We start from the raw sequence: 128,786 nt of genomic DNA on the forward strand, positions 1-128,786 counted from the left end.
TTACAGAAGTAGAACAATTGCAAAAGCCTAATATTGTGACATCAAATAATTACCAGATCAATGCAGACAGGATTACAGTAATTAAATAACACATGATTCTTTATAGGTGGATCTCTAACATATGCATGAATAAGTTATTTATCTGGGTGTAATAGTTTTAAGTCCCAAAATTCCCTTACAGTGAAAAAGTTCAGCCCAGAGTTGAATATTATAAACAATTGCAATGATCATGTATTCCCCTAAGACACACATAACCGCAAAGTGCGAGGCTTGAATTCTCTTTAGTGTTGTTTTTTTTCTTTAAAGGTATCTATAAACTGGCTTCTTTTTTGCTTGGAGAGAGAGAAGAGATGTGGGTGAGGGAGCAAGGAGGAGGAATATAGGTTCACAGATGGGTTTAAGGGGAGGGGAAAAGAGAGAGGGAAAGGAGGGAGGGAAAAGAGGGAGGGAAAAGAGAGAGGGAAGGGAGGGAGGGAGACAGGGAGGGAGAGTTCTAATAAATATCTTGATAGCATACTGATACACCACTGAGAGTGTGTGTCCATCCACTCCATCGTAAAAAAAAAAAAATCCCACAACGACAAGTTTAGCATTCAACACGTGTCGCGGGAGTGATGAAGAGGGAGGTTGCTAGGTGACGAGGCGTATATACTGAATTTTAACAAAATAACTGGTGAGAGGGGAAAGAGGGAGGGAGAGAGATGTAGTCAGCAACATGTAGGCTCGCTGAGTAAAGAAAAGCTCGATACTGTGTGTAGGTGCAACATTTGAATATATAGGCTACACAACGGGAGATAACCCGCAGGATATGGCCAGGAGAGGAATGGATGTATTGTGGATGGAGAGACGAGGGGAGAAGAGAGTTTCGGGCTCCTGAAAAACAGTGAGTATTTTACTCCTTGCTGTGAGGGTGATATGTTTAGGTTTCCTTTAAGAAGTGTTCCAAGATTTGCCCTTCAAAAATGTGCTGAATGTTATGCACGGGGACCGGAATAGTGGCGTGGTGTTTCTCAAGGCTAAATGTGTTCATATTGGCAGCTAGTTTGATGGATAGGCAACAACCGCCCGGTGAGCGAGGCTTTGACCCCTCTGTCATTGATGCGCTTGCATACTCCAAGTGCTCTGACTATTTCCAGACGAACACTGCACAGGCATAACCAACTGTACATGCACACACTGCACAGGCATAACCTACTGTACATACATACACTGGCACGGGCATTTGTTCACACTCACACACACACACACGTTCTGAGTCACCACACATAACTTACATTAGTGATGAAAGAAATGTGTACCTTTCTTATCTCCACCAAATCGGCGTTTTTAATCTGGGTACATTACCATTCGCCGTTAGTATGCACATTGCCTTCGTTTGAAACCGGTTTATGCGCATGTGTCCATTTGTCCTTTTTATTGTTTTCTTGTCCACGGAGAACACGTTGTAGCCTTTTTTTCCCATGACACATCTCTCGGTATTTGCCCAAGGCAGCTTTCAGATGTTGAATCAATCCTTGAGCTTTCTGTACGTCCCCATCTGTCAGCTGTGCTCCCGACTATGTGTGAATTTATTGGAAGACAGCTCTTTGAATTGCAATTCTGAACTGTGCAGAAGGTAATTTGCTCTGATCTTATCAGAATTCCTTAGGCAAACTATCCCACTTGCACTGTTGGGTGTATATTGAGTAAATAACTTACCTATAGGCTGGTGGCGTGTTTAAATCATATTTGCATCCTTAAACGGTCCATGCATATATTCTGATTCTTTTGAAAACCAATATTGTAGGCCTTTTATTTCTATCCTAGAGCAAGTTGAAACACGTTTTTTCATTGATCATTATGTAATATATAGCCTTGAAGGGACACCCTCCATGATTGGGGTTCTCAAGTGCTTGACAGCATGGGATCTTGAGACTGTCTGCCTGAAAACCTATTGGTCTGTTGACGACACTGTGCCATACATGTTTTCTTTTGTTAGTTGTTCTGGACTGGACCTGTGAGCATGAAAGAGGGTGGGATTTGCAATTGGACTATAACGGACCTAGTTTCACGTGTCGTACAGTTTCACACACACAATGTGTAACAGGCCATACAGTCTAATTTAGGTCGTTTTCAGTGAAACCGATTGTGGAACTCGTCCTAATCCAAAATGCTCTATTTCATCCAGTTAATCCTGGAAGGGTGTTGAAACACATGTTACGTTGTCATCGGCTGATATCACGGCCTCCGAATGACTTCGGCAAAGCAATCTCTGAGGGATTCCTTTATGGAGAGAAACAAATCTGACAATGACAGGCCCGAGTTGCTCAGGGGAAGCTTCTTTCAGACCGTTGCTTCAGCTCTTGAGTAACTCTGGACTTGTGGGGACTTGTCCCATTAAATCATCAGACTAATGTGACACTCAGAAGTGCAGGTCCACTGAGTAGGAGACAGGGGAGGTGGAGGAGGAGGGCTGCACCTGTAGCGTCACCTTAGGATTCAGCTCTTTGCTTCCAACTTCCAGGCAAGGGTGGGTTGTGTTCATTCGGGCACACAACGGAAAACGTTTTCAAGCAACAGAAAACATTTTTCTTTGTGGACAAGTCCAGGTAGTTCCTTCCTGTTTCTGTCTGTTTTCTTCCATTTGATGCCTGCTGATCCTCTCATATCGAGCTCCTTTTGAAAAGTTATTCTTCATCCCTGAGAATTGCACTCAGTCTGAGGTGTTCCATTGAGTCATTCGTGTATGAATGAATGGTTGCTGGCTGCGTGACGTTATCAGTTGCGTTAGCAGCCTTGGACTGAAATCCCCTGTTCTGCTAAGAGGGGGGAAGGAGGCCATTTTAGCTTAATCTTCTTTAGAGACAAGCCAAGTGGCCCTGGCTTTCCTCAATGGTGACGGTGGTCAAAGTGTTGGTTGGTTTGGCTACACCCAGGGGAGCCACCATGAAACTTGCTCAACTTTCCTGACTGAAAAAAAAATTGATTAAGCCTTCGATCCAACTTAACGTTAAAGTAGTGAGCTGGAGGTCGGGGCCTGCCGCGAGGTTGCGTCCAAAGACGATCGCCTGAATGTACGTGACAGAATCATGTGATCAGAACCTCACCTTCGACACACCCAGACCCTGTTTGAAGGCCACTCTGAAACTTCTGAACCACATCTTCATTCCAAGTGTTCTATCGTCCTTGTTTGGATTAGTCTAGCTAGGACTGCTGCATAGCCTAGTCCCTTCAAAATCAACTCTGGACCTCGAAGCCAGTTCCGCATTTCTTCGTGGGTTCTCCTCTAATCAGGGACTGATTTAGACCTGGGACACCAGGTGTGTGCAATTAATTATAAGGTATAACAGAAAACCAGCAGGCTCCAGACCTCTTAGGGTAAGAGTTGAATACCCCTGGCCTATTCAGATAGCTTACAATATGCTCGGCTAACGGTAGGCCTAAGGGCTATCATTCTCAGTATCAGAGCACAATGACCAAAGAAGGCGCCCTCTCGTTTATCACAAGCATATCTGGGAGACGATATATCGAATGTTCAAATTAACTTTCAAAACAAAGAAATGCTCCTTTTCTGTTTTTATCGGCTGTGTGTGGTTTGGCAGGTCATAAATAAATGAGGACTGCAATGATAACCAACTCAAGCTTCTGGCCTCGGTGACTCACTGAACTGGTGTTTAATGGTGTCTCTTGTATCACTGTTTGCATATTTACAGTGCAGCCAGCCAGTGTCTATACATTGCAGATAGGCCTGTGGTATATCATGGATATAGTGTAGGTGTTGCCATCTCTACTTTACTTCTAAAGCACCAAACCTGACGATGTCCCACGATGAGGAACTACAGAATGTCCATGAATTAATCATTTGCCTTTACTGCGAACTGAGTGCTCTTTCCGAAAAGTCTTCAGGTTAAAAAAATGTCCATCGGCTGTCGTCTTGATCTAATACATTCAGGGGGCCATATAACCTTGGTCGTTATTTATTTCATTTTTCTCTTTTTAGGCTTGGGCAAACGGTTTGGTATGAAGGGACATGGAGGGTCTCTGTACTTGACTATGGTGGGGCTGATACTTTCTAAATATATAATACTACCTATAATGCTTGGAGGACACCGTAGAACGGATTGGTCTGCTTTCTGTTAACATTGCGTTTTAATCGGGTCATAAATTCCATCTCCCTTAGCAGAGAGAGCTAACATTTGGCTAATGGCATCGATTGTAAATCCCTTTCGATCAAATGTAAATTGACATTGCATTTGCACACTCTGGCTTGATGAAGTTACTGCTTCTACCTGCTAGGCCACAGCCTCTTGTACCAGTACAACCGGAAACGTCTGTCTTCATTTCGCTTCCTCTGAGGAGAGCAATTGAGCTTCAGTCAGCTACACTACGACTCTGACCAACACAAATGATTACACATCTCGGATCTGCTGTGTTTTTGTATTTCTCTCTGAGTCAGTTCTACTGACAGGCAGGTTCATTGTTCAGTTGTTTGATTGGTAGCTGGTTGGGCGAATCTGACAGAGCCGATGAATACCGTTTGATGAATAAGTCTGTGGGCCTTTTTTCACACAGGCAGGTTTTTGTTACAAAACCCTGTACAGTATGTGCAGTACATGTCGAGAGAGAGAGAGAGAGAGGGAGAGAGAGAGAGAGAGAGAGAGAGAGAGAGAGAGAGAGAGAGAGAGAGAGAGAGAGAGAGAGAGAGAGAGAGAGAGAGAGAGAGAGAGAGAGAGAGAGAGAGAGAGAGAGAGAGAGAGAGAGAGAGAGAGAGAGAGAGAGAGAGAGAGAGAGAGAGAGAGACATTGTACATTGTTACAACACTGCATATATATAATATGACATTTGTAATGTCTTTATTGTTTTGAAACTTCTGTATGTGTAATGTTTACTGTTAATTTTTATTGTTTATTTGACTTTTGTATATTATCTACCTCACTTGCTTTGGCAATGTTAACTCATGTTTCCCATGCCAATAAAGCCCCTTGAATTGAATTGAATTGAGAGAGAGAGAGAGAGAGAGAGAGAGAGAGAGAGAGAGAGAGAGAGAGAGAGAGAGAGAGAGAGAGAGAGAGAGCGAGAGCGAGAGCGAGAGCGAGAGATGAATGAGGCGTAAGAGAAAGACAATGTATAGAGACTGAAATGAAGAGTTGACGTGTGTGTGTGTTGCCTCTGGTATACATTTATTTTTATTTTCTCTATTCTTTCGTTTATCCCAGGCGTACCTTCCCTGCAATAGCTGTGTTTGTGTACAGATTTCTTTGTCTCTGTTTACCTTGAAAAACTTTTATTCCACCTTAGCACCAAACCATCAAACAACAGCCAAGGAATTTGACATACTTATATCTGAAATAAATAGGCCTACTGTCAGACACATGGATTTAATAAAGCTGGTCATAGAGCTTTGTGTAACAATATGGCCGCTCATTTTGGGGGTTTCCATTGTGCCTGGGAATGCAACAGGTCGTTCATCTACAGTGGCACCGCATTGGGCATGTAGATAGGCACCTTTGCCAGTTCTTTACTGTGGCGTGACAACCGAGACACCCACTGGCGGAGACCTGTAATCCGCCAGCTCCCCTGGGGTCAAAGTTGAGGATCGTGAGCCAGCTAAATACCAACTCATTAGGACTGGCCAAATGGGGCTCTGGAGAAATAAAACCCTTAGAAGCATGTGAGAGGCTGAGGGAGCAAGAAATAGGAGACGGGAGAAGGAGACACAAGGGAGGGAGAGGGAGTTAGATAGAGGGATGAGAGGAAAGAAGGAGACACAAAAGAGGGAGAGAGATAGATAGATAGGGAGTGGGAGCAAGAGTATTTGTAAAACAAATTTGGTGTTATTTCTTACATACAGCCGGGAAATAACTTTTTTGCTATCAGAACCGCGATAACTCACCAGCATTTCGACCAGAAATATGACTTTCCAGAATTGGATCCTTTGTTCGTACTCTCCAAGGCAATTTAACTTATCCCAGATTGAACACCATCCACCATTTCCGAGTTTATTACTCGCTAATGTTCAGTCCCTGGACAATAAAGTAGACTAGCTCAGGGCAAGGATCTCCTTCCAGAGAGACATCAGGGACTGTAACATACTCTGTTTCAAGGAATCATGGCTCTCTCGGTATATACTGTCCCCGTCCATAGAGCCAGTTGGGTTCTCAGTACATCGCGCAGACAGGAATAAAGAACTCTCGAGAAAGAAGAAAGGCTGAGGTGTATGTTTCATGATTAACTGCTCTTGGTGTGATTGTGATAACGTACAGGAACTCAAGTCCTTTTGTTCACCCAACCTATAATACCTCACAATCAAATGCAGACCATATTACCTCCCAAGAGAATTTTCTTTGGTTATAGTCACAGCTGTGTATATTCCCCCTCAAGCCGATACCACAACAGCCCTCAAGGAACAAGGAACTACACTGGGCTTTGTGCAAACTGGAAACCACATATCCTGAGGCCGCATTTATTGTAGCTGGGGATTTGAACAAAGCAAATCTGAGGAAAACGCCACCGAAGTTCTATTTACATATTGCCTGTAGTACTCACGCTTCAAAAACTCTCGCTTATTGTTACTATTCCTTCCGGGATGGCTACAAGGCCCTCCCCCGCCCTCCCTTTGGCAAATCAAATCACAGCTACATTCTGCTCCTCCCTTCCTATAGGCAGAAACTCAAACAGGAAGCACCTGTGCTAAGGTCTATTCAACGCTGGTCTGACCAATCAGAATCCATGCTTCAAGATTGTTTTGATCTCACGGACTGGGATATGTTCCGGCTTGCCTCTGAGAATAACATTGATGTATACACTGACACGGTGACTGAGTTCATCAGGAAGTGTATAGGGGATGTTGTTCCCACTGTGACCATTAAAACCTACCCAAACCAAAAACCGTGGATAGATGGCAGCATTCGCGCAAAACTGAAAGTGCGAACCACCACATTTAACCATGGCAAGGTGACTGGGAATATGATCGAATACAGACAGTGCAGTTATAACACAGTGCCACTGACACAGGCTGCTCTCCTTCTCCATAGCCGACGTGAGTAAAACATTTAAGCGTGTTAACCCTCGCAAGGCTGCCGGCCCAGACGGCATCCCTAGCCGCGTCCTCAGAGCATGCACAGACCTGCTGGTTGGAGTGTTTATGGACATATTCAATCTCTCCCTATCCCAGTCTGCTTTCCCCACTTGCTTCAATATGTCCACCATTGTTCCTGTACCCAAGAAAGCAAAGGTAACTGAACTAAATGACTATCTCCCCATAGCACTCACTTCTGTCATCATGAAGTGCTTTGAGAGGCTAGTTAAGGATCATATCACCTCCACCTTACCTGACACCCTAGACCAACGAAGGAGCTGATCGTGGAGTTCAGGAGACAGCAGAGGGAGCACGCCCCCATCCACATCGACGGGGCCGCAGTGGAGAAGGTGAAAATCTTCCAAGCTTCTCGGCAAACACATCACTATGCAACAGCGCCTCTTCAACCTCAGGAGGCTGAAGAAATTTGTCTTGGCACCTAAGACCCTCACAAACTTTTACAGATGCACCATTGAGAGTATCAAGTCGGGCTGTATCACCACCTGGTACGACAACTGCACCGCCCCCAACCGCAAGGCTCTCCAGAGGGTGGTGCGGTCTGCCCAACGCTTCACCAGGGGCAAACTACCCGCTCTCCAGGACACCTACCACACCCGATGTCATAGGAAGGCCAAAAGGACATCAATAACCCGAGCCATGGCCTGTTCACCCAGCTATTATCCAGAAGGCGAGGTCAGTACAGGTGCATCAAAGCTGGGACCGAGAGACTGAAAAACAGCTTATATCTCAAGGCTATCAGACTGTTAAATAGCAATCACTAGCCAGTCTACACCCAGTACCCTGGCCTGAGCTTAGACACTGTCACTAGCCGGCTACCGCCAAGTTACTCAACCCTGCACCTTGAGGCTGCTGCCCTATGTACATAGACATGGAATCACTGGTCACTTTAATAATGTTTACATACTGTTTTACTCATTTCATATGTATATACTGTATTCTAGTAAATGCCATCCAGTTCAACTAATGCTGTATATAATACTATTCTATCCTATATATTCTACAGATATACTAAATATTCTATCCAGATAATGTCTATACATCCCATCACACATCTATCTATCTATCTATCTATCTATCTATCTATCTATCTATCTATCTATCTATCTATCTATCTATCTATCTATCTATCTATCTATCTATCTATCTATCTATCTATCTATCTATCTATCTATCTATCTATCTATCTATCTATCTATCTATCTATCTATCTATCTATCTATCTATCTATCTATCTATCTATCTATCTATCTATCTATCTATCTATCTATCTATCTATCTATCTATTCAATTCAATTCAATTCAATTCAAGGGGCTTTATTGGCATGGGAAACATGTGTTAACATTGCCAAAGCAAGTGAGGTAGATAATATACAAAAGTCAAATAAACAATAAAAATTAACAGTAAACATTACACATACAGAAGTTTCAAAACAATAAAGACATTACAAATGTTATATTATATATATACAGTGTTGTAACAATGTACAAATGGTTAAAGCACACAAGTTAAAATAAATAAACATAAATATGAGTTGTATTTACAATGGTGTTTGTTCTTCACTGGTTGCCCTTTTCTTGTGGCAACAGGTCACAAATCTTGCTGCTGTGATGGCACACTGTGGAATTTCTCCCAGTAGATATGGGAGTTTATCAAAATTGGATTTGTTTTCAAATTCTTTGTGGATCTGTGTAATCTGAGGGAAATATGTCTCTCTAATATGGTCATACATTGGGCAGGAGGTTAGGAAGTGCAGCTCAGTTTCCACCTCATTTTGTGGGCAGTGTGCACATAGCCTGTCTTCTCTTGAGAGCCATGTCTGCCTACGGCGGCCTTTCTCAATAGCAAGGCTATGCTCACTGAGTCTGTACATAGTCAAAGCTTTCCTTAAGTTTGGGTCAGTCACAGTGGTCAGGTATTCTGCCACTGTGTACTCTCTGTTTAGGGCCAAATAGCATTCTAGTTTGCTTTGTTTTTTTGTTAATTCTTTCCAATGTGTCAAGTAATTATTTTTTTGTTTTCTCATGATTTGGTTGGGTCTAATTGTGCTGTTGTCCTGGGGCTCTGTGGGGTGTGTTTGTATTTGTGAACAGAGCCCTAGGACCAGCTTGCTTAGGGGACTCTTCTCCAGGTTCATCTCTCTGTAGGTGATGGCTTTGTTATGGAAGGTTTGGGAATCGCTTCCTTTTAGGTGGTTGTAGAATTTAACGGCTCTTTTCTGGATTTTGATAATTAGTGGGTATCGGCCTAATTCTGCTCTGCATGCATTATTTGGTGTTCTACGTTGTACACGGAGGATATTTTTGCAGAATTCTGCATGCAGAGTCTCAATTTGGTGTTTGTCCCATTTTGTGAAATCTTGGTTGGTGAGCGGACCCCAGACCTCACAACCATAAAGGGCAATGGGTTCTATGACTGATTCAAGTATTTTTAGCCAGATCCTAATTGGTATGTTGAAATTTATGTTCCTTTTGATGGCATAGAATGCCCTTCTTGCCTTGTCTCTCAGATCGTTCACAGCTCTGTGGAAGCTACCTGTGGTGCTGATGTTTAGGCCGAGGTATGTATAGTTTTTTGTGTGCTCTAGGGCAACGGTGTCTAGATGGAATTTGTGGTCCTGGCGACTGGACCTTTTTTGGAAGACCATTATTTTGGTCTTACTGAGATTTACTGTCAGGGCCCAGGTCTGACAGAATCTGTGCAGAAGATCTAGGTGCTGCTGTAGGCCCTCCTTGGTTGGTGACAGAAGCACCAGATCATCAGCAAACAGTAGACATTTGACTTCGGATTCTAGTAGGGTGAGACCGGGTGCTGCAGACTGTTCTAGTGCCCGCGCCAATTCGTTGATATATATGTTGAAGAGGGTGGGGCTTAAGCTGCATCCCTGTCTCACCCCACGACCCTGTGTGAAGAAATGTGTGTGTTTTTTGCCAATTTTTACCGCACACTTGTTGTTTGTGTACATGGATTTTATGATGTCGTATGTTTTTCCCCCAACACCACTTTCCATCAATTTGTATAGCAGACCCTCATGCCAAATTGAGTCGAAGGCTTTTTTGAAATCAACAAAGCATGAGAAGACTTTGCCTTTGTTTTGGTTTGTTTGGTTGTCAATTAGGGTGTGTAGGGTGAATACATGGTCTGTTGTACGGTAATTTGGTAAAAAGCCAATTTGACATTTGCTCAGTACATTGTTTTCATTGAGGAAATGTACGAGTCTGCTGTTAATGATAATGCAGAGTATTTTCCCAAGGTTACTGTTGACGCATATTCCACGGTAGTTATTGGGGTCAAATTTGTCTCCACTTTTGTGGATTGGGGTGATCAGTCCTTGGTTCCAAATATTGGGGAAGATGCCAGAGCTAAGGACGATGTTAAAGAGTTTTAATATAGCCAATTGGAATTTGTTGTCTGTATATTTGATCATTTCATTAAGGATACCATCAACACCACAGGCCTTTTTGGGTTGGAGGGTTTTTATTTTGTCCTGTAACTCATTCAAGGTAATTGGAGAATCCAGTGGGTTCTGGTAGTCTTTAATAGTTGATTCTAGGATTTGTATTTGATCATGTATATGTTTTTGCTCTTTATTCTTTGTTATAGAGCCAAAAAGATTGGAGAAGTGGTTTACCCATACATCTCCATTTTGGATAGATAATTCTTCGTGTTGTTGTTTGTTTAGTGTTTTCCAATTTTCCCAGAATTGGTTAGAGTCTATGGATTCTTCAATTACATTGAGCTGATTTCTGACGTGCTGTTCCTTCTTTTTCCGTAGTGTATTTCTGTATTGTTTTAGTGATTCACCATAGTGAAGGTGTAGACTCAGGTTTTCCGGGTCTCTATGTTTTTGGTTGGACAGGTTTCTCAATTTATTTCTTAGATTTTTGCATTCTTTATCAAACCATTTGTCATTGTTGTTCATTTTCTTCGGTTTTCTATTTGAGATTTTTAGATTTGATAGGGAAGCTGAGAGGTCAAATATACTGTTAAGATTTTCTACTGCCAAGTTTACACCTTCACTATTGCAGTGGAACGTTTTACCCAGGAAGTTGTCTAAAAGGGATTGAATTTGCTGTTGCCTAATTGTTTTTTGGTAGGTTTCCAAACTGCATTCCTTCCATCTATATCTATCTATCTATCTATCTATCTATCTATCTATCTATCTATCTATCTATCTATCTATCTATCTATCTATCTATCTATCTATCAATCTAAGGGGCTTTATTGGCATGGGAAACATGTGTTAACATTGCCAAAGCAAGTGAGGTAGATATTATACAAAAGTGAAATAAACAATACAAATTAACAGTAAACATTACACATACAGAAGTTTCAAAACAATAAAGACATTACAAATGTTATATTATATATATACAGTGTTGTAACAATGTACAAATGGTTAAAGCACACAAGTTAAAATAAATAAGCATAAATATGGGTTGTATTTACAATGGTGTTTGTTCTTCACTGGTTGCCCTTTTCTTGTGGCAACAGGTCACAAATCTTGCTGCTGTGATGGCACACTGTGGAATTTCTCCCAGTAGATATGGGAGTTTATCAAAATTGGATTTGTTTTCAAATTCTTTGTGGATCTGTGTAATCTGAGGGAAATATGTCTCTCTAATATGGTCATACATTGGGCAGGAGGTTAGGAAGTGCAGCTCAGTTTCCACCTCATTTTGTGGGCAGTGTGCACATAGCCTGTCTTCTCTTGAGAGCCATGTCTGCCTACGGCGGCCTTTCTCAATAGCAAGGCTATGCTCACTGAGTCTGTACATAGTCAAAGCTTTCCTTAAGTTTGGGTCAGTCACAGTGGTCAGGTATTCTGCCACTGTGTACTCTCTGTTTAGGGCCAAATAGCATTCTAGTTTGCTTTGTTTTTTTGTTAATTCTTTCCAATGTGTCAAGTAATTATCTTTTTGTTTTCTCATGATTTGGTTGGGTCTAATTGTGCTGTTGTCCTGGGGCTCTGTGGGGTGTGTTTGTATTTGTGAACAGAGCCCTAGGACCAGCTTGCTTAGGGGACTCTTCTCCAGGTTCATCTCTCTGTAGGTGATGGCTTTGTTATGGAAGGTTTGGGAATCGCTTCCTTTTAGGTGGTTGTAGAATTTAACGGCTCTTTTCTGGATTTTGATAATTAGTGGGTATCGGCCTAATTCTGCTCTGCATGCATTATTTGGTGTTCTACGTTGTACACGGAGGATATTTTTGCAGAATTCTGCATGCAGAGTCTCAATTTGGTGTTTGTCCCATTTTGTGAAATCTTGGTTGGTGAGCGGACCCCAGACCTCACAACCATAAAGGGCAATGGGCTCTATGACTGATTCAAGTATTTTTAGCCAGATCCTAATTGGTATGTTGAAATTTATGTTCCTTTTGATGGCATAGAAGGCCCTTCTTGCCTTGTCTCTCAGATCGTTCACAGCTTTGTGGAATATCTATCTATCTATCTATCTATCTATCTATCTATCTATCTATCTATCTATTCAATTCAATTCAATTCAAGGGGCTTTATTGGCATGGGAAACATGTGTTAACATTGCCAAAGCAAGTGAGGTAGATATTATACAAAAGTGAAATAAACAATACAAATTAACAGTAAACATTACACATACAGAAGTTTCAAAACAATAAAGACATTACAAATGTTATATTATATATATACAGTGTTGTAACAATGTACAAATGGTTAAAGCACACAAGTTAAAATAAATAAGCATAAATATGGGTTGTATTTACAATGGTGTTTGTTCTTCACTGGTTGCCCTTTTCTTGTGGCAACAGGTCACAAATCTTGCTGCTGTGATGGCACACTGTGGAATTTCTCCCAGTAGATATGGGAGTTTATCAAAATTGGATTTGTTTTCAAATTCTTTGTGGATCTGTGTAATCTGAGGGAAATATGTCTCTCTAATATGGTCATACATTGGGCAGGAGGTTAGGAAGTGCAGCTCAGTTTCCACCTCTATCTATCTATCTATCTATCTATCTATCTATCTATCTATCTATCTATCTATCTATCTATCTATCTATCTATTCAATTCAATTCAATTCAAGGGGCTTTATTGGCATGGGAAACATGTGTTAACATTGCCAAAGCAAGTGAGGTAGATATTATACAAAAGTGAAATAAACAATACAAATTAACAGTAAACATTACACATACAGAAGTTTCAAAACAATAAAGACATTACAAATGTTATATTATATATATACAGTGTTGTATCTATCTATCTATCTATCTATCTATCTATCTATTCAATTCAATTCAATTCAAGGGGCTTTATTGGCATGGGAAACATGTGTTAACATTGCCAAAGCAAGTGAGGTAGATATTATACAAAAGTGAAATAAACAATACAAATTAACAGTAAACATTACACATACAGAAGTTTCAAAACAATAAAGACATTACAAATGTTATATTATATATATACAGTGTTGTATCTATCTATCTATCTATCTATCTATCTATCTATCTATCTATCTATCTATCTATCTATCTATCTATCTATCTATCTATCTATCTATCTATCTATCTATCTATCTATCTATCTATCTATCTATCTATCTATCTATCTATCTATCTATCTATCTATCTATCTATCTGTTATCCAGATGAATGAGGACCCAAAAGCGACTTAAATGAAACAGAGTCTTTATTCCAGTCTTAAACAAAAACCGATACTCCTGGATATTATCTTAGGTAAATCCAAAACAGGAAAACTGAAATCCTCTCGTCAGTAGAGAGGAACGACTGGAGACGCGGCCACAGACTGCAGGTCGCTTCGGGAAGGCACAGGCCGTAGCTGACATAGACACCTGCTCACACGCAGCATCTGAAGAAGGCAAAAACACGACAGGGCGGAACAAGGACACAGAACAGCAAACATCAAACAAGGATCCGACAAGGACAGAAGCGGAAAACAGAGGGAGAAATAGGGACTCTAATCAGAGGGCAAAATAGGGGACAGGTGTGAAAGAGTAAATGAGGTAGTTAGGAGAATGAGGTACAGCTGGGAGCAGGAACGGAACGATAGAGAGAGAGAGCGAGAGAGGGAGAGAGGGAGGGGGAGAGAGAGGGATAGAAAGAGGGAAAGAACCTAATAAGACCAGCAGAGGGAAACGAATAGAAGGGAAGCACAGGGACAAGACCTGATAATCAATGACAAAACATGACAGTACCCCCCCACTCACCGAGCGCCTCCTGGCGCACTCGAGGAGGAACCCTGGCGGCAACGGAGGAAGTCATCAATCAACGAACGGTCCAGCACGTCCCGAGATGGAACCCAACTCCTCTCCTCAGGACCGTAACCCTCCCAATCCACTAAGTACTGGTGACCACGTCCCCGAGAACGCATGTCCATGATCTTCCGTACCTTGTAAATAGGTGCGCCCTCGACAAGGACAGGGGGGGGGGAGGGAAGACGAACGGGGGCGCGAAGAAAAGGTTTGACACAGGAGACATGGAAGACAGGGTGGACGCGACGAAGATGTCGCGGAAGAAGCAGTCGCACAGCGACAGGATTGACGACCTGAGAGACACGGAACGGACCAATGAACCGCGGAGTCAACTTGCGAGAAGCTGTCGTAAGGGGAAGGTTACGAGTGGCAAGCCACACTCTCTGACCGCGACAATACCTAGGACTCTTAATCCTACGTTTATTGGCGGCTCTCACAGTCTGCGCCCTGTAACGGCAAAGTGCAGACCTGACCCTCCTCCAGGTGCGCTCACAACGTTGGACAAAAGCCTGAGCGGAGGGAACGCTGGACTCGGCGAGCTGGGACGAGAACAGAGGAGGCTGGTACCCAAGACTACTCTGAAACGGAGATAGCCCGGTAGCAGACGAAGGAAGCGAGTTGTGAGCGTATTCTGCCCAGGGGAGCTGTTCTGCCCAAGACGCAGGGTTTCGAAAAGAAAGGCTGCGTAATATGCGACCAATCGACTGATTGGCCCTTTCTGCTTGACCGTTAGACTGGGGATGAAACCCGGAAGAGAGACTGACGGAAGCACCAATCAAACGACAGAACTCCCTCCAAAACTGTGACGTGAATTGCGGGCCTCTGTCTGAAACGGCGTCTAACGGGAGGCCATGAATTCTGAACACATTCTCAATGATGATTTGTGCCGTCTCCTTAGCGGAAGGAAGCTTAGCGAGGGGAATGAAATGTGCCGCCTTAGAGAACCTATCGACAACCGTACGAATCACTGTCTTCCCCGCAGACGAAGACAGACCGGTAATAAAGTCTAAGGCGATGTGAGACCATGGTCGAGAAGGAATGGGAAGCGGTCTGAGACGACCGGCAGGAGGAGAGTTACCTGACTTAGTCTGCGCGCAGTCCGAACAAGCAGCCACGAAACGGCGCGTGTCACGCTCCTGAGTAGGCCACCAAAACCGCTGGCGAATAGAAGCAAGCGTACCCCGAACGCCGGGGTGGCCAGCTAACTTGGCAGAGTGAGCCCACTGAAGAACAGCCAGACGAGTAGAGACAGGAACGAACAGAAGGTTACTAGGACAAGCGCGCGGCGACGCAGTGTGAGTGAGTGCTTGCTTTACCTGTCTCTCAATTCCCCAGACAGTCAACCCGACAACACGCCCTTCAGGGAGAATCCCCTCGGGGTCGGTAGAAGCCACAGAAGAACTAAAGAGACGGGATAAGGCATCAGGCTTGGTGTTCTTATTTCCCGGGCGATAAGAAATCACGAACTCGAAACGAGCGAAAAACAACGCCCAACGAGCTTGACGTGCATTAAGTCGTTTGGCAGAACGGATGTACTCAAGGTTCTTATGGTCAGTCCAAACGACAAAAGGAACGGTCGCCCCCTCCAACCACTGTCGCCATTCGCCTATGGCTAAGCGGATGGCGAGCAGTTCGCGGTTACCCACATCATAGTTGCGTTCCGATGGCGACAGGCGATGAGAAAAATAAGCGCAAGGATGGACCTTATCGTCAGAATGGAAGCGCTGGGACAGAATGGCTCCCACGCCCACCTCTGAAGCGTCAACCTCGACAATGAATTGTTTAGTGACGTCAGGAGTAACAAGGATAGGAGCGGATGTAAAACGCTTCTTGAGGAGATCAAAAGCTCCCTGGGCGGAACCGGACCACTTAAAGCACGTCTTGACAGAAGTCAGAGCTGTGAGAGGGGCAGCCACTTGACCGAAATTACGAATGAAACGCCGATAGAAATTAGCGAAACCGAGAAAGCGCTGCAACTCGACACGTGACTTAGGAACGGGCCAATCGCTGACAGCCTGGACCTTAGCGGGATCCATCTGAATGCCCTCAGCGGAAATAACAGAACCGAGAAATGTGACAGAGGAGACATGAAAGGCGCACTTCTCAGCCTTCACGTAGAGACAATTCTCTAAAAGGCGCTGGAGTACACGTCGAACGTGCTGAACATGAATCTCGAGTGACGGTGAAAAAATCAGGATATCGTCAAGGTAAACGAAAACAAAGATGTTCAGCATGTCTCTCAGTACATCATTAACTAATGCCTGAAAGACAGCTGGAGCATTAGCGAGACCGAACGGCAGAACCCGGTATTCAAAATGCCCTAACGGAGTGTTAAACGCCGTTTTCCACTCGTCCCCCTCTCTGATGCGCACGAGATGGTAAGCGTTACGAAGGTCCAACTTAGTAAAGAACCTGGCTCCCTGCAGAATCTCGAAGGCTGACGACATAAGGGGAAGCGGATAACGATTCTTAACCGTTATGTCATTCAGCCCTCGATAATCCACGCAGGGGCGCAGAGTACCGTCCTTCTTCTTAACAAAAAAAAACCCCGCTCCGGCGGGAGAGGAAGAAGGCACCACGGTACCGGCGTCGAGAGAAACAGACAGATAATCCTCGAGAGCCTTACGTTCGGGAGCCGACAGAGAGTATAGTCTACCCCGAGGGGGAGTGGTCCCCGGAAGGAGATCAATACAACAATCATACGACCGGTGAGGAGGAAGAGAGTTGGCTCTGGACCGACTGAAGACCGTGCGCAGATCATGATATTCCTCCGGCACTCCTGTCAAATCACCAGGTTCCTCCTGAGAAGAGGGGACAGAAGAAACAGGAGGGATAGCAGACATTAAACACTTCACATGACAAGAAACGTTCCAGGATAGGATAGAATTACTAGACCAATTAATAGAAGGATTATGACATACTAGCCAGGGATGACCCAAAACAACAGGTGTAAAAGGTGAACGAAAAATCAAAAAGGAAATGGTCTCACTGTGGTTACCAGATACTGTGAGGGTTAAAGGTAGTGTCTCACATCTGATACTGGGGAGAAGACTACCATCTAAGGCGAACATGGGCGTGGGCTTCCCTAACTGTCTGAGAGGAATGTCATGTTTCCGAGCCCATGCTTCGTCCATAAAACAACCCTCAGCCCCAGAGTCTATCAAGGCACTGCAGGAAGCAGCCGAACCGGTCCAGCGTAGATGGACCGACAAGGTAGTACAGGATCTTGATGGAGAGACCTGAGTAGTAGCGCTCACCAGTAGCCCTCCGCTTACTGATGAGCTCTGGCTTTTACTGGACATGACATGACAAAATGTCCAGCAGAACCGCAATAGAGGCAAAGGCGGTTGGTGATTCTCCGTTCCCTCTCCTTAGTCGAGATGCGAATACCTCCCAGCTGCATGGGCTCAGTCTCTGAGCCGGTGGGAGGAGATGGTTGAGATGCGGAGAGGGGGAACACCGTTAACGCGAGCTCTCTTCCACGAGCTCGGTGACGAAGATCTACCCGTCGTTCTATGCGGATGGCGAGTGCAATCAAAGAGTCCACGCTGGAAGGAACCTCCCGGGAGAGAATCTCATCCTTAACCTCAGCGTGGAGTCCCTCCAGAAAACGAGCGAGCAACGCCGGCTCGTTCCAGTCACTGGAGGCAGTAAGAGTGCGAAACTCTATAGAGTAATCCGTTATGGATCGATCACCTTGACATAGGGAAGCCAGGGCCCTGGAAGCCTCCTTCCCAAAAACTGAACGATCAAAAACCCGTATCATCTCCTCTTTAAAGTTCTGATAATCGTTAGAACACTCAGCCCTTGCCTCCCAGATAGCTGTGCCCCACTCCCGAGCCCGACCAGTAAGAAGTGATATGACGTAAGCGATCCGAGCTCTCTCTCTTGAGTATGTGTTGGGCTGGAGAGAGAACACAATATCACACTGGGTGAGAAAGGAGCGACACTCAGTGGGCTGCCCAGAGTAACATGGTGGGTTATTAACCCTAGGTTCCGGAGACTCGGAAGACCAGGAAGTAGCTGGTGGCACGAGACGAAGACTCTGAAACTGTCCTGAGAGGTCGGAGACCTGAGCGGCCAGGGTCTCAACGGCATGACGAGCAGCAGACAATTCCTGCTCGTGTCTGCCGAGCATTGCTCCCTGGAACTCGACGGCAGTGTTGCGAGAATCCGTAGTCGCTGGGTCCATTCTTGGTCGGATCCTTCTGTTATCCAGATGAATGAGGACCCAAAAGCGACTTAAATGAAACAGAGTCTTTATTCCAGTCTTAAACAAAAACCGATACTCCTGGATATTATCTTAGGTAAATCCAAAACAGGAAAACTGAAATCCTCTCGTCAGTAGAGAGGAACGACTGGAGACGCGGCCACAGACTGCAGGTCGCTTCGGGAAGGCACAGGCCGTAGCTGACATAGACACCTGCTCACACGCAGCATCTGAAGAAGGCAAAAACACGACAGGGCGGAACAAGGACACAGAACAGCAAACATCAAACAAGGATCCGACAAGGACAGAAGCGGAAAACAGAGGGAGAAATAGGGACTCTAATCAGAGGGCAAAATAGGGGACAGGTGTGAAAGAGTAAATGAGGTAGTTAGGAGAATGAGGAACAGCTGGGAGCAGGAACGGAACGATAGAGAGAGAGCGCGAGAGAGGGAGAGAGGGAGGGGGAGAGAGAGGGATAGAAAGAGGGAAAGAATCTAATAAGACCAGCAGAGGGAAACGAATAGAAGGGAAGCACAGGGACAAGACCTGATAATCAATGACAAAACATGACACTATCTATCTATCTATCTATCTATCTATCTATCTATCTATCTATCTATCTATCTATCTATCTATCTATCTATCTATCTATCTATCTATCTATCTATCTATCTATCTATCTATCTATCTATTCAATTCAATTCAATTCAATTCAAGGGGCTTTATTGGCATGGGAAACATGTGTTAACATTGCCAAAGCAAGTGAGGTAGATATTATACAAAAGTGAAATAAACAATACAAATTAACAGTAAACATTACACATACAGAAGTTTCAAAACAATAAAGACATTACAAATGTTATATTATATATATACAGTGTTGTAACAATGTACAAATGGTTAAAGCACACAAGTTAAAATAAATAAGCATAAATATGGGTTGTATTTACAATGGTGTTTGTTCTTCACTGGTTGCCCTTTTCTTGTGGCAACAGGTCACAAATCTTGCTGCTGTGATGGCACACTGTGGAATTTCTCCCAGTAGATATGGGAGTTTATCAAAATTGGATTTGTTTTCAAATTCTTTGTGGATCTGTGTAATCTGAGGGAAATATGTCTCTCTAATATGGTCATACATTGGGCAGGAGGTTAGGAAGTGCAGCTCAGTTTCCACCTCAATCTATCTATCTATCTATCTATCTATCTATCTATCTATCTATCTATCTATCTATCTATCTATCTATCTATCTATCTATCTATCTATCTATTCAATTCAATTCAATTCAATTCAAGGGGCTTTATTGGCATGGGAAACATGTGTTAACATTGCCAAAGCAAGTGAGGTAGATATTATACAAAAGTGAAATAAACAATACAAATTAACAGTAAACATTACACATACAGAAGTTTCAAAACAATAAAGACATTACAAATGTTATATTATATATATACAGTGTTGTATCTATCTATCTATCTATCTATCTATCTATCTATCTATCTATCTATCTATCTATCTATCTATCTATCTATCTATCTATCTATCTATCTATCTATCTATCTATCTATCTATCTATCTATCTATCTATCTATCTATCTATCTATCTATCTATCTATCTATCTATCTATCTATCTATTCAATTCAATTCAATTCAATTCAAGGGGCTTTATTGGCATGGGAAACATGTGTTAACATTGCCAAAGCAAGTGAGGTAGATATTATACAAAAGTGAAATAAACAATACAAATTAACAGTAAACATTACACATACAGAAGTTTCAAAACAATAAAGACATTACAAATGTTATATTATATATATACAGTGTTGTATCTATCTATCTATCTATCTATCTATCTATCTATCTATCTATCTATCTATCTATCTATCTATCTATCTATCTATCTATCTATCTATCTATCTATCTATCTATCTATCTATCTATTCAATTCAATTCAATTCAAGGGGCTTTATTGGCATGGGAAACATGTGTTAACATTGCCAAAGCAAGTGAGGTAGATAATATACAAAAGTGAAATAAACAATAAAAATTAACAGTAAACATTACACATACAGAAGTTTCAAAACAATAAAGACATGACAAATGTCATATTATATATATACAGTGTTGTAACAATGTACAAATGGTTAAAGCACACAAGTTAAAATAAATAAACATAAATATGGGTTGTATTTACAATGGTGTTTGTTCTTCACTGGTTGCCCTTTTCTTGTGGCAACAGGTCACAAATCTTGCTGCTGTGATATCTATCTATCTATCTATCTATCTATCTATCTATCTATCTATCTATCTATCTATCTATCTATCTATCTATCTATCTATCTATCTATCTATCTATCTATCTATCTATCTATCTATCTATCTATCTATCTATCTATCTATCTATCTATCTATCTATCTATCTATCTATCTATCTATCTATTCAATTCAATTCAATTCAAGGGGCTTTATTGGCATGGGAAACATGTGTTAACATTGCCAAAGCAAGTGAGGTAGGTAATATACAAAAGTCAAATAAACAATAAAAATGAACAGTAAACATTACACATACAGAAGTTTCAAAACAATAAAGACATTACAAATGTCATATTATATATATGCAGTGTTGTAACAATGTACAAATGGTTAAAGCACACAAGTTAAAATAAATAAACATAAATATGGGTTGTATTTACAGTGGTGTTTGTTCTTCACTGGTTGCCCTTTTCTTGTGGCAACAGGTCACAAATCTTGCTGCTGTGATGGCACACTGTGGAATTTCACCCAGTAGATATGGGAGTTTATCAAAATTGGATTTGTTTTCGAATTCCTTGTGGATCTGTGTAATCTGAGGGAAATATGTCTCTCTAATATGGTCATACATTGGGCAGGAGGTTAGGAAGTGCAGCTCAGTTTCCACCTCATTTTGTGGGCAGTGTGCACATAGCCTGTCTTCTCTTGAGAGCCATGTCTGCCTACGGCGGCCTTTCTCAATAGCAAGGCTATGCTCACTGAGTCTGTACATAGTCAAAGCTTTCCTTAAGTTTGGGTCAGTCACAGTGGTCAGGTATTCTGCCACTGTGTACTCTCTGTTTAGGGCCAAATAGCATTCTAGTTTGCTCTGTTTTTTTGTTAATTCTTTCCAATGTGTCAAGTAATTATCTTATCTATCTATCTATCTATCTATCTATCTATCTATCTATCTATCTATCTATCTATCTATCTATCTATCTATCTATCTATCTATCTATCTATCAATTCAATTCAATTCAAGGGGCTTTATTGGCATGGGAAACATGTGTTAACATTGCCAAAGCAAGTGAGGTAGGTAATATACAAAAGTCAAATAAACAATAAAAATGAACAGTAAACATTACACATACAGAAGTTTCAAAACAATAAAGACATTACAAATGTCATATTATATATATGCAGTGTTGTAACAATGTACAAATGGTTAAAGCACACAAGTTAAAATAAATAAACATAAATATGGGTTGTATTTACAGTGGTGTTTGTTCTTCACTGGTTGCCCTTTTCTTGTGGCAACAGGTCACAAATCTTGCTGCTGTGATGGCACACTGTGGAATTTCACCCAGTAGATATGGGAGTTTATCAAAATTGGATTTGTTTTCGAATTCTTTGTGGATCTGTGTAATCTGAGGGAAATATGTGCTCTCTAATATGGTCATACATTGGGCAGGAGGTTAGGAAGTGCAGCTCAGTTTCCACCTCATTTTGTGGGCAGTGTGCACATAGCCTGTCTTCTCTTGAGAGCCATGTCTGCCTACGGCGGCCTTTCTCAATAGCAAGGCTATGCTCACTGAGTCTGTACATAGTCAAAGCTTTCCTTAAGTTTGGGTCAGTCACAGTGGTCAGGTATTCTGCCACTGTGTACTCTCTGTTTAGGGCCAAATAGCATTCTAGTTTGCTCTGTTTTTTTGTTAATTCTTTCCAATGTGTCAAGTAATTATCTTTTTGTTTTCTCATGATTTGGTTGGGTCTAATTGTGCTGTTGTCCTGGGGCTCTGTGGGGTGTGTTTGTGTTTGTGAACAGAGCCCTAGGACCAGCTTGCTTAGGGGACTCTTCTCCAGGTTCATCTCTCTGTAGGTGATGGCTTTGTTATGGAAGGTTTGGGAATCGCTTCCTTTTAGGTGGTTGTAGAATTTAACGGCTCTTTTCTGGATTTTGATAATTAGTGGGTATCGGCCTAATTCTGCTCTGCATGCATTATTTGGTGTTCTACGTTGTACACGGAGGATATTTTTGCAGAATTCTGCATGCAGAGTCTCAATTTGGTGTTTGTCCCATTTTGTGAAATCTTGGTTGGTGAGCGGACCCCAGACCTCACAACCATAAAGGGCAATGGGCTCTATGACTGATTCAAGTATTTTTAGCCAGATCCTAATTGGTATGTTGAAATTTATGTTCCTTTTGATGGCATAGAAGGCCCTTCTTGCCTTGTCTCTCAGATCGTTCACAGCTTTGTGGAAGTTACCTGTGGTGCTGATGTTTAGGCCGAGGTATGTATAGTTTTTTGTGTGCTCTAGGGCAACGGTGTCTAGATGGAATTTGTGGTCCTGGTGACTGGACCTTTTTTGGAACACCATTATTTTGGTCTTACTGAGATTTACTGTCAGGGCCCAGGTCTGACAGAATCTGTGCAGAAGATCTAGGTGCTGCTGTAGGCCCTCCTTGGTTGGTGACAGAAGCACCAGATCATCAGCAAACAGTAGACATTTGACTTCGGATTCTAGTAGGGTGAGACCGGGTGCTGCAGACTGTTCTAGTGCCCGCGCCAATTCGTTGATATATATGTTGAAGAGGGTGGGGCTTAAGCTGCATCCCTGTCTCACCCCACGACCCTGTGTGAAGAAATGTGTGTGTTTTTTGCCAATTTTAACCGCACACTTGTTGTTTGTGTACATGGATTTTATAATGTCGTATGTTTTACCCCCAACACCACTTTCCATCAATTTGTATAGCAGACCCTCATGCCAAATTGAGTCGAAGGCTTTTTTGAAATCAACAAAGCATGAGAAGACTTTGCCTTTGTTTTGGTTTGTTTGGTTGTCAATTAGGGTGTGTAGGGTGAATACATGGTCTGTTGTACGGTAATTTGGTAAAAAGCCAATTTGACATTTGCTCAGTACATTGTTTTCATTGAGGAAATGTACGAGTCTGCTGTTAATGATAATGCAGAGTATTTTCCCAAGGTTACTGTTGACGCATATTCCACGGTAGTTATTGGGGTCAAATTTGTCTCCACTTTTGTGGATTGGGGTGATCAGTCCTTGGTTCCAAATATTGGGGAAGATGCCAGAGCTAAGGACGATGTTAAAGAGTTTTAGTATAGCCAATTGGAATTTGTTGTCTGTATATTTGATCATTTCATTAAGGATACCATCAACACCACAGGCCTTTTTGGGTTTGAGGGTTTTTATTTTGTCCTGTAACTCATTCAAGGTAATTGGAGAATCCAATGGGTTCTGGTAGTCTTTAATAGTTGATTCTAGGATTTGTATTTGATCATGTATATGTTTTTGTTCTTTATTCTTTGTTATAGAGCCAAAAAGATTGGAGAAGTGGTTTACCCATACATCTCCATTTTGGATAGATAATTCTTCGTGTTGTTGTTTGTTTAGTGTTTTCCAATTTTCCCAGAATTGGTTAGAGTCTATGGAGTCTTCAATTACATTGAGCTGATTTCTGACGTGCTGTTCCTTCTTTTTCCGTAGTGTATTTCTGTATTGTTTTAGTGATTCGCCATAGTGAAGGCGTAGACTCAGGTTTTCCGGGTCTCTATGTTTTTGGTTGGACAGGTTCCTCAATTTATTTCTTAGATTTTTGCATTCTTTATCAAACCATTTGTCATTGTTGTTCATTTTCTTCGGTTTTCTATTTGAGATTTTTAGATTTGATAGGGAAGCTGAGAGGTCAAATATACTGTTAAGATTTTCTACTGCCAAGTTTACACCTTCACTATTGCAGTGGAACATTTTACCCAGGAAGTTGTCTAAAAGGGATTGAATTTGCTGTTGCCTAATTGTTTTTTGGTAGGTTTCCAAACTGCATTCCTTCCATCTATAGCATTTCTTAATGTTACTCAGTTCCTTTGGCTTTGATGCCTCATGATTGAGTATTGCTCTGTTCAAGTAGACTGTGATTTTGCTGTGGTCTGATAGGGGTGTCAGTGGGCTGACTGTGAACGCTCTGAGAGACTCTGGGTTGAGGTCAGTGATAAAGTAGTCTACAGTGCTACTGCCAAGAGATGAGCTATAGGTGAACCTACCATAGGAGTCCCCTCGAAGCCTACCATTGACTATGTACATACCCAGCGTGCGACAGAGCTGCAGGAGTTGTGACCCGTTTTTGTTGGTTATGTTGTCATAGTTGTGCCTAGGGGGGCATATGGGGGAGGGAATGCTGTCACCTGCAGGCAGGTGTTTGTCCCCCTGTGTGCTGAGGGTGTCAGGTTCTTGTCCAGTTCTGGCATTTAGGTCGCCACAGACTAATACATGTCCCTGGGCCTGGAAATGATTGATTTCCCCCTCCAGGATGGAGAAGCTGTCTTTATTAAAGTATGGGGATTCTAGTGGGGGGATATAGGTAGCACACAGGAGGACATTTTTCTCTGTTAAGATAATTACCCACCCTAGGTATCTTGCTCATGTTTGTTCTGACGCCTTCGATCTCTCTCTCCTCTATCGACCATTCCATCTATCTCTCCCACTCCCTCTCTATCTATCCCTGGCCTGTCCCGCTCTCCCACTCCCTCTCTATCTATCCCTCTCCCTCTCTTGTATCTTATTCTCCCTATTTCTATCTCTTTCTCCCTCAGCCTCTCTTCCATTATCTCTCCCTGTCCCTCTTTCCCTAACCTCTTTCCTCCTCTCGCTCTCCTTCTCAAATCTATCTATCTATCTATCTATCTATCTATCTATCTATCTATCTATCTATCTATCTATCTATCTATCTATCTATCTATCTATCTATCTATCTATCTATCTATCTATCTATCTATCTATATATCTATCTATCTATCTATCTATCTATCTATCTATCTATCTATCTATCTATCTATCTATCTATCTATCTATCTATCTATCTATCTATCTATCTATCTATCTATCTATTCAATTCAATTCAATTTCAATTCAAGGGGCTTTATTGGCATGGGAAACATGTGTTAACATTGCCAAAGCAAGTGAGGTAGATATTATACAAAAGTGAAATAAACAATAAAAATGAACAGTAAACATTACACATACAGAAGTTTCAAAACAATAAAGACATTACAAATGTTATATTATAAATATACAGTGTTGTAACAATGTACAAATGGATAAAGCACACAAGTTAAAATAAATAAGCATAAATATGGGTTGTATTTACAATGGTGTTTGTTCTTCACTGGTTGCCCTTTTCTTGTGGCAACAGGTCACAAATCTTGCTGCTGTGATGGCACACTGAGGAATTTCTCCCAGTAGATATGGGAGTTTATCAAAATTGGATTTGTTTTCAAATTCTTTGTGGATCTGTGTAATCTGAGGGAAATATGTCTCTCTAATATGGTCATACATTGGGCAGGAGGTTAGGAAGTGCAGCTCAGTTTCCACCTCATTTTGTGGGCAGTGTGCACATAGCCTGTCTTCTCTTGAGAGCCATGTCTGCCTACGGCGGCCTTTCTCAATAGCAAGGCTATGCTCACTGAGTCTGTACATAGTCAAAGCTTTCCTTAAGTTTGGGTCAGTCACAGTGGTCAGGTATTCTGCCACTGTGTACTCTCTGTTTAGGGCCAAATAGCATTCTAGTTTGCTCTGTTTTTTTGTTAATTCTTTCCAATGTGTCAAGTAATTATCTTTTTGTTTTCTCATGATTTGGTTGGGTCTAATTGTGCTGTTGTCCTGGGGCTCTGTGGGGTGTGTTTGTGTTTGTGAACAGAGCCCTAGGACCAGCTTGCTTAGGGGACTCTTCTCCAAGTTCATCTCTCTGTAGGTGATGGCTTTGTTATGGAAGGTTTGGGAATCGCTTCCTTTTAGGTGGTTGTAGAATTTAACGGCTCTTTTCTGGATTTTGATAATTAGTGGGTATCGGCCTAATTCTGCTCTGCATGCATTATTTGGTGTTCTACGTTGTACACGGAGGATATTTTTGCAGAATTCTGCATGCAGAGTCTCAATTTGGTGTTTGTCCCATTTTGTGAAATCTTGGTTGGTGAGCGGACCCCAGACCTCACAACCATAAAGGGCAATGGGCTCTATGACTGATTCAAGTATTTTTAGCCAGATCCTAATTGGTATGTTGAAATTTATGTTCCTTTTGATGGCATAGAAGGCCCTTCTTGCCTTGTCTCTCAGATCGTTTACAGCTTTGTGGAAGTTACCTGTGGTGCTGATGTTTAGGCCGAGGTATGTATAGTTTTTTGTGTGCTCTAGGGCAACGGTGTCTAGATGGAATTTGTGGTCCTGGTGACTGGACCTTTTTTGGAACACCATTATTTTGGTCTTACTGAGATTTACTGTCAGGGCCCAGGTCTGACAGAATCTGTGCAGAAGATCTAGGTGCTGTAGGCCCTCCTTGGTTGGTGACAGAAGCACCAGATCATCAGCAAACAGTAGACATTTGACTATCTATCTATCTATCTATCTATCTATCTATCTATCTATCTATCTATCTATCTATCTATCTATCTATCTATCTATCTATCTATCTATCTATCTATCTATCTATCTATCTATCTATCTATCTATCTATCTATCTATCTATCTATCTACACTCCGGACTCCGACATTGCTCGTCCTAATATTTATTTTAGATTTGTGTGTATTGTTGTGAATTGTTAGATATTACTGCACTGTTGGAGCTAGAAACACAAGCATTTCGCTACACCCGCAATAACATCTCCTAAATATGTGTATGCGACCAATACAAGTTTGATTTGATTTGAGAAGGAGAGCGAGAGGAGGAAAGAGGTTAGGGAAAGAGGGACAGGGAGAGATAATGGAAGAGAGGCTGAGGGAGAAAGAGATAGAAATAGGGAGAATAAGATACAAGAGAGGGAGAGGGATAGATAGAGAGGGAGTGGGAGAGCGGGACAGGCCAGGGATAGATAGAGAGGGAGTGGGAGAGATAGATGGAATGGTCGATAGAGGAGAGAGAGATCGAAGGCGTCAGAACAAACATGAGCAAGATACCTAGGGTGGGTTGAGGGAGCATCAGACACCCTCAGAATCCTATATCCCACTGGGCACACACTGGTTGAATCAATGTCGTTTCCACACCATTTGAATGAAATTGCATCGAACCAACATGGAATAGATGTTGAATTGACGTCTGTGCCCAGTGGGATCCGTCCGCTGCTCATTTTTTCGTCCTCATGTCTCTCCTTCATAGAAAAGAAGAAAAGTCATTTAGCAGACGCGTTTATCCAATGCAACTTACAGTCATGCACGCAAACATCTTACATAGGGATGGTACTGGGACTCGAACCTACTACCCTGGTGTTATCTGTGCCATGATTTACCAACTGAACTACAAAAGGACCATGACATTAGCTAATCCACCTCCCCCCTACACCTTTTTCTCTCTCTCTCACTGCCTGTTTTTCATGCTTCCTTCTTCCCAATCTGTCATTTCCTGAAAAGAAATAGAGCCGAAATGTATTCCTCTGCCCCTTTATCCGCAACTCCCTTCACCAGCTTCTCTTTCAATCTAATGAAGGTCATGTTTGTTAAAAACATTGTTAGCGAGGTCACCGGCCAGCCTGTTGATTACTTCTTTGCAGAGAGAGCAGACGCTCTTAAACACCTCTGTGCTTCCTCGTCAGTGCAGACCCGCATTCATTCGTTCCTTCCCCTCCCACCATCCATAGCCGCAGCATATGGGAAATGAAGAATGCCACCAATGACCGTCAGCAAATGCACTGTGGTATGTATTTTTAGAGTAGCAATTATTTCTATAAATGATATTGCTTCTTTGTATGCAGAGTGCTATGGGGCAAAGTTTGATCCCGGTACAATTTTCGCCACCAAATGACTTTCATGCAAAGACGACGCATGAGGTAAAGCATCACATCCCCCAATAAATTGGAATGCGATGTTCCTTATTTCCAGCCACACAATCAGTGGTGAATTGGAGGTATAGTAGGAAGTGGCAAATATTGCTTCTTGTTTGTGCTTATTTGGTGTAAAATTGAAAGAGAAAAACAAGTGCATAAAGTAATGATTGTATTTCATCCAGGCAAATACTTTATACCATTTATCTTAAATAGCCTACTTAAAGTAGCTCCGTATAGCTAACTGCTGTGCTGACTGAGGGAATCTTTCTTGTTAAAGCTCAAGGAGTCCTGTGTCGGTTCTGTTGTTCTCCTGGCACTTCCTTGGAAACAAGACAGATCACCTCAAGGGGATTTATCCTATATGGAAGATGTAGAAATAGAAGAAGATACGGTGCATTCAGAAAGCATTCAGACCCCTTGACTTTTTCCCCATTTTGTTACGTTACAGCCTTGATTAAATCTGGGGGGTTTTCTCTCATCAATCTACACACAATACCCCATAATGACAAAGCAAAACATATATATTTTTTAATGTAGCAAATGTCAAAAAAAAAAACTATTTTTAGGTTTTTTATTCTGAATACATTTGTAAAAATTGCTATAAACCTGTTTTCACTTTGTCATGATGGGGGATGTGTAGATTGATGAGGGGGAAAAAAATATTTTAATAATTTTATTATAAAGCTGTAACGTAACAAAATGTGGAAAAGGGGAAGGGGTCTGAATACTTTCCGAATGCACTGTAAAAATAGTAACCGTCTGTCTGACAATGAACACAAAGTACAAAACTTTAAAAACACCTTCCTAATATTGAGTTGCACCCCCCTTTTGCCCTCAGAACAGCCTCAATTCGTTGTGGCATGGACTCTACAAGGTGTCGAAAGCGTTCCACAGGGATGCTGGCCATGTTGATGCCAATGCTTCCCACGTTTGTGTCAAGTTTGCTGGATGTTGTTTGGGCGGGGGACCATTCTTGTTGCACAGGGGAAACTGTTGAGCGTGGAAAACCCAGCAGCGTTCTTGACACAAACTGGTGTGCCTGGCACCTACTACCACACCCCGTTCAAAGGCACTTCAATACTTTGTCGTGCCCATTCACCCTCTGAATGGCACACATACACAATCCATGTGTCAATAGTCTCAAGGCTTAAAAATCCTTCACTATCCTGTCTCCTCCTCTTCATCTACACTGTGACATCAATAAGGGATCATAGCTTTCACCTGGATTCAGCTGGTCAGTCTATGTCATGGAAAGAGCAGGTGTTCATAATGTTTTGTACACTCAGTGTATATATTACAAGTGCTTCAAACTGTACCTACAGTAGGTGTTGTAGCGGGAGGAAGACCTCTTTAACTGCGTGGAATTCCTTTTCTGTCAGACATGGAGTCACGGAGTGCCTTGAAAAGCAGTTGGCTTTGACAAAATTGAATTGAATCTTACTCTGTGTGAGTGTGTATCAGATTGCGTGTGTATGAGAGTGAGTGTGTGTGAATGTCTGTGTGTGTGTGACGGGGGTAGTCAAGTCATCTCTAAGCTTACTAGGGAGAGCCCTGACTTTTGGGTCATGGGACGGAAATATTTTCAGCATACGTGACGGACCATCATACTCCTGCTAATGGTGTCTCCGTGTGCCAAAGCGCCAGCGGATACCGCTTGGAGTAAGACAGGGCCAGGCAGTTCCTCATAACGCTTGCGCTGCTCTGAGAGTCTGCCAACACTTAGACGGCCATAAAGAGAGACTCGACATAATCACTCTCTGTGTGCACTGCCCCTCTGTCTCCCTCATGGTCAGTGCAGTTACTTCTGCCTACCAGTTATCCCCTTGTCCAGATAGGGTTTTGCGCTGACCGTGCTATATGATCATCACAGAAGATTCATGTTGGAGCTGAACGTGCCGTACGACCCTCACACAAGATGCAGGGGCTTTTAGAGGGGAAATACTGCATGAGGACGTCTGTTCATGTTGTATTATCGTTGACAACCAATAGATATGGGGAGGAGTTCAACGATGTATAGCCTCTATGCTAATGCCTGGATAGATAACATGGCTACAGAGTTCCCGTACAGTACATACTGTACATCTGACACCGTTTCCGTCAGCCAGGATACGCATGATCCATTCATCCAGCTGTGTGTTTTACAGTAACCTCTGCCCTGTACTCTGAACCACTAACCAATCTTCTCCCAACGCCATTTCCCTAAACACTATACCACTCTACGGCCATGATACCGCAGGGCCCATTTAACATAGGCAACAAACAGTGCACTACATGTCAAGGGAAGACCATAAAACTGCGGTATGAGAGCCCTGGGGAGTATAGGGGCCCTGGGGAGTATGAGAGTCCTGGGGAGTATGAGAGCCCTGGGGAGTATGAGAGCCCTGGGGAGTATGAGAGTGCTGGGGAGTATGAGAGTACTGGGGAGTATGAGAGTCCTGGGGAGTATGAGAGTCCTGGGGAGTATGAGAGTCCTGGGGAGTATGAGAGTGCTGGGGAGTATGAGAGTGCTGGGGAGTATGAGAGTCCTGGGGAGTATGAGAGTCCTGGGGAGTATGAGAGTCCTGGGGAGTATGAGAGTCCTGGGGAGTATGAGAGTCCTGGGGAGTATGAGAGTCCTGGGGAGTGACAACACAAGCTGAGTGGTTCAGGGCCAGCGGATGGAATGCTAGCCTGGAATGATTGATCCGGAACCCGTACGTATGGTCAGTAGTGCGGTTTGTACTGGATTCAGCCGTATGTCCTTCGAACTGAGTACAGAACCTGAGTGGTCTGTACTGGTTTCATAAGATCTGTGTTTGTTTCATACAGTCTGAACTGGATTAAACCCGCACGCCATTCCAGTCTTTCTCACTTTGAAAAATGGTGAGGCCATTAGGTTTCATGGCAGGCTCTGCCCATAGGCTTAACCGAGGTAGTAATATCCAATTGAATTATGCAACAGGGCTTGGATGAGGCATTCAAGCCGAGGTCTGGCTTTGTCTGAATGGTATATTGAGGGCAGTGTTAAATACTTATCTTTCTTGCCTACCCCATACTACCGTCCCTTAGATATACTTAAGCAAGGCACTTAACCCTAATTAGCGCCAGGGGCGCCATTCTACTATGGCTGACACTGTAAAACAACACATTTGACTGCACCTATCTGGTGTATGTGACAATAAAATATCTATATTTTTTTATATATTTTTTATATCCTCTCTCAATTCTTTATTGTTTTCCCACTTTACAGCCGCTGTGGCTATCTGGCTCACTGGCTCAATCCCCTATTTGCTCTCCGTCTTCCACGACAGCTACAGTTTCTTTTAATTTGTCTACATCCGCCATTTCCCCCAAATTGAGCACTTTTCATCATTGTAATCCCCCTATTTTTTCCTCAGATGATAACGCAGCGTCAAAAGAAGCGATGTAGGAATGAGAGAGAGAGAGAGAGAGAGAGAGAGAGAGAGAGAGAGAGAGAGAGAGAGAGAGAGAGAGAGAGAGAGAGAGACAGAAAGAGGCAGAAAGAGGCTGTTTGTTTGGGGGAGTGAAGAGGACATTACATCAGCAAGCCTTCTGGTTCAAAGCAATGACATTAGCCACGGACGCTATGAGAAAAAACGGGCAATATGAGAGGGAGTGACAGATACCGATTGTTGTTCTGCGTGGTAGTGACCCGGAGAGAGTGGGTTTTTGACTCTGTGTCTATTTGTGTGTGCCCCAGGGGGAGAGGGAGGGTTAATTAAAGAGAGTGAATGGAAAGGGGGGGATGAGAAGGAGGGGAGGGGGGGGGGTGGTGGTGGGCGGTTGGCACGCTAAGCGACTTCAAAATGATTAATTAAGTGTTGCTTGCTTTACATCTCCTTACATTTCGTGTACAGTCCCGTAGCCTCACTCAACTGCACAGAGCATTTCCCCACCTCAACCACAATTGTTCATAAAAAAACGTGCATACACACAACTACCTCGACTAAACTCGCCACCCCTCCCCAGTTTTATTTGTATTGTAATTTAGCCCTGTCCATTTAGATGTACAGTACCCATTGGTGGTTTATGGCTGCAAAGATTTATAGCTCAGCTTCAAAGCTCTCCAATGGTGTGGGACCGAACCATGAATCAGCTCCTGGGGTAATGAATACTGATGTCCCGTGGGGGGGGGGGGGGGGGGGTTGAGTTCAAGGGGTGAGCACTCCAACTCTAGTCCCTAAGCAGTGAGCTTATGTTCCTCTGTAGTTCAGCTTTACGCTTACACTGACCTTAAGATGTTGATTGATTGTATGGTAGGTGATGCAGGCCCATTTCATCCACCCCCCTGTCTAGTACAATCTCTCTCTCTCTCTCTCCTTTTGAAACCTGCTCTTTTTAAATGAGGCTCAGTGGATAGCACCCCTTTTCCCATTACGCCTACCCACCTCTCTCTTCCACTTGATTGTTTTTCAATAGTATCCCTCGCCACTGTAGCTCCTACTTACTTCTATGCGTATCATTGCTCCTCTCCTCACTTACTTACAGGCCTTTCATTCTTCAGACTTTCCCCCCCTGAATCCTTTCTTCTCGCCTCTCCACTCCAGGTCCTTCTTCGCCTGTGAACTGCCGCCGTCGCTGCTCTGCCCACCGAACTGCACCCCCCCATGGCAGCCAAGCCCGCCCTCTCCCTCCTGTTGGCCGTGTTGGCCTGCACGGGGCCCGCCCGCTCCTCCCCTCCCCTCTTGCTCCGCCCCCGGGAGCGAGAGAGGGACTTGGGTGTAGTCAACATCGCTGTGGTCCACTCGGGCTACTCCCTGCTCCCGGAGACGGCCGCTGCTGGGGGAATGGGCGCCACGAGCGGGCCGGGGGGTCCTCAGGGGAGGGGGGCCTCGTCGTCATTGGCTATGGTGGCGGCGTCTGCGCCGCTGGCGTCTGCGTCAGCGGCTCTGGTGGGCGGTAGCGTGATGACGCAGTATGGCCCGGCCAACGTGATCTATCTGACGGTGAACGAGAGCAGCCCGGCGAGCCTTCTGCTGCAGCTGTGTGAGCTGCTGGCCACTACGCCGCTCCAGGGGCTGGTGTTCGAGGAGGAGAGGCCCCCGCCACCCGATCAGGCTCCCCTGGCCCCCATGCTGGAGTTTGTCTCGGCCCAGACCGGAGTGCCCGTTGTGGCCGTGGGAGGAGGGGCCGGACTGGGCAGGGAGCCACAGGTAACTACCTGGCTGTGAACTTTCCCTTGTTAATGGACTTCAAGTAATCAATCAGTCCTAAGTTACTGTGTGTTGGAAGCCTCATCTTACCCAGTGGGCAGAATTTGGCACATGACGTCTTCATTTTCTGGTTGGAAACTGGGTTTCTGGTTGAGAAGACGCCATAAAACCAGATTGCAACCAACTGGTCTCTGTTACAACCAGGTAAAGATGTCTTTTTCAAAACGTCATGGGAAAGACGTTGTATTTTGGTTGTTATCTGGCTGCTAAAAAGATGTTTACAAAACTTCCTCCATATACAACTAGTATGAGGATGTCATCTTTGCTAAAAGAAAAAGCCAGCTGAATACAGTGTGGTCTGAGTAGGAGAACACTACTTCAGTCCTCGAGTGGCTGCAGTCCTGCTGCTTTATGTGTCTGCCTGGCACTTACTGTAATTTAACAATTAATGTCACTGATTGCTGAGAAGGTTCAACACTTGGTTTCCAATGGTCAAAATCAGCCGTTGAGAAAACAGAAAACAGAGAGAGTGGCCCTCGAGGACTGGATTTGTGCAACCCTACACTCTTAGAAAAAAGGGTTCCTGAAGGGTTCTTCGGCTGTCCCCTTTTTGGTTGCAGGTAGAACTATTGAGTTCCATGTAGAACACTCTGTGAAAAGGGTCCTACAGTGCATTTGTAAAGTATTCAGACCCCTTCACTTTTTCCACATTTTGTAATGTTACAGCCTTATTCTAAAATGTATTGAAAAAAAAAATAATCCTCATCAATCCACACACAATACCCCATAACGACAAAGCAGAAACAGGTTTTTAGAAATGTTTGCAAATGTATAATAAAAAAAATACAGAAATACCTTATTTACATAAGTATTCAGACCCTTTGCTGTGAGACTCTAAACTGAGCTCAGGTGCATCCTGTTTCCATTGATCATCCTTGAGATGTTTCTACAACTTGATTGGAATCTACGTGTGGTAAATTCAATTGATTGGACATGATTTCTCAAACACAAATGTATCATTTGATACTTAACCTATTTTTGCACACATATCCAACTGTGAACGTTTCTACAATTACAGGTCCCAGTCAAGTCTCACTTGGCCTTGTTAATTGTGCATCGCTCACTGAATAATTAATATAGCGAGGGAGTACAACAGTGGGCATTTACATATGCATAATATAGTTCCATCTAAATTGTATCCTTCTGTTCAGAGATGGGCAGTATTTCTGTTACATGTATTTGAAATACGTATTTAAATTACCTTGAAGTTTTTTGTCATTTGTATTTCACTGGCCTGAACTACAATCCAATGTATTTTGTAACAAGATGCTTTAGAGCTGTGTTTCCCAAACTCGGTGCTGGGGACCCAAAGGAGTGCACATTTTGTTTTTCCCCTCTAACACTACACAGCGGATTCAAATAATCAACTAATCATCAAGATGCCATTATTTGAATCAGCTGTGTAGTGCTAGGGGGGGGAAACTAAACGTGCACTCGTTGGGATCCCCAGGACGGAGTATGGGAAATGCTGCTTTAGTGAGCTACATTTGTGTATTTTCAAAATACAAAATACTTTTCCGTAAACAAAATATAAAGTGGTTCACAATTTTGTGGCCCCCTATCACCCCAAATTTGCTGCATTGGTATCAGAAGTCTGATGGCACTATGGTGGGATAAGAGCGTTTGCTAAATTACCAAAATGTAAATTGGAAAATTAACACTTGCATAGTACAACGGGACACATTTTATTCAGATAAAATTGCTTGGGGTTGGAGCTCATTAGAATAATACCCAGTGTGCTTTGCAAGTGCACATTGTTTTTACATTTACATTTAGTTAATTTAGCAGACGCTCTTATCCAGAGCATTCAACTAAGGTAGATAACCAACCACATCACAGTCATAGCAAGTAAAACGTTTCTGTAACTGTTACTGAGAATGTTGTTGTAGTTACAGTAATGGGGCTACTTGCAAGTATTGTCATTTAATACATGACTTGGCAAAAGTATTTTACTTCGATATATGGTAACAAGAAACATTTTTAAGTGTCTTTGCCCATCTCTGTGTCTGTTATCTTGTCTGTCTTATGTATAAGGCTCTAGAAATCTCATCCTCTACTTGTACATAAACCTTTCAGTAGAGTATCTCCCTTTCCTCTCTCCATTCCCTTATCTGTTTTTATCCTAATATAATCTAAAAGAACCGAACAAGCATAGGCTTTCCAGTCTGGTCAGATCAGTGAAGAGGAAGGAAAGGAGACAAGGAGAGGAAGGCTAGTCTTTTTCGTTAAAAAAAAATAATCATGGTCTACAGTGCAATACAGAATCTCAAATCAAATCAAAATGATTTGTCACATGCTTTACAGACAACACGTGTAGACTAACAGTCCGTTTATAACAATGCAGAGCTAAAGATAAGAAAAAAAATGTCATCAAAATAGAAATAATTGCACAGTGAATAAAGAATAATTGAACGTACTTCTGGCCAAACACAGGGACATATCGGCTATGTCCCATAAATCCACCCTATTCCCTACACAGTGCACTGCTTTTAATCAGGGCCCATGAGGTTCTGGTCAAAAGTAGTGCACTATAAAGGGAATAGGGTGCCATTTGGGACCGTACTGTAGGACCGTACTGGAAAAGCCTTCACAGTAGGAAAGACAGACAAAGAGAAAATAAAAAGAAAGGGATGGTATTGAGACTGGAATTCAATTACATATGGCCATATCGATGTTTCCTCTGTGTCTTTGTTTATGTAGTTCTTACTCTGAAAACAGGAAGCTTTTCTTACTCTGAAAACAGGAAGCCGCTACCCCAAGGAGTTTATAGTACCCTGAGACATTGTGATTATAGGCCTATTTAACCACGGGTAATATTGCTATGGCATGAACGTAAGCCACTGAATAGGTAAGAAACTTGATGCACCACAAGTTTAATGTATCTTTCTTAACCAACGTTATGGTCTAAATAGGCCTTCATCAGACTAAGCCACTGCAATGCGTGTAGGACTGAATTAAGCTCACACTGTCTTTCTAATTTTACGTTACTCCTAACATTGGACGTGTTCAGTAGGGAAAATCTGTGTTCTTATTCGACAAGTTCAGGTACTACCTTCTCGTTTAACTCTGTTACAAAATGTTTTCTCCCTATTAAATACAAATCTGACTCCACTGTATTCATAAAGTGTCTCAGCATAGGAGTGCTGATCTAGGATCAGATCTCTCCTGTCCATGTATCTTACGCCTTATGATCTAAAAGGCAAAACAGGTCCTAGATCAGCACTCCTACTCTGAGACTCTGTGAATATGAGGCCTGGATTCCTCCTTTATAGCAGAAAATGAAATGATGTGTTCTTATGGACAGATACTACCTCCATCGTTCAGTTCACTGCACTCTCTCGCTCCCGCTTTCCCCCTCCCTGTCCTGAAAACCCATTTCACTCTTTAACAAACTGTTTCCTCCCACTCCTGTACACCACTGTTGTCCTCCTCCCCCAGGAAAGCGGCTCCATCTACCTCCAGTTCACCTGCTCTACAGCCATGCAGCTGGACGTGGTCTTTGAGGTGCTGGAAGAGTTCGACTGGACCTCCTTCTCCGTGGTGGCCACGCGTCACCACGGTTACGAGGACTTCCTGGCCATGGTGGAGGCACTGACGGACGGATCCTTCATCGGCTGGGAGAAGAAGGGAGTGGTCATGCTCAACGTCACCGACGACCCGGGAGGGACGCGCGCGAGCAGGCTGCTCAAGGAGAACGAGGCGCAGGTGAGACGGCTACTACTGTCTTTTTTGGGGGGGGACGGTAGTAGCCGTCTTGTTATGCTTTACGAATTTTTGTCTGATGGTACAGAAGTAGAGGGGGATACTGATGATGAGGGGAGACACAGCAGGAAGGACAGACGCTGGGGGGTTGAACCCAGGTTTCTGGTGGGGATGTATGTATATGTACTAGCAGCGGGTTTGTTACCACTAGACCAAGGAGTCTACATTGGGGATCTTTTAATTCACTCTTCTTAATCATTTATTTCTTGAGACAGGATTTAAGGTAGAAGGGAGACAGGGAGAGAATACAGAATAGCTGTGGGACTGGGATTTGATCCCACACTGAAGCGGTAAACATGCAGTTGTGTTTACGGCCCAGCCCTGCACATTCCTGGTCCGCACTAAAAGCTCCATGGACCATCAGACTGTATAGATGTGCTGCAGATGGTAGCTCAACCCACTATGCCAGCCCCAGGCACAGGTTTTTGTTGTGTTTCATGCCGTCATCCTGTCTTTGCAGTCCTTTCATTGCAGTGTACCTGTACTGCAGGACGGTGTTTCTCCACCTTGTTCCCGGGGACCCTGCTGTGCAGGATATGCCGGATTTCCCTCCTGCTGAGAAATAATTTGACACTGATTAGTACAGTATTGTCTTGGTAGCCAATTACCTGAAAGACACTCCAATCACCCATCTTTAGGAATACTTAATAAGTTACCTGGCATACTTCAAATAGTTTGATCTGCGACATTGAATTCAGCGTTGTCTTCCATGTGTTACGTTAACAAGAAAACCAAACATTTTGTTCAAACAGAAGGGGGATCTAACAAATAGTCACTGACAACAACCGAAACGTGTAACGGCACACGGGAGCACTCTTGTCACGCCCTGACCATAGTAAGCTGTTTTTTCTCTGTGTTGGTTGGGGCGTGATAGTGACTAGGATGGGTCATCTAGGTGTATTATATTTCTATGGTGGCCTGATATGGTTCCCAATCAGAGGCAGCTGTTTATCGTTGTCTCTGATTGGGGATCATATTTAGGTAGCCATTTTCCCCATTGTTAGTTGTGGGATCTTGTCTACAGTAAGTTGCCTTTGTGCACTCCAGTAGCCTCACGGTTCGTTTGGTTGGTTGGTTGTTGTTGTTTTGTTTAGTGCGTTTCTCTTTATTAAAATGATGTGGAACTCTATGCACGCTGCGCCTTGGTCTCATCATTACAACGATCGTGACAACTCTATGGTACTTTTCTGATAACCCATCAGGTTCTTCTACTCTGGGTTCCTTACAAACGACAGGATTTGGCACGACTTTCCCTCCAGCCAAATCGTTTCCCAAAATGAAAGAGACCCCCTTCACCGGTATGCTAGGCCTCACTCCAGTGACGACGGAACCCGAATGAAGATCAGACTCGAGTTCCACATTATACAAAGGCGCTTCCACGCAACACATCTCCAAACCTTGTACTAACACACTGTAACCAGTTGCCGAAGTGCCAGACAATGTCAAAACAACCCTTTAAAAATGAAGGACTGGGCCGCCCCAGTGTCTCGCAGTATCTTCACCGGCTGCTTAACAGCATCGCCACTCTGCAGAGACACGACCGTTTCTGAAACAAAAGGTTCATACACACCTGATACAAAATCCTGTTTAGGAGACACCAGTCCCAACTAGAGACTTAACGGGCTGCAGTGCTCTCACAAGTAGAAATGTATTTTTCTCCCTCTCATTTTTCTGTTTCAACTTAGGACACAGAGACACTGTGTCCTTTCTCAGGGCAGTATAAAGTGTATGGAACTGTCGTCTGTATGCTTCTGGGACCAACTCGTAAGCCTGAAGGATAGCAGCTTTAACAGTGTCATAATCTGAACTCTGGTTAAGAGATGAAGCGGCGTACACTTTCTGAGCTTCTCCCACAAGAACACTTTGAAGGAGCAGTGACCAAATATCTCACAGCCATTTTAGGGATGTGGCAATCCGCTCAAACAGAGTCAAATATACATCCACCTCCTTTTCGTTGAAAGGCGGTACAAGCCGGCTGTTCCGACCAAGATTAAACTCTGTTGAGGGTGCAGGATGGCCTGACTGGATTGGGAGCGCAGATCCATCTCTCTTAATCAAATGGCATGCACACGTTCTTCTTGTTCTTGCTCTAGTCTGCCTGCATGTTCTCTTTCTTTGTGCTCAAGCACTACTTTCTGTCGTTCAAGCTCTAATGTCTGTTGTTCATGCTCGAATGTCTGTTGTGCACGCTCGAATGTCTGTTGTGCACGCTCGAATGTCTGTTGTGCACGCTCAAATGTCTGTTGTGCACGCTCGAATGTCTGTTGTTCAAGCTCTAATGTCTGTTGTTCACGCTCTAATTTTTGTTGCTCCAACTTTGCCTTTAGTTCTAGCTCTCTTAGTTGCACATCTACGGGATGCCACCCGTAGGACCCTTTTCATCAACCTCCCTCTCCGGAAAGATTTCCTCCTCCACCAAAGCAGTACCAATCAACTCTTTGACTACTGCTTTTGGATCGCCAGATGCCACTTTGGCATAATGCTTTGCAATGATGAACAGATTCACTTTTGTGCATTTATCTAGTATTTCATAGGGTTTTCCACAAATACTTCCAACTTCAAGTCCATAGCTTTAGTTTCATAAGCCGGTGTGTTTGTGCAACTTTCAAACTGATTATACCATTCTTATAACCCCTCAGGGTGGATGGCAGTGACAGAAACTCTACCACAAAAGGCTATTCTGAACACAGCAGAGCTTCAGAGTAGGTGATTAGAGCGACTACCATACTCATGGGAAACAAGATTCTGGATGAGCCCCCATTTTGTTAAATTACCCAGCAAGAAAACCAAAAATTGTTGCTCAAAATGGGGAACTAACAAAGAGTCACTGACAACAACCAACCCAGGTGGGGATTTAGGAGGGGTTCCAAAAGACACTCATGAGGGTGTCCACTGAAAGTTATCTAGCAACAACAACTGCAACCTAAAAGACACTCACCATGAGCTCCCACTAAATTTGCCCACTTAGAGGCAAACAAAACTCACACCAGACTTAAAGTCAGGAAGCCAAGCATAAAAGTGGAGCAAAACAAAAACAGGGAAGATCAGATAAAGGATTGTTTTTCTAGCAATAGGGTGAGCCAACTAAAGGTGTTAACCCTCCACATCTCTCGAGACCACAGGAACACTGGGCTAACCACTCTTAAATAGCACCTGGGCCAGCACAGGTGAAACACCTTCCCACTAATGAGACGGTAACCAGCACAGGTGTAAAACATACTGGCTAACGAGGTGACACCAATCGGTGTGCCCTACGTGCTAACGTGCAGTACGTGCTAAAGTCCAACCTCAGAACATAAAAGAAAAAAAACAACAACTGTAACACATGTAATTGAAATCCAGCTGTAGATGGTGTTTTTGACGTACACTACATGACCAACAGTATGTGGACACCTGCTCGTCGAACATCTCATTCCAAAATCATGAACATTAAGTTGATGGAGTTGGTTCCCCCATTGCTGCTATAACAGCCTCCACTCTTCTGGGAAGGCTTTCCACTAGATGTTGGAACGTTGCTGCCATTCAGCCACAAGAGCATTAGTGGCCTCCATTCAGCCACAAGAGCATTAGTGGCCTCCATTCAGCCACAAGAGCATTAGTGAGGTCGGGCACTGATGTTGGGCGATTAGGCCTGGCTCGCAGTCGCCGTTCCAATTCATTCCAAAGGTGTTCGATGGGGTTGAGGTCAGGGCTCTGTGCAAGCCAGTCAAGTTCTTCCACACTGATCTCGACCAACCATTTCTGAATGGGCCTCGCTTTGTGCACAGGGGCAATGTCATGCTGAAACTGGAAATGGCCTTCCCCAAACTGTTGCCACAAAGTTGGAAGCACAGAATCGTCTGGAATGTCATTGTATGCGTTAAGATTTCCCTTCACTGGAACTAAGGGGCCTAGCCCGAACCATGAAAAACAGCCCCAGACCATTATTCCTCCTCCACCAAACTTTACAGTTGGCACAATGCATTGGGGCGGGTAGTGTTCTCCTGGTATCCGCCAAACCCAGATTCGTCCGTCGGACTGCCAGATGGTGAAGTGTGATTCATCACTCCAGAGAACGCGTTTCTACTGCTCCAGAGACCAATGGCGGCAAGCTTTACACCAATCCAGCCGACACTTGGCATTGCGAATGGTGATCTTATCCTTGTGTGTGGCTGCTCGGCCATGGAAACCCATTTCATGAAGCTCCCGACGAACAGTTCTTGTACTGAGTTGCTTCCAGAGGCAGTTTGGAACTCGGTAGTGAGCATGGCTGTGTGCTCAATTTTATATACCTGTCAGGAATGGGTGTGGCTGAAATAGCAGAATCCACTAATTTGAAGGGGTGTCCACATACTTTTGTATATATAGTGTATGTAAATAAGAAATAGGAGAATGGACAAAAAGAAACAGAAATGATGTAACGATATAACATTTCACGCCAAACACTGTCCACTGCTGCAGCCTGAATGGGAAATGGTCTGAGTTGAGATTATTTCGAAGAAGGCAGTGAATGGGGTCAGCATCCCTAAAACTGCCACAGTGTGACTGACATCATTTGACCCAGTTCGGTACAAAAAGACTCCCACTTAACCACTCGCTCTCTCCCCCTCTTCCTCCTCCCCCGCTCTTTCCAGGTGCGTCTCCTCTACTGCTCCCAGGAGGAGGCGGCGCTGATCTTCAAGGCGGCCTGGGCCTCGGGTCAGGCCGGACACTCCCACATGTGGTTCGCCGTGGGGCCAGCCCTATCCGGCCTTGGCCTGGAGGGCCTCCCCAAGGCCCTGTTCGCAGTGCGGCCGCAGGGCTGGAGAGACGAGCCCCGCCGGAGGATCGCCAAAGGGGTGTCTGTGCTGACCCACGGAGCCATGGCTCTGAGGAAGGAGTACGGCTGGGCCCGAGGGCCACACTACTTTGCAGGCAACTGCCAGACAGATGGCAACCAGACGCAGAGGGTGCCAGACAGGATCAGGTGAGGACAGCGGATGTGTTCCTTCAGATCTTCTCCTTCAGAACTTCTCCTTCAGAACTTCTCCTCTGTGGCAGAGGAGTGTCACTTGCTGGCTGCTTCTCTCTCTCTCTCTCTCTCTCTCTCTCTCTCTCTCTCTCTCTCTCTCTCTCTCTCTCTCTCTCTCTCTCTCTCTCTCTCTCGCCATCTCCTTCTCTCTATTTCTCTGCCTGCCTCTTTCTGTCCATCTGCTTCTCTCTATCCTCAGTGTGTCTATGCCTTTCCTTCTCTCTCTTCTCTTTCTCCCCCCTCTCTCTTTCTATCTTTTCCCCTCTCTCTCTGTCTGCCTTACTCTGTCGTCTGTGGTTCTCTCGCTGTCGGTCTCTGCCCCCCCCCCTCTCTCTCTGTTTCTCCCCCTTGTCTGCCTCTCTCTCCCCATCAACAGCTAGAACACCTCAACCCCTCTCTCGCTATCTCTCTGTCCCTCTCTCATTGTCTCTCTCTCTCCATGACTGGTTCCCGTTTGTGTATGAGAAGTCTCTGTATCTCCCTCTGTCTGTCTTTTGCTGCCTGTCAGCCGTGTCTCATAGTTGACTCCTCCAAGTCCCTCTCATGTCATTCATTCAGTACACTTGGCTGAAAGATACATGAGCCATGTGTACATGCTGTATGTCCGTGTTCGTCCATATAGAGTATGTGTCAGAATAAAGTAATGCGCCATGTTCCTGTGTTGAATTAAGAGGTGCGGTTTGGTGGGTTATGTTTCGGAGGAGGCATGACTCGACCTTCGCCTCTCCCAAGCCCGTTGGGGAGTTTCAGCAGTGAGACAAGATTGTAATTGCGGAGATAAAGGGGATAAAATACACCCCCCAATTTTTTTTAACCCAGTTCTGTAGCAATGAGGTTTGTGCAGTAAGCTATAGGCCCAATACATTATCACTGCATATTGGCTCTGCCTGAAATGCCCTGCCATTGTTGTTCTTCTCAGACCATTTTGAAATTATATTTAAAAAAGAATGGTATATGATCATATGATAATTTGTTGTATTACTTGTGAGGCACAGCATAATAATTAGCTTCTTAATTTTTTACTGGACTGATGGCCTGATTTTGATAGTCAGTCGGAGAAAAGGGGACATAGCTGATGGCAAAACGTAAGTCGCACTGCATTATTTTTGCCTCATGCACCAATACATGTTGTTACTCCTATGACCAGGGAAAGTCGGAACACATTGATATACTCGTTAATTGCAGCTGCAGTGCTGGTTGTAGCGTAAGTGGAAGTAGGGAGAACGTGCATTTTGTGGCTTGTAAAAGTGTTGACAGTGCTGAATAACTTAAACATGAAATTACTCATCAAAACAGCAGCTCTTGCTGTATTCTTCTTTTTACAGTCTATGGCTCGAGGAAATTGTGCAGACACGGTGATCTGAGCTATCTGATTGGCCAGCGGTAGGCCTGTAGGTGCACTTGATTTGCTCTTTGCGCTTGCCGGGTAGGCGGAGTTCTACCTTCAAACTCATGAAATGGTTCAAAATGGGAACACTTTGCCTTCCCGGCGCTAGGGCTGCTGAATCAAGTGCACCTACCACCAATAGCGCAAAACAAATAGAAAATTGAAGAACGCAAGGCTTTATCATTGGGTTTTTTACAGAAATGTTTGGTGATCGACTAGGAATTCCTTGGAGATGACCAGTCGATTGGGACCGGTTGGTGACCACTGGGCTAGGATTAAGTTTAGGGTTAGGGTCAGGGTCAGGGTCAGGGTCAGGGTTAGGGTTAGGGTTAGGGTTAGGGTTAGTAGGTTGTTAGTTGAAAAGAGACTGATGCGCCTCCCGGGTGGCGCAGTGGTCTAGGGCACCGCATCGCAGCGCTAACTGCGATGCAGTTAGCCTGGGTAGAGCCTGGACAGAGCCTAGGTTCGCGCCCAGGCTCTGTCGCAGCCGGCCACGACCGGGAGGTCCGTGGGGCGACGCACAATTAGCCTAGCGTCGTCCGGGTTAGGGAGGGTTTGGCCGGTAGGAATTTCCTTGTCTCATCGCGCACCAGCGACTCCTGTGGCGGGCCGGGCGCAGTGCGCGCTAACCAAGGGAGCCAGGTGCACGGTGTTTCCTCCGACGCATTGGTGCGGCTGGCTTCCGGGTTGGAGGCGCGCTGTGTTAAGAAGCAATGCGGCTTGGTTGGGTTGTGTTTCGGAGGACGCATGGCTTTCGACCTTCGTCTCTCCCGAGCCCATACGGGAGTTGTAGCGATGCGACAAGATAGTAATTACTAACAATTGGATACCACGAAATTGGGGAGAAAAGGGGATAAAATTTAATAAAGAAAGAAAGAAAAGAAAAGAGACTGATACAGTCTCTTCAGAAATTATTCATACCCCTTTCCTTATTCCACATTTTCTACACAACCTACTCCATAAAAACAAAGTGAAAACATGTTTTTAGAAATGTTGGCCAATTTATTGAAAATGAAATACCGAAATATCTCATTTACATAATTATTAAAACCCCTGAGTCACTTCTTTGTAGAAGCACCTTTGGCAGCGGTTACAGCTGTGAGTCTTTCTGGGTAAGTCTCTAAGAGCTTTCACACCTTGGATGTGCAACATTTAACCATTATTCTTTTCAAAATTCTTCATGCTCTGTCAAATTGGTTGTTGATCATTGCTAGACAATCATTTTTAGGTCTTGCTGTATATTTCCAAGCAGATTTAAGTCAAAACTGTAACTCAGCCACTCAAGAACATTCACTGTCAACTACATTGTAGATTTGGCCTTGTGTTTTAGGTTATTGTCCTGCTGAAATGTGAATTCATCTCCCAGTGTCTGGTGGAAAGCAGACTGAACCAGGTTTGCCTGTGCTTAGCTCCAGTCCGTTAATTTGTTATCCTGAAAAACTGCCCAGTCCTTAGTGATTACAAGCATATCATTGCACGATGCAGCCACCACTATAATTGAAAATAGGGAGAGTGGTACCGTGTGTTATGTGTTGTATTTCATTTGCCCCAAACATAACACTTTTGTATTCAGGACAAAAAGTGAATTGCTTTGCCACATTATTTTGCAGTATTACTTTAGTGCCTTGTTGTAAACAGAAGGCATGTTTAGGAACATTTTTATTCTGTACAGGCGTCCTTCTTTTCACTCAGTGAATTAGGTTAGTATTGTAGAGTAACTACAATGTTGTTGATCCATCCTCAGTTTTCTCCTATCACAGCCATTAAACTCTAACAAAACTCTGTAACTGTTTTAAAGTCACCATGGGCGTCATGGTGAAATCCCCGAGCGGTTTCCTTCCTCTCCGACAACTGAGTTAGGAAGGACGCCTGTATCTTTGTAGTGACTGGGTGTATTGATACACCATCCAAAGTGTAATTAATAACTTCACGATGCTCAAAGGGATATTCAATGTCTGCTTTTTATTAAAAATTTTATCCATCTACCAATAGGTGGTCTTCTTTGCGAGGCATTGGAAGACATCGCTGGTCTTTGCGGTTGAATCTGTGTTTGAAATTCACTGCTCAACTGAGGGACCTTACAGATAATTGAATGTGTGGTGTCAAGGTAGTCAATCATTAAAAAATCGTGTTAAACACTATTATTGCACACAGAGTGCAACTTATTGTGTGACTTGTTAACAACTTATCTTATTGTGTGACTTGTTTAGGCTTACCATAACAAAGGGGTTGGATACTTATCCACAAGACATTTAAGCTTTTCATTTTGAATTCATTTGCTAAAAAGTCTAAAAACATAATTCCACTTTGACATTATTACCAAAAATCTGACATTATTACAACAAATAAATCTCCATTGAATCCATTTTAAATCCAGTCTGACTATCCATATAAAGTGTAACCAAAGACTTAAATAATACATTAAAAAAAAATCCACTTACTGTTCATTCATTGTTAATGTATCAGCTATAATGGGTCTCTTTAATGCATTTCTTTGACCAGTCAGGGTAATACTACAATTATCTACCTCCCACCACTCTCCCCTCTTTATCTCACAATTATTTTTCCTGCATCCCCTTCTGTACCTCTCTGCTCCTCTCTCATCCCTGCACCCCTCCCCCCTCCTGTCTCTCCCACCGCTATGCTCGTTATGCTTTGTTTTTATTCCGCCATTCAATTTCATCCTCAATCTAATCTCATTCTCTCACCCCTCCATCCCATCCTCGCTCCTTCCCTCCCACGCTCTCCCATCTATTGTCAGTTCGCAGCCCTCTCTCTCCTCTCTTTCTCCCTGGCTCTCTCTCTTTTTCCCATCACTCCGTCTCATCCCTCTCTCTTCTCTTCCTCCCCCCCCTCTCTCTCCTCCCTTGGCCCGACTCTAAAAGGGATCTGATGCGGCATCGTTTTACATGTAAATTGGATAATTGGTTATGGTGGTGTAATGCAGGGTAGAAATATCGGAGGCAGTTACACACGGCCACGAACAGCCCCCCCCCCCCCCCACCACTAGGCCCGTCCAGTTTCCTTCTAATGAAGAAGCTGGCATCAGTAAGGCATGGGAGAATCTAATAAAGAGGGCACATACTAATGTAGCTCAAAAGAGAGTACATTAAAACCCGACTGAATGTTGTCTGATGTTTAAACAGCTAGTCACCCCCCCCAAAACCCTCCATCCCTTCTTTCTTTCTTTCTCTCTCTCTCTCTCTCTCTCTCTCTCTCTCTCTCTCTCTCTCTCTCTCTCTCTCTCTCTCTCTCTCTCTCTCTCTCTCTCTCTCTCTCTCTCTCTCTCTCTCTCGCTCTCTCTGCCTATCCTCTCGCTCTCTCTATCCCTGACTCCTTCTCTCTCTGTCTGAATGCATTAGCCATTATGAGTTGTCTTTGTTCCGGCACGGGAGACAAATCTACATTCAAATAGTCCGTAGCTTCTGGTTGTTTGTTCACCTCACAATGATCGGCATCAGAGGAAACACATGTAATGTCAATGACTGTGTGTCGCCATGACAACATGGCACTCACCAAGAGCGATCAGTGGCATTGCAGAGTTGAAGTGAATGCTAACATTGTCTTTTTTCATCAAATAAGAAAAGCAACTACCATACGGTGGGATGAATAGTTCCATATTGGTCAGCAGATTTTTTGGGTATCTCTTTTTTCCAAACCATAAAAGGATCATTTGAATGTAGAATAGAGACCAAGGGCGTTTCCTACTTTCATTTCTCTATGCTTGGGTCAGTGCTCTCTTCATGGGCTTGCTTTGACGAATCGCTTGTGACCGTGATTGTGTGTAATAGGGTATGGGTGTGGGTGTCATAAAAAAGTAATGAAACCCTTTATGACTTCTTCACACAGCTCTTCCATACATACTGTATAAGGCCCTCTAGCTCATTTGCATTGCATTGCATTACTTTGCATGCCATCATTGCCCGTTGTATGTACAGTAGCAACAGGATGGATATGAAAACCAACATAGCCCAAAGCCATGCCATAGGGCTCCAGCCAGTCTGACCATGCGCCAGAATGCGTATAATTCCTCCGACTGTATGATATCGAAAAACCCATCAATTATAAATCATAGTTCAGCTCATTTCTCTTGCGAAGTCAACGAGAGGGCAGTGTTTGAGACGTAAATAAAAAAATCTCATATTGTGTAGTAGGCTTTTTATGTGACAGCCTCGTATAAATAATGGCCAAAATAAATAGGGAAGTGGGAAATGAAATGAGGGCATCTTCAATCAACAATTGCTGCATCATGAGAACAAGAAAACGCTGCCGACAAATCCCAAATGCCTTTCGAAGGACAGGAGAGAAAAACAAAACCGGTGTTGGGTTTTTAACATTCTATCTGACTGGCGGCGTCCTCTGTGAATGGTGCTTTTAGGTGCAGTGTTGTCATGGTGACACAGAAGCATCTCAGACTCTGCAACAGACAGACTACCCCTAACAGCAAAATATTCCACATGAAAGCCAACAGCTAGTGTGGTTTGCTTTATAGCTTTTACCCCTGATTATCAAGAGTGGGGCTAGGAAGCCATTAGCACTCTCGATATCAAAGAGCTACAGATGCGTTGGAGATTATGGAAAATAGCCTGCCTACCCTACCTCTCTGCATACCGCAGACTTTGCAAGTCTCAAACACTCACACACACTGCACATTATCCATGTGATATGCAGAAACTACCTGGCTTTTGTAGAACTCTGGTTACTCTAAAGCCCTCTCTTGAGAGGTAAGTTCACATGTTTTGTTCATCAAGTCATTGATTTATTTACATTTCATGTCACGTAGCTGCCTGTAACTGTACTCGGCTGGAACACAATAACAAGCAGCTTGGGACATAGAGAGCTCTCTAGTGTAGTGCCTAACAGCCCACCTGCGTCCTGTTGTCTCTCACCCTGCCACCCTGCCACTCTCCCCCTTCCATTTGTTGTATCTTTCAAGTACAAAGCTTGCAGCTGAAGAACACATGGAAGATAAATGACATGGCCAAAAGTATGTGGACACCTGCTCATCGAACATTTCATTCCAAAATCATGGGCATTAGTATGGAGTTGGTCCCCCCCTTTGGTTCTATTACAGCCTCCACTCTTCTGGGAAGGCTTTCCACTAGATGTTGGAACATTACTACAGGGACTTCGTTCCATTAAGCAACAAGAACATTAGTGAGGTCGGGCACTGATGTTGGGCGATTAGGCCTGGTTCGCAGTCGGTGTTCCAATTCATTCCAAAGGTGTTCAATGGGGTTGAGGTCAGGGCTCTGCAGGCCAGTCAAGTTCTTCCACACTGAACTCGAAAAAACATTTCTGTATGGACCTTGCTTTGTGCACGGGGGCATTGTCATGCTGAAACTGGAAAGGGCCTTCTCCAAACTGTTGCCACAAAGTTGGAAGCATAGAATCATCTAGAATGTCATTGTATGCTGTAGTGTTTAGATTTCCCTTCACTGGAACTAAGGGGCCTAGCCCGAACCATGAAAAACAGCCCCAGACCATTATTCCTCCTCCACCAAACTTTACAGTTGGCACTATGCATTTGGGCTGGTAGTGTTCTCCTGGCGTCCGCCAAACCTAGATTCATCCGTCGGACTGGCAGATGGTGAAGTATGATTCACCACTTCAGAGAACGCGTCTCCACTGCTCCAGAGTCCAATGGCGGCGAGCTTTACACCACTCTCGCCGACGCTTGGCATTGCGCATGGTGATCTTATGCTTGTGTGCGGCTGCTCGGCCATGAAAACCCATTTCATGAAGCTCCCAACGAACAGTTATTGTGCTGACTTTGCTTCCAGAGGCAGTTTGGAACTCGGTGGTGAGTGTTGCAACCGAGGACAGATGATTTTTATGCGCTACACGATTCAGCACTCGGCGTTCCCGTTCTGTGAGCTTATGTGGCCTACCACTTTGCGGCTTAGCTGTTGTTTGTCCTAGACGTTTCCACTTCACAATAAGAGCACTTATAGTTGATCTGGGCAGCTCTAGCAGTGCAGGAATTTGATGAACTGACTTGTTGGAAAGGTGGCATCCTATGACGGTGCCACATTGAAAGTCACTGAGGTCTTCAGTAAGGCCATTTGAATGCCAATGTTTGTCTATGGAGATTGCATGGCTGTGTGCTCTCTCTCTCTCTCTCTCTCTGCCACTCTCATTGCCTTCACTGTCACTTCCAGCTAAAACATGAAGCTTGCTTCTCCGTTTCTTTGTTTTTCCGTTTGTCTGTTTCTCAGTTTCTTTGTCTGTCTGTCTGTCTGTCTGTCTGTCTGTCTGTCTGTCTGTCTGTCTGTCTGTCTGTCTGTCTGTCTGTCTGTCTGTCTGTCTGTCTGTCTGTCTGTGCTGAAAGTTGTCTAGTGTGCCCCTCTATTTCTCTCTGTTTCCCTCTTTCTATTTCTCTCTTTCTGTCTGCCATTCTCTCACTCCATTCCCTGTCTTCCAGGTTCTTCAGTAACATTACGCTGAGTGGCCGGGACTACTCGTTCAACAGTGACGGCTACCTGTCCAATCCAGTGCTGGATGTGATTTCCTACACCGAGGGGAAAGGCTGGGAGGAGGTCAGTGAGTTAGCGCGCTAGCCTCTAATTAGCTGACACGCTCGCTAACCTGGCTAACCACCATCTCACACCCCATCAAGTCTTGCTAACACATCCACACACACACACACACACACACACACACACACACACACACACACACACACACACACACACACACACACACACACACACACACACACACACACACACACACACACACACACACACACACACACACACACACACACACACACACACACACTCTCCCCTCACCTTGCTAACCACGCTAACCGCACTATGACAGTCCATCGGATGTGCCTACATACCCCTCCTTCACGTTTTGTAAACCTTGTTAGCTTTCGTTAACAGGCTAACTCGACGTCTAATGCTCTTGCCTCAGCTCTCCGTTCACTCCATTCCTGCTGTTTTCAACTAACCTTTCACTATTCTGTATGTTTACCCACGTCGTTGCCTCAAGGCCTAGCGATTCCATTGATATCCATTCACAACCACCAGAATTCGTTCAGCATCGTGATATATCCAACACGCCTCTATACGGCGGTAGAAAAAGTACCCAAACGTCATACTTGAGTAGAAGTAAAGATATCTTCGTGGAAAATGACTCAAGTAAAGGTGAATGTCATCCATTAAAATACTACTTGAGTAAAAGTCCAAAAGTATTTGGTTTTAAATATACATGAGTATCAAAAATAAATGTAATTGCTAAAATATACTTAAATATCAAAAGTTAAAATATGAATCATTTCAAATGTCTTATATTAAGCAAACCAGATGGCAAGATGCTCTTGTTTTTTTATTTATTTACGGATAGCCAGGGGCACACTCCAACACTCAGACATCCTTTACAAACCAAGCATGTGTGTTTAGTGATTCCACCAGATCATCAGTAGGGATGACCAGGGATGTTCAAGTGTGTGAATTGGATCATTTTCCTGTCCTGCTAAACATTCCACATTGAACTAGTGCTTTTGTGTGTCAGGGAAAATGTATGGAGTAAAAAGTACATTCTTTTCTTTAGGCGTGTAGTGAAGTAAAATTAAAAGTTGTCAAACATATAAATAATAAAGTAAAGTATAGACACCCCCAAAAACGTCTTAAGTAGTACTTTAAAGTATTTTTTACTTAAGTACTTTACACCACTGCCTCCATACTGTCAGTGTCAAGGTGGGCTAATCTGACCCAGTTGCAGCTGAATGATAACATGGTCCCTGCGGCAGTGCTCCTTCAGTTCATTTCCCATCTCCTCTGAGTATATTTACTGAGGGCTCTGGGCTCAGATCAGGAGAGGGGGAGTGAACAAGCAGTGGATGATTGAGCTCTGGGACCAGTTTCTGACCAGTTTCTTATGATGGAAAAGTCAGACCACTTATGATTTACAGTGCGTTCATAGTCTCCATAGTACTGTAACTTACTGTTCCCTATACTATAACATAACCACCATTCAAAATATGAAGATAATAACATAAAAATGCAGGCCATTCCATGGTCGACATGTACACGCACTATTACATAGCTAGTCATATTCGAGCCAGACAACTTCCAAGTGACCCCAAAGGAGAACTGATGGATTGGTGCTTCAGAAAACAGTGACTTACTTGAATTAATTTGTGAATCACTTCAACACAGGTCGCGATCGCTTCTGCTTTTTCTTTCCCCCGGTATGCAGTCTCCTATATTAGCTTGACCGCTGAGACACTGGAACACTCTCAAAGTGTTTAGCACATGTCACACTTACCACAAAGCGGCGCGGTGAACAAAAGAGACACACTGCGTCGCACAATGGTTTCCCTTTTCCACCTCGCGCTCCGTATACTTCCTAAGTGTCTCTGAACGATCTCCTGCAGGTTGGCACGTGGCAGAACGGTGTTCTGGATCTCATCATCCAGCCCTTTTCACGCTACGGCTCCTTCCTCAAGCCGCTGGACGACACCCAGCACCTCAAGGTGGTCACCCTGGAGGAGAGGCCCTTTGTCATTGTGGAGCCAGCCGACCCAGGCACCAACTCCTGCATCCGGGACTCGGTGCCCTGCAGACTACCGCTCAACACCACCAAGTAAGGCCTGCTACTGGGGCGGATGTTTTACCATGACTGACCGTGGTCTAACCATGCAGATGTTTAAGCATGACAGACCATGGTCTAACCATGCAGATGTTTTAACCATGACCAACATGTAACCGACGTAGTTTAAATGTTGTAACTATCATAAGTGTAAAGGGGAATTTCATTCAAAAATCGTGGTCGGCCATGTTGATCCTCATTATTCATATAGTTTATTGAGAGTGTGTTTCATATACAGTGCTTTACTCCACACTAACTAAAAAGGACATAACTCCTAAAAGTATGATGTCACAGGGTTACATTCCCTCTCCTCGAGGCATTCAGGGAAAATAATTGGAGAGAATTTGTAAAGATTTAGCATCTGAATTGTGGTAAATAAATAATATAGCCTTTGAGCTTAAAAATGTCTTTATACAGTGAGCGTACAAAACCTTAGGAACAACTGCTCTTTCCATGACATAGACTGACCAAGTGAAAGCTATGATCCCTTATTGATGTCACTTGTTAAATCCACTTCAGTCAGTGTAGATGAAGGGGAGTTAAAGAAAGATTTTAAAACCTTGAGAGAATTCAGACATGGATTGTGTGTGTCATTCAGAGGGTGAATGGGCAAGAAAAAAGATTGAACTGCCTTTGAACAGGGTATGGTAGTAGGTGCCAGGCGCACCGGGTTAAGTGTGTCAAGAACTGCAACACTGCTGGTTTTTTCATGCTCAACAGTTTCCCATGTGTATCAAGAATGGTCCACCACCCAAAGGACGTCTAGCCAACATGACACAACTGTGGGAAACATTGGACGACATGGGCCAGCATCCCTGTGTAACGCTTTCGACGTCTTGTAGAGTCCATGCCCCGACGAATCGAGGCTGTTCTGAGGGCAAAAGGTGGTGCAACTCAATAACAGGAAGGCGTTCCTAATGTTTTGTACACTCATGAAAATATTATCTTAAATATTAAAAAGTTCCAAACAAAACCTCAAATGTGAACTTTTGATTGAAGTTTCCCCTTAAAGTAACTTTTTTTGGATGCGGCTTAGTCTAACCAGTAAACACGTGCCTTGCCCGTTTTTCTTGTTGACATGCTGTTGTATATTCTCTCTTGTCCTCTTCTATAAACTCTCACTCAGTGTTTCACAGTCTGCCCTGGTCTCTAAAGCTCTGATGAGTGTGTTGTGTGTTCCCAGTCTGTCTCTGATGCCTGGTAACAAGGCCTGCTGAAGGTTCCATCAGTTTGATTTGCTCAGGGAGATTGGCCCATTTAATTAGCCTACTTTGAACATTCCAATAGAACCTTGAAACCTGCACTGACTGATGGGTTATCATAGTGGGCATACAGGGAGGGACCACGCATTGATGTTTGCCCAGATAAATGTAGCTTTTTGATCTACCATCAGGCTTTTTCAGGTCGACTTCCCTGTTGTAAAGCTACATGCTTGGAAAGAGTTCACGTACGTCCTGTTAAATCTCCTTGTCCCCTGCTGAGGGTAACCCACACAGAAAAATTGCATTTAATCCTGTTTTAATGCAGTCCTCCTTCTCCTCTCCTGTCTGTCCTGATGTGCCTCCCCTCTCTAAAACTGAGCAGTCCAACTACAGGCAGTATTGATCCAGCTACTACAGCTCTCGCTAATAATTCATACATTCCTCCTTGCCCTTCTGTGTCTCCCTTCTGTTTCTCCCTCTCCTCTGCCTCCTGTCTCTACCCTCTCCCTCCCTGTCTTTCTCTCCTTCCCTCCCCCTCTCTCTCTGTAACCACAGTGTGCCGGTGGATGAGAAATCGTCGAAGCACTGCTGCAAAGGCTTCTGCATTGACGTCCTCAAGCGATTGGCCAAAATAGTGGGCTTCTCCTATGACCTCTACCTGGTGACCAATGGCAGACACGGGAAGAGGGGGAGTGATGGGCAGTGGAATGGCATGGTCGGGGAGGTCAGGGGTCATGCATTTATTCTTCTCTTTCTCTTTTTGTATTCAAAAACGTATTCAAGGGGTGCCATGCAATTCCTCCTCGAAATCCCCCAAAAGTAAATGTGGAGACAGAATGAGACTAAGAACTGTCAAATAGATTAGTATTCCCATAGAAGAGTAACTGGAGTGTTTGGCTTGGAGTCTTGGGCAGATGCCTCGTTATTTCCAGGGAAGCCAATCCCCCTCTGAGGGCCGGGATTAATACGGGTGGTTAACAGAGAAGGGGATGTTATATACCAGCACGGCTACGGGTGTGTTGTCGTGCTTACACAGCCTCCGGGTGCTAGGCTCCTTCTACCAGGTGCCGGTGTCCCTTTTCTCTCGCCGCGAGGCTCCTCAGTCGCTCAACTCGCTCTCGAATCTCGTTAACGTAACCATTTTACAACTGAGACAGCTGGAAGTGAGTGCCTGTGAACGTGAATGGGCCCGTTTTTTTTCTGTTCCTAACTGCAGTTCCCCTCCCGCCCACCAGGTGGTTTATAAACGGGCCGACATGGCCATTGGCTCCCTGACCGTCAACAAGGAGAGGTCGGAGGCTGTGGAGTTCTCCGTGCCCTTCGTGGAGACGGGCATCAGCGTCATGGTCTCCCGTAGCAACGGCACCGTCTCGCCGTCGGCCTTCCTTGGTGAGCAGGGCAGACTAAGAGCTTATGAAGGGCATATGATGTGCTATGAAGGGGCTATGAAGGGCCTATGATGGGCTGTGAAGGGCTTATGATGGGCTATGAAGGGTCTATGGTAACACAACACCTGACAACCCAACCAACATTATCCCCCATCAACAAGGAAAACCTTGATTTCTCTTTCTTGGTTTAGTATCAAAGTTGTCAAGCAAAGTTTCACAGGCTTCTCAAATAAAATCCATAAACCCATTCAGTATTCTAATGGGCTATGTCGCTCCTCGGTAATGAATGGTGAAAATATTTCAGAGTAAAATATGTCTCTAAGGTAACGCCTCTACATTTCAAATCGCCTTAGCGTAATTCTGGTCTTTGCCCAACCATGTAGAGAGACTCAGTCTGCAAACAAGGCAGACATTTTAATCCTACAGCTGTCGATTGAGACGTGATGGTACGTTTAAATCTGCAGCCATATCTTAGATTATACAGTGTGAAATGCACCGAGGTAATGGCAGCTCATCAGATATGACTCTGTAGTACACAGCAATCTGGCCATAGGAGACGGCTGTGCTGTACGTAAAACAAGCTAGTTCAGATATGAACTCAAACAACACAGGCTGGATGTAGTCTTAGTTCCAGACACTCAAACAACACAGACTGGATGTAGTCTTAGTTTCAGACACTCAAACAACACAGACTGGATGTAGTCTTAGTTTCAGACACTCAAACAGCACAGACTGGATGTAGTCTTAGTTTCAGACACTCAAACAACACAGGCTGGATGTAGTCTTAGTTTCAGACACTCAAACAACACAGGCTGGATGTAGTCTTAGTTTCAGACACTCAAACCACACAGACTGGAAATAGTCTTAGTTTCAGACACTCAAACAACACAGGCTGGATGTAGTCTTAGTTTCAGACACTCAAACCACACAGACTGGAAATAGTCTTAGTTTCAGACACTCAAACAACACAGACTGGATGTAGTCTTAGTTTCAGACACTCAAACAATACAGACTGGATGTAGTCTTAGTTTCAGACACTCAAACAGCACAGACTGGATGTAGTCTTAGTTTCAGACACTCAAACAACACAGACTGGATGTAGTCTTAGTTTCAGACACTCAAACAATACAGACTGGATGTAGTCTTAGTTTCAGACACTCAAACAATACAGACTGGATGTAGTCTTAGTTTCAGACACTCAAACAACACAGGCTGGATCTAGTCTTAGTTTCAGACACTCAAACAACACAGACTGGATGTAGTTTTCCCCCCTGAATGAGTCATGTCCGACTTATATCTGTCTGTCAACTAAGATTTAGTAGACAGTCTGGACATGTTCTGTATCCAATGGCCACCCAGAAGTTTTTTTACCCCAAGGCCATTTAGTCTGAATCAAGGGTCACTGATTTGATGGTAACCTAAGGGTCATTGGTTTGCTCTTAGTGTGTATTAGCTGGCCAGAGCCCAGAGTAATCGCTTGCCAAGAAAATCTTGGCTCTTCAAGCCTGACTCTTTTTGTAAGGCTGTTTTCTTGAGACCTTCAACCATTATTCTCAACCATCTTGTTTTGACCTTAGTATTTTTGATATTGTAGGTTACTCCTCTATGACTAAGGTCAGACAGAATATGAACCTCCAAAAATGATTTAAAGACCATTCCTGATTCCTCTTGTGTAATAACAAAAACGTCTTCATTTCATTACTATGCAATTACAGAGCAATTGCTTCATTACTTTGTAATAACACGTGCATAATGAGTTACGTCACAGGTATCCAATCAACATCGTGTTACCACAAAACAATCCATTTAAATGCCTCCTATCTTTACCTATTTTAAAAATATATATATTTTAGGCAAGTCAGTTAAGAACAAATTCTTATTTTCATTGACGACCTAGGAACAGTGGGTTAACTGCCTTGTTCAGGGGCAGAACGACAGATTTTTTACCTTGTCGGCTCGGGGATTCGATGGCACGAGTGTAGTGGTTTGAGAATGGCTTTTTTTGTAGAATTCCCTCCTTGGCTATGTTCCAATGTCAATGCTAGCATACCACTTAGAATGCATGCCTGTAATCTGTCTGTATAGTTAAACACACATCACTTGTTAGAGGGTTGCTGGGCCATGTAAAAACTAACATACACAAATGCTCCACCACATACACTTATATATTTAATAAGGCTAGTAAATGCACAATGTGCATCCACTCTTGGATCGAAACTTTGTCCATTTACAAGCCTTATTAAAGGGATGAGGTCGAGCAACCATCTAATGCGTGTCCAATACATTGGGTGTGTCCCAATGGCACCCTGTTACCTATGTAGTGTACTACTTTTGCAGAGGGCTAAATGGGCTCTACCAAAAAGTAGTGCACTACAGTGGGGTCCCAAATTATTGACACCCTTGATAAATATGAGCGATAATGATTGTATAAAATAAATAATTGAAATACTGAGCTATATTGTATTTCAAAAAAATATTGACACCCCTAAAGGTTCTTATAAATAAAGTAGTCAAAAGTTTAGTATTTGGTCCCATAATCCTAGCATGCAAGGACTGCGTCAAGCTCTACAAACTTGTTGGATGCATTTACAGTTCGTTTCGGTTGTATTTCAGATGATTATTGTGTCATTTTGGAGTCACTTTTATTGTAAATAAGAATATAATAGGTTTCTAAACACTTCTACATTAATGTGGATGCTACCATGATTAGGGATAATCCTTCATGAATCGTAAATAATGATGAGTGAGAAAGTTACAGCGGGTCAAAGATCATACACCCAAGAAACGCTAACCTCCCCTGTTGTTGGTAATGGTGGGAAGTTAGCATGTCTTACTGGTACGTTCTTTGACCCGCTGTAACTTTCTCACTCATCATTATTCACGATTCATTTAGGATTATCCACATTAACGTAGAAGGTTTTAGGAACATATTCTATTCTTATTTACAATAAATTTAATCCAAAATGACACATTACAATATTTACAATTCATTTCTATTGGGCACAAAACAATCTGAAACAAAACCAAAATGCAAATGTCTCCAACAAGTTCGTAGAGTCACAAGCTTTGTGTAGTCATTGCGTGCTAGGAATATGGGACCCAATGTAGAATATGGGATCAAATGTAGAAAAATGTTGAAAGTATATTCTTTTATATTAATACTGCTCAGAGAAAGAGATTTTGTTTAACAAGTAATATTTTTTTTCCTCAAAAAGGTAGGGGGCAAAATTATTGACACACCTAAATATTCTTTTAAATAAAGTAGTCAAAGGTTTAGTAACCCTTGACTACTTCATTTATAAGTATCTTTAGCAAACCTTTGACTACTTTATTTATAAGAATATTTAGGGGTGTCAATAATTTTGCCCCCTACCTTTTTGAGAAAAAAGGTATTACTAACAAAATATTTTTCTCTAAGCAGTTTTATTAGTATAAAATAATATAATTACCCAATTTTTGGGAGCAAACAATATAGCTGTTCTAATGATTTATTTTATACAATCATTATCTTTATCAAGGGTGTCGATCATTTCGGACCCCACTATATATAGGGAATTGTAGGGTACCATTTGGGGAGTGTCAATAGCAAGTAGCAAGCTAGCGAGAACCTTGGAACAGAACCCTTGTCTTTCTGATGTGATGTTTCAGAGCCATACAGCCCAGCTGTGTGGGTGATGATGTTCGTCATGTGCCTCTCCGTGGTCGCTGTCACAGTCTTTATTTTCGAGTTCTTCAGTCCCGTCGGCTACAACCGCAGCCTGCAAAGTGCAAAGAGTAAGTCATTTATTACAGTATGGTCATTATTATTTCAGGTTATCACCATTGAAGCAATTGAAGTAGTCGTGATGAGTTTACATACCAGTGTGAGTAGTACCCTGGGGATGTTTATTTTCCATTCAATGTCCATTTCTCTCTCTCTCTCTCTCTCTCTCTCTCTCTCTCTCTCTCTCTCTCTCTCTCTCTCTCTCTCTCTCTCTCTCTCTCTCTCTCTCTCTCTCTCTCTCTCTCTCTCTCTCTCTCTCCCACTCCCCCCTATCTCTTCCCCCCGACCTCTCTCTATCCAGAGACAGGGGGCTCTAAATTCACCATAGGGAAGTCTATCTGGCTGCTGTGGGCTCTGGTCTTCAATAACTCAGTGCCTGTGGAGAACCCCAGAGGAACCACCAGTAAGATCATGGTGCTGGTGTGGGCCTTCTTTGCTGTCATCTTCCTGGCCTCCTACACGGCCAACCTGGCAGCCTTCATGATCCAGGAGGAGTACATCGACACTGTGTCTGGCCTCAGCGACAAGAAGGTGTGTGAGTGAGGAGGCCATTCTGATCCAAGGCCAAGATGGCTATAAATGTCTGTTTCCATAGCACAGTGATGCCTCAATTCTTCACACTTCTCCCAAAGTGTGCACTTGCACATTACCTGTCTATGGATTTAAAAGCATTGCATTGGGGAAGGCAGGGCCGGATTCATGCGGGGGCTTACCAGGGCTGAAGCCCCTGGGCCCAGCACCTTAGGGGGACCAAGAGGAAGCAAACAATTATATATGTTTTACAGTTGAAGTTTACATACACTTAGGTTGGAAATCATTAAAACTCCTTTTTCAACCACTCCACACATTTCTTGTTAACAAACTCTAGTTTTGGCAAGTCGGTTAGGACATCTACTTTGTGCATGACACAAGTAATTTTTCCAACAATTGTTTACAGACAGATTATTTCACTTAGAATTCACTGTATCACAATTCCAGTGGGTCAGAAGTTTACATACACTAAGTTGACTGTGCCTTTAAACAGCTTGGAAAATTCCAGAAAATTATGTCATGGCTTTAGAAGCTTCTGATAGACTAATTGACATAATTTGAGTCAATTGGAGGTGTACCTGTGGATGTATTTCAAGGACTACCTTCAAACGCAGTGCCTCTTTGCTTGACACCATGAGAAAATCAAAAGAGATAAGCCAAATGGTAGACCTCCACAAGTCTGGTTCATCCTTGGGAGCAATTTCCAAATGCCTGAAGGTACCATCTGTACAAACAATAGTACGCAAGTATAAACACCATATGACCACACAGGCGTCATACCGCTCAGGAAGGAGACGTGTTCTGTCTCCTAGAGATGAACGTACTTTGGTGCCAAAAGTGCAAATCAATTCCAGAACAACAGCAAAGGACCTTGTGAAGATGCTGGAGGAAACCGGTACAAAAGTATCTGTATCCACAGTAAAATGAGTCCTATATTGACATAACCTGAAAGGCTGCTCAGCAAGGAAGAAGCCACTGCTCTAAAACCGCCATCAAAAAGCCAGACTACGGTTTGCATCTGCACATGGGGACAAAGATTGAACTTTTTGGAGAAATGTCCTCTGGTCTGATGAAACAAAAATAGAACTGTTTGGCCATAATGACCATCGTTATGTTGGGAGGAGAAAGGAGGAGGCTTGCAAGCCGAAGAACACCATCCCAACCGTGAAGCACGGGGGTGGCAGCATCATGTTGTGGGGGTGCATTGCTGCAGGAGGGACTAGTGAACTTCACAAAATAGATGGCATCATGAGGAGGGAAAATTATGTGGATATATTGAAGCAACATCTCAAGACATCAGTCAGGAAGTTAAATCTTGGTCGCAAATGGGTCTTTCAAATGGACAATGACCCCAAGCATACTTTCAAAGTTGTGGCAAAATGGCTTAAGGACAACAAAGTCAAGGTATTGGAGTAGCCATCACAAAGCCCTGACCTCAATCCTATAGAAAATTTGTGGGCCGAACTGAAAAAGCGTGTGCGAGCAAGGAGGCCTACAAACCTGACTCAGTTACACCAGCTCTGTCAGGAGGAATGGGTCAAAATTCACCCAATTTATTATAGGAAGATTGTGGAAGGCTACCTGAAACATTTGACCCAAGTTAAACAATTTAAAGGCAATGCTACCAAATACGAATTGAGTGTATGTAAACTTCTGACCCACTGGGAATGTGATGAAATAAATAAAAGCTGAAATAAATAATTCTCTTTACTATTATTCTGACATTACACATTCATAATTCCTAAAACAGGGAATTTTTACTAGGATTAAATGTCAGGAATTGTGAAAAACTGAGTTTAAATGTATTTGGCTATGGTGTATGTAAACTTCCGACTTCAACTGTATATATGTATACAGAACAGAAATATAAACGAACTGAAATAAAAGATCCTGGAAATTTTCCATATGCACAAAAAGCTTATTTCTCTCAAATTTTATGGACACATTTGTTTACATCCCTGTTATTGAGCATTTCTCCTTTGCCAAGATAATCCATCCACCTGAAAGGTGTGTAATATCAAGAAGCTGATTAAACAGCATGATCATTACACAGGTGCACCTTGTGTTGGGGACAATAAAAGGCCACTCTAAAATGTGCAGTTTGTCACACAACACAATGCCACTGAAGTTTTGAGGGAGCGTGCAATTGGCATGCTGACTGTAGGAATCTTCACCAGAGGTGTTGCCAGAGAATTGAATGTTCATTTCACTATCATAAGCCACCTCCAACGTTTTTTTTGTTGCCACGCCAGCCCAGGACCTCCACATCCAACTTCTTCACCTGTGGGATCATCTGAGACCAGCCACCCGGACAGCTGATGAAACTGAGGAGTATTTCTGTTTGTAATGAAGCCCTTTTGTGGGGAAAAACTAATTTGGATTGGCTGGGCCTGGCTCCCCAGTGGGTGGGTCTATGCCCTTCCAGGCCCACCCATGGCTGTGCCCCTGCCCAGTCATGTGAAATACTATAGATTAGGGCCTAATGAATTGATTTCAATTGACTGATTTCCTTATATGAACTATAACTCAGTTAAGTCGTTGAAATTGTTGCACTTTGCGTTTATATTTTTGTTCAGTATTAGTATATATATTTTTTTATGATGCAAAAAAAAACACAAATAAAATTGCATTATTTCTTGTAATATTGAATAGTTTTATCACACCACACCAGAGAGCATCATTTTGCCACAGAGAATCAATAGTTAATAAAAAAGTATTGTGGGTTTATTTTTTATCACACTCACATGCAGGTATCTGCCAAAATAAAGGAAACACCAACATAAAGTGTCTTAATGAAAATGGTGTTGGGCCACCAAGAGCTGTCAGAACAGCTTCAATGCGCCTTGGCATAAATTATACAAGTGGACCTAAACCATGCCAGGAAAATGCACCCCCACACCATAACATATACTTTGTATCTCTCGTTTACTCAAGTGTTTCCTTTATTTTGGCAGTTACCGGTATGCCTACAATCGGGAATGCTGCTATTTGGCCAGCATGCGTGCCAAATATACAGCTTGTTGCGTTGTGGCCATAGACATATAATCCATAGAAAGGTTTTATAACTTCTTACCCTTTGACTGTTAAACTAATGGGTACTCTAGCAATGGATGCCAGTCCAGACTTGAAATGCCGTCTATGGATTATATTTCTATGGTTGTTTGCGGTTGTCGTTTTGCCTTTTGAAGATATCAATATACAATTGTGGGAAAAACGTACCGTTTGGAAAGCAAATGCGTACTTCTGAAAAGTCTAATCTGTCAGTACAACCGATAGAAACACATGTTTCTCAACAACTCCCATTTCTTTTGCGAACACCAGCACTGTTTTTCAAAGTAGCTCATCATGAGATAGGCTATTGCCACGATGAGCGCATCGGCCATCACTGTGAGCAGGCTATGGCTTCATCTGTATCATTAGGTGAGACATTGTCCCACCGGAAATGTTATTATGTAGCCTACTGTAGGCAATGGTATATACACTATATATCAAAAGTATGTGGACACCCCTTCAAATTAGTGGATTCAGCTATATCAGCCATATCTGTTGCTGACAGGTGTATGAAATCAAGCACACGAGCATGCAATCTCCATAGACAAACATTGGCAGTAGAATGGCCTTACTGAAGAGCTCAGTGACTTTCAACGTGGCACCGTCACAGAATGCCACCTTTCCAACAAGTCAGTTCGTCAAATTTCTGCCCTGCTAGAGCTGTCCCGGTCAACTGTAAGTGCTGTTATTGTGAAGTGGAAACTTCTAGGAGCAACAACGGCTCAGCCGCGAAGAGGTAGACCACACAAGCTCACAGAACGGGACTGCCGAGTGCTGAAGTGTGTAGCATGTAAAAATCGTCTGTCCTCGGTTGCAACACTCACCATCGAGTTCCAAACTGCCTCAGGAAACAACTCAGCACAATAACTGTTCGTCGGGAGCTTCATGGAATGGGTTTCTATGACCGAGCAGCCGCAGGTCAGGCCTAAGATCATCATCAGCAATGCCAAGCGTCGGCTGGATTGGTGTAAAGCTCGCCGCCACTGGACTCTGGAGCAGAGGAAGCACATTCTCAAGAGTGGTGAATCACGCTTCACCATATGGCAGTCCGACAGGACGAATCTGGATTTGCCGGATGCCAGGAGAATGCTATCTGCTCGAATGCATAGTACCAACTGTAAAGTTTGGTGGATGAGGAATAATGGTCTGGGGCTGTTTCTCATGATTCGGGCTAGGCCCCTTAGTTCCAGTGAAGGGAAATCTTAACGCTACAGCGTACAATGACATTCTAAACAATTCTCTGCTTCCAACTTTGTGGCAACAGTTTGGGGATGTCCCCTTCCTGTTTCAGCATGACAATGCCCCCGTATACAAAGCGAGGTTAATTCAGAAATGTTTTTTTGAGTTCGGTGTGGAAGAACTTGACTGGCCTGCAGAGCCCTGACCTCAACCCCATTGAACACCTTTGGGATGAATTGGAACGCCGACTGCGAGCCAGGCCTAATCAGGCCCAACATCAGTGACCGACCTCACTAATGCTCTTGTGGCTGAATGGCAGCAAATCCCTGCAGCAATGTTCCAACATCGAGTGGAAAGCCTTCCCAGAAGAGTGGAGGCTGTTAAAGCAGCAAACGGGGAGACCAACTCCATATTAATGCCCATGATTTTGGATTGAGATGTTTGATGAGCATCCACATACTTTTGGTCATGTAGTGTATACACTGTACAGTTGAAGTCGGAAGTTTACATACACCTTCGCCAAATACATTTAAACTCAGATTTTCACAGTTCCTGACATTTAATTCTAGTAAAAATTCCCTATCTTAGGTCAGTTAGGATCACCATTTTATTTTAAGAATGTGAAATGTCAGAATAATAGTAGAGAGCATGATTTAATTCAGCTTTTATTTCTTTCATCACATTCCCAGTGGGTCAGATGTCTACATACACTCAATTAGTATTTGGTAGCATTGCCTTTAAATTGTTTAACTTGGGTCAAACGTTTCGGGTAGCCTTCCACAAGCTTCCCACAATAAGTTGGGTGAATTTTGGCCCAATCCTCCTGACAGCTGGTGTAACTGAGTCAGGTTTGTTCGGCCTCCTTGCTCGCACACGCTTTTTCAGTTCAGCCCACAAATGTTCTATAGGATTGAGGTCAGGGCTTTGTGATGGCCATTCCAATACCTTGACTTTGTTGTCCTTAAGCCATTTTGCCACAACTTTGGAAGTATGCTTGGGGTCGTTGTCCATTTGGAAGACCCATTTGCAACCAAGCTTTAACTTCCTGACTGATGTCTTGAGATGTTGCTTCAATATATCCACATAATTTTCCCTCCCCATGATGCCATCTATTTTGTGAAGTTCACTAGTCCCTCATGCAGCAAAGCACCCCCACAACATGATGCTGCCACCCCCGTGCTTCACGGTTGGGATGGTGTTCTTCGGCTTGTAAGCCTCCCCCTTTCTCCTCCAAACATAACGATGGTCATTATGGCCAAACAGTTCTATTTTTGTTTCATCAGAGCAGAAGACATTTCTCCAAAAAGTACGATCTTTGTCCCCATGTGCAGATGCAAACAGTAGTCTGGCTTTTTTATGGCTGTTTTGTAGCAGTGGCTTCTTCCTTGCTGAGCGGCCTTTCAGGTCATGTCGATATAGGACTCGTTTTACTGTGGATACAGATACTTTTGTACCTGTTTCCTCCAGCATCTTCACAAGGTCCTTTGCTGTTGTTCTGGGATTGATTTGCACTTTTGGCACCAAAGTACGTTCATCTCTAGGAGACAGAACGCGTCTCCTTCCTGAGCGGTATGACGCCTGTGTGGTCATATGGTGTTTATACTTGCATACTATTGTTTGTACAGATGGTACCTTCAGGCATTTGGAAATTGCTCCCAAGGATGAACCAGACTTGTGGAGGTCTACCATTTTTTTCCTAAAGTCTTGGCTGATTTCTTTTGATTTTCCCATGGTGTCAAGCAAAGAGGCACTGAGTTTGAAGGTAGGCCTTGAAATACATCCACAGGTACACCTCCAATTGACTCAAATGATGTCAATTAGCCTATCAGAAGCTTCTAAAGCCATGCCATAATTTTCTGGAATTTTCCAAGCTGTTTAAAGGCACAGTCAACTTAGTGTATGTAAACTTCTGACCCACTGGAATTGTGATACAGTGAATTCTAAGTGAAATAATCTGTCTGTAAACAATTGTTGGAAAAATTACTTGTGTCATGCACAAAGTAGATGTCCTAACCGACTTGCCAAAATTATAGTTTGTTAACCATACATTTGTGGAGTGGTTGAAAAACAAGTTTTAATGACTCCTACCTAAGTGTAGGTAAACTTCCGACTTCAACTGTATATATATTTCCTCCTAACATTGTACAAGCCGTGTGTCGCTTCATTGGCCTGGGCTATTGATTGTTTGAATTCAAGACCAGATTATTCTCAGTTTGTCAGTCAGAGTAGCCACTTATTTTGGTAATTTGTGTGGTATTAAAAAATATCCATCTAATGTCTTCTGTCATGACAATTTATGCATTGATCCATACCTAATGTTCCTCCCTCTCACTTCTCTCCCTTTCTAAAGATCTTTGTAATAAAAATGCAAGGAGAGCAGAATTCTGTTCTCTTTGGGGGGAGAAGAAGAAACTGTTTTTAAATGAGGTCTAAGGAAGTTGGGTGGACACCGGACAGCACCACGAGATGCAGACAAAAATCACAAGAACATCTCAAAAGATAGATGCTCAACTTGTTGAGTTGGTTTAGGGCAGCAATCATTTCGAATGTTCTTGCATTTCGGCAGTTCTTTGATTGTTGACATGTCGCTTGATGTATTGTTCGACTGTCCAACTTCCTTAGATCACTATGCATGCATTATTTACGTTGTAATGTACTGTTGTCACTCAACTCTTACCCTGAATCCCCACATCAACCTCTAGTTCCCCCTCTATCCCCCCAGTTCCAGCAGCCCACTGAGCAGTACCCCCCACTCCGATTTGGCACCGTCCCCAACGGGAGCACCGAGGAGAACATCCGCAGCAACTACGCCAACATGCACAACTTCATGATCCGCAACAACCAGAAAGGCGTGGAGGAGGCCATCGACAACCTCAAGACTGGGTCAGTTTGTGTGTTTCTGAAGATGACACCCCGTTCATTTCATTGCATTCAACCAGGACCATGTTCATTAGGCACCAAACGGAAGAAAACAGCCTGAAACATGGAGGGACTACCTAGACTTGTCCAATAAGAAACGCTCATTTTCGTCTTTCCGTTGTAAAACATTTTTTTAATAGGTTTTCTGTTGTGTGCCCTAATGAACATGACCCAGCATAGCAGCCTCTTAGCAACAGTTATCTCCCCATGCAGTCCTGTCCTACTGTATGTGTGTTTATGTCTCTGCTGGGGTTTATAGTGCAAACTACTGTATGAATTATGCTTACATTAGATAAAACACACACACACTTATCATGTTGGAAGCATTAGAGTAGACGTAACAAGTTGTGCGCCTCAGGCGGAGGAGAGACACTTCCCCAAGACGACTTGACCACCAGAAGCTTAGTCCTCACCCGGACTTGACGTACCGTGTTATTAAACCTCACATTCTCACTTATCATTTCACCCTCATCCCCTCTTCTCTTTCTCCCCTCCCTCCCTCCCACCCTCCCTCCCCGTCAGTAAACTAGATGCCTTCATCTATGATGCGGCTGTGCTAAACTACATGGCGAGGAAAGACGAGGGCTGTAAGGTGATGACCATTGGCTCGGGCAAGGTGTTCGCCACCACGGGCTACGGCATCGCCCTGCATAAGAACACCCGCTGGAAACGCCCCGTGGACTTGGCCCTCCTGCAGCTGGTGGGAGACGGTGAGGAGAGAGAAAGGAGTGGTGGAGAGAGGGGTTGGGGACAGGCAGGAGAAGTTGATAAATGTGCTGGCTTGTTAGTGGCAGGCTGGCAGCATCAATCTGTCTCTGCTTTTAGTGGTGGATTGAAGTGAGGAGAAATAAACACTGTCCTGCAGTTCCTTCTGCTTAATTCAGTTGAATGCTGTTCACATTCACGGTTTTACAGTTTGTCCTGCATACTGTACTTTGTACAGTAGACCTACATACTACAGGTAACTGCCAAATTAAAGGAAACACAAACAAAAAGTGTCTTAATAGGGCGTTGGGTCACGTCGAGCCAGAACAGCTTCAATGCACCTTGGCATAGATTCTACAAGTGTCTGGAACTCTATTGGAGGGATGCGACACCATTCTTCCATGAAAAATTCCATAATTTGGTGTTTTTTTGATGGTGGTGGAAAACGCTGTCTCAGGCACCGCTCCAGAATCTCCCATAAGTGTTCAATTGGGTTGAAATCTGGTCTGAGACGGGTATGGCATATGGTTTACATCGATTTCATGCTCAACAAACCATTCAGTGACCACTTGTGCCCTGTTGATGGGGGCATTGTTATCCTATGGGGGCATAGCCATGGTAGCCAAAATATTGGCAAGAAATAATGGTTTGCCCAGCATTTGTATGCATGACCCTAAGCATGATGGGATGTTAATTGCTTAATTAACTCAGGAACCACACCTGTGTGGAAGCATTTGCTTTCGATAGACTTTGTATCCCTCATTTACTCAAGTGTTTCCTTTATTTTGGCAGTTACCTGTAGGACTTAGAGTAGTCCTACATACTCTGTCTTTACAGGAAGCCTGCCATACTGCAACACAGTCAATTCATGTTGAATGTTGGATTTATTGGGGTTGGTTGTGACCCAGATTAAGCCTTAACACGGACTTCAATGGTGATTCTCTATTTAACATGCCTTTTAGTCCATGAGTACTTTAGGCTTAATCTGGGTCTGTGCAATCACCCCCAATACATCATAAAAGGTCTTAAAGATTCCATATATGTGTTCTCAAGTACGGTATCATACTTTGCTAATGTTAAAATCGGGGACTCTTTTTTTTCTTTGTAACTCATCTTTATTTGACTGTCACTCATTTGTTTCCGGTTCTGTGATTAGAAGGTGGTGTTATTCCTTCGGCTTGTGCTGAGGATGTTGCAGCTCTGTCTAAGCTCAGAGAAGCTCTATGTGAAGCCCTGAGTTTGGTCACGATTAAGGGTTGAATGTGAAAGAGAGCGTGTGGAGGTGTTTATTGAAATATGATGAATGAGATTAGGAGTCTGTCACAGTTTATGATCACGCAAATTATAATCAATTGTTTAAAAAACAACACAGTTGTCAGTGAAGTATCGTGACTTTCGTGGTCTAGCACTCGTACTTGACTTTTTCCACTGACTTTGCTGATAGATCCTTTATGGGGGGGAAAATGTACTTACTATGACTGTGGTTGTCCCACCTAGCTATTTTAAGATGACTGCAATGACTGTAAATCACTCTGGATAAGAGTATCTGCTAAATTACTAAAATGTCAATGTAAAAATGTAATCAGAGAGATCACTTTAACTCCTGACTGTGAGTTCTTTACTACACATTCTTGGAAGAATATTTTTGTTAGGTAGATTCTCTTTTATTTTGTTTTATTGGAGTGGATTATGACATTCCAGTCAACATGGTTCATTCATGTTTTTCTAATCCATGTAGTTTGGGCTTTACAATGGGATTTCCAACACAGGGCAGTTAACCTAAGGTTAATATAGTTGAATGTTTCACTGTTTTAACTCTGATGACCAGGGATTTTAAAACACACTTTAAGTAGCTACTCTTACAATGCAGGGTGCTTTAGCCGTCAGACGTGGCTGTCATTTCAATACATGTTGTCTGCTCTCCGCTGAGCACAAACTCTGGGTTTTCCTCCATTTTTCCTTCACAGTGTAACAGTTGTTTTTGATAAATGGAACTAATGGTTTGTGCTGGGAGTCCTATTAGTGTCCGCCACCTTTCATCTGTCGAGGTCACTCTTAACACGGGAGACTCTGTATCCAGGCCATTTCCAACTTCCATCAAAGCTATGCAGCTTCTCTCTCTCCCCCTTTCCTCCGGCTTCCCCCCTCTCTCTTACACACACACACAGGCTTACTCTCTCACATTCTCGCCCCCCCCCACACACACACTATTTTCTCAATTTTCAGCTTTCTTTTTGCCATCATACAACACCTCTGAGCCAGACACACTTTCACCCCTCTTCCTCCTGACCTCTCAACTATTACCTTCCTAGCTTCCCCCTTAAGGTATAAAACAATGCCTGTCCCATAACAACGGCAGATAATCCCTCCTTGTAGTTTTTTTTTATTTCTCTCCCATCTCCTCTTCTCCCACCGTCAGATGAGATCGACATGCTCGAGCGCCTGTGGCTCTCGGGGATCTGTCACAACGACAAGATTGAGGTGATGAGCTCCAAGCTGGACATCGACAACATGGCGGGGGTCTTCTACATGCTGCTGGTGGCCATGGGGCTCAGTCTGCTGGTTTTCGCCTGGGAGCACCTGGTGTACTGGAAGATCAGGCACTGCCTGGGCCGCTCCGGTGGCATGGACTTCCTATTGGCCCTCAGCAGGGTGAGTTACTGACTGATTTATAGTGGTAGTAGTGATGCCCCCTGGTGGTGGTAGTGGTGGTGGTGGTGGTAGTGATGTCCCCTGGTGGTGGTGAAAGGGAAAGGGCTTGGCGCATCAACACATCACAGGCTATGTTTGTACCTCGTTTTAAAAGTGACCCAGTTTTCTCCAAGATTTCAGAGGACATTGTGTTTTCTTACTGCTGCGTTCTACGTCGACGTTCCGGGATCTCTCCGACTGTGACTCCCGCTTTCAATTTCACCGAATGTTGATTCACGTGCTCAACGGGCAATGTTGATTCATGTCCATCAGATTTCTGTCCTCCTGATAAATGAGATTTAGTGGGATGACTCTTGATTTTCAATAAGACATATTGGTATTGAATGATTCTTCTTTAAGTAAAGGTGACAAGGCTGTTATGATTTACATGGCCCCGCCATACAACACACTTAACCAATAATGGTAGCCTATCAGTCTTTTAAGGCTGTAAATTACCTGCATTAGAACTGTCACAAGTTCCTCCTCCGCCCTCATTAGTATTTTGTGGTCAGTTGCCTCCTCTCCGAGAGTACAGAGCAGAGCGAGATTGCATAGAGTGGCATCCGCCATATTCATTGCACGTCACATTTTATGCTAGAGAGGAAAGAAAGGACAAATGATTCTCTTTGAAAGAGTCAGTTCTGACTTACTGTTTGACCACTGCACTAGGAGCTCCAGAGTGCGCAGCACACTAGGGGGTCATTTAGAAAGAGCAGTTGAACTGAGCTTGAGTGCACCGTAATTGCAGACACTGAGGTAAGTGTATGCAGACCTCTATGGGGACACATTTCTGCTACATTTCTGCCACAACTTATGAACATATGTAGCCTAGTTTTACGAGACTTGCGTGACTTTCAGTATCAATGTTCTCATCAAGGGATACTGGGATGTGGAGTTTGATAGCTGTATCCTAACTAGCTTCCCCTTCTATGTCTACACAGGGTATGTACAGTTGCTGCAAGTTTGAAGATGAAACCGTCTCTGGAGGCCTCAGAAACACACTTCCCCTATATCAGAGTGTTCCCACAATGCCACCTCCACCCCAATCCCACATCTCAGCGGCTGTAACCTGTAACACTACTCTTGCCATGGTGCAGCAGCAGCAGAGGCATCATCACCAGCAGCAACAGCAGCATGAGCAGCAGCAGCAGCAGCAGCAGCAGCAGCAGCAGCAGCAACAGCAAGCATACAGCATGCTTCCTGCTGGATCTCCTCCAACTACTGGGTACTCTGCAATGGCCCTTGGGCCATCAAACAGTCCCCTTTTGGAGGGTCCCATGCCGTGCTCCACTTTTCTGCCTCGCCATGACCGCAGATTGGCTGTGGTAGACCGCTGGAACCGTCCCAAGCCCAGCACGGACAAGCCGATTGGTGGCAGCGGTGGGATCCCAGACATGGCACAGTTTCAACAGGGCTTGCCCCCTCATTGGGCTGGGGGAGCCAGTGGAGGGGACGGGAGTCTGGATGAATACAAACGATACTATGGCCCGATCGATCCAGAGGGCTTAGGGGCAAATGCTGACCCACAAACAGGTGGCTCTCAAACCCCCAAAACGAACCAGAGGGGGACAAAGTCCTCAGGAATGCCTAGACTACCTTCTAAAGGACCGCCCCCTGGGCACTTAATGTCCAAGCCCCCTCTACCGCTCCCCTCATCCCCACATCCACCGCCATTTTGGAGAAGAGGCAGCCTCCCGAAAAGAAAGGGCTCCGGGGGGCCTCTGTATGAGAACATCCTCCCCTTGGGGAGAAGAGGGGGAGGGCGGTACGGAGCAAGGGATGGAGGTGGCAGGCGAGGCCGTCGCCCTCCCCCACTCCCATTGCCTGTCCCTGTCGCGTCCCCTGCCCTCACTACCCCTACCACTCCCTCTCATTCCGCCCTCTACACCTCCAGCTCCTGCTCCTCCACCTCATCCAGTTCATCCTCGTCCTCATCCTCCGTCTCCCTCTCACGGTCCAACTCACCCTCATCCTCCACCATCACATACACATCGTCCCAGAGTTTTAAGTACAGGGCTGGCAGTAGGGATGTCGAGGACGTTTATGACTCTGATGAGCTGATAGAGGAGTCTAGCCTCCTGCTAGGACGGAGAAAGGGCAAATCCCGACGCATGTCCTCTCGCTCACTGCCTTGCAGTCCACCCCCTCCGCCTGTACCACCCCGCAAGCCTCGTCTACAGTATGAGAGAGAGAGGGCTGGGAGCCAGCTAGCCCAGCTGCAGGAGTGGTGGACCTCCTGGGGCGAGAGAGAAAGACTTAGAGGAACAGGAACCAGGGCCGAGGGGAAGGAGGAGAAACGGCATCACAAAGACAGAGAAAGGGAGAGAAAGAGAAGGAAGAAAGGCCGGAAGAAAAAAAAGAGAGAGGAGAAGGAGAGAGAGCGGGAGCGCAAGCGGCATAAAGTGAAGAAGAAGAAGAAGAAAGAGGAGAAGGTGAAGAGAAGAGATCGGGGCAAGCGATCAGAGCACGAGGAGGGAGGTGGTGAACAGAGAGGGCAGCTCAAAGCGATAACGCAAGAGGCCTACTCCTCCTACCCGGCTCTGAGGCGTGACTCTATGAGGAAAAAGAGTGAAGGTTCTATCAGAAGTTACGGATGGGATATTCCAAGGGATGAAGACAGGAGAGATAGCGAGGACAAGGAAATAGATGATGGAGAGGACACTAGAGGCAAGGAAAGACACAGAAGTCCTTACTCTCGCCACAGGCATGCAGGTAGGCCTTCCAGTTCCAGCAAGCAGTACCAGAGCCCCAGAAAACCCTCAACCGCTGTCAAATTCTGGGGAGCGGGAAACCCATCGTCAGAGATTCCTTCATCTGCATTTCTGCCACTGATCCCCCTCTCGTCCAGGCGCAGGAGTAAGGGTTCAGATAGAGAGGCCCTAGGGAAAGAAGGGGAGACGCGCCCCCTGTTGGGCAGGAACGAGAAAGTGGAGGTTCACTCCAAAGAAGGTTTGTCGTTTCATGAGTGGGATTCCGAAGATGATGATGAAGATTCCGAGGAGGAACGGAGAAAAGTGGAGCAAGAGAAGAGACACGAGAGAAGACGAAGGACCGCATCAGAGTCCGAAAGGGAAAGTGATAAGATGGTGGGCATCTACTCAGACGACGACGGCTCCTCGGGAGAATTTGGAAAGTTCGAAAGGTACTGGGAGGGTCATGAGGGTAGAGCGGTTGGGGGAATAGGAGGGGGAGGTTGGTTTTTCGGCACTTATCCCGCCAGAGAAAAAGCTGGCAGCATAAACAGTAGGGATGGCTCGTTATTGGGCCGTGGGGAGGGATGGGGCGGAGCAGGGGGAGCAGGGGAAGGTGGCTGGGGTTCAGGGAGGATAGGTGGTACACAGTGGCCTCCACCTCCATTGACACCACCAGCTCCTCGAAGATACTGGTCCGTGGACAAGCTTCCCGTGAAGGAGGAGAAGAAAGAGAAACGGAAGGACAAGGACAAAGGGCGAGGTGATGTGGCTTGCAACTGCCAATCTGCCCTCGAACATCAACACGCTCACTCTAAGTTGGCCATGGTGAGCTCTCCTAGCCAGGAGGAACTATTTCTACACTGTCAAAGCTTTGTGACTAGCGCCAATTCCAAACGGCATTCCTTCAAACCCGACCGGACCCAGAATCAACCCAAATCGGGAAGCCAGTCCAACCTCAGCATCCAGAGGACAGACCGCATTCGGCAGCCTTCTACATCGCAGGCCCTCATCCCCTCCCTCCCTCCACCAACACTCCCAGCCCTTCCTGCCCCTCCCTCCTCATCCCATCCCATCCACGTCCTTCCTCCCAACTCCTCCTCTTCGGTCTCGTCTCCCTCTGTAGTATCCTCCACCCCAGGCGCCCCCCAGCCGTCTTCTATGGCTTCTGCTAGTGCCAAACTCCTGTACCAGAGACTGCGCTCAGTGCCCCAGCCCCAAAGGTTACAGTCACCTCACCTGCCCCTCAAGGCCAAGAGCCTCTGCTCACGGAGGGGGTCCGCACACTTCTCCAGTGTGGAGAGCGAGGTGTGAGGCGAATCATAGACACCTACCTGGGTAGGAAACACCGACCTATTCAGACAACCTTGGGTCATGACTGTTTGGCAACCGCAGTTTTGTATCTCAGCCCCCTGTAACTCTTGCACAACCCCCATTGTCCAGTCAGAGGGAGTGCACAGCAATGTCATGTTTACTGGGGCTCTCTTCATTCTGGTCAGAGTATCTGTACGACTACATGTGTTGTTGGTAAACTGAAATTGGTGTCAGAAGTGGGATCTCCGAAATGGGGGTCGTCCTCCTGACACGGCCGTGTCTTTGGGTCTTGAAGTGAAGTGGTTGTTATTGTTCAGTTATATTTGTTCATGAGGGCTCAGGTACTCGTTCATAGGCCTCCCTACTGAGGGCTCCAATGCAGGAACATCTGACTCACATCCCTGAAACATTAACCTCCAACGTTCCTTTACCGAACGGTTTACACCTCACAGGCCTGTGAAATCCGAGGGTCATAGTTGTGTACGTTCTATGTTTCACGTTTAGGGAGAATAGAATAGTAGCTAGCTCTCTCGGTTTTCCCCATTCACCCTCTCGAACTCATATTTGATGTTCTGTGTCTGTGTTTTACCGTGTTTGTATTCTTGACAACAGGGTAAGTCGACTGTGACTGATCTTATACTGTGCCAAACTTCAGCGGAGCTTACATACAATGCTGTTTCATTGATACCACAGGTACTCCCCCATTCATGACCCTCTTGAGCAATACATTACCTGCACACCAACAGTTCATGCATTTTATATTTTAAAAGGTTATTTTACTAGAGTGTTGTTATAAACTGAGACAAATGTTTTAATTTTGACAAAATGTAAGCACTGTGCTGTACTATACTGGGTACAAGCCAAATGTTTTCAACTACCTAACGTCATTGGCAGCCTCCCCCCCCCCCCCCCCCCCCATAAGACAGAATGTAGCCTTGACCTAGTCTGCTGCAACTATGAAGACACTATAAGATTGTAGCATTTTGGGGGGGGGGGGGACTAGATGGAATTGTCGGACATGTGGCCCCACAGGTGGTCAGGATTCATTCTCTGTGTCCCAGTAACGATGTCAACATGATAGGTGCCTAAATGATGCTACCAGAGATGCGTTTGTGAATCCGTAATCAAGAGCTAGCTTGCTCAGAGCAATTTGACGGGAAAGCTGATACCTGCACAGTCAGATGTACTTTCAAATCAGCCAGTTTCCCACCAACCTTTAGCATTAGCATTAGCATTAGCAACAGGAAGTTGAGTAGCGGAGAGTGAACACTGTTACGACTTTTTGTGTGTGTTGTCAGTAACCCACAAGGCTAGTTCCATCTTCTCCATATAGTCTGTTTAGCGCATTCATCTGCCAGTGACTGCATCTGAGCCATAATTCAGCTGAAGAAAAAAAAGAGTAACCTTAGTTAACACGAAGTTGTTGTGTAAAGTTTGTCTGCATTTCTTTGAATATCTAGATATATATCGCATATATATATATTTGTGTAGTTGGGTAGCATTAGAGTAATTGTTGTTTAGCATCTTGATATGGGGATATTGTTTATCATTCCAGTGCCATTAGATAAGATATGAATGTTCCATGTGAAGGAAATATCTCCTTTTTTCACCCACAATTGGGAGCGCTCTTTGTTGCTAAAAGTATAGGTTTTTATTCTTAAAACCTAGTTAACCCAAGAGCGGTAGGAACACAATGGAAGCAGTGCTTTGCTTGTTACAATCAACAGCTTGCAAGAATCCAATGACGAGGCTAACCCGTGGGCGAAATGTTACCTGCTAAGGTATTTGTACCACAATTTAACCGAAATCTCTGTCCCTTGTCCTTGTCTATTTGTTGTGTTGATGAGTGTCTGCAATTGTAAACCGTTCTATTTTTTATTAAGTATCTGTGAATATTTCTTTCATCTCAATAATAGCATATCTATATATAATAATATATTTCAAAGATAAGATCTTATCTGTTAAGTTTGTCTACTAAATTTACAGTATTATCTAGGAAGCTGGCTTTTTGTCTGTCTTACCTGGTCTCAAAACCCAGTGAAATCAGAGACCAGTACCTGACTGTGTTCTTACCGACCATCGACCACGATTAGTTAACAATGATATTCGCGATGTGACGAAGGTGTGTGTCTGACGACCGTGTCACTGTAGTAGTGTAAGTTTGGGCCTTGGCTGTAACACGTTATTAATAACCATTATATTATATTATATTAGGTATTTTTACCAGGGCATAGTCTGCTCAGTAACACCAATGAGATACTGAGCCTGGATTTCAACTGTACCAATGAGTTGAAGTGTACAGCGACTTCTTTAAACACCGAAACTCAATGTGGTCTAGCGGGCAGCAACAGGCTTTTTGTTGCGTCATGCAGCAGTATACTATCTATGGTGAGCCATACCAGGACTGTGGCGTGTGTTCCCTCTCTGCGAACCTGCGTCTGTCGTGCTGAACTAAACGAAAAAACACACTGTGTTCCTCCATAATAATCCCCACTGTAGTGCCCCAGTCCAGCGCTGTCTCCGTCCACTAACCCTGCTGTCTTTACTCCACACTGTGTCCAGACGGACTTGCACTGCGTCACTGTGTGAGAATCATTGTGTCATAATGGGGCAGAACACAGTGGTCACGTTGGGCTGCCGCACCACTGGAAAGACAATACTGTGCTGTACTGCAAGCAGAACAGAATAAAAATAATTTTTGTATTAAAACCTCTTCCCCTCATTTCCATTTTTCTTTGGGTCGGCGTCACAGAAGCGGGTGCGGGAGGGATGATTGGGAAAACGTGGAGCGAGTGATAAATCTGTCCACAAATCTCAATGAGGACATGTTGTGCAGAAGACAGTCTGTCCTTAGAAAAGTACAACGGTTTTATCACAGCGAGTGACACTGTAGTGGAGAGACTATAGATGAGGTGTTCTCATTCACACACACAGCTGCAGCCCATGGTTAGGGTCCACGTCCAGTTCAATTCTTTCACAGGTCAAGTTCATTTGTCCTATTGCACAGGAACACACTGTGTACACATTACAATTCAATTCTTACTTGCAGGTTCACCTCTCAACAATGCAACTAGAAAGGCGGTTCGTCGAAGCTCACGTCCAAAGTGTTGACTCAAATGTGTTTTTACCATGTACCAGCTCTGGACTAGGAACACTCACACACACATACCAATGTATACGTGAGCTCGTTAATGCCAATAACACATTTCATTGAGATGGAACCCCTCAGCAGGAGCATTTACAGTGCAGTGCATTGTTACGAGTTAGCTAGGGCCATCAATAAACACCTTAATGGATGTTGGTTGACAGCCATTTTGTGCCAGAGTGCCTATCTTCCATCACCCCTCACTGCGAGAAGGTCAGTTATCACCCACCCAGTTAAAGTGAAAAATGATTAGATGGATCTGTATAAGATATTGTAAGAGCAGGAATGGGATTTTGTTTTATAAGGGGTACTGGTATAAAATATATTTTAAAATTTAACATTATTTCCTCTGAATATCGAATATATTTATGTTTATATTGATTTATAATTTGTTGTTTTGGTGCTCCATTCCGTATCTAGGATCTACTGTATTCACATTTAGCCTTTTACAGTGCATTCGGAAAGTATTCAGACCCCTTTACCTTTTCCACATTTTGTTACGTTACAGCCTTATTCTAAAATATATATCTTTTTTTATCCTCGTCTATCAACACACAATACCCCTTAATGACAAAGCAAAAACAGTTTTTTAGACATTTTTGCAAATGTATTCAAAATAAATAACTTCATCACGACATAATTATTCAGACCCTTTACTCGGTACTTGGTTGAAGCACCTTTGGCAGCGATTACAGCCTTGAGTCTTCTTGGGTATGACGCTACAAGTTTGGCACACCTGTATTTGGGGAGTTTCTCCAATTCTTCCCTGCAGATCCTCTCAAGCTCTGTCAAGCTGGATGGGGAGCGTTGCTGCACAGCTATTTTCAGGTCTCTCCAGAGATGTTCAATCAGGTTCAACTCTGGGCTCTGTGTGGAAAATGTGGAAAAAGTCAAGCGGTCTGAATACTTTCCGAATGCACTGTAAGTGAAGTAATGGATGTGCATGTAGCCTATTTCTATTCCATTACTAAGGTCCTCACTTTCTGATGCAATCATCTGACAGACTTGGTATTCAGGCAGACAGTCTTGGTGTGAGAGCCACAATCCAAGGCGAGGCAGACGTGATGATCTGCCAAGAAGATAGGCAACAATGGCAACTCAAGGCGAGCGCATGTCTCAGTAAGTGCTTGTGTTGTGCCTTTCACCATAATCGCCCCTTAAAATTCTCAGAATTGTTTTTACACTGCAATTACACTATACAATACAATTGTCCTTTATTGCAATACAAAAATTATATCACCCCTTAATTTCACTAATATTGAGAGAGTCTACACTTAATTAATTCACAGCATGTTTATTGTGTAACATATGTATGTAATGAATGTTAATGTATTCTATTCTATGTATAGATGACAGAACACCTGTCATATTGTCTGAACAGCCTGTTCACTCTCCTGTTCCTACTAGACAAACTAGAACAGACACCAGGCGAAAGTAAACCCTGATTGTGCCCAGGAGTTAAGAGGCAGGAAAACAGAGAGAGACACGCACATTAAGAGGAGAGGGGAAAAGAGAGAGAGAGAGAGACACACACACGAAGAGGGGGAAATAGAGAGAGACACGGAGAGGACAGGGAAAAAGAGAGAGAGAGTCACACACACGAAGAGGAGAGGGGAAAAGAGAGAGAGTCACACACATGAAGAGGGGGGGAGAAGGCTAGAACCCAAGAAAGACATGGAGAGAAAGGGAGAGGGGGACTTTGACAGATAGAGAGAAGGGTTTAGAGTCATGGGGGAGAGAAGGGCTTAGAGACATGGGGGAGAGAAGGGGGGTGGAGAGGTGTAAAGAGCATCCTGTTGGGCTGTATCACTGCTGTATCATCTGGTACAGCAATTGCACCGTCCGCAACCGCAGGGCTCTCCAGAGGGTGGTGTGGTTAGCCCAACGCATCATCGGGGGCACACTGCCTGCCCTCCAGGACATCTACAGCACCCGGTTTCATAGGAAGGTCAAGAAGATCATCAAGGACCTCAGCCACCCGAGCCAAGGCCTGTTCACCCTGCTACCATCTAGAATGCAGAGAGCATACAGGTGCATCAAAGCTGGGACCGAGAGACAGCTTATATCTCCAGGTCATCAGACTGTTAGTCACCACTAGCCGGCCTCCACCCAGTACCCTGACCTGAACCTTAGCCACTGTTACTAGCCGGCTATCACCCGGTACTCTACCCTGCACCTTTGAGACTGCTGCCCTATGTACAGAGAGTCATTGAACACTGGTCACTTGAATAATGTTTGCATACTGTTTAACCCACTTCATATGTATACAGTGTATTCTAGTCATGGTTCATCCTATATAAGTACTAATGTACACACCTTTTGCTGTTCATATATTGTCCATGCTGTCTATACACACCATATACGGTGTATATTCCGGACTGACATTGCTCATTCTGATATTGCTTAATTTCTTAATATAACTTTTTGGATTGTGTGTGTATTGTTTTGTCTTGCTAGGCATTACTGCACTGTTGAAGATTTTTACTCCTCGTCTACCTAGACTTCATTTTACATTTACATTTAAGTCATTTAGCAGACGCTCTTATCCAGAGCGACTTACAAATTGGAAAGTTCATACATATTCATCCTGGTCCCCCCGTGGGGAATGAACCCACAACCCTGGCGTTGCAAGCGCCATGCTCTACCAACTGAGCCACACGGGACCACTTCACACCTGAAAATGTTATATTCTGTTGAATATACTCCTTTAACCTCTTTCTTTTCATATATACGAGGAGATAAAATTGGAACCAATTGAATAACATTTATAGTGTAATTAAAGAAACTAAATGAAATGAACATGTGATGGCCAGACGAGCCGGTGGTCATTGACTATGTATGAGTCATAATAGTGGTCTGCTGTTCTGCAGCACAGTCCTCCTCACTCCACCAGAGGGCAGCAGAACCACCAGAATGGGACCTGGGAATCCCCACTTACTGTACTGACCTAATGCTAATAAATCAAATTAGTGTTTCGATCACTAATTAGTAATTACTATCGTAGCCCTCTCTCCTTTTGAACTCTGATTTTACTAAGAGCGGCTTCGGCTGCCTTCACGACCCACAAGCACCAGCGCCTTCGGATACGTCGATGCTCTTGTGCTGTCCGAACACATTACATCTCATTTGGTGTTGGGAGTTTGCATGTATGAAAAACGCGGCGGAGGGTGCAGTACTCTGTTTCCGCCACCACGGAGCAGGGGGGTCCTCTTCTGCAGCAGAGCGTGGTGGTTGCCAGTGGAATGAATCACTCACCATACGCATATTCCTGGAGAACTGCCGGCGCACGACGGCGATGAGGCTAATTTCAGCCCCGTTCCCATGCCGCCTGGACGCCTTCGAAGGATCTGGCCAACGCCACCACTGAAATGCTGCCGCCTCAGGCCCAGGTCTATATCGATTTAGATACAGAAGTGATCATACATTTGGAGTTAGGTACATTTTCTCCTATGCAGGAGGAATGGGGGAAATGGGGAGGTAGAGTAGACTACAGCGTCAGATGGTAACAGTCACAGAACGATCCAGTGCTGTGCCCCCGGATAGGGTCTCACTGCGCCACACTGAGAATATGAGATGCGGAGGACCAATGAGGACGATGGTGGGGTGGGAAAATGTGACAATGAGAGATATGGAGAGTGCGTGCATGAGTGCACATTCTGGCAAGGAAGAGTGTGTTTATGCAGAACATGTGTGTGTGCATGTGGCAGAGGGATAAAGGGGGGATATTGTGTGCATGCACAAGTATGTGTGTGTCACAGGAGGTTGGTGGCACCTTAATTAGGGAGGACGAGCTTGTGCTAATGGCTGGAGCAGAATGGTGGAATTGTATCTATTGAACAAGTGGTTTCCATATGGTTGATACCATTTAATTTGCTCCATTCCAGCCATTATTATGAGCCGTCTGCCTATTATGAGCCTTCCATTATTATGAGCTGTGTGTGTGTGTGTGTGTGTGTGTGTGTGTGTGTGTGTGTGTGTGTGTGTGTGTGTGTGTGTGTGTGTGTGTGTGTGTGTGTGTGTGTGTGTGTGTGTGTGTGTGTGTGTGTGTGTGTGTGAGAGAGTGATGGTGATCATGGGTGTTATGATCTTTTGTGTGTGTGTGTGTCAGCAAGAATCAAGACGTATTACGAAGTGTGTGTGTGCGCGCGTGCACATGGCAAGGGGGGAAAAGAGTGTGTTTATGCAGAGGAGAGTGTGAATGTGACAGAGAGGCGAAGAGAGTCATTGTGGGCTTGTGTTCAAGCTAGAGAGAGTGTGTGCAGAGTGTGTCTGGCCATGAGCATGAGGCTGCTGGAGAGAGAGAGTGAGGTTGATTGATGATGAAAAGTAAATATGTGTGTGTTTTAACAGGCAGTGGTAGAGTGTGTACTCTGCAGTGTGTGTAAAGAAAGTGTGTGTGTGTGTGTGTGTGTGTGTGTGTGTGTGTGTGTGTGTGTGTGTGTGTGTGTGTGTGTGTGTGTGTGTGTGTGTGTGTGGATATATTTACATAACAGACAACGGAAACCGAGTGTATATGTTCTGTATGCAAAATACTCAGCATACATACTTATGTAGCAGATGTCTCCTAGCAGAATAAAAATAAAGGCCCTTCGCAATCAAAAACGCGATTTTCTGGTGTTTTATATACATTTCCACACTATGGGGTTGGAATAATACTGAAATAATACTGAAAATGATGATAATGCTGTTTTAGAGTAAGAGCTGTTTGAAAAGACCGCCTGAAATTTCAGCCTGTTTTGGTGAGATGGAATTTCGACCTGCCTGGTGACATCACCAGGGGTGGTAAATTAGTTAATAGACCAATAAGAAAGAGAGTTCCAACCCCCTCTGCCAATAACAGGTCGTTTTCAGATTTCCCCTTCCCCACTAAGACCACACCCAGACAGTCCTAGCAAAATTCTTGATTGAGAAATTGCTCTTTGCTAAGAAGCTGTTTAATTTTTTTTTTTTTTTTAACCATTTTAATTTAAAACAATCACAGGAAAGTATTTAATTGTTACCCAGAAATGATTTGATATTGAGATCAAAACGGCTGCATTGGGCCTTTAAAGTTAATGTCCCAGATCAGCAGTCCTGGGAAGGAACTCAAGCATTACACACATACTGTATGTACTGTCCTGTATACGACAGAGAAATTGAGAGTGTAGGAAGGATAGATAGCCACACACTGTCGAAAAACAAGGAGAAAACCAAAATAGAGGCTCAGATGCATAAATCAATCTTTTTTATTGAGGACGTGATGCCCTAACGAGTGGGAAAGGTGCAATTGCCAAATCATCGTCAGTGTCATAGCGAGGAGTGGACACACATGGCTCATTGTAAAAGGCTTGCCAACTACATGAAATGAAATGAGAGAAAATATATATACGAAAGCAGAGAACGGAAGACTGATCATCCCTTGCTGTCCGGTAATATGGGGACAGTAGTATGGGTAATATATGGGAACAGGTAGATAATGAGGGGTACCTTTTAACCGTTGGTCTCATAGGTGTTCCCCCCTTTAATGTTCAATGCTGGCACACTTCAGTGCTTTAATTAACCAAATTAATTTTCAAAAGGAGCCTGCGTCTCCTAACAAGGCCATTAACAGTCATGCGCTGGGGTGTTTAACAAGAACAGATTGCTCTTGCATTTTGACCTAAAGCGAGTTACATAATGTGTGTGTCGGATACGTGAGTGTAAAAGAGAGTGTGTGTATGCGTGTGTGTGTCGGCGAGATAGTTATCTAACGATTGATTACATCTCACATTTCTTCGAGCCACCTCTGTCATGACATACTCCAAAGGATGTTCATAATATATCTTCATGCTCACTGATGTGATGACATTGACACATCAATCTATTAATCAGACCTGAAATCTAAATGGTAAATACTTTTGTAACATGGCATATATGAGTATTTTACTACCTCAGCCCGGAGGCACAGTCCATAAGCAGTCCATAAGATGCCTCTGTACCTTAGGAGCAATGGTTTGAGTCCCTGTTGCAGCTCTCTCTCACTCTCACTAAATTCTTGTCAGTGGTGGGATCACTCCGGTGGTCTCAGGAGGCAGTGGAGAGGGTCTGGAGCTACTTTGGAGGGACCATTCACTTTTTCCACAAAGATTTCAACTAATTTAGTCAATAAATGTTTTATTTTATAGTTCCTTTTCAGTTGGTATTTGACTGGTGTGGTAGCAAGCACTACTTTTTGGCGTAACCTTAAAGAATTCAACACAATTGGAAACTGTCTCGTACCAAATATTTGAATGAACTGCAAAGTTGGAATAATTATTAGGTCATTTGAAATGCCACGTACACCACTGGAGCAGTAGCTAAATGAAAGACCTTCAGAAAGATCTACATGAAGACTTTCCTAAAAACTGGTAAGATCTAAACAGCCACAGACGGCAAAGTGAGGACATGGGTCATTTAGTCCTCAAAGACACACTGGATATCAAAGTAAAGACATGGGTCAGTGAGTCCTCAAAGACACACTGGATATCAAAGTAAAGACATGGGTCATTGAGTCCTCACAAGCACACTGTACCGAAGGCCTTCAGTAAACGTAAACACCTAAACAGCCACAGATGGCAGAGTGAGGACACGGGTCATTGAGTCCTCAAAGACACACTGTAAGGATGGCAAAAACGAGAACATGGAATCCCTATGTCTTCACGATCCCACACATGGCAAAGTGAGGACTCAAGCCTCTAAGTCCTCATAAACACATGTGGAGCTCCAAAAGGCTTCTGTCACAGATGTGCCTGAGCTGAGTAGCTAGCGGCTAAAAAAAACACAGCTTCCCAGAGTACCTCTCATCTGCACAGACAAGAGTCCCTAACTGGGTCATAGGCCAAAACCACTCTAACAGTCCCTTAATATTCCCCAATAGCTCTAATGTATGTTGCCATTGAATCCATATGAATCCAGGTGCATGGAAGTGCGTTAAGGCAAAACATCAGAATCAGATACATATGGATGGGTCTGGATATTATATACAGTGGGGAGAACAAGTATTTGATACACTGCCAATTTTGCAGGTTTTCCTACTTACAAAGCATGTAGAGGTCTGTAATTTTTATCATAGGTACACTTCAACTGTGAGAGACGGAATCTAAAACAAAAATCCTGAAAATCACATTGTATGATTTTTAAGTAATTAATTTGCATTTTATGGCATGACATAAGTATTTGATACATCAGAAAAGCAGAACTTAATATTTGGTACAGAAACATTTGTTTGCAATTAACAGAGATCATACGTTTCCTGTAGTTCTTGACCAGGTTTGCACACACTGCAGCAGGGATTTTGGCCCACTCCTCCATACAGACCTTCTCCAGATCCTTCAGGTTTCGGGGCTGTCGCTGTGCAATACGGACTTTCAGCTCCCTCCAAAGATGTTCTATTGGGTTCAGGTCTGGAGACTGGCTAGGCCACTCCAGGACCTTTAGATGCTTCTTACGGAGCCACTCCTTAGTTGCCCTGGCTGTGTGTTTCGGGTCATTGTCATGCTGGAAGACCCAGCCACGACCCATCTTCAATGCTCTTACTGAGGGAAGGAGGTTGTTGGCCAAGATCTCGCGATACATGGCCCCATCCATCCTCCCCTCAATACGGTGCAGTCGTCCTGTCCCCTTTGCAGAAAAGCATCCCCAAAGAATGATGTTTCCACCTCCATGCTTCACGGTTGGGATGGTGTTCTTGGGGTTGTACTCATCCTTCTTCTTCCTCCAAACACGGCGAGTGGAGTTTAGACCAAAAAGCTCTATTTTTGTCTCATCAGACCACATGACCTTCTCCCATTCCTCCTCTGGATCATCCAGATGGTAATTGGCAAACTTCAGACGGGCCTGGACATGCGCTGGCTTGAGCAGGGGGACCTTGCGTGCGCTGCAGGATTTTAATCTATGACGGCGTAGTGTGTTACTAATGGTTTTCTTTGAGACTGTGGTCCCAGCTCTCTTCAGGTCATTGACCAGGTCCTGCCGTGTAGTTCTGGGCTGATCCCTCACCTTCCTCATGATCATTGATGCCCCACGAGGTGAGATCTTGCATGGAGCCCCAGACCGAGGGTGATTGACCGTCATCTTGAACTTCTTCCATTTTCTAATAATTGCGCCAACAGTTGTTGCCTTCTCACCAAGCTGCTTGCCTATTGTCCTGTAGCCCATCCCAGCCTTGTGCAGGTCTACAATTTTATCCCTGATGTCCTTACACAGCTCTCTGGTCTTGGCCATTGTGGAGAGGTTGGAGTCTGTTTGATTGAGTGTGTGGACAGGTGTCTTTTATACAGGTAACGAGTTCAAACAGGTGCAGTTAATACAAGTAATGAGTGGAAAACAGGAGGGCTTCTTAAAGAAAAACTAACAGGTCTGTGAGAGCCGGAATTCTTACTGGTTGGTAGGTGATCAAATACTTATGTCATGCAATAAAATGCAAATTAATTACTTAAAAATCATTCAATGTGATTTTCTGGATTTTTGTTTTAGATTCCGTCTCTCACAGTTGAAGTGTACCTATGATAAAAATTACAGACATCTACATGCTTTGTAAGTAGGAGAACCTGCAAAATCAGCAGTGTATCAAATACTTGTTCTCCCCACTGTATAGAGAGAGATGGAGAGGAGTCAGTCACATTCACTGCCAATGCCCTGTAGGCTCCTGCACCTTCTGCCAAGAGAACATGACTTCTGGGGCTGCTGCCCAACGCGGGAGGAAGGAAGTTGCTGTGTGTTGAAGGCTGTTTTTGATGGAAATGTGTGGCGTGTGATCTGTGTGTTTGGTCATGTGTGTCCCCCATGTGGATGCATGCATATGCTTAGAAATATTTATGTCTTGTGTGTTCATTTCTGCTAGACAGTATGTACACTATCTGTCAAAAGTTTGGACACACCTACTCTTTCAAGGGTTTTTCTTGATTTTTACTATTTTCTACATTGTAGAATACTGTGTTAGTGAAGACATCACAACCAAGAAGTAACATGTATGGAATCATGTAGTAAGCAAAAAAGTTGAACAAATGAAAATATATTTGAGATTTGAGATTCTTCAAATAGCCACCCTTTGCCTTGATGGCAGCTTTGCACACTCCTGGCATTCTCTCAACCTATAAGGGCACAAGGAGAGACCCAGATGCAGACACGGGAGGCAGATGGTTTGAGTCTTTGATATTTATTAATAATCCAAAAGGGGTAGGCAAGAGAATGGTTGTGGACAGGCACAAGGGAAAAACCAGTTCAGAGTGCAGGAGGTACAGTGTGGCAGGCAAGCTCGAGGTCAGGGCAGGCAGAATGGTCAGGCAGACGGGTACGGAGTCCAGAAAACAGGCAAGGGTCAAAACCGGGAGGACTAGCAAAAGAGAATAGAAAAGGCAGGAGCACGGGAAAAACACGTTGGTTGACTTGGAACATACAAGACGAACTGGCACAGACAGACAGAAAACACAGGTATAAATACCCAGGGGATAAATGGGGAAGATGGATGACACCTGGAGGGGGTGGAGACAAGCACAAGGACACATGAAACAGATCAGGGCGTGACACAACCAGCTTCATTAGGTAGTCACCTGGAATACATTTAAATTAACAGGTATGCCTTCTTAAAAGTTTATTTGTGGAATTTCTTTCCTTCCTAATGCGTTTGAGCTAATCAGTTGTGTTGTGACAAGGTAGGGTATACAGAAGATAGCCCTATTTGGTAAAATACCAAGTCCATATTATGGCAAGAACACCTCAAATAAGCAAAGAGAAACGACAGTCCATCATTACTTTAAGACATGAAGGTCAGTCTATCCGGAAAATTTCAAGAACTTTGAACGTTTCTTCAAGTGCAGTCGCAAAAATCATCAAGTTCTATGATGAAACTGGCTCTCATGAGGACCGCCACAGGAAAGGAAGACCCAGAGTTACCTCTGCTGCATAGGATATGTTCATTAGAGTTACCAGCATCAGAAAATGCATCCCAGATAAATGCTTCACAGAGTTCAAGTAACAGACACATCTCAACATCAACTGTTCAGAGGAGACTGTGTGAATCAGGCCTTTATGGTCGAATTGCTGCAAAAAAACCACTACTAAAGGACACCAATAAGAAAACGAGACTTGCTTGGTCCAAGAAACACGAGCAATGGACATTAGGCCGGTGGAAATTTGTCCTTTGGTCTGACGAGTCCAAAATGGCGATTTTTGGTTCCAACCGCCGTGTCTTTGTGGGTGAACAGATCATCTCTGCATGTGTATTTCCCACCGTAAAGCATGGAGGAAGAGGTGTTATGGTGTATGGGTGCTTTGTTGGTGGCACTGTCTGTGATTTATTTAGAATTAAAGGCACACTTAACCAGCATGGCTACCACAGCATTCTGCAGCGATACGCCATCCCATCTGGGTTGGGCTTAGTGGGACTATCATTTGTTTTTCAACAGGACAATGACCCAACACAACTCCAGGCTGTGTAAGGGCTATTTTACCAAGAAGGAGAGGGATGGAGTGCTGCATTGATGTCTTCACTACTATTCTACAATGTAGAAAATAGTAAAAATAAAGAAAAACCCTTGAATGAGAAGGTGTTCTAAAACGTTTGACCGGTAGTGTACGTGCATGACTATGTCATGTATGACAGATTGCGTATATTCACTATGTACCTCCTTTTTTCTCTTTTTTTAACGCATATTCATTAGTGCGGCATCTCCAGTACTGAAGTATTATGAGATGTATGACCGCTAACTCACATTTTTCCAGATTGTATATGTGCCCCGTGTGTTTTTTCTCCTGTGAAGGGCATATTATCATTTATTTACTTATGTCATCCAAAGGCTTGGCAAAGTTTGTCTGTGCGACAAAGTAGCGATTATATACTGAACACAAATAGAAACACAACATGCAACAATTTCAAAGATTTGACTGAGTTCCAGTTCATATGAGGAAATCAGTCCATTGAAATACATTTATTTGGCCCTAATCTATGGATTTCCCATGACTGGGAATACAGATACGCATCTGTTGGTCACAGATATCTTTAAAAAAGGTAGGGGCGTGGATGAGAAAACCAGTCAGTATCTGGTGTGACCGCCATTTGCCTCATGCAGCGTAACACTATCTCCTTCGCATAGAGTTGATCAGGCTGTTGATTGTCGCCTGTGGAATGTTGTCCCACTCCTCTTCAATGGCTGTGCGAAGTTGCTGGATATTGGCGGGAATTGGAACACGCTGTCGTACAAGTCAATCCAGAGCACCCAAACATGCTCAATGGGTCAATGGAAGAACTGGGGACATTTTCAACTTCCAGGATTTGTGTACGGATCCTTGCAACATGGGGACGTGCATTATCATGCTGAAACATGAGGTGATTGCGGCATATGAATGGCACGACAATGGGCCTCAGGATCTCGTCACGGTAGCTCTGTGCACTCAAATTGCCATCGATAAAATGCAATTGTGTTCATTGTCCGTAACTTATGAATACCCATACCATAACCCCATCGCCACCATGGGGCACTCTGTTTACAACGTTGACATCAGCAAACCTCTCGCCCACACAACGCCATACTCATGGTCTGAGGTCATGAGGCCGGTTGGACATATTGCCAAACTCTCTAAAACGACGTTGATGTCACGCCCTGACCGTAGAGATCATTTTTATGTCTCTATTTTGGTTGGTCAGGGCGTGAGTTTGGGTGGGCATTCTATGTCTGGTGTTCTATGTTGTCCTTGTTTTGTATTTCTATGTTTGGCCTAGTATGGTTCCCAATAAGAGGCAGCTGTCTATCGTTGTCTCTGATTGAGAATCATACTTAGGTAGCCTGTTCCCACCTGTGTTTGTGGGTGGTTGTTCTCTGTTTTGTGTGTTCACCTTACAGGACTGTTCGTTTGTCGTTTTTGTTGTTTTGTTCAGTGTTCAGTTGTTTAATTAAAATAATGAACACTTACCACGCTGCACCTTGGTCCTCTTCTCCTTCTCCCGACGAAACGCGTGACAGAACCACCCACCACCAAAGGACCAAGCAGCGTGGGAAAATGGACTCCTGGACATGGGAGGAAATTTTGGACGGCAAGGGACCCTGGGCACAGCTGGGGGAATATCACCATCCGAAAGAGGAGCTGGAGGCAGCCACTACGAGGAATTGGCTCGAGGTAACGGGCACGAGAGGCAGCCCCAGAATTTTTTTGGGGGGGGGCACACGAGGAGATTGGCGGACTCAGGTAAGAGACCTGAGCCAACTCCCCGTGCTTACCGTGGCGAGAGAGTGACTGGGCAGGCACCGTGTTATGCGGGGAAGCGCACGGTGTTCCCAGTGCGCACGCATAGCCAGGTGCGCTACATCGCAGCTCCTCGAATCGGCCGGGCTAGAGTGGGCATCGAGCCAGGAGGGCTGATGCCGGCTCAGCACATCTGGTCTCCAGTGCGTCTCCTCGGCCCGGGGTATACTGCATCAGCCCTACACATGGTGTCCCCGGTTCGCCAGCACAGCCCAGTGCGGCCTGTTCCAACTCCCCGCACTTGCCGGGCTACAGGGGGATCCAGCCAGGACGAGTTGTGCTAGCTCTGTGCTCGAGACCGCCAGTGCGCCTCCACGGCCCAGTGCATCTGGTGCCTCGTCCAAGGACAAGGCACCACTTCTCCACTCCACTCCAGTGATGATCCATGGCACGAAGTCTCCAGTGATGATCCATGGCAAGAAGCCTCCAGTGATGATCCATGGCACGAAACCTCCAGTGATGATCCATGGCACGAAGCCTCCAGTGAGGATCCATGGCACGAAGCCTCCAGTGAGGATCCATGGCACGAAGCCTCCAGTGAGGATCAATGGCACGAAACCTCCAGTGAGGAGTTATGGCACGAGGCCCCCAACGAAGGACGTCAGTCCGGAGCCTCCAGCGACGCCCTCTAGTACGGAGCCTCCAGCGTCGCCCTCTAGTCCGGAGCCTCCAGCGTCGCCCTCTAGTCCGGAGCCTCCAGCGTCGCCCTCTAGTCCGGAGCCTCCGGAGTCTCCTTCCTGTCCGGAGCAGCCGGAGTCTCCTTCCTGTCCGGAGCAGCCGGAGTCGCCCTCCTGTCCGGAGCAGCCGGAGTCGCCCTCCTGTCCGGAGCAGCCGGAGTCGACCTCCTGTCCGGAGCAGCCGGAGTCGCCCTCCTGTCCGGAGCAGCCGGAGTCGCCCTCCTGTCCGGAGCAGCCGGAGTCGCCCTTGTCCAGGGCCCGCTACCAGGGTCCCCGGTCCGGGATCGGAGGAAAGGGTCCCCGAGGAAAGGGCCAAGACTAAGGTGGAGCGGGGTCCACGTCCCGCACCAGAACCGCCACCGCGTTGAAATGCCCACCCAGACCCTCCCCTATAGGTTCAGGTTTTGCGGCCGGAGTCCGCACCTTTGGGGGGGGGTACTGTCACGCCCTGACCGTAGAGATCCTTTTTATGTCTCTATTTTGGTTGGTCAGAGTGTGAGTTTGGGTGGGCATTCTATGTCTGGTGTTCTATGTTGTCCTTGTTTTTGTATTTCTATGTGTTTGGCCTAGTATGGTTCCCAATCAGAGGCAGTTGTTTTCTGTTTTGTGTGTTCACCTTACAGGACTGTTTGTTTGTCGTTTTTGTTGTTTTGTTCAGTGTTCAGTTGTTTAATTAAAATAATGAACACTTACAACGCTGCACCTTGGTCCTCTTCTCCTTCTCCAGACGAAAAGCGTGACAGTTGAAGGTGGCTTATGGTAGAGAAATTAACATTAAATTATCTGGCAACAGCTCTGGTGAACATTCCTCCAATCAGTATGACAATTGCACGCTCCCTCAAAACTTCACAAAATTTGAGAAAAATAAGCTTTTTGTGCATATGGAACATTTCTGGAATCTTTTATTTCAGCTCGTGAAACATGGGACCAACACTTGTTCATTATCTTATACAGTGGGACCAAATTAAGAGGATGAACACTGTTGTTGCTTTCGTGCTGCGATATTTGGTGGAATTTGCTTAATTTTATACAGTGTGTTATTGCTTTAAAAGCCTAAAGAAATGATTCAGGCACACTTCAACAGAGATGGCGCCAAGTCTTAATGCGTCTTTTGAATCCTTGACAAATTTCTCAACCCCCCCCAATGATTCCCTAATTCCCTCCTCCATTTTCCCAATCTTTCGTTTCTTCTCTCTTCCTAACCAGCCACTGTAACCTTTTTGTTCTCCTCATCATTCTGGTCTTCCTCTCATTCAACCCCTCATCCTCCCTTACCTCTTCCCATCTCTTATTCCAAGCTTCATTCCTTTACTGCATTCCTCCATCTCTCACTCCTCCAATTTGACCCGGTCTCCTCCCTATTTTCTCTCTTCCGCTCCCACTCTTTCTCTATCGCACCTCCTCTGTCCTCCCCTCTTCCTCAGTCTGCAGTCATAAGATGCTGACCACTCCGTTTAGTAATGGTTGAAACAGCAAAACCTGTCTTTTTTCAGTAACCCAATCCTTCCTCCTCGTCCCTCCCTCCCTCCCTCCCCACCACTTTCTTCCTTCTCCCTGTCCTTCTAAATTTCGATCTAAAAGTCAGAATGAAACTGCTCTACCTCTCTCCCTCACCTCTCTCGCTCCCTCCCACCAAGCCCCCCCCCTCTCTATCTCTCTCCCTCTCTGTGTGTACATACAGGTAGCTGCGGTGTAGACATTACTGTTGATGTATATCTCTCTCTGCTTGTTAATTTCAGTGTTTGTATCCCATCCACATTTCCCACCACTTTGTTTGGACACGCTCATCCCCCTCCCCCTTTCTCTCCGTAGACCGCACCTCAACTGCTTCCCTCTCCTCTCCACCTCCCTCCCCATCACAAACTCACAGCTCACTGTCAAACCCCCTCCGCTATTTTTTTTGCTGAACACATTTTTCTCTCTCCTTCTCTCCCTCTCCCACCCCACCTTTTTCTTCTGACAGGAATTTCTTTGAAGTCATGGTTGTCACAGCAACAAGATAATGGAAATATTCAAGACAATCTTTATAAGGAGAGTGGGAATTTCCAACAGGACGCACCCCCCCAAACCAAACACACGGAAAACACGTCTTCATATACATAGACGTAGGCAGAATTACATTGTAACACTCCTGTTATAGCTCTGTTTTCTTTATCATGCCATACTGGACATATTCATTGACATAGGTTCAAGTATCAACATTGACCTGAAATTCTAAGCAGGTTTCTATGTTTCCTACATGTTTATTTGGTAACACCTTACTTGACACCCAGCGGTCATAACCATGTCATAATATGTCATAACAGCTGACATAACTTGTCATAATATGGTCATAACACTGTCATGACACACATTTTTAGACCTGTTGTGACATGACATATATTGTGTTATTTATGGATAGTTATGACACCTACATAAGAGTGTCAAAACCTACCATGGTAGTTATCCTATGGCTGGTTATGACACCTACATAAGAGTGCCAAAACCTACCATGGTAGTTATTCTATGGCTGGTTATGACACCTACATAAGAGAGTCAAAACCTACCATGGTAGTTATCCTATGGCTGGTTATGACACCTACATAAGAGTGTCAAAACCTACCATGGTAGTTATTCTATGGCTGGTTATGACACCTACATAAGAGTGTCAAAACCTACCATGGTAGTTATCCTATGGCTGGTTATGACACCTACATAAGAGTGTCAAAACCTACCATGGTAGTTATCCTATGGCTGGTTATGACACCTACATAAGAGTGTCAAAACCTACCATGGTAGTTATCCTATGGCTGGTTATGACACCTACATAAGAGTGTCAAAACCTACCATGGTAGTTATCCTATGGCTGGTTATGACACCTACATAAGAGTGTCAAAACCTACCATGGTAGTTATCCTATGGCTGGTTATGACACCTACATAAGAGTGTCAAAACCTACCATGGTAGGTATCCTATGGCTGGTTATGACACCTACATAAGAGTGTCAAAACCTACCATGGTAGTTACCCTATGGCTGGTTATGACACCTACATAAGAGTGTCAAAACCTACCACACAAGGCAAAACGTTCCATTACACCATAGCCTACTTGTCACCAGTACGTTTATGTTATTGTAGCATTTTCTGAACATGACCATATTAAATGATCAGACATGCACCCACCCCAATGACTGGGATGAAAACAGGAGCATATTTTAGGAGCAGGACAAGACACCCTCTTTGTGACTGATGACTGACATAAAGGCATGTACGTGATAGGCCTATCTGGCTTATATGATTATGAGAGTCATAATGCTACTTGAACGTGTCATAAAGCGTTTTATCTTAGTCCAAGTAAAGTGACACAGGATGGTCATAATGTTTTATGACAGTGTCATAAAGTGTATTTTCTACAAGTTATTTAAAATCGGATTTAAAAAAACATGACTGTAAAGAATTCATTACAACAAAAGCAAAGGGCTTAAGAAACAAACTTTCAAACTAATGGAAACTTCTTGGCAGGGAAAAAACACATTTAATGAATGTGGGTTTTGACACTCTTATGAATGTGTTATAACCAGCCATAAAAGAACACAACATATGTCACAACAGGTGTAAACATATGGGTCATGACAGTGTTATGACCATATTATGACAGGTTATGACAAGTTATATCAGTTGCTATGACATATGATAACATGGTTATGACCGTGTTACCTTTTATTTCATGTGTGGCGGTCAATGTACAGCATGCTATTTATATCACTATTCATGTATTGGATTTCCCTAGCATGCATCTAAAAATAGACTGAAAAAAATAGAGAAAGGAGGAGGGGGGAGACGGGGGGAGACCAAAAATAAATACAATGGGGAAGAAAGAGGGAGGGATGATGAGTGATTAAAAGAATATGCCTGTCCTCTTAGTGTTGTTGGTGTTCCATGAGCTGGCTTGGGGTGTTTGGGTCAATATAGCCCACATGCACCTCTCTTAAGGGGAGTCTATTCAAATGAAGGCTTCTTTTTAACATGTCTATTTCAGAAACATATAGAGTTGTTCTCTGGTTTTTGAATCCTATTTTGTCATCTCAGATTTTCTGCTTTTTTCCCCCAGTGCTTGATGATTCTACTAGCCTGGTCCAAGATCTGTTTGTGCTGTTTTGCCAAATCCTTTGGTCATTGTCACCTTAGGAGTTGAGATGAGAGCACAAACAGTTCTGTGACCAGGCTAGTTCTGCAGTTCCCAATCCCCTTGTTCTAATACATAGCAGTAAACAGTTAAACTCAAGAACAGCAAACAGGGAGTTACCCATTATTATAAACTGGGTGGTTCGAGCCCTGAATGCTGATTGGCTGAAAGCTGTGGTATATGAGACCATATACCACAGGTATGACAAAACATGTATTTTTACTGTTCTAATTGCGTTTGTAACCAGTTTATAATAACAATAAGGCACCCCAGAGGTTTGTGGTATATGGCCAATAAGAACAGCCCTTAACCGTGGTACATTGGCCATATACCACCTGGCCTCATTGCTTAAATATAAGCCACAGAGAACCTGGAAATAGCTAAGGGCTAATTTCTCATGCAACTCAATGGAAACTTTACTAAATGTCAAATAGCATCAGATCGGACCATGATTGACAGCTATGGTGATAGCATCCATAGGGTTGAAAGGTCTGCTTTCCCCCATCAATAAAATAATCTCTGTTCTACTTTGTGACCTTTCAGTCTATTATGCAGGACAGGCGGTACAGTCGGTCCTGTGTGTGGTTGTGTGTGGTTTGGAAAGGGATAGAGTCCAATGCTGAGCACACACCTCTGTGACTCACAGCCATTCCTATCAGTCTGTTAAGGTTATTGTGGTTACTCGGGCATGAATGGGCGCATGCAAGCATGAACACACACACACACACACACACCATGGCGATTTATACATCTGGATGACCACGAAGTCAGGTATACCCAGTGTGTGTGTGTGGGCGTGCGTGTGTGCGGCTGTGCAGTTGGCTGTAGGCATAGAAGCAGAGCGGTGTACGTCATGCGGTGGAGCAGCAGCCTGAACTGAGCTCCGACTGCCAATCCCTCCTCCCCTTCCCTTATACAACTTCAGCTCACACTGCAAGCTAGCGCGGCTCACTCACTTGCCATTTTAAGTATGCATCAAATATACACTGAAGACAAATATAAAGGCAACATGTAAAGTGTTGGTTCCATGTTTCACGAGCTGAAATAAAAGAGCCCAGAAACGTTCCATGCACACAACAAGCTGATTTCTCTCAAATTTTGTGCACGAATTTGTTTGCATCCCTGTTATGTTTGCATTTCTCCTTCGCCAAGATCATCCATCCACCTGACAGGTGCTGTACAGAAACCCAGCCTAAAACCCCAAACAGCAAGCAATGCAGGTGTAGAAGCACCTGCATGGCATGATCATTACACAGGTGCACCTTGTGCTGGGGACAATAAAAGGCCAATCTAAAATGTGCAGTTTTGTCACACAACACAATGCCACAGATGACTCAAGTTTTGAGGGAGTGTGCAATTGGCATGCTGACTGCAGGAATGTCCACCAGAGCTGTTGCCTGAGAATGCATTTCTCTACCATAAGCCGCCTCCAATGTCGTTTTAGAGAATTTTGCAGTACTTCCAACCGGCCTCACAACCAAAGACCACGTGTAACCACGCATGCCCAGGACCTCCACATGTGGCTTCTTCACCTGCGGGGTCATCTGAAAAGCGGGAGGGGCGGTCCTGAGGAGTATTTCTGTCTGTAAAAAAGCCCATTTGTGGGGAAAAACTCATTCTGATTGGCTGGGCCTGGCTCCCCAGTGGGTGGGCCTGGCTCCCAAGTGGCTGGGCCTTTACCCTCACAGGCCCACCCATGGCTGCACCCCTGCCCAGTCATGTGAAATCCATAGATTAGGGCCTAATGAATTTATTTCAATTGACCGATTTCCTTATATGAACTGTAACTCAGTAAAATCATTGAAATTGTTACATGCTGCGTTTCTATATTTTTTTCAGTATATTTGTGAGCATGAAATAGTATTGATATACGATTCAAAACCATACATATATTGTCTCTGATCACTACTCTGCGTAAAAAAAAAAAAATGTATTGAACATCCTAATTTGACTCTAACTCAGGAGCAGTTTCTATATGCTTCCCTGTTCTTTCTCTGTTTCAAATCAAATGTTACATTAATTGGATGAACCAATGCAATGTTTCAAATTAGCACTGTGTTGTTGCGCGAGCCTGGTAGAACAATCATTGTCCTCATTACCCTCTCCATACCACGTTGAATGCAATGTGTGTCTACGTGTTGCTTGTTGCATGCGGGCTCGTGCTTGCGTGAGTGCGATAGCCAACCCAACTGCGTGTCCCTGCCTGCTTCTGTGTCGTAGGATTTTGTCTGTCTCCTTGCAAAAGTAGCACGTCTTCGCTCGCAACTCTCCGCGGTCTTTCTGTCCCTCGATCTGTGTGGCGCTTTCCCCCGCGCTTCAACGCATCTTCTGCGCGTTCCTCGGTATAGCCCATTCAACCTATTCTCCGCAGTGCTGAAATAGAGAGTGAGTGAAAGGAGGGTGGCAAAGGAGAGAGAGAGAGGAGCAAGGGGCGATACGGGGAAACACACGAGAGAGAGGTAGAGAGAGAGAGAGAGAGAGAGAGAGAGAGAGAGTCAGAGAGAGAGAGAGAGAGAGAGAGAGAGAGAGAGAGAGAGAGAGAGAGAGAGAGAGATACGGGGAAACACAAGAGAGAGAGTGAGAGAAGGAGGGAGAGAGAGAGAGAGAGGGGGGGGTGCAAAAGGAAAATTGCACAATCCGTCAAGGCTCCCTAGCGCGCGGATCTTTCGACGGCTGCACCATTAATTTGGACGGTCGGAAAGAGTGAGTAGTGCCTGTTGCTTATATGTCATCATTACGCTATACAAATGACCATTCGTTTCATAAACCGTCTTGAAAAATGTCTCATCGTACATCATCATAGTTTTCATTTTGGGTTATAGCAGTTCACACGTTTCATGATGATGTCCGTCTGTCAGTGTGTTGTGGGCTACAGTCAGTCTGTCTGTAACATTTGCTGCATCTATTTAGTCTGGCTGAATACACACAAGAAATGCATGCGACTGACATTTGGGTTTGAAATTCTGAAAAAGCAGTCTGTCATTCTATAATATACTGCCTTGGGTCTCCCTCTCTCTCTCTCGCTCCCCGCAAGATGTGCGTGTGGCGGGCTCTGAGAATGTTACCTTCATGAATATTTCCTTCCCATGACATGTCTTGACGATTAGAATAATTTCCGTGTCGCTTTTGCCACTGGTGAGCGTTGTTCATTGCCGTGCAACAGCGCACTGTAGTGTGTGGTAAAGCTCTGTGTGGATGTGTGAAGAGAATGGGAATCACGACAATTTTGGTATGTAGTTGGTATGGGAGACTAAAAGTAACGCCTGTTACTTGGGGAAACCTGAGGGGAATGTGATGGTATATGATGTGTGCTGCAGTAGCCTAGTTGTTCTGTATCTGGGTCCATGTGCATGTTTAAAATTGTGTGTGTGTGTGTCGAGTTTTTGATTGGGGTGGGTGGGTGGGGGGGGAAAGTGTGGCTCTGGGTGTCCAGTTTAAATGCTCGGATGGGTTATCCCTGTCTCTATCAGTCAGTTTTAATAGCTTTCAATGCCTCTGCATATAACGCTAAAGAAAACAGACATGGCCGTTTATAGATCCTGGATGTATTTGTGAATGGTGGTTGGTGCCCGTCACTGTAAGAATAGTGGGCTTTGTACAGGCATGTGTAGGTTCAGTCAGAGCTCTTGGATGCTCCTACATTTTCTGGGGCCAAGGTCTTTCCCTAGACATGTCCCCACCCAGACATGTCTCCTCCCCGCCCCCCTCTCCATCACTCTCTCCCTACAGTTGATCTTCTTCCCCCATTGAGCACATTTGATGTTCGTTATCTCTGTATCATTCATGGATTCCAATGTACTACACTCTGTACATTCATACAATGTACTGCACTCTGTACGTTACTGCGCTTTTCATGTACTTTCTCCTGTGCATGGTTTTTCTCATTCAAGAAGCTGATGTCAGACCTACTTTCCCGTCCCTGCTTTAAATACTGCGTTCTTCATGCCAGTTGGCCGAGCCTGCTGACAGTGGAACATATTGCCGCCTCAACAGAAAACGACACCCTTCCTGAGCCTTCATTGGCCACTTAGCTGGGAATATCAACTGTGGGGCTGGTCCCGGTGCCTTGGGAGTTGTAGTTTCTGTACCACTCAGCAGTTGTCTTTGTCCACTTGACCCATGATCGGTCCAGATTGCCTTATCCATCCATCCCTTCTTCTTTCCATCACACTGTCCCAGGATGTTTAATTCAACGCTGTTCTAGGGAGACAATGCACAATGAAGCGCCGTGACTCTCCGTAGTGTTCCAAGTATTTCTTCGTATTGGATTCCATAAACGGCTGTGTGTCCTTGAAAGTCGCTGGATCTGCTACATTTCGTTGAGAGAAGCCTAGTCCCATTGGACTGTACCTACATGTATGTCATAACACGCTCATTAGAATTACGAGTTACATTGAATTACATTGTCATGACACGTGGGGACATTTTCGACACCAATGTTTTCATGCAGGCTGACATTGGATCCGCTGCTAATGTCCCATCATGACATGTTAAGATAATGGATAATGCTACTCTTGTGACAGCCCTATATGATGCATGATGCAGGGCACAATAGCTCAAGTAAAGTGCCTATTCCCAGACTCCATTCCTCACTGGTGGAAGGTCTCAATTATTCAAAAATATTAATATTATTACATACTTATCACCTGTATGCTAATGACCCAACATTACTACCTTAATGAATAAACCTATCTAATTAATTAAGTGTGACGTTTGTTATTTAAGCTACAAAAAAGAGCTGACCCATTACAGTAGTGTGCTTGGACCCATGCATGAGACTATAGGCTAATAGTGTCCTTGGTTTTACGCTATCTAGTTTTCTGGTATTTCAGCACCTCACTCATGGACAGCTCCACACTCTAACCATGACCTCAAACATATTCCCCCTTAGCCAGCCTCTCTCTCTCTCTCTCTCTCTCTCTCTCTCTCTATCTCTCTCTCTCTCTCTCTCTCTCTCTCTCTCTCTCTCTCTCTCTCTCTCTCTCTCTCTCTCTCTCTCTCTCTCTCTCTCTCTCTCTCTCTCTCTCTCTCTCTCTCTCTCTCTCTCTCTCATAGTTTTAAGCTTTCTATTATTCTGTTATTTCAGCACCATACTAGTGGACAGATCCACACTCTCACTGACCTCAAACATTTTTCCTTTGAAGCTTCTCTCTATTTCTCTCTCTCTCTCCAAACTCTCCCTCTACTGATCCCTTCTTTTATTTATCCCTTCATGGATTCCCTCCCCCCTTCATGCTATAACATAAACCACCATTCACTATTCATCCCCCCCATTCAAGTGGCATTCCGTACATTTCCTCCCAGAAACCTAAGCTCTCCCAGTCCCAACACAAAGTGGTGGAGCCTAGAGCTGGGACGATAGACTAAAAATAATCGACACCGACCATACCGATCACTTATCGCATGCTTTTTGCTGATCAATACGATAAGTAGCCTATACAAGAGACATTTTAACATGAAATACGTTTGCTAATATTGGTCATTTTTAATGGGACAATTGATTTGACCAACCATCAAACTAGTAGCAGTAGTTTAAAGGATAATAAAAAAACTGTGGTGCAAATTCATGTTATAAACTTATCATTCTATTTGTCATTATCACATCAATTCAGGCAATTCATTGCAATATAAATGAATGTCCAAATTGCCCAGCCGTAATGGAGCCTAGCTGAGGGTGCAGCATGGGAATTGTGGTTTATTCTGTAGGCTTTAACTACAAAGGGAATCTCATCCACCCCAATGCCCCATCTTAGAGAAACATAGGTCTCTTCATGTTACTGAAGCCCAGAGTGTTTCAAGGGAATGAAGAATCAAGGGAATTGTTCTTTCTCATCTCTTTCCCCGCTTCAAAATGTGAGAGCCCATAATGAATGATCCATGAGGGATTGACCCGGTCCACGATCCATGCCTCTTACTCTTACTTTTGTCCATCCGTAAGGCCAGATGGTATCTATTACCCTTTCCACACATCGTGCCGAACCCAACCAAACTGTGCAGGCTTGGATATTTAATTTTTTACATTGCCCTTTTCAGAACGGTTCCAACAACTGTGTATACAGTGCATTCCATAAGTATTCAGACCCTTGTCTTTTTCCACATATTGTTACGTTATAGCCATATTCTAAAATATCTTAAATGAATGTTTTTCCTCATAAATCTACACACAATACCCCATTATGACAAAGTGAAAACCAGTTCTTAGATTATTTTGCAAATTTATTGAAAATAGATTTTTGCTATGAGACTCGAAATTGAGCTCAGGTGCATCCTGTTTCCATTGATCATCCTTGAGATGTTTCTACAACTTGATTGGAGTCCACCTGTGGTAAATTCAATTGATTAGACATGATTTGGAAAGGCACACACCTGTCTATATAAGTCCCACAGTTGACAATGCATGTCAGAGCAAAAATCAAGCCTTGAGGTCGAAGGAATTGTCCGTAGAGTTCCGAGGCAGGATTGTGTCGAGGCACTGATCTGGGGAAGGGTACCAAAACATTTCTGCAGCATTGAAGGTCCCCAAGAACGCAGTGGCCTCCATCGTTCTTAAATGGAAGAAGTTTGGAATCCCCAAGACTCGTCCTAGAGCTGTCTGCCCGGCCAAACTGAGCAATTCATGGAGAAGGGCCTTGGTCACCAAGAAGGTGACCAAGAACCCGATGGTTACTCTGACAGAGCTCTAGAGTTCCTCTGTGGAGATGGGAGAACCTTGCGGCACTCCACCAATCAGACCTTTATGGTAGTGTGGCGGAAGCCACTCCTCAGTAAAAGGCACATGACAGCCCGCTAGGAGTTTGCCAAAAGCCACCTAAAGGACTCTCAGACCATGAGAGACAAGATTCTCTGCTATGATGAAACCAAGATTGAACTCTTTGGCCTGAATGTCAAGCGTCACATCTGGAGGAAACCTGGCACCATCCCTAAGGTGAAGCATGCTGGTAGCAGCATCATGCTGTGGGGATTTTTTTCAGCGGCAGGGACTGGGAGACTAGTCAGGATCAAGGGAAAGATTAACAGAGCAAAGTACAGAGAGATCCTTGATGAAACCCTGCTCCAGAGCACTCAGGACCTCAGATTGGGGTGAATGTTCACCTTCCAACAGTAACAATGACCCTAAGCACACAGCCAAGACAACGCAGGAGTGTTCAGAAAACAAGTCTCTGAATGTCCTTGAGTGGCCCAGCCAGAGCACAGACTTGAACCTGATCGAACATCTCTGGAGAGACCTGAAAATAGCTGTGCAGCGACGCTCCCCATCCAACCTGGCAGAGCTTGAGAGGATCTGCAGAGAAGAATGGAAGAAACTCCCCAAATACAGGTGTGCCAAGCTTGTAGTGTCATACCCAGGAAGACTCGAGGCTGTATTCGCTGCCAAAGGTGCTTCAACAAAGTACTGAGTAAAAGGTCTGAATACTTATGTAAATGTGATATTTCAGTTTTGAAAATGTATAAAAACCTGTTTTTGTTCTGTCATTATGCAGTATTTTTATCCATTAGGATAAGGCTGTAATGTAACAACATTTGGAAAAGGTCAAGGCGTCTCAATACTTTCCGAATGCACTGTAGGTTGGTTTTGGCTTAGTTCGGTTGCTCAGTAGTGTGAAGGAGATTTTACTACAAATTGTCATAGTATCTGTTTGAGACTGGTGTTTTCCCTCTCTCTGGCTGCCATGTCTAGCACTCACAGTCAACACTGTTTATAAAGAAGCCTCTTCTCAGCTCCCATTCAAATTCGACGGCGTGCCTCGTCTTCACATTCTGTTTGACCTTGCAGACTCAAGTACACAACTACCGAGCACAACAGATGCTAACTGTTTCACCTCCTTGCCACCTCCTCCTCTATCCAATCATCGGTGGTTGCCTTGAGGGAATCTTGTGAGGGAATCTTGACACGTACACAGTCCTCCCTTTACCCTCGGTCACTGTCTTCTTGAGTTGACAATGTTTATTCAAGGGATTTCTGAAGGTCTGGGTAGACTATGTTCACGCGAGGGAGATAGAACGGGTGCTGCTTCTTACCATATCAAATATTTGTAACTGGTGAGTCATCATGAGTGAGAAAAATCCATTGTGACATTCGTGAATGTGCAGTGCTGCATCTCAGATCAGTGATGAGGTCATTGGTTTCGGCACCACAGTCGCTCTCCTCCTCTCCTGCTCTCCTGCTCTCCTCCTCTTTCCCTCGTGCAGGTTTTTCTTTTTTCTTCCTCCTCACCGGTGAAATGGTTGAGTGGAGGAGGAGGAGAGCTGTCGTCAGTGGAGGAGCCTCACCTGTAATTTGCAGCACGCTGCTCTGTGGTGGTGAGGTCGTTCCATTCACTGGCATAGCGGGCTGTGGAGTCATGTGTTGCATTTTTAGCACTGCTTATGTATTCACCGCTTATGCTACCTATAGCCTACCCGCTGCACGCAGACGTCAATTCGACGTCTATTCCATGTTGGTTCAACGTAATTCCGTCCAAATGGTGTGGAAACAACGTTGATTCAACCAGTGTGTGCCCAGGGGGTAGTTAAACCAGACTGACTGCAACATTCAGCATGGTTTAACCAGGTTAGTATGTGCAGCATATGTACCAGTAGTCACCGTTATGTATCCAAAGACACTGGCAGATAATCCTACACTTTCCTCTGTCTTTGCTCTTTGAAGATGAGTTGAAGACAGAAAACTGTTCTTTGGTTAATTATCTTCACTGAAACGTGAAGCATTGTGATAAAAGGGATCATTCAGTCATGTGGAGAAGCTTTCTCTTCCTCTAAAACTAACCAAGTGATAAAACTAACCAAGTGGTTCCTCTACTGTAAAATCGTCTCTGTTGAGTTATTCTGATGAGAAAACCCACCAGGGGAGAGGCCAACTCCATTTCAACCAGGCTTTCCATTCATCTGCCGAATTAGCTGAACTGAAATAGACTCGACCCCAAACCTCACCTGTCCGCTCACCTCCTCTCTCTTCTTTCTTATCCTCTCTCCTCTCTTCCTCAGATGAGCATGTTCAGCACGCGGGCACTCACACTCCTGTCCTCGGTGTTTGGGGCGTGCGGCCTGCTCCTGGTGGGAGTGGCTGTGTCCACAGACTACTGGCTGCTGATGGAGGAGGGCGTCATTCTGCAGCAGAACCAGAGCATGGAGGTCAGGATGGCCCTGCACTCCGGCATGTGGAGGGTCTGCTTCGTGGCAGGTATACTGGAATAGACACATTTAGTGTATATGTACAGAAGCACGCATGAACGTATAGTACACATAATGCTTTGTGGCAGGTTTCACGTGAGGAAAGCAACACGTATAAACAGTAGTTCATATGTACAGAGGCACACACATCTACACGTACCTTACTGTAATGCTTTGTGGCAGGTACTGGAATAAACATAGGCTATATTTCACATTTCGTTCTGTCACACACACACACACACACAAACAAAACATATGCACGTGTTTTATTGTTACCCCTTTGTCTTGCGTCAGATCGCATCACTCATACACGGCGCTCATCCCTCAATGGTTGTCACTAGTTACCAAAGCCACAAAGTCAAAATTGGCTATATCGTAAAAATTTATAAAAAACAAAAATGTGCTTTTTGGTCTTAATTTAAGGTTAGGGTTAAGCATAATGTTAGCAGTGTGGTTAATATACACTGCTAAACATTTATACCACACCATATACAATCGTTCTAGCTATAGCTATAGATATAGGCTGAGCGTACAAAACATTAGGAACACCTGCTCTTTCCATGACATAGACTGATCAGGTGAATCCAGGTGAAAGCTATGATCCCTTATTGATGTCACTTGTTAAATCCACTTCAATCAGTGTAGATGAAGGGGAGGAGACGGGTTAAATAATGATTTTTAAGCTTCATCACTCATCACAAGCAGGCTGTCATGTGCCTTTTACTGAGGAGTGGCTTCCGTCTGGCCACTCTACCGTAAAGGCCTGATTGGTGGAGTGCTTCAGAGATGATTGTCCTTCTGGAAGGTTCTCCCATCTCCACAGAGGAACTCTGGAGCTCTATTAGAGTGACCATCGGGTTCTTGGTCACCTCCCTGACCAAGGCCCTTCTACCCCAATTTCTCAGTTTGGAAGAGTCTTGGTGGTTCCAAACTTCTTCCATGTAAGAATGATGGAGGCCACTGTGTTCTTGGGGACCTTCAATGCTGCAGACATTTTTTTGATACCCTTCCCCAGATCTGTGCCTCGACACAATCCTGTCTCAGAGCTCTACGGGCAATTCCTTTGGCATCATGACTTGTTTTTTGCTCTGACATGCACTGTCAATTGTGGGACCTTATATAGACAGGTGTGTGCCTTTCCAAATCATGTCCAATCAATTGAAATTACCACAGGTGGACTCCAATCAAATTGTAGACATATCAAGGATGATCAATGGAAACAGGATGTACCTGAGCTCAATTTCGAGTCTCATAGCAAAGGGTCTGAATACTTGTACAAATAAGGTATTTCAGTTTTTTATTTAATACATTTGCTAAAATTTCTTAACCTGTTTTTGCTTTGTCATTATGCGATATTGTGTGTAGATTGATGAGGAAAACATTGATTTAATACATTTTAGAATAAGGCTGTAACGTAACAAAATGTGGAAAAAGTCAAGGGGTCTGAATCCTTTCCGAATGCACTGTATACTTATATTGTGTATTTAAAGAGTAATACACTGAGTATACAAAGCATTAAGAAACCTGCTCTTTGGAACGCTTTTAACACATTGAGTCAATGTCCCAACCAATTGAGGCTGTTCTGAGGGCAAAAGGATGTGTAACTCAATATTAGGAAGGCATTCCTAATGTTTTGTATACTCAGTGTATAATTAAGTGGTAAGTCCCGAGAAGCCACTGTTTTGGAGGATATATTGGCACGGGCGCTGTTAGACCCGAGACGAAGAATAGTAACTTAGGGCACCCAAACAAAACTCTAATTAAAAACTCTTCAATCAATTGCTATAGTATTGTAATGAGGTTTTCTCTAATGCAGATCATGGTCACACAGGGATTGAAAAACGTTGTAAAAAGTGGGCAAAATTTGTAAGAATGAGGCGGGCGGATTTGAGCGTGCTTTATCACCCGAGCATTATCACAGGCTTCAGTGAGCATGGAAGTGAACCGGGTAAGTGAAAGAGCTACTATACCTCTATGCTAACGTTATCTAGCTATAGAGCTACTGCATTTAGCTCACGACTTCCATCTAAATAACACTGATAAAACGAACCAAATGCTAACATGTCTGCCAGCTGTTGGTAGCTAACTGCTGGTGCTATCATACTATGCATAAACTCAGCAAAAAAAGAAACATCCCTTTTTCAGGACCCTGTCTTTCAAAGATAATTAGTAAAAATCCAAATAACTTCACAGATCTTCATTGTAAAGGGTTTAAACACTGTTTCCCATGCTTGTTCAATGAACTATAAACAATTAATGAACATGCACCTGTGGAACGGTTGTTCAGACACTAACAGCTTACAGACGGTAGGCAATTAAGGTCACAGTTATGAAAACTTAGGACACTAAAGAGGCCTTTCTACTGACTCTGAAAAACACCAAAAAAAGATGCCCAGGATCCCTGCTCATCTGTGTGAATGTGCCTTAGGCATGCTGCAAGGAGGCATGAGGACTTTTCACAGCAAGAACTGTCAAATCTGGTGCAGTCCATGAGGAGGAGATGCACTGCAGTACTTATTAATGCAGCTGGTGGCCACACCAGATACTAACTGTTACTTTTGATTCCCCCCCCCCCCCCCCTTTGTTCAGGGACACATTGTTCCATTTCTGTTAGTCACATGTCTGTGGAACGTGTTCAGTTTATGTCTCAGTTGATGAATCTTGTTGTGTTCATACAAATATTTACACATGTTAAGTTTGCTGAAAATAAACACAGTTGACAGTAAGAGAACGTTTCTTTTTTTGCTGAGTTTAGTACAAGCCTTTGGGAAAGAGTAGTTTTGGCTACGCCAGAGGTCACTGTTAGTGTGTAGAGCCCTATGGCTGGTGCCAGAACTATGTGCGTGGATGACTTGTCGGATGGATCTGTCTGCGCGTGTTGATGCGACACCTCCAGTAGAATTCTATTCTACATGGACTAGGGCAGTGGTCTCCAAGGCTTTCTTCTCTAACACTTCTGTAAAAAGCCCAACGATACCCTTGCTTTCCTATTTTTTATTCGTTTTGTGTTGTTTGCGGTAGCAGCACGTGATTCAGGTGCCATGGATTTTTAACCATGTTATTGCGTCTGAAAGTACAAACTGCACCAACCCGGCAGACACTGAGACCAAATGAAGTGCACAGATTGGCCTACCGCTGGTCAATCAGATAGCTCAGATCCCAGTGTCTGCAGAAAATACGGAATGTCATTGGTCTGCAGCTTTCACGAGCCCACAGCGAAGTCGATAGTCAACTCTACTGTGTGAGATCTCAAATCTTTAAAAAACATCACTAGAGAGAAAGACTGACAAATACAGCAAAGAGCTGCTGTTTTTATGAGTGAGTTCATGTTTAAGATTTTATTCAGCACTGTCAACACTTTATTCAACACATTGCTTACTTATTATATATATATATATATTGCAGATGGATTGTGGCTTCCATCAGCTTAATTGTCTGCATAATTTCCAATCCCCCACATCATTGTTTGTAAATATATATATACCTTTTTCGTAATACATTTTCCTATATTATTTTCCCCTAACCCTAGTGTCAAATCAAATCAAATCAAATATTTTTGGTCACATTCACATGGTTAGCAGATGTTAATGTGAGTGTAGCGAAATGCTTGTGCTTCTCGTTCCGACCGTACAATAATATCTAACAAGTAATCTAACAATTTCACAACTACTTTATACACACAAGTGTAAAGGAATGAATAAGAATATGTACATATAAATATATGGACGATCAATGGCCATGCAGCATAGGCAAGATGCAGTAGATGGTATAGAGTACAGTATATACATATGAGATAAGTAATGTAGGGTATGTAAACATTATATAAAGTGGCATTGTTTAAAGTGACTAGTGATACATTTATTACATCCAATTTTTAATTAGAAAAGTGGCTAGAGATTTGAGTCAGTATGTTGGCAGCAGCCACTCAATGTTGATGATGGCTGTTTAACAGTCTGATGGCCTTGAGATAGAAGCTGTTTTTCAGTCTCTCGGTCCCAGCTTTGATGCACCTGTACTGACTCCGCCTTCTGGATGATAGCGGGTTGAACAGGCAGTGGCTCGGGTGGTTGTTGTCCTTGATGATCTTGTTGGCCTTCCTGTGACATCAGGTGGTGTAGGTGTCCTGGAGGGCAGGTAGTTTACCCCCGGTGATGCGTTGTGCAGACCTCACTACCCTCTGGAGTGCCTTACAGTTGTGGGCGGAGCAGTTGCCGTACCAGGCGGTGATACAGCACGACAGGATGCTCTCGGTTGTGCATCTGTAAAAGTTTGTGAGGGTTTTCAGTGACAAACCAAATTTCTTCAGCCTCCTGAGGTTGAAGAGGCGCTGTTGCGCCTTCTTCACCACGCTGTCTGTGTGGGTGGACCATTTCAGTTGGTCTGTGATGTGTACGCCGAGGAACTTAAAACTTTACACCTTCTCCACTACTGTCCCGTCGATGTGGATAGGGGGGTGCTCCCTCTGCTGTTTCCTGAAGCCCACAATCATCTCCTTAGGTTATTTTCCTGACACCACACTCCGAGGGCCCTCACCTCCTCCCTGTAGGACGTCTCGTCATTGTTGGTAATCAAGCCTACCACTGTAGTGTCGTCTGAAAACTTGATGATTGAGTTGGAGGCGTGCATGGCCACGCAGTCCTGGGTGAAGAGGGAGTACAGGAGAGGGCTGAGAACGCACCCTTGTGGGGCCAGTGTTGAGGATCAGTGGGGTGGAGATGTTGTTTCCTACCCTCACCACCTGGGGGCAGCCCATCAGAAAGTCCAGGACCCAGTTGCACAGGGCGGGGTCGAGACCCAGGGTCTTGAGCTTAATGACGAGTTTGGAGGGTACTATGGTGTTAAATGCTTAGCTGTAATCGATGAACAGCATTCTTACATAGGTATTCCTCTTGTCCAGATGGGTTAGGGCAGTGTGCAGTGTGATTGCGATTGCGTCGTCTGTGGACCTATTGGGGGATAAGCAAATTGGAGAGGGTCTAGGGTGTCAGGTAGGGTGGAGGTGATATGATCCTTGACTAGTCTCTCAAAGCACTTCATGATGACGGAAGTGAGTGCTACTGGGCGATAGTCATTTAGCTCAGTTACCTTAGCTTTCTTGGGAAGAGGACCAATGGTGGCCCTCTTTAAGCATGTGGGAACAGCAGACTGGGATAGTGATTGATTGAATATGTCCGTAAACACACCAGCCAGCTGGTCTGCGCATGCTCTGAGGACGCGGCTAGGGATGCCGTCTGGGCCGGCAGGCTTGCGAGGGTTAACACGTTTAAATGTTTTACTCACGTTGGCTGTGGTGAAGGAGAGCCCACAGGTTTTGGTAGCGGGCCATGTCAGTGGCACTGTATTGTCCTCAAAGTGAACAAAGACAGGGCTGGTTTTATTTTTGTAATCCGTGATTGACTGTAGACCCTGTCACATATGTCTCGTGTCTGAGCCATTGAATTGTGACTCTACTTTGTCTCTATACTGACGCTTAGCTTGATTGATTGCCTTGCGGAGGGAATAGCTACACTGTTTGTATTCGGTCATGTTTCCGGTTGCCTTGCCATGAAACAGTGGTTCGCGCTTTCAGTTTTGCGCGAATGCTGCCATCAATCCACGGTTTCTGGTTGGGGAAGGTTTCAATAGTCACTGTGGGTACAACATCACCGATGCACTTGCTAATAAACTTGCTCACCGAATCAGCGTATACATCGATGTTGTTGTCTGAGGCTATCCGGAACATATCCCATTCCACGTGATTGAAGCAATCTTGAAGCGTGGAATCAGATTGGTCGGACCAGTGTTGAACAGACCTGAGCACGGGCGTTTCCTGTTTTAGTTTCTGTCTATAGGCTGGGAGCAACAAAATGGAGTTGTGGTCAGATTTGCCGAAAGGAGGGCGAGGGTGGGCTTTGTATGCGTCGTGGAAGTTAGAGGAGCAATGATCCAGAATGCTGCCAGCCCGGGTCGCGCATTCGATATGCTGATAAAATTTAGGGAGCCTTGTTTTCAGATTAGCTTTGTTAAAATCCCCAGCTACAATAAATGCAGCCTCAGGATATGTGGTTTCCAGTTTACATAGAGTCCAATGAAGTTCTTTCAGGGCCGTCGAGGTGTCTGCTTGTGGGGGATTAACAGTTGTGATTATAATCGAAGAGAATTCTCTTGGTAGATAATGTGGTTGGCATTTGATTGTAAGCAATTCTAGGTCAGGTGAACAAAAGGACTTGAGTTCCTGTATGTTGTTATGATTACACCATGAGTCATTAATCATGAGGCATACACCCCCACCCTTCTTTTTACCAGAGAGATGTTTGTTTCTGTCAGCGCGATGCGTGAAGAAACCGGGTGGCTCTACCGACTCTGATAATTTGTCTACCTTGTTGTCAAGAGACTGGACATTGGCGAGTAGTATACTCGGGAGCGGTGTGCGATGTGCCAGTCTACGGAGCCTGACCAGAAGACCGCTCCGTCTGCCACTTCTGCGGTGCCAGTGTTTTGGGTCGCCTACTGGGATCCAATCCATTTCCCTGGGTGGTGGTCCAAACAGAGGATCCGCTTCAGGAAAGTCGTATTCCTGGTTGTAATGTTGGTAAATTGACGTAGTTCTTCCCGGCTGTATGTAATAAGACTTAAGATTTCTTGTGGTAACAGTGTGTAACGGTTCTCCTCTTCCTCTTCATCCGAAGAGGAGGAGCATGGATTGAACCAAGACGCAGCGTGATACTTAGACATGATATTTATTTAGACACGACAAAACAACGAAGACAAAAAACGAACTATACTTGAATTAACTAACAAAATAACAAAACGAATGTAGACAAACCTGGACGTAAGAACTTACATGTAACACGAAGAACGCACGAACAGGGAAATGACTACATAAAAACCGAACTAACAAAATGAACAAACAAACCGAAACAGTCCCGTATGGTGCAACATAGACAGACACTAACACAGGAGACAACCACCCACAAACAAACAATGTGACCCTAATATGATTCTCAATCAGAGGAGATGAAAACCACCTGCCTCTAATTGAGAACCATATTAGGTACCCATTAACCAACATAGAAACAGAAAACATAGACTGCCCACCCAAACTCACGTCCTGACCAGCTAACACATACAAAAACTAACAGAAAACAGGTCAGGAACGTGACACAGTGTAAGAAATAATACATAAAAAAACGAAATACTGCATAGTTTCCTAAGAACGCGAAGTGAGGCGACCATCTCTGTCGGCGCCATAATTAGTTCTCCCCTAACTGGCGTAAACTAATGCACAACTACTCTTAGGCTTCAACTTCCAGCTTATACACACTATATACATTTTACAGACACAGTGTAGTTTACAATAGTTTTATTTTGTTTGTTTTAATCCCACCCTTCAGCTACCATCAACCCCTCCTGTCTATCTTTGAACACCAACCAGTTTTGATTCCTATTTGCCATATATTTTTCAACTGTGCTGTGGTGTTTCACAACATTTCTGAACCTTTCTATTCTCATAGATTCTACATATTGTAAATTAAAGATAACCATTTTTGCTAAGAGTATTATTATATTATTAACCGATTGACTATTACTTTTTAAATCACCTAGCAGTACTATTTGCAGAGTTAACTCCAGGTAAATGTTGCAATTCTTCAGCCATTCCTGAATCTGCAACGAAAAACAAGCTACGTATGGACAGTACTAAAACAAAGGCACAGCTGTCAATTTTTGGTCCTTAAATGAAACTGGAATACTTTTTTATTTATCAAAAATTTCTTAAGACAATTTTGGTCTTTAATGCATGGCCGAGAGACAAGTTCCTTACTTTCTCCCCCTTCCACTTGCCTCTTCCATTTTTGCAGTAATGTTGCAATTGGTTGTAATTTTGAGACGAGCAGACATTTCCATATATTTTTGTTAGCTGCGTGTGTGACATAACTCCACCAGTCCTATTTATGATATAATTTACAAAGATTAGACCAATTTTATCAATTAGTATATTTCAGTTTAACCATAATATTTGTTGGAATATTTGTTATGTCGTTTCTGGTGGATTAAAATAAAGTGGTGATCCTAACTGACCTAAAACAGGGCTTTTTGCAAGGATTAAATGCCAGGAATTGTGAAAAACTGAGTTTAAATGTATTTGGCTAAGGTGTATGTAAACTTCCGACTTCAACTGTATGTATTTAGTTGGTGAGGTATATGAACTAATATACATGGGTTCCAGCTTGAAAAAGTATTTGTTAGTATAGAATTGTACAATTTATGCTCCTGCATATAAAACCACGAAGACCGCTGGAAAGCTCCGAACGAAACAAGATCACAATTTCTGACTCACGCGGTGGAGGAACATATTGATTGTAGCCTACTGTACATGGTAAACTGGTGTGCACTTTTTTTAATGGAAAACAGCTGAGAGGATTGTTCTACAATATTCACAACATATTTATTACTATCTTTGTAGAATAAACATTTAATTTCATCAATTACATGTGGAAAAACGTATCTGAGTGAACATTAGCAAGCCAGCAGCAGATGAAACAGAAAGTGAATTCTCTCCTCCCTCTCTCTCTCTGGTTTTAACTTGCGGCTATCTGTCTAGCTGGCTAGGTTTAGGATATTTACTAGCCAATACCCATACGCTTCAACAAGAAGCAACTGTGACAACATTGATTCTAAGATCAAGAAATGAACTTTCCCATTGAGCAAAATCCACAATCCACCCCTCCAAAGAAATCCTGTCTCCGGAGCTTCTTAGAAATGTCACCAGATCCACGATCGGATCCAATGCGAAGCGTCACATTTCAGTTCAGCCCGCACTCGGAAAATCCCCCCAGAGCCACAGAATGGCCGACTTAACGCAGTGTGCAGCCCCCACAACGGGCAGCCCCAACATATTCAATTTTCCGTTCCTAAAATCTGCCATCAATCCAGTGTAGGGAATATCTTCGTGATGCCCTAGCCCTGTGGTCACCAACCTTTTCTGACGTAAGCATTGGCAATATTAACCTATTAAAAATTAAAAAGTTATGTAACAATGAGGTTTGTGCAGTAGGCTATTCTTCTCAGACCATTTTAAAATGATATTTCAAAACGTGCGGTATATCACACTGGTAAAATATCAATTGTTTCTTTACTGGACTGATGGTGCCTGCATCTGTTGGTTAGTCTCAGAGAGAGAGAGAAAAAGAGAGAGAGAGAGAGAAACAGCAGCAGAGAACTCCACTGAGTGCTGCTGATTGACCAAAAATGGGACACCGTCTTCGAGCTGATGGCAAAACTCGAGTCGCACTTCATTATTTCTGACTCATGCACCAATTCATGTTGTTACTCGTCTGACAGGAGAACGTGAAATATTCCTCGATATTAAATAGACACAAGCCGCGAACAATAACAACGCAAGTCAATCGATACACGTTGTATCGTGAGTGGATAGGGAGAGGGCGTTTTATGGCTTATAAAATAATTCAATTAGTGCTTAATTTGAGCCGGATCCTGGCACCTCTCCGTTTTGGACTGTTTTGTTCAAGATCCGGCAACTCTTGTGGCATGAAAAATAATTGTTCATTCAAGTTGTCTCTTCATTAATTCTCCTGCCCCCACAAAAAAACGTAATGTTCAAAAGTAGATTTTCTGCACAGGCATTGTATCCTACTGTAGGCCTATGTGTGAGACCAGCGCGTGGCTGTATCTCTTACATAACTAAAATGAGATTCACTTTCTATGATCTCTCCCTCTGCCCTGATAGACATGAACCTGTAACTCTCATCCTCCAGCGTTGACATCATCATTTATTTCCTTATAGAATCATAGAATCAAGGAACTGCAGCACCCCTAATAAATTGAAATACATTTGCCAAAGTTATAGAATAACTGCTGTCTGTTCAGAAAGTAACGGAATCATTCAGAATAGCCTACTACACCACGAGAAGGACTATAATTTAGCCACAGAGGATAAATAGCTTCTTTTAAAAATAGCCTAGCTGTGGATTGTAGCCCAATAACAAGGAATAGCTTACAGTCAGGAACGTGCGGGAAATCTGTCAGTGACACAAACAGCATGCAGACAAAACAGGTTTTTCGCAATATTTAAAATACAATCAAGGGAAAACACAGGTTGGAAAGCAAAAGGCTACTGCTGAAAAGACTCTATGCTGTAGGCTACCAAACTATTTGATCAACTTCCAAATATTGTTATACAAAGTAAACCAAGGAGTGAGGCTTTTGGCATGCGCGCATCGGCCATCAACAGCGAGTGAGCTGCGCATCATTGGGTAAATCAGTGAAACTGGCATTTTTAGGACTAAAATGTCCTCCTCATATTGTAGCCTACAATATGTCTCCACACACCTAGGCCTAGGCTATTGATGGATTAAAGACAAGGTCGTTTTTTATTGATCTCAGTTTGTCAGTGTCAAAGTAGCCTTCCATTTCGATCATTTGTGCGGTATTAAAAAATATTCCGCCAAAGATTCTGCCATATGATGTAGAATAGCATGAAATGCATTTATAAAAAGCCAAGTTTTTCCCAGTGTGCAACTTCTGAAAATGCCTATACTCTGCTGCTCTATGGCACTATGCAAATGAAATCATATGCACGTAATGCTTCTGGTACCTCAGAACTCCCCCATCCCCCCTCTCGAGCTCACTTTTAGTTCCGGCACCTCTCGATTAGCAAATTATGCTCTGTTGTACGGATAAAAATGGTAGATTATCAGATACTCAACAAGAAAGTCTGATTTCATTATTACTGAAACAGGACCCAAGTGGTAAATATAAAGATCCAGTCCATTAAAAAAATTGGAGGACCCTTACACTTCAGTGTTGTGATGCAAAGTTCATAGCGCTTAGAATTAAAAGGGTATTGTAGGATATTATTCATCCTAATCAGTCAGGTTTTTATACGGATGATACATTGTAGATAAAATCAGACAAGTACTGGTAACAATAGAACGCTATGAAAAATCTGTCAAACAAGGTATGGTATTCGTAGCTGACTTTGAAATGGCTTTGATAAAGTATGTCTGGAATTTATATTAAATGCCCGGAATATTTCAAGTTTGGAGAATCTCTTATACAATGGGTTAACATTATATATAGTAACCTTAGGTGTAAAATAGTAAATAATGGCTACTTCTCAGTCATTTTTAAACTGTCAAGAGGAGTAAAACAATGTTGTCCACTATCGGCATACCTATCTACTATGGCCATCGAAATGTTACCTATTAAAATCAGATCCAACAATAACATCAAGGGCCTAGAAATCCAGGAATTAGAAACAAAGGTGTCATTGTACGCTGATGATTCATGTTTTCTTTTAAATCCACCATTTGCATCCTCCCACAGGCTCATAGATGATCTAGATACTTTTTCTAACCTCTCTGGATTACAACCAAATGATGATAAGTGTACTTACTATATTATGTATTGGATCACAAAAAAAAGACAACCTTTACATTACCGTGTACTTTACCAATAAAACGGTCTGACGGTAAAGTGGACATACTCGGTTTTCATATACCGAAAAAAAGAAATGATCTCATTACAATATGTTTTAATAGAAAGTTAGCAAAAATAGATTAAATATTGAAGCATTAGACCTCTCACTGAAGGCTTCCATCATTCAAAAGTTATACTTAAATCCGAACAGGTTCTATAGCAGATTAGTAAGAATGTCTCACCCCATGTTCAAGAATGGCCTTTTTCCACTTATTCAGATTACAACCTCTCACTTTTGGTTATTTGAAAAAAATCAAAAAAATCTCGCTATTTTTAAACAAACCATAGAAAGTTGGTTGCAATTTCAGTTTAAAACTTCTTAAGGCTAGAGGGCAGTATTCGGAAGTTCGGATGACTGACCATAGTAAACTGCCTGTTACTCAGGCCCAGAAGCTAGGATATGCATATCATTGCTAATATTAGATAGAAAACACTCTGAAATTTCTAAAACTGTTAAAATAATGTCTGCGAGTATAACAGAACTGATATGGCAGGCGAAAACCCAAGGAGAATCCATCCAGAATTTTTATTTTTTGAGGTCAGCACCCATTGAAATGCTTGTCTATGGGAAATTCAAAGGAAATCCTCCCAGATTGCAGTTCCTATGGCTTCCACTAGATGTCAACAGTCTTTAGAAAGGTTTTCAGGCTTGATTTTTGAAAAATGAATTAGTAGTTGTAGTTTTTCAAGGTGGCTCTCATTAGCTAGATACATGTGATAATATCATCGTAAAGTATGTTTTTTCAATATAGTTTTATCAGATTATTGAAAGTTTATCGTGAGTTTTGGCGGTTTCCGTTCTCTGCGTTTGGTGAAGATGGACAGCTTCGTGCCACTTGGCTAGCTTTGGTTGCTAATTCGACAGGAGAAAAGGACATTCTAAAACCAAACAACGATTGTTCTGGACAAAGGACCCCTTGTACAAGATTCTGATGGAAGCTCAGCAAAAGTAGGAACCATTTATGATGTTATTTCGTATTTCTGTGGAAAATGTTTAGTACTATTTTCCGCCCTCATTGCAGGCGCTGTCTCGCTATAACGTAAGCTGTATGTCGTACTAAAGTTATTTTTAGAATTCTAACACGGCGATTGCATTAAGAACTAGTGTATCTTTCATTTGCTGTACAACATGTATTTTTTAGTAAAGTTTATGATGAGTTATTTGGTCAGATTAGGTGAGTGTCAGAAATATATCCGGAGATTCTGGGAAAAAGTTGCTACGTTTTCACAATGTATAACCACGGATTTCAGCTCTAAATATGCACATTTCCGAACAAAGCATAAGTGTATTGTATAACCTGATGTTATAGGACTGTCATCTGATGAAGGTTGTCAAGGTTAGTGAAAAATTATATATCTTTTGCTGTTTTTTTGTGATCGCTAACTTTTGCTGCTGATAAATGGGTTGTGTTTTTGGCTATTGTGGTAAGCTAATATAATGCTATATTGTGTTTTCGCTGTAAAACACTTAAAAAATCTGAAATATTGGCTGGATTCACAAGATGTTTGTCTTTCATTTGCTGTACACCATGTATTTTTCATAAATGTTTTATGATGATTATTTAGGTATTTCACGTTGGTCTCTGTAATTGTTCTAGCTGCTTCGGTGCTATTTGTGATTGTAGCTGCAATGTAAAACTATGATTTATACCTGAAATATGCATATTTTTCGAACAAAACATAGATTTATTGTATAACATGTTATAAGACTGTCATCTGATGAAGTTGTTTCTTGGTTAGTGACTAATTCTATCTCTATTTGGTCGGTCTTGTGCAAGCTACCTGTGCTGTGAAAGAAATGTCTGTGCTTTTTTGTATTTGGTGGTGAGCTAACATAAATATACGTGATGTTTTCGCTGTAAAACATTTGAAAGATCGGACATGTTGGCTGGATTCACAAGATGTTTATCTTTCATTTGCTGTATTGGACTTGTTAATGTGTGAAAGTTAAATATTTCAAAAAAATATTTTTGGAATTTCGCACGCTGCCTTTTCAGTGGAATGTGGGGGGGGGTTCCGCCAGGGGCTAGACAGGTTAATCAGATTTTGAAAATATGCTTTACAGCGAAAGCAATCCAATCGTTTGTGAGTTTATCAATCACTAGACAAGAAAGTAAGAACAGCTAGCCCCAAATTAACATGGTCACAAAAGTCAGAAAAGCAATAAAATTAATCGCTTACCTTTGATAATCTTCGGATGTTTGCGCTCACGAGACTCCCAGTTACACAATAAATGTTCTTTTTGTTCGATAAATATTAGTTTTATAACAAAAAAACACCATTTGGGTTGCGCGTTATGTTCAGAAAACCACAGCCTCGTTCCGTTCCTGAAAGGCAGACGAAAATTCCAAAAAGTATCCGTAATGTTCGTAGAAACATGTCAAATGTTTTTTATAATCAATCCTCAGGTTGTTTTTAACATACATAATCGATAATATTTCAACCGGACGGTAACCTATTCAATAAAAGAGAGAAAGAAAATGTCGAGCTACCCCTCTCACGCACAGGAACTAATCAAAGGACACCTGACTCGTTTTGAAAAATCTCGCTCATTTTTCTAAATAAAAGCCTGAAACGATGTCTAAAGCCTGGTCACAGCCTGAGGAAGCCATTGGAAAATGAATCTGGTTGATACCCCTTTAAATGGAAGAGGGGCAGCCAATGAAACAAGGATAAAAAAATACAAAAAGCACTTCCGGGGTTAGATTTCCTCAGGTTTTCGCCTGCAAAATCAGTTTTGTTATACTCACAGACAATATTTTGACAGTTTTGGAAACTTTGGAGTGTTTTCTATCCTAATCTGTAAATTATACGCATATTCTACAATCTGGGCCTGAGAAATAGTCCGTTTACCTTGGGAACGTTATTTAAAATAAATAATAATAATCTGGTCCCTAGCGTCAAGAAGTTAAAGACACAGTCAATTTAGTGTATGTAAACTTCTGACACACTAGAATTGTGATAGATTATTTCACTTATAATTCACTCTGTCTGTAAACAATTGTTGGAAAAATTACTTATGTCATGCACAAAGTAGATGTCCTAACCGACTTGCCAAAACTATAGTTTGTTAAAATTTGTGGAGTGGTTGAAAAATAAGTTTTAATGACTCCAACCGAAGTGTATGTAAACTTCTGACTTCAACTGTATCTGATAGGGCTACCTGGACTTAAATAAGATCAATTATAGAAATAGGCGGGTTTAGCCATAATTATGTGGCTGTGGCAAATAGCGAAGACCTCCGTCAACCGATCTGTCTTGTAGGACGTGGAACTCATCTTAAAATTGTAGTACTCCTGAGCATCTGCTTTTTTATGTCACTGCGCTCTATGAAATAGGCAGAATAGCTAGCTAAATTATATCACACGTAGTGACGGGATTTAATACTTTGCAATTCAATTTGCGAGAAAATTAAAACAAAGTGGTGGCAACCACATCGGTGGCCATGACATGATGAGCTGTTTACCCAACTTGTTGCAATTGTAGCTAGCTTACTAAGATAATGGTAAGCTAGCTAGCTCTCTCTACCTTTACTGACTTTTAAACAGCTTGCCTAGTTTGCCCTGGAGTTGTAGACATGCTGCCCCAAAATTAAGAGGGTGTGTTATCAGAAATCAGTCCGTAGATCAGCATGTTTCTTGGTGATCATTAAGTTGAGGTCAGCGAGTGCAGCAGCAGAAGAGCTGACGGGGAGGCTACGGTCTCACGGCAAATCAGGCAGTGCTAGCTGCTTCTTCAAAATTCATTCATTGTGATAAAATAATGTTGCTAAAGTAGCTTGCTAGCTAGCTAATGGAGAAAGCATTTGATGTTACACATTGAATGTGTGGACTAGGTTAGCTTCCTATTATTTTCATACGAAGTGACTGGCTTCGAGCAACGTTAGCAAGCTAATGTCATGGACAAATTTAAGTTAGTTGTTGTGCACACATTGTCAAACTCCAGAAATACTGTTCTGTCAAGCAGCAAACATCTTAGCTAGATGTCCAAATTAGCTATTAAGACTTCCTCAGAAAAAAAACTGAATTACACAACAATTTTTTTCAGCTTATAATAATTTGGCCTATTTTAGGGTGAAATAGGATTCACTAGTCAATGTCACCTAGGTAATATCAGAGAGGGAGGCGAAGCGAGAGCCCTCTATCTGGCCAAAATATGTCCATGTTAAGCAGATCCTTAATTATTGTATGAGGGGCAATGAGAGTGTCGAATTTAGTCAAGATTGACATGAATTGCTATTTTGACATGTGAGGCTTGTTTGAACTAATATACGTTTTGTAATGCTTAGGTTGTTACGAGTGTAATGATATAAGTGTGATGCACGTGACATCCCGGCAAACCCTTAATATCAGAGTTGTCCCTGTTGAAATTCAAGAAGGTCTATGCATATTCATGAGATTAGCATCTCACTCTCCGTTGAATACAGGCAGTTGACGTCAACACCCCTCATCGACTATTCGCAAAATAATTAAAGTAACGAGGTGTATCCACCAATCCAAATTTAATAGGCGAGAGCTTGACAGCCTGCCGTTCTGCTTTGTGGACAACAAACCCCATTATTAGAGAGGAGATAAAAGCATCTCGTCATTATGTCCATATCACTGCTTATACTTTATAATTTTATGGCAGCCCATTGTAGCCAGATTACCCTTTGCGAGATACGAGACTGATCGAGGATGATCTATCTGCTGACCGCAGACTGGGGGGGGGGGGGGGGGGGGGGGCATGTGGGGCATGGCGTGTAGTGACGATTGATTACACACCACACCTACCAAGTAGTGCCATGCGAGAGTTGGGTTCAATAGGGTCTGGCTCCAACAGATATGTGTACAAGCTAGCTAGTGTGTACTAGCTAGCTAGCTAGTGTGCATGTAGTGACGTAATAAGTGGAGAATCCTCAGAGGAGGAAGGGGAGGACCATCTTCCAAAATGAAGAAGAAGCAAGAGAGAGAGAGAGAGATTTAATTTATAAAAAATCGCTTTCAGTTTCACTTACTTAGTTAGCAAATGCAGCTAGCTAGTTTAGCCTACTCAAACACCCTGCTCAAACAGAGAGATGCTATGTTAGCTAGCTGGCTATGACTATCCAACACAACACTGGAACTTTTCAAAATCAAGGTAAGCTTTTGGTTTTACTAATTTAATGCCACCTTGGCCTGCCGGCGTAAGTGCTAAACTGCTTACTGACTGTACACTGTACACTGTAACTGTAACGTTAGTGCATGATTGTAACGCGTTAGTTCTATTAGCTATGTTGACAAGGACGTTCCTTTAGCTAATATGGTAAAAACGATGTAGGCTGTGAGTAGCGGTTATGATATGGTTTGGCTTGGAAATATTTTTTTTGCCTGGTCACGTACAGCTGATGTGTTGTGCATTGAATCCCACAAGCGAAGAGAAAAGTTGAGAGGAGTAGAGCGCATAGATGCGAGAAGTAATACAACGTGGCTGCTATGAAAGTGAACTGTGTTACGTGTGATCATGGGCGATTCTGTTGAAAAACGTTTCTTAAACGCAAACTCTTGTTTGCAACTGTTAAACTAATAATTACACCCTAAATTAGCTAGATGCAGGCTAGAGTGGCAGTATTGAATGTGTCACTGTAGACCTGTCCATGTGTCAATGCCTGTCACCTCACATTTTTCTCTCGACTTGTGTGCACCTACATTGTAAACTTTCATTCATAGGCTAGGTTGTAGAAACCTCATGATGGGTAGAGGGGAAATTTGAGTATCATGTAGTAGTAGCCTTAACCTATCCATGTTACATTGAACTGAGTGAATGGAATATCAATGACAGTCATCCAATATGCTGTAATAGAAATAAGGCCATGCTCATGAAAAACAAAAATTGTCCTCCCACATCTTAAACGGCACCGACCACCACTGGACATAACGTATGTAGTGACATAATGCTAATGGACGTCGTACTGTTACAAGTACGCTCAATGGCAATGGGCGCGGGGTGTATTGGGTGCAGCGTGTAGTTACTGCAGTCCGACGATACATTTTATTGGACAGATCAGTGCAGGCGGATACGACGCGCTATCTGACGGAAGACAATGATTGTTACCCGTGACTCAGAGGCATTGAAAGGAACGCTTAAGGTTGAAAGGAACGCTTAAGGAAGAATGCACACATACACACACACACACACACACACACACACACACACACACACACACACACACACACACACACACACACACACACACACACACACACACACACACACACACACACACACACACACACACACACACACGCGCTCCTTTAGCCAGAGTTATACTGGTGGCCCTCCAGCAGAATGGCGTTGTTTGCGCTGGTGCCTGGTACATAAGGTGGAAGGTGGAAGATGCTGCTGTCGTGTGGAATGTGTCTTTGCTCGCTGACTGTTCACCTCTGTGCCACTCTGATTAGGTGTCCCGCTCTCTGTCCAAATTCCAGGTTAACGACTCTATTCCACCCCAAGTGTCTCTTCTGCTCATCTGTCTCTGTCTCTCTCTCAGGACCTGAAAAGGGGAGATGTGTAGCATCGGAATACTTCACCACTGAAGCTGAGATCGACATCGTGACCGAAAACACTGCAAATATACTAAGTAAGTGACAACAGCGAGAAACGTGCAGGAAAATAACCCCTGCATGTCATTGTGTCATTGCTTTATGCACCTTATGGCTCTATCCAGGAAACATGGTGAGGCAAAATAGTTTCCAGCCTCTTTTATTTAAAACCTGTGTTGAACACTGCTGAAGTTCCCTTTTCTTTATTTAAGAACTATTTAAATTATTCAAGATATGAAAACTTGGAAAACCTTGTAAAGCGTAGAACATTGTGGCCCAAAAGTGGACTATATAGACTACAATGGGACCTGACACGCTACGACAAAGGACATTACCTTTACTACAGTATATTGTTTTGTACAGCTGGCTGCAGGCATAACAACCTGTAGGGAATGATAAACTGATACAGGAAATGTGTTCTTGGGAATGAATGTTACTTAATCCTTATTTTGTATGATTTCCTTTCTTCGTGATTGACAAGTAAAATAATTGAATTTAGAATGGTGGGGGCTAGTATTACATAAAGCATTTATTTCTGTACAGAATTGCTCCCAACCTCAATTCAAGTCAACCTCTGTAACTACTTCATAAAGACTTTATAGTCATGTAAGAAAGGTAATTTTTTTCTGTATAATTCAAGTGTTCACTCATGACACTTTTCATTTTTCTTTAACCTTATGTTCCAAGGCAGGTCAATTAAAAGCAAATGATTATTTACAATGACGGCCTGGCAGACACTTGGCAACAGCACAGATACATCAGCAGACAGACAGTGGAAATAAAGCAGGAGAGATACGACCATACTATACGAGGAGAGTTCCTATGGCAACAACTCAACATGGCACAAACACTGTTAAGCGCAGACAACAACAGCACGAGGCACAAAATAGGCAGAGACAAAGCACATCACGACAATAGAGACATCGCAACACTACATGATAGGAGATCTATGGCAACAGTGCAAAACATTGTAGGAACAGGCAATAGCACGGGAAACAAAGTAGGCAGCACGGATAGCAAAGTATAACAGGAAAACCCAGTTAGAAGAAAAAGTGTCAGACTACAATACAAGTAACATAGCACTACTGAATAGACAAATAGACAAGGTAACAAATAATTGCAGCGCAAGCAGACAGATGTAAAAAAAGACACGTAGCCTTAGTTATTGGTTTGCGTAACAGCTAAAACCTAACAGTTACAAATCGTTCATACACTTATATAACAATTTAGACCATTCATGTTTTTTTCTCCATGTGTTATGTACTGTGCATTCATTTACAGTACCAGTCAAAGGTTTAGACACACCTACTCATTCAAGGGTCTTTCTTTATTTTTACTATTTTCTACATTGTAGAATAATAGTGAAGAAATCAAAACTATGAAATAACACGTATGGAATCATATAGTAAACAAGAAAAGTGTTAAACAAATCCAAATATATTTTATATTTGAGAATCTCACCCAAGTGAGATGGTTTGGGATGAGTTGGGCTGCAGAGTGAAGGAAAATCAGCCAAGAAGTGCTCAGCATATGTGGGAACTCCTTCAAAACTGTTGGAAAAGCATTCCAGGTGAAGCTGGTTGAGAGAATGCCAAGAGTGTGCAAAGCTGTCATCAAGGCAAAGGGTGGCTACTCTGAAGATTCTCAAATATAAAATATATTTAGAATTGTTTAACCCTTTTTTGGTTACTACATTATTCCATATATGTTATTTCATAGTGTTGATGTCTTCACTATTATTCTACAATGTAGAAAATAGTAAATATAAAGAAAAACCATTGAATGAGTAGGTGTGCACAAACTTTTGACTGGTATTGTATTTATTAACTTAATTATTCATAAATAGAGGACATGTGTAACATAAAGCTTTTTTCACTGAACGCGGCTTAATTATCCCAGTGGGACACTGAAACTTGGATTAAAACGATGTAAGAAATGTTGAATATTTTTTATATGTTGAATATGTTTATAATTCTTTTTTTTTTTAGTGTTGAACTTAACTTTCCCTCCTTATCTCAATATATCTTTCCCTCTTCTTCTGTTTTTCTCATGACCTGTTTCCCTCATCAGAGATGGTACGTACGGCCACACCGTTCCCCATGGTTTCGCTGCTTTTCGTCTTCACCGCCTTCGTCATCAGTAACATCGGACACATCCGGCCCCAGCGCACCATCCTGGCCTTCATCTCTGGAATCTTCTTCATCCTCTCAGGTAAGGTGCCACATAAAAGTTTCCCATTGGCTGTTGTTTTAATGATATTCAGTATTCAAGATAATTATTGGTTGATGAAAGCTGCCAATGGTATGTAAAATAGGTTCTGTGTGATCTGTGTCTGGAACCCTCCTGATTGGTTTTTGATTTAGTGGCTTGGCTAACAGTTTATCCTGATCCTCAGTTGTCTATAAGATTACATCAGTTTCTATTTGGGGGGTATTGCATGTCTTGCTCACAGATGCTAGCCTAGCATGAGATGCTGCTGACAGAGCAGTTATGTGCCTATCTTGTCCTTATTACATGTCACTGACCTGCAGCAGTGAACGATTGCACCGTTTCAGGCGCAAATTGAGTATGCTGTGCTTTTCTAGTAGTTAACTCGATGAAAGGTATTTTCTGTTTATTATGTTCTACTGAGCCATTTACTTTATGTTCGTATTCTTGTCTTTTATTATTTCTTGTTGTTGTTACATTGTCGAGAAGGAACCTGCAAGTAAGCCTTTCGTTGGACGGTGTAGACCATGTGTATCCTGTACATACGACTTATACAACTTGAAACGGGAAACTTTCTGGGCTGTGGGTTTAGAATTTTTTTTTATAAATAAAACTTTAAATATTGTAAAACCACGACAGCTTCAGGTAATGGGTCTTGAGAAATCAACGACTTGAGAAATCAACTGGACTTGAGAAAATATTCTGTTATTCTGAAGCCATTTCAACAAACTGACAGCTCTCTAGTTTCTCTGCATGACATTGTTCTCAATGTCTGTTCTATAAAAATGTGGTTGCCATAGAATAAAATTTCATCATCATTTCACAACACAAATGACTAAAAATGTCCTCGCAAACAAAACGTTTTCACATCCTGATTCAGGATCAGCTCTCCATACACATTCTCCTAACCCAAACCATTCTGAAGAAACAGAATGGACGACGCTTCAAACTGGCTCCGGTGCAGCCTGCCTTTCTTCAGAGAGGGACAGTGTTTTCTAGCACGCCCACGCAGAACGGCTGACTGCTGCTGAGAGGGAAGCAGGCGAGAGGGAAGCAGGCGAGGAGCTAGCAGCAGCTAGCCACACAGCTCCCCCTGCTGACCCAGTAAGGGGAAGCCAGGTCACTGGTTCCCAAGAGCTTTGGCCGCTGCTGCAGCTGTTACTGCTGCCTGCTCGAGCCTGCTGCCTGAATCTCCTCCTGCTGTTGTTGTTGTTGTGGTGCTGGTCAGGGTTGATTATGCAGTGGGGCTGTTGTGCTGGTTAATGGTGGAGGAGGATTTTAGGGTCAGAGACAGCAGCAGCCGAGGCTGGCCGGCTGGGGAAAAGCACAGACACATCCTTTAATTAGGTTTTCTTTCTCTTCCACCACTGCTCTTGTCTGTTGTCCTTGTTTATCGCAGATTCACAGGCAGTGGTTGGGATTTGGTTTCCATTTAGTATAATGAGGCTAATTTATTCCAAATAATGAATCGTTAAAAAGTGGTTCAAGAGGACGTTTTGAGGACCTTATTCAGTTGTTTTATTGTTGTTTTTTAATGCGTCAGGGGAAATGTGCTCAAATGTTTGGCCATACGAGCTCTTTTCCGTGTGAAGGCAGAAACACGTAGCAAAAATGGTGGCTTTTGGAAGTTTAACTGAGAAAACATTTGAGAAACTATGATTTGTTTTTGCAGTGGTGACACTAATTTAGCTAGTCTAGTGTAATACAGCCGTGGTAGTAGTAGTAGTAGTAGCAATGGTTGGTCATTTGCACTGTATCGTAATCACATTTTACCATCTATAATTTAGGATTCTTGTTTTCATAAAATAATGATCTCATAAAAGAACAAGAACAGTGGGGTTTTCCTCAAAGCTCCTGTCTGTATCCTATGCCCTTTGAGTAGACTACTGACTTTGGCTCGAAATATGGTGTTTTTGATCCCATTCCAGCGGTGTGACTATAGGCCACATACTGTCCCACTTTCCAGCTGCCTCACCCTTTATGTCATATGTCAAGAGGATCTATTTGGATGCCAAGGCAACAAGCAGTCAGAGATGTACTCATATAAACATTCCACCTCTCTTTTCATCTCCAACTCTCTCCCTCCATCTTGCCCACTGTGTATCCTCCTGTCTCCAAATCTCTCTCTCCCTCTCCCTACCACCCACCCTCCCCTTCATGTTCACACTCTCTGACCCGCTCCCCCATCCACTCTTGCCCCTGGCGTTTGTCCCTTCCCTCCTCCCTTCCTCTCTCTTTCCTCTACCCTTTTCTCCCTCTCTCATTCTAATTTACGATACCCTTTCTCTCTCGCTCACTGTTTCATATAATCTTCCCAATCCTGTACACTCCTTCTCTCCATTCTCTCTCTCCTTTTCCTCTCTCACCCTCCACTGGCTCGCCTCTTCTTCCCTCCTCCTTTCTCTCCCCTCCTCTCTCTCACTCTCCATTCCATCTCTCTCTCTTTCATCTACTCCTTCCCATGTCTTTCTCTGCTTCTATGCCTCTCCATTGCCTCTCTCTCCCCCCTTTCCCTCCCTCTTTTTTTCTCTCCATCACCCTCCTCTCCCCCTTCTCAGGGCTGAGCCTGGTGGTGGGCCTGGTCCTCTACATCAGCAGCATCAACGACGAGGTGATGAACCGGCCACGTGAGCCCGAGCACTTCTTCCACTACCACTACGGCTGGTCCTTCGCCTTCGCTGCCAGCTCCTTCCTCCTCAAAGAGGTCAGCACACCCGTCCGCCTGCCAGCGTAGCGCCCGACCACTAACTACTAACCTCTGCTAACTGCTAACCAACATCTAGCGCAGTACTTCACTGTTAGGATCTCCCCCCCCCCCCCCCCATCTCGCGTCAATATTCATAAATGTTAATAGCGCACACTTTAGGCTCTGTCACAGCGGCAGCTTGAAACGCTGCTGTCGTCACATGAATATACAGTTCGCTAGAGGGCTTTTCTTTTTCTCCAGCCCCTCTGAGGCGGCAGGAGGAAGAGGAGAGGGAATAGCGCATAGCGCCAGCGCCGTTGTGCTCAAGTTTCAAGGATGTTGTATCAAGATGTCAGCGATGAATAGTGGATGAGGTGTAAATGTTTGGCGCAACATGAATGCATTTTTGATAATGAGTTATTACACGGAGGAGCGGTTTGGTTGAGTCTGAGCATTATTGTCTCTTCGGTGCATTGCAGGGTAGGTTGCTAAGGCACTAAGAGGTTTGTGCATCATATAATATATTCCACAGTTGAAAATAACGTATGCATGTAATATTATTAAAATGTTTCATATTTTATATTGATTCAAAAAAAAAATTATAGATCTTTCAGGATGCTATATTACATCCTGTTGTATTGAGGGCTATTGTGCTTTATTAAAGGCCCAGTGCAGTCAAAAATTAGATTTCCCTATGTTATATGTATATTTCCACACTGTGAGGTTGGAATAATACTGTTAAATTGTGAAAATGATTACAATGCCCTTTTACTGTATGGACTGTATGAAAAGACCGCATGCAATTTCAGCCTGTTTGGGTGGGATGGAGTTTTGGCCTGCCTGGTGACATCACTAGGTGATACATTTGTTGATATACCAATCTGAAAGAAAGTTGTTCTCAGTAATCCCCTCCCCACTCAGACCACTCCCAGACAGTCCTAGCAAAATTGTTGCTTGAGAAATGGCTCTTTGCTTAGAAGCAATTGTTCATTTTTTGTTTTACCATTTTAATTGAAAACAATCACAGTAAGGTACTTAATTGTTACCCACAAACAATTTGATATTGAGATAAAAATGGCTGCATTGGACCTTTAAATGTTCCAGTATTTATTGTATTTCATGGCCCAGTACTTTATGTGATTTTTATATAATATGATTTATTTTTAGTCAGCCTTCTTTTTGCTGTGGTTCAGAGTGTCCCTGATGTATGTATGATGGCCCAATGTGTCACTTATGACTTCTTTATGATGGTGTTTCAGTTTCATGTCATGCATTAATATGAGTCATAGTATTTCATAGTGTACTTGCGCTGCTCTCTCCCAGGGGGCCGGGGTGATGTCAGTGTACCTCTTCATGAAGCGCTACGCCGAGGAGGAGATGTACCGGCCCCACCCGTCCCTCTACCGCCCCCGCCTGTCCGAGTGCAGCGACTACAGCGGCCAATACCTTCACCCCGAGTCGTGGCCTCCTCCAAAGAGGGGCCGCAGCGCGTCTGAAGTCTCCAGCGACATCTCCATCCAGCTGAACCAGACGCCCCCGCCGCCCAAGGGCAGCTCCATGCAGCAGCAGCAGCAGGCCCCATCCTCTGGCCCCTCCTCGGGCGCCAGCTACCAGCAGTCCTCCTCCTCCTCCTACCCCCACCACTCCATGTCCTCCCACCCCCTCCACTCCAGCCACCACACCATGTCCTCCCACCCCAGCGGGCCCCCTCCCCAGTCCATGCCCATGGCCATGCCCCCCTCTGCCCAGCCCCCTCCCCGATACCACCAACACATGCACATGAGTGCCTCGCCATGCTAGAAGGGGGGAGTGAGGGATGAGGGAGGGAGGGGAGGGGGGGATAGACAGAGCAGGGATTGGCTCTGTCATACGTCCAACACACAGAGACAGATGCAAACACACACACACACGTGCACACACACGTGCACACACAGACGTGTGGGAGGAGAGATGGAAGAGGGGAGGAAGGAAGGATATTTAGGAGATCAAGAGAAAGAAGGGAATGAACGAAGGAAAGAAAACGAGATGGGTGGAGGATGATTCACAATTGATGCTGTGCTTAAAATGAAGACAGATATTTTAAACGAGGGAGAGAGAGAGGGAAGGATATGATCATAATTTACACAATAAGAAAAAGAGGGAGGAGGAGAGGTGAGGGGGTCTATAAGAAAGGGTGATGCTGTTTCAGAAGAAAAAGAATACGATGCATTTCAAGCACTAATACACACACAAGAATCAAGAACAAATTGTATATGCATAGAGATTTATACTTAAACTGTATAGACATTTTTCTTTCTCTAAGTCCTGGAAAAACAAATGTTGAAATCTTAACCATGTTTGTCTTTCATGAGATGTGTATTCCTGTATGATTAGTTCTATCATTTTATTCATCGTTTGTATTTGAGAGGCAAGAATTGTGAGTACGAAGACAGAAATCTGAGACATCTGAAGATCATTCAAGAGGGTTCTGTGACTTAACTGTACATACTGTA

The 128,786-nt window shown here is 43.7% G+C and overlaps 2 protein-coding genes across 2 annotated transcripts; both read left to right on the plus strand.

Annotated features, from left to right (window-relative positions):
* The first annotated feature begins 533 nt into the window (after positions 1-533).
* LOC139554594 (glutamate receptor ionotropic, NMDA 2D-like) lies at positions 534-76,693 on the plus strand. Its single transcript, XM_071367518.1, has 14 exons — positions 534-883; positions 33,133-33,738; positions 37,237-37,503; positions 42,174-42,505; positions 50,362-50,476; positions 52,324-52,532; positions 54,296-54,464; positions 54,976-55,129; positions 58,777-58,902; positions 59,193-59,422; positions 66,375-66,535; positions 67,094-67,281; positions 69,696-69,928; positions 70,909-76,693. Exons 2-14 carry the CDS (start codon positions 33,193-33,195, stop codon positions 73,969-73,971), a joined length of 5,793 nt encoding a protein of 1,930 aa, XP_071223619.1. The 5' UTR covers positions 534-883; positions 33,133-33,192; the 3' UTR covers positions 73,972-76,693.
* Positions 76,694-96,746: 20,053 nt separating this feature from the next.
* LOC139554595 (voltage-dependent calcium channel gamma-7 subunit-like) lies at positions 96,747-128,331 on the plus strand. The gene is made up of 6 exons (XM_071367519.1): positions 96,747-96,897; positions 103,177-103,372; positions 121,349-121,438; positions 123,471-123,611; positions 126,167-126,312; positions 127,618-128,331. Exons 2-6 carry the CDS (start codon positions 103,177-103,179, stop codon positions 128,092-128,094), a joined length of 1,050 nt encoding a protein of 349 aa, XP_071223620.1. The 5' UTR covers positions 96,747-96,897; the 3' UTR covers positions 128,095-128,331.
* Positions 128,332-128,786: the final 455 nt, after the last annotated feature.

This window comes from Salvelinus alpinus, chromosome 26 (assembly GCF_045679555.1).
Source record: "Salvelinus alpinus chromosome 26, SLU_Salpinus.1, whole genome shotgun sequence".
In the NCBI taxonomy this organism is placed as follows: Eukaryota; Metazoa; Chordata; class Actinopteri; order Salmoniformes; family Salmonidae; genus Salvelinus; species Salvelinus alpinus.

Excerpts from the sequence above, each read along its gene's own strand:
- LOC139554594 (XM_071367518.1), top strand. The coding sequence starts at position 33,193 with ATGGCAGCCAAGCCCGCCCTCTCCCTCCTGTTGGCCGTGTTGGCCTGC. Across the intron at positions 58,903-59,192 it reads CAGCCTGCAAAGTGCAAAGA|AGACAGGGGGCTCTAAATTC; the intron begins GTAAGTCATTTA and ends CTCTCTATCCAG. Across the intron at positions 67,282-69,695 it reads CCTGCAGCTGGTGGGAGACG|ATGAGATCGACATGCTCGAG; the intron begins GTGAGGAGAGAG and ends TCCCACCGTCAG.
- LOC139554595 (XM_071367519.1), top strand. The coding sequence starts at position 103,177 with ATGAGCATGTTCAGCACGCGGGCACTCACACTCCTGTCCTCGGTGTTT. Across the intron at positions 121,439-123,470 it reads AAACACTGCAAATATACTAA|AGATGGTACGTACGGCCACA; the intron begins GTAAGTGACAAC and ends TTCCCTCATCAG. Across the intron at positions 126,313-127,617 it reads GCTCCTTCCTCCTCAAAGAG|GGGGCCGGGGTGATGTCAGT; the intron begins GTCAGCACACCC and ends GCTCTCTCCCAG.